At 42.3% G+C, this 144,179-nt stretch overlaps 1 protein-coding gene across 7 annotated transcripts; it reads left to right on the forward strand.

Annotated features, from left to right (window-relative positions):
• The first annotated feature begins 11,240 nt into the window (after window positions 1-11,240).
• LPAR1 (lysophosphatidic acid receptor 1) lies at window positions 11,241-114,005 on the forward strand. Of its 7 annotated transcripts, none has more exons than XM_039544868.1 (4): window positions 11,241-11,378; window positions 48,692-48,845; window positions 61,919-62,666; window positions 112,360-114,005. In XM_039544868.1, exons 2-4 carry the CDS (start codon window positions 48,786-48,788, stop codon window positions 112,659-112,661), a joined length of 1,110 nt encoding a protein of 369 aa, XP_039400802.1. In that variant the 5' UTR covers window positions 11,241-11,378; window positions 48,692-48,785; the 3' UTR covers window positions 112,662-114,005. The 7 variants fall into 7 exon arrangements, with proteins under 7 accessions (XP_039400802.1, XP_039400804.1, XP_039400807.1 ...); XM_039544870.1 differs by lacking the exon at window positions 11,241-11,378 and adding an exon at window positions 11,640-12,181; XM_039544873.1 differs by lacking the exon at window positions 11,241-11,378 and adding an exon at window positions 13,363-13,481.
• Window positions 114,006-144,179: the final 30,174 nt, after the last annotated feature.

A 144,179-nucleotide genomic window follows, 5' to 3' on the forward strand; every position in this document is an offset into this window, starting at 1 on the left:
ATGGGGCCAGATTCACCATAGAAGGCATAGGAGGTGTTAGTTACCCTTCCATGGGCCAGCAAGCAATCCTCATGGGAGAACAGCTTTGCGTTATTGTTGGAGCTCCAAATCACACCCACTAAGTTGGTTGCAGAGGAGTTATGATAAAGCGGCACCTCCCCAGCCAGTGCTGTTCTTCTGCAGGGGCAATGCTAGCTTCCCTTCTTCCCCGGGGAGGGTGCAATCCTTCTCTGCAGCTGGAGTCTGCAAGGAAGAAAGGTTGACAGCAGGATCTGTGCTTGATTGTCTGAGAATCTATTCAGAGCAACAGCCTGGCTTCACTACCAAAACGTGCACACACCTGCTCACTTGCTGACTCGCTCTCTGTCTCTCTCACTCACGCACACAGGTTTCTAATAATAATAGATGAATGAATTAAATAAAAATCGCTGAAATGCTAACAAAGAATCAATATCCTAATGGCCTTTTCAGCTCTGAAACTGTTTGTGTAAACAGCCGGCTTCCCACATCACATCGGCATCCAGTACGGATGTCAGTATTGCCAACTTCAAGAGATCAAAAATCCTGAGTCGGACCTCCTCAAAATCATGAGATTGGCCCAAAAAATCATGACACTTTAAAAAAAAAAGTCTTGTATTTTTTAGGTCTGTCTCTTGGTTTTTGAACTACCCTTGCCCTGTCCCCTCTCCCACATGTACTGGATAAGGTGTTTTTGGCCCCTGCTGCAAGAGCTCTCACTCTCACATCTGCCTGTCACCTGTCCAGCAATTAATCCTGTCCCTTAGTCCCCCATCAGTTCTGTCCCTACCCAACCCTTCTCAATTCAGCCCCTCCCCCGTTCAGTGCCCCAGCCACAGCCACTACTGTCATCACCCCATCAGTTCAGCCCCCTTATCCCATTGACCTCCACCACCCTCAGTTCATCCTCCCAGCACTCACCCTAGCTGCTCAGAACTCACTCTCAATACAGTCCCCACATCCCATCAGCCCTTCATCCTCCTCACTCTAGCCCACCTGCAGCCCCCAGCCTCACCTCTGCGCCTCTTAGGGCCATTTTGGGCCCTTTAAAGCTGCTAACCTGCCAAATGAAACTTGTGCATTCAGGCCAACCCTATACATTCCTGCAGCCCAGACTGAATGTCCCACGTTCAGCTGAGCTGATGGAGAGACCTGCAACTGCAGGTCTTGATGCCAGATGCTACTGCGGTGCTTGCTGAGCAGGCAGCCAAATGGCCCCTGTCTTGTTGCTCCGCCCACTGGATCTGAGCTAGGAAAAAGCAATTAGGAGGAGCAGGCAAGGAGATGGTGGCTGCAGGCAGATGTGATGGGGAGAAAAGAAGTCCTGGCCCCAGGCTTCACTCCCCCAGCGGATCCAAGTTGCCCCCAGCCCTCACTCCCTTTTTTTTTTCTTATCCCAGATGCCCTCCCAGCAACCCCACACAAACCCATCTCCCTCCCTCCACCCACCCAGACCTCTACCCCCTGCTTTCCCCAGCCACTAAGCTTACCTCCAGCTTTCCCTCCCTGGACACCTTCAGATTCGGCTTTCCCCTGGTGTGTCCGGCCACCCAGCCCCTCTGACAACTGCCCTGACACCCCTACAAACACAGCTTCCCCTACTGTACACAGCCCCCATCTGCTCACCACACCCACTCACCGGCTGCACCATCCCTATCCATCCACCCATCTTCCACAGCCGTCAAGTTTTGTGCTGCTCTGTGTCCGACCCTCACCACTGTTTGAGACAGAAACTAAAGACAACTAAAGAGAAATTGGAGGGAGTCCAGTGGAGAGGAATGAAAATAATCAGGGGGTTGGGGCACATTTACGAGGAGAGGCTGAGGGAACTGGGGTTATCTAGTCTGCAGAAGAGAAGAGTGGGGGGGGATTTGATAGCAGCCTTCAATTACCTGAATGGAGGTTCCAAAGAGGATGGAGCTTGGCTGTTCTCAGTGGTGGCAAATGACAGAACAAGATGACAGAACAAGAAGCAATGGTCTCAAGTTGCAGTGCGGGAGATCTAGGTTGGAGATTAGGAAACACTATTTCACTAGGAGGGCGGTGAAGCACTGGAATGGTGATGGAATCTCCATCCTTAGGGGTTTTTAAGGCCCAGCTTGACAAAACCTTGGCTGAGATGATTTAGTTGGTGTTGGTCCTGCTTTGAGCAGGGGATTGGACTAGATGACCTCCTGAGGTCTCTTCCAACCCTAATATTCTATGATTCTGTGACCTTCAGCTGAAGTCTCTGGCCCTATGCAAAATGTATGTGGAGATGCAACATATGTAATGAACTCATTTGCATGTCTGAAGATAATTTGCGTAAAATGTTGTGCATGGATCTGCACAGACATTGGTGCCTACGATACCAAGGTAGCCTTGTGTCAGTAGCAATGAACACAAAACACCATTTAAAAAAAGCAGGCATTTTAGTGACTCAGAATGATGTTACTCTGATGCTAGCCTCTCACAGCCTAACTGTGATCAGTTTCTGGTACTTCCTCTGCCTTTGCGGGCAGAAGGTATAATGTTCATAATTCAGAAATGATGACAAAGACACACAAACTTGCTTCTAGTATGGTCTCACTATCCTCCACGGTACAGGCTGAGTGTGGCAAGAAATCTGTAAGAGTCCAGGACTGGGTTACAAGGGCAATACAATACTGAGAGACCCAAGGTGGGTGAGATAATATCTGTTATTGGACCCGCTGCTGTTGGTGAAAGAGAGAAGATTTTGGAAGACAGAGCTCTTCTTCAGGTCTGCTATATAACACTCACTAGGTCAACACTACAATACAATACTGTTAACTATTTAGGGTGTGAATACTCTACAGAGTACGGAACCAAATTTGGTAGATCTGACCAGGGAGAAGGTGAGGCTCCATGCCAGAGAGGGACCCCGCACAGAAAACTGTTTCTTGCCATGAAATCTTTACAGATTTTTGGAGGATCTGCTGAACTAGGAGGCTGTAGTGCACGGTTTCTTTAAAACTGTTGCAGGAAGCCATGCAGGGTCAGCTGGGGAAGGTACACACAGGGGCGGCTCCAGGCACCAGCGCAGCAAGCGCATGACTGGGGTGGCAAGCCGCGGTGGGCGGGCTGCCAGTCACTGTGAGGGTGGCAGTCAGGCAGCCTTCGGCGGCATTTCTGCGGGAGGTCCGCCAGTCCCGCAGTTTCGGCCTCAATTCGGCAGCAAGTACGACGAAGCTGCGGGACCAGTATATCACCCGCAGAACCGCCGGTGAATCCGCGTGACCCGCGTACCTCCCTCAGAAATGCCGCCGCAGGCTGCCTGACTGCCATGCTTGGGGTGGCAAAAAACATAGAGCTGCCCCGGGGTGCAGACAAGCCAAACCCCTGGAAAAAGTGCAGAAATTGGGCTTGTTTGGGGCTTAATTGTCTTGTGGGTTACTTGTTCGCTAGTTTTGGCTTGTAGTTTGTTGCTTCTTCTTTTTTGGATCAGCTCCCAGCAAGCAGGGGCAGGCAGGGGAGAGAGTCAGGGGTGCACAGTGGGCCCACCACAGTCCCAGACTGCACGCTGGGGGGATCTAGTCACATAGCGTGTTGGGGTTCTTGGGGATTGCCTTGTTTTGGCCTTGTTTTGAAATGGGATTAGTTTGATTTTTTGATTATTGTGAAAGTCAGGGTGCTTATTTACCATGTGAAAGTTGGCAACTGTGGAAAGGTAGTAGGCAAATACTCTGCATTGAAACCCTGGCTTTCCTTCAATGGAACGTCCCATCCGCATGAAGGTTCTTCTAGGAGTAAGTGTTCAGAGGATATCGGCTACCATTGTTATTTACTCAAAACTGTCTTAACATGCAGGCCTTACAGAACTTACAATTGGTAACTACCATTCTGGTCTTAAATATATATAGTGGATAAAATATCAATCCCTAAAAAGCATTTACAGTATTCTGCATGAGTCATAACTACGCTGCATAACAGATGCTGTGACAATGCTGAAGTGCAATGGTTTGAGAAATTACAATATTTTAAGAGCTGTTTATTTTTAAGGATATTTCATTTGTTCAGCTAAACAATGTCCACTTAAAATATTTTTCCAGTGCAGTTAATTGTGGTGATGCTCACCTCAGACATTTCTTAAGGTTTGGGATTTTCTTATTGCTTTATTAAAGAAAAAATATTTGTGGTCTGACTTGAGGCATCAAAAACCCAATTAAAGGCTGACTTTTTCCTTAACATGACCTGTTGCACCTGAAGGTAGCGCATCTCACATCTTATGTGAAATCATCCACTGTTAAAAGAACTCTTTAATATTACACATGAACAAGTGAGTGGGCAGAGACCAGACTTTCCATCTTAATTCTGAATTTCCTGGATTTGTTTGTTCAGTTTAAATCAAAAACACTAGAATAATTTTTCAAGCTCATGATGAAGGGGAATTAGCTGCCAAGCTTCTATGGGATTTTCATGACTAATTTTCCAGAAGTGCTGAAAGTGCATCAGTTCTAAGAATTAAATATAAATATGTTTGTATGTGTGTACAGGTAAAGGGCACTTATGATTTAAATCTACTTACAAAAATAGGAGCATAGAATTTAGATAATATATTATTGAAATATGTATTTTTCCAGGCTTTTAGATCGGAGAAACTGCTTCCATATTTAATCATATTCAGTACATCTGTACATGATTTTGTAAATATGCTCCAGATGTCTGGTCTTCTCTTGATATTAAGTGTCTGCCTGCTCCTAAGACTCAGTGAAGATCTCATTTCTTTCATGGTTACAGCCAGTGTGAACAATTGTTATCTGATTATATGAGATATGGATAAATAACAAGTCACTGTTACAATACTGAGTAAATATGTCTGAAATTTATAATAGATTTAATGGTAATTGAAAGATCACTGCTGGTTTAGCCACAGAGGCCATCACCTTTCCCAAGCAAAGGATTTGAACTACCCTTTCAATTAGGCAAGTCATTTGTCCAGTTTTAAGCTGGACAGTCCTCTTTTTCTATAGTTTTGTCCCCTGCATGGTACTGAGACAAAACCAGATGTGCTTTTGTCCAGAATTGTGGGCAGGAAACACCATTTTGAAGAGCATGCAGATCTGCCTCCACTGACATGACCTCATGCGCGCTTCAAAATGGCATCCTCTGGGAGTGTGAGGTCACACTGGCGGGGTGGGCCCACGCTGTTCCCAGAAGTACTGGAATGTCAGATATTCTGGGGATGTGGCAGTGGCCACCTTACTTTCAATATGTGTCATTGTCTTTATATAGCTCCATCCCCTGCACGGAGAAGTCTTGTTGTACTTGCCCGGATGTACTGCGAGGTCAGCAGTCTCCCATGAGACTGTCACTTAAGGTATGTCTTAACTGGGAGGAGAAAAAAAGGGTTAACCTTTACTTGGGGTAGCTAACCCCGGTTAGCTGACTGGGGTTAAAATAGCAATGAAGACACAGTAAGTTGACTTTTAACTCAGGCTACCAGCTCAAATTCAACCTCGGGTCCTCTATAGGTGTTAATTCCAGCTGCTAACTTGAATTAAAAGAAGAGCTGCTGTGTCTTCGCTGCTGTTTTAACTTTAGTTAACTAATCCAAATTAAGAATACGTGCCCCCCTGCCCTTTTTTTGCAGTGAAAACAAACTCTTAGAGCCAGCTGCCAGAGAGAGCTGAAGAACAAATCAGACTAGCACATCCCTCCCACCCCCTGTGATCATCTTCATGATGGTTAAGAAGTGGCAGCTCCAGGCTTGCTTGCAAACATAGGCCTTGATCCTCCCAAGCAACCATACCTCTGCAAAGAGTCCCATCCAACTCCGACTGCAGAATCAAGACTCCAGATCTCTCACGTGACAGAAATTAGCTGTGCCATCTCATCCTTTGTGTTACCCCACGACACAAGATCATTGTTACTATTAAGGAGTTCTAAAATATGAAGAAATAGTTTTTGGATTTTCAGGGCAGGACCCCTAAGGTCACACACACAAAAAGCATGTGTATGTGTGATATTACCCCACTAGGGTTCAATCTGGATTGCTGAGCAGCTGCGTCCCCTCAATTCCCCAATCTGGGGTGCCTTTTACACTGCTTCGCAGTGAGTACAATCACTCCTGGCCAGTTCACACACATCCTCTAGCATGCAAAATCACTCCCAGCTGAATTACATGAATGCTCTGGCCAGTCACTCATGAATTACATACAGGATGACACCAGAAAACTTTCAGTCCCAGACTAGTCCCCAGAAATGTGCATCTTTTATTGCCCAGCTCCTTCCCTCTGGACAATACAAGGTCATAGAAAGTCTGTCATTTCATCAATGGAAGACGATATGCACAGATCCTGTTATCTCAAGTGGAGGTTCCCAAACACTTCAGTCCAATCACACATTGGTTTAGACAAAACAACAAGTTTAACAACTACAGAAAGATATTTTTTAAGTGGTTGCAAGTAATGAGGCATAAAAATCAGAATTAGTTTGCCTTTTACCTTTTATTTCCTTTGTGACCAACACCTAACTTAACGAGCTAAGTAAATTTAAAGCAAAAAGGGTTTTCTCACCATAAGCTTACAGCAGTCTGGCTGGATTGCTTCAGCCAGGATCCCCCCCAGTTCAGTGATGTCTTTCAAATATTGTTGATGTTGTGAGTAGAGATGAGGGAATAGAGATGATTTGGGAGACTCTGTTTCCCATTCTTATACCCTTCTTCCCTCTTTGAGGATTACCTTCAGCTGGGGTTCAGGTGACAACCAGTCTGTTTACATGGAAAACCCCAGCTGTTCCATTGTCAATATGTAAAGTTCTTGCTCACCTCTTCTTCTTTCCAAAGAATGGCCGCTTAGCTGGGTGATAGTCCATGATATTCCATTTGATTATGCTGATACCTGTCTGGGGTATTTTGTCTCTGAAGAACTGGTTTGGGCCTGCTTCTCTAACTTTGGAACATATCACAGCAATGTTGTAGAGTAGAATCTTATAACTTTACATGCAGGGTTGCTACATGTATTTTACCAGGACAATTATGTTCAGCAGATTATGATTTTTCAAATGATACCTCATAAGACATTTTGTATAAAATGTATCATAGCCTTGTAAAAAGGATGGACATAGGGGTACAGTCTGTCACAATGTGTCATTGAATTCAGATTTTATGCACAGGTATTACCATGGTTGTGTGTGCAAATCAGGTATTTCTGCATGCAAACAGCCAGTTAAACATATAACTGGTCTTTTCACCATGGAGATACCCAATGTGCATGCTCAGTAGCAGTATTTCAGTATGTGAATTAGATGTGCAATTTTGTTTAAAAATTTGAATTGTTATTTTTCATACACCAACAATGCTGAGTTCTTCCTAATGCCTAACAACAAAGAGTTAACCAGATATTATATTCAGAGATCTGCTCATGTTGATATTGATGATCTTTGTAACAGTAATACCCCTGTTACATGACAGTCTCAGTATCCACAGACTCCAGAGGATACTATTATATTGATGGTGTACAAATATGGATGTAATTTAAGGAGAGTTAGTGGTATTGTCTTCTGCTTCCTTTGGAAACACAATAGGAAATATTTTCTACATGACAAGGCTTTGATATACTTTATAGTGTATGTTTGAGAGGTATTGCAGATTTTGTCTGTATTCCTTCTTTCAAGTATAAGGAATCTCTCTTAAAGCTATAGAATCTTTCAAAACCAAACTGCATCACTGCAGCCACTAGATTATAAACTCCGGGGCAGGGGCTGTCATTCCATTATATGTGTGTATAGCTCCTAGCACAGTAGAACCCTGGTCCATAACTGGGGCCCCTAGGTGCCACTGCAATACAAATAAATAAGTTATTTGACAGTAAAAGCTTATGGTAAAAAAGCCTGTACAGTGGAAATGTTTAACCTCTTTTATGTAGCATACAGAGCTGAAATAATAGCGTGTTTCTGTCAAGTCATAAAAAGGCTCTAATTTCAAATTATCCGTTGTGCAAATAAACAGAGCTGTGCAAAACCTGATCCATTTTTGGTTGCCTGGGTTATGGCCTGGATTTTTATACAGTTTTAGCAACTCCAAATTCTGCTTTGCATTTCAGATGCATGCAGACCTACACACTCTGAAATACAAACTGGAAACACAACGTTGCTGAATATTTCCTCTTCACCTTCCACTCTCAGTTGCTAAAACAATTCCATCATGGCTCAGTCCTCAACAAACACATACCCTGGGCCATGCTTTGAAAGAGGGTGGATGGATCACACCCTGCAACTGCCTTTCACACATGAACATTTACAAGGGTTGCTGAGGTCCACCTGAAAACTTGAATGCTGAGTTTCCTGACTTTTGCAAATTGATAATCTTAATGGTGCACTGAAGATACATCATCCTCATATGCTGTCTCTTCAAATGAATCACAAATAATATGGTCCCCTGTAGCTTTAAGAGGACAGTAGACTCTCCATTAGCTCTCAACTACAGTAGTAGCCCTGTAGTTGTACACCCTTTCATGTATGTAGCCACACTCTGTGAAGTAGACCCATCATCAACCCCTGGCCCTCAATTGCCACAACACCCACTCTATAAAGTTACAAGTGCTGAAAATGGGGTGAGGTGTAAGCTTTTAAATTCTTAGCGGTATGTATAGTGTAGATAATACATGAATGCAATATTGAGAAAAAAATCAGCCGGTGTCATCTTAAAATAACTTCAGTACTCCCCTCCCCAATCTAAAAACAAAGAGTGTAATTCTTCTCTGATTAACTCCAGTTGTATGAACTATTGAAACTTTGTAATGTAGTTACTCTTCCTTTACACTGATATAACTGCCAGGAGACTCAGGCCTGGAGTTTGTAATGAAATGTTGACAGAACTCCTAACGATTGGGTGTTGCTATAATACATTTTTGAACACAACAGACAAGCAGGATTCATTATTACATAGCATGTACCTCTCAAGGGTACATGGGAAAAGCTGATACTTAGAAGACAATATGCAGTGGGCTCCATTGCAACTGGTCTTTGAGAACTGTCCCAACTGACTTCACAGATTAAGAGATCCTTGCAAAATATATACAAATAATGCACAAAGGTTTAATCTGTTGATATCATAAATCCAGATTGGACTACAATTGATTTAAAAACTTTATTTTTTATTTTATTTTTGTTGTTGTTGTTGGGTAAAGAACTGGAATCCACTAGCAAGGAAGGGGATTTAGGGATTCATGAAGCCCAGAGATGCCAGGATGGAGAAAGAGAATGTTGTCATAAGACTAAATAGGTAGCATGTTTGTGAAAAGCAGGGGAAAGTTTCAGACAGGAGACTGTTGAGTTACATGAAGTAAGGCAGAGGAATGAAAGGAAAGGGAGGGAAGCAGATGAGGCTTTCATGTTGTGAAGAAGAGGAAGGGCAAGGAGATAGATGGCAAAAAAGTCTGTGGAGAAAAACTGAAGTCTTTATTAATAATCAGTGAATAGCAGGACGTCATAGGGGATTGGATTTATAAAGCAAGTGCTCCTCATCTTCAATGTAATGATAATGAAACCAGCAGCTTTTGCATGGATTTCAGGAAACTCTTCCCCTCACCAATCCCACGTGATATAGAGTCAGCCTAAGCTATAGTGCAGGAGTAGGCAACTTATGGCACGCGTGCCAAAGGCAGCACGTGAGCTGATTTTCAGTGGCACTCACACTGCCCGGGTCCTGGCCACCAGTCTGGGGGGGGGGGAGGGGGCTCTGCATTTTAATTTAATTTTAAATTAAGTTTCTTAAACATTTTAAAAACCTTATTTACTTTAAATACAACAAATAGTTTAGTTCTATATTATAGACTTATAGAAAGATACCTTCTGAAAACGTTAAAATGTATCACCGGCACGCAAAACCTTAAATTAGAGTGAATAAATGAAGACTTGGCACAGCACTTCTGAAAGGCTGCCAACCCCTGCTATAGTGTTTGCTATCCATGAAGGCTGAAATGACTGGGGTGAGAGAGAGAAATGGAAGAACTGAATGAAACCCTGAGTCCTGGGAAACTATATGCACATGTACAGGAGTGTGTGTGTGTGGGGGGGGGGGGAATGAATGGGATCTGGACAGACCACGAGACTGGGTTTAATAAATACAAGTGCTAAAAAGGAAAAGGGAGAACTGGCGAGTGAATGAGAGGAGAGGCTGCCAGCCACAGGGCACAGAGATTTGCTGAATGGGACAATCAGGGAGACATGGCGGGGAGGGGGTGTGTGGAGGCGGGGGAAGAAAATACCAACCGGGGCTAGGGGTGCAGGTGGGGCATGAGCATGGGGGTGGGGACAGCTGGAGCAGTGTGTGGGGCATGGGGCCGGGGGCAACAGGAGGGGTGTGGGTGCAGGTGGGGAATGAGCATGGGGGCAGCATGTGTGGGGCAGGTGGGAACGAGGGGCACGAGCATGGGGGCAGCAGGAGGGGCATGTTAAACAGGTGCCGAGGAGGCGCATGGGGGTGGGATGTGTGGGGCAGATGGGGAGGGGCATGCAGCCTGATATGGGGCAGCCTGAGGGGGGTGGGGGCAGATGGGGCAGGTGGGGAGGGGCATGAGGGGCAGGCTGTGAGGGGAGGGGCAACGGGGCTAGGGGGGGCAGGGAGAGGGGAGGGGCAGAGGGAGATGGGGGGCAGGGCAAGTGGTGGGAGGACGATCGCGGGGGCAGCCGGAGAGGTGTGCGAGGCGCGGGGGAGCCGGAGGGGTTGAGGGGCAGCAGGGAACGAGCGCGGGGGGCAGCCGGAGGGGTGCGGGTCAGCAGGAACGAGCGCGGGGGTGCGGGGCAGCCGGGGAGGTGCGGGGCAGGGCGCGGGGGCAGCCGGAGAGGGGTGCGGGGCAGGGCGGGGGGGCAGCCGGAGAGGGGTGCGGGGCAGGGCGCGGGGGGGGCAGCCGGAGGGGTGCGGGGCAGCAGGGAACGAGCGCGGGGGGGGGCAGCCGGAGAGGGGTGCGGGGCAGGGGGAACGAGCGCGGGGCAGCCGGAGAGGGGTGCGGGGCAGCAGGGAACGAGCGCGGGGGCAGCCGGAGGGGTGCGGGGCAGGGCGCGGGCGGGGGCAGCCGGAGAGGGGTGCGGGGGCAGCCGGGCCGCTCCCGGGGGCGGGCAGGGGGACGCCCGCGGCGGCCGGAGTGCGGGGGGGCGCTCTCCGTGCCCCCCTCGCCCCTCCCCCCGGCAGCAGGCGGCGCCCCACGGCCCCGGCGGCGGAGCCCGGCGCTCTCCGAGCCGCTGCCCCTGGCTGGCGGCTCGCGGCGGGGTGGGGGAGGAGGCGGAGGAGCCCGCCTGGGCGCGCCCCCCGCGCGGCTCTCCCGCCGCAGAGCGAGCGAGCGAGCGGGCTGTGCGCGGCGGCAGGCGGAGGGGCGCCCGCTGGCTCTGTCTGCCGGAGGGGGCGAGCTCGGCCAGTCCAGGTAACTGGGGGGCCATGCGGGGAGACTGTCCGCGTTCGCCTCTGTCCGTCCGTAATGCCCCTTTCTGCGCCCTGGCCAGCTGCTGCTTTAACCCCCGTCCCCTCCTCCCCCGGCGAGAGCTCAGCATCGGCTCCTAGCAAACCCCCTCCAGGGCTGGGCATTATCTCCCCCCCCGGCTGCGGAGCCTGTGCAAGTCCGCGATGGCTTTTGGGGGTGGTGGGGTCCCCCCCCGCTGGGGAATGAAATGCTGCTGCTGCTCAGACAGGGGCACGAAGAACTGGCAAGAGTTTCCCTGCTGCTGTTTTAAGCTGCGGACACGTCTGAGGCTTTTGAGCGACTGGGCTCCTCTTGGGTTTGTCTGAGTCCAAGTGCGATGTCGGAAATGGGGCTCGCTCCACGCAGCGCGCGGGCTGTGAAAACCTACCTGATGGCCCGTGTGTTTCCACGCGGCTGGCGCGTCGCGGTTTATATTGAGCTTTGCTCTAGGGAGTAAAGTGGCTTTTTGTCTTTAGCGTTTTCGCCAGCGTCCAGCATCACTGAACGGGTCACAGTGGTTGAGCTTTATTTTTTTTTTTCATTGCGTTGTTCCCTTCTCATGATCCCAACCACAGCTTGGCTTTTAGCTCCGACCTGCCAAAAGAAATCAAAGCGAGGGGAGGGACCTCGGTTTGAGTTGGAGGCTGGAGTTTTAGAGACTTGTTGCTCTGGAATACGGTGGTTCAAAGTTTATTTTGTGTCTTTTCTTTGATGTCCAAGAGTGAAGATATCTACTACTTCCATCTTGGCTGAGGTGGTTGATACAGGTGAGGCGCTCCAGCTCTTAATGGTTAACCCTTTCACTGCCTGGATCTCTCCTGTGCCCCCGCAGGTCTCTTACTCACGCTGCTGAGAACTTGACATACCAGATTCTACCAGCATGGTTATTCATTCATACACTCTTAAGAAATTGTGTGTATTTTCTATTTTGGTATCTCAGTCTTTGACCTGCTTAATTTATTGGTGCATGTATGTATGAATATTGACAGCATCTAACTATCACCTATTACTCTGTGTGTGTGTTATATAGTGTGTTGTCCTGTAAATAGCTTACCACTAATCATGTTTAATAGGCAATCTTGCTAGACAAGTCTTGTTCCTTCTGGACTAAGGTAATTATCCAAACAGTTAAAAATCTGCATAGAATAAGTAATGGTCATTTCTTCGATTAATGGACATTAACAGTGATGCCAGTACTGATTTACTTAGGGCTAGTACAGCTCTTCCTTGCAGTGTCCCTGGATTTCTCTATACCAGACACACACTGAAAAGTCCTACTTCAGTGGTTGCCACCCCTTTTTTCTATCAGTCACTTAAAAGAAAAGCTTGCTCAGTAGAGACCAAAACCCTATTGCCAACATTATCAACTACGGTCTGAGTATTCTAGTGGAACTTGTAAAAGGAAAGGACAAGAGGAGGGACTATAATTCAGTGAATGAAGAGCAGATGGGAATGCAGGCGTATGAACAAGTTAAGAGAAGAGTGAGCTGCAGGAAAGTTTGAAGACAAAGGAGTTGAAGTTAAACCAAAGGAGAAGAAAGAGGAGCAAGAAAGAGCGAGTAGAACCAGAGTGAAACAGGAGATGGAGAGACCTATTCTGTTCCTCTCCCTCCCATTATTTCCCCCCTTTCTACTTTTCTCCCACCTTTTGTGGTGACTTGGAAACTTCTCTGCCTGGAAATTCAATAGAAGATTCTTTTGATAGCTTTTCTATCAATATTTCTCCTCCCCAAACTCCCATTGATATGAGCTGTCTTCATCATATGCAGCTCCAGCCTTTAATCATGGGAGCCTTTCTCCTTGTTTTCTTACACCCCCTGACTTCTACAAAGATCCATGGTTTCTGTTGATTGAGAAGTAGAAACTCTTTTGATATTTTCCCCTCACTGCTATAATCTTTTAAAAGTTTGAGAAAATATGGCTTCTGAGCTTCAGTAGATGACATACCTTCTATAACTTTTTGTTTAAATTTTGGCTGGCTGTGACTTGACTTCGGTTAGACGAAACTACTGGAAAAGAAAGTGAGCGGATCTTTAGAAAGAAAGAGACTCTCTCATGCCAAGTCAGGTTTGTTACGTTGTCCCATTTGGTTTTAAATGAGTTACTAAGGTCTGAGAATCATGTTTCAATTTGGCAGTCAAAATTGCATGCCATGCAGCCTTCTACTAGCATGAGTATACTGTATCATTAAAATGAAATATTCCAGTGGTTTCAGCAACAGATTAGGTACTGACATTAGTTGGAGTCTCAATACGGAACTGGTTACTGTGATTTTATTTATACATGCACAATTATATAACCCCCTTTGATAGGTCCATACGTAAGATTTGTATTTACAGTTGAACCTCAGTTACGAACTGACAAGTCAACCACACACCTCATTTGAAACCAGAAGTACACAATCAGGCAGCTGCAGAGGACCCCTCTTCCTCCCTCCCCCCCCCCAAAAAAAGGCAAATCCGGTACATTACTGTGTTAAACGTAAACTACTAAAAAATAAAGGGAAAGCAGCATTTTTCTTCTGCATAGTAAATTTTCAAAGCTGCATTAAATCAATGTTCTGTTGTAAACTTTTGAAAGAACAGCCATAATGTTTTGTTCAGAGTTAGGAACAGCCTCCATTCCCCAGGTATTCGTAACTCTGAGGTTCTACTGTAATACAAACCTGTAAATTATATTAATGACTCAAAAGGGATCTGGTGATCTTGGGTGGTATGTATGTGGTTTTTGTTTTGTTTAGCATTTAACCAAAATAATTAAGAAAACACATTTAAATGTACTCCAGAGAGCCCTCTTTTTGAATTCTGCCATTTGATGTTGTTCACTTGTATTAAGTTTTTCATTGTTGGGGTAGTGGAAACTGGGTGCTTAACTCTTAGTTATTGACTCCCTGGAGTAATTATCAGCTATACAGAGAGAGTTACAGAAGAAAAACTTCAGGAGAAAAGTGACTAGTGACATTTCCTTTCCCCTCTACTTCAAAACACATGGCTTAAAAATGAAAAACAGCTTTTGAGCCAAAACATTTGAGAGCTACAAAACGGTTAGTAACTCAACCAGTGATCTGTGCAAGTAGGTAACAATTAACTCATGTTAAGAGCTGTGAAGAGATCTAGTCAAGATGAAAGGTTTGTCACTGGGAAGTTTTGCAGTGCATTATAAATACAAAAAAATAATTGCTTTCATGCTAAGAGATGCAAAGAGAAAATTGGACAACTGTTAAAGCATTCTCAGCACAGGGATGAAGCTTGTTGGAAAATTTATAATGCAGAGCTGAAGGAGGAATTGTTTGGAACCTAAACATAGATAGGGTTTAAATAGGGCAGACAGTAACGCAGTTGTGATGAACAGCTCAGAGTGTGTTGCTTCAGAAGGGCCTGATCATAGGGCTTGTCTACACTTACGTTTTATAGCACTCTAACTTGGTGGCTCAGGGGGGTGAAAAATCACCCCCCTGAGCGCAGCAAGTCTGAGCATTTTAAAGCGTTAGTGTCGACAGGCTCTGAGCACTGGGAGCCAATCCCCTCGTGGAGGTGGATTGCCGGGAGAGCTCTCTCCCAATGCTCGCACGCGACCACACTCACACTTCAAAACGCTTTGAAGTTTCCAGTGTAGCCATGCCCTTAATGTAACAGGGGTTTTGTGAAATCTTTCATTGAACTTAACGTGGCCGAAGTTAAATAGAAGTCTCTCGTTTAAACCAACAGAATAATATTTCTTTAAGCAGCTTCCGTCCTTGGGATTGTTTCACCATTTTGTCTCTTTCAGTTCCCAGATGTTTTGTTCATTAACTTCCAGATGTGAGATATTTCCATCAGAAATCTTAAGTGCTGGGGGTTGGGCAATGTTACGTGGTGTCACCATGCTAACTTTTTATAAAACATATTACAGTGCCCAAGCAGAAAATGCAGAAGTCTTATATGGTGACTGATTTTATGTGAATATAGCTTGCTTTCCACCCCCCCAAAATACCTTGTGTACTTTTGCATCTTAAGAAAGCATGTGTCCACTTTGCATACATACTTGATTCTGGTGGGTCAGGAACACCTAGAAGAAGCCCAAGGAATGAAATAGTTACATAGTGGGACTGGTATTTTTGAAAAACGGCAATAAGAATATAATTTGGGTCTGTCAACTTTAGCTGTCCTCTTTAGGAAATGAAAGCTGTATGTATTTTTAAGGAACACGGTCAATTAAAAAAACTTCAGACAGAAGTGCCATTTTTAACTGCAGTTGTGACAAATACCACCAAAATAAGAAATATGTAACTGAAAAAAAGTCTGGTCTTTTCAGTGTGTTTACTTTGTAGATTAACATCTTGTCCATAATCAGTTTCATTGTGCCCCCCCCCATCCCCTCCATATACAAGTTACTCTTGTTTGTGAGGATCATTTAAACAGCAACAAAGGAGAGAAAGAGACTTCTAAATATAGGAAAATGAGGTTGTAGATATTAGTAGAAACTCTTCTTTTAATTTACTAGATTTTGAATTGAAAGGGCCCCTTTAATATCAGGTTGTTATAATTTCCCTTTTGAATGAAAGTGGTTTGGGACTGACACACCCATTTTAGCTGTTGGAATTAAATGATATGAAAAAAAATTCATGTTATTTCCCAATAAATTTGCTCATGAGCTATTTTAAGTAGTAGTCAAAATACAACTTTCACCATGTGTGTTTTGCAACAGTGTGTCTGCATATGCTTTTAGGCAATGTTATATAAACATTACATTCTATAATATTGCGGTATAAGAACTGTACTGAAAATTTTCAAGTAACTGGGGAAGTACAATTTTTTTTTTAAGAAATTTTAAATGGCTTGATCCAAATGCCATGAATGTCAGTGATAACACCCCCATTGACTTCAATGGACTTTGGATCAAGTCCAAAGTTAGGATTTAGATGAGGAAGACAAGATTGCTTCCAGAAAGGACAGTAGTACTCCATAGGAAAAAACAAAAACAAAAAACAGCTGTTTGTGTTTTGAGGGATTTGGGTTTTGTTTTTCTAGGTTAATCTTTATGGTATAACTGCTTTAAAAGAAGTGGAAATATTGCCAGTACATTCTCAGTGTTTCAGTACTTGTGCTATAACAAAATGGCAACATATGAAACAGGTCCAGTATTTTGTTTTTGTTTTTTAAGTGAAGAAACAGGGAAAAGTATGAAAAATGTCTGCTCTAATATCTCCAGCCTGCTTCTTTCTCCCTTTCTGTTCCCACCCACCCTCTTCCCGGTAGCCCTAAGCCGATTAAAAGTATCCCTGAATTCCAGATTCTTGGGTATTGTTGGGTGGAAGAATACACTCTAGAATTAGAATATGTTCTAATATTTCTGAAAATGTAAATACTATTTTACACATTTGTAACCTGACCATGAAAAGTATAGTTTGTATGACAATAGTTTGTCTATATATGCTCCTTTCTCAATTGGCTTCTCCATTTTCAGACTGCCATGGCTCTGCTTTTCTGTATGGTGGAACAATATTCTTTCTAAAATCAATATGACCTATTCAGAGTTTCTGCAGAGAGAGTTTGCTCTGCACGGACCAGCTTGTTAATCATGCTGTATGTCTTGCATCCTCTTAGAAAGTCTGCCTTCGTTTTGACCTCCACAATGCAGACAATTAGAGTAGTGGGCATAAAACTGAGAGTAGTTTAGTTCAAGTGGTGTTTACTCTAGAGGAAAGAAGAATTTCTTGTTAATAAGAAAACAAATGTTCTTCTTCTACTTCTGACAGAAAAAAAAATTACCCTTAGACTTGTGTGTCTGTTCAGGTTAAAAGATCCTGGTTGGCTGGCATGTTTTACCTCTCTCTGACAGTGTGTGCAGACATCTGGTGCGGATATGATATCCATGTTGCCTCTGACTCTGTTTAGGTCAATTTGGGGATGAATGGCCTGGACAGAATCCTGCACTGGCAAATGTGGCGACACTTATTTTTAAAATTATTATCAGGGAAGTTAGATTATTTAAATTACCCCATTTCTAATGGGGAAATACAGGGCAAGGTGTGGCTAAGCATTGACCCTTGCAGTTTCATAGCCTGCGATTCTCACACAAGCGGCTATATAGGTGATCTGTTTAGTGGATATTTTGAGCAGAGAACAAGAAAATAGTTTGCAGTTGCATCGAAAAATGAGACTAAATGATATTAGCGGGAACACTGTCTGAGCTCTCTGTAGCAGTGAGAATTGAGTGGTACACTAAAGTTTTGTACCCATGTTAAGATTTGCAAACATCTTAGAACCCATCAGGCATTTGGGAATTTTTTTTTTAAGCTTGACTTACAAACTGAGACTATCTTACCCATTATTAAAAATGTGTTGGTAAAAAGTTTGCAAGTCCAGTATCATCTTTCTACTTCCATTTCTGCCATTTTTTCAGGCAAAGTTCTCTGAAGTGGTGCGGTGTTTTTTTTTGTTTTTTTTTTGGTTTGTTTTTAAGCTTACTGAAAAGGGTGCTGATGAGCTTGGTAATCACGTGGAGTGAAATACAACTAAGAGGAGGCCTATGCACCACTTAAGTCCTACTTACTCTTTATTTAAGGGACTGAAGTGCTGTATGAACCCCTCTGCAGAGGGTGAGTTTCAGACATGGTTTAATAAATATGTTAATTTCTTTGTGTGCTAGAAAATATCTTATACTATATTACTCAGAGGAGCAAGCAAAAAAAAGGTGGGATTGAAATAAAAATCAAGGCCATTCTGCATAACACATTGGAGATTTAAGGGAATGGTAAAATTTGACAAAGGGAACCCATGCTATTTTCCATTTTTAAGTGTTTTTCTGTCATTCTTTTAGGGAGGACATGTAAAATAATGTGTTGGCAACCTGTCCTAAGGTAGCAGTAAGCAAAGACTTCGCCATTTGAAGATGGCTGGCTCTTGTTTGGTTTAAAAAAAAGACTATGGCTATATTTTTATTATGGAGATGTTGGTTATAAGCTCATAGTTAAGTGAGTTTTGCACTTAGAGATTCAGTCCTCACTTTATATGTTGACTAGGGCTGTCAATTAATCGCAGTTAACTCAAGTGATTAACTCAAAAAAATTAATCGCAATTAATTGCAGTTTTAATTGCACTGTTAAACAATAGAATACCAATTGAAATTTATTAAATATTTTGGATGTCTTTCTACATTTTCAAATATATTGATTTCAATTACAACACAGAATATAAGGTGTACAGTGCTCACTTTATATTACTTTTGATTACAAATAGTTGCTTTGTAAAAATGGAAACAAAAGAAATAGTATCTTTCAATTCACATCATACAAATACTGCAGTGTTAGGTCTTTATTGTGAAAGTGCAATTTACAAATGTAGATTTTTTTTGTTACATAACTGCACTCAATAACAAAACAATGTAAAACTTTAGAGCCTACAAGTCCACTCAGTCCTACTTCTTGTTCAGTCAATCATTAAGACAAACAAGTTTTCTTACCTTTACGGGAGATAATGCTGCTTGCTGCTTATTTACAATGTCACCTGAAAGTGAGACTTTTGTAGCTGGCATTGCAAGGTATCAACAAGAAGTAGGACTGAGTAGGCTCGTAGGCTCTAACATTTTACATTGTTTTATTTTTGAATGCAGTTTTTTTATGTAATTCTACATTTGTAAGTTCAATTAATCATGATTCATTTTATTAATTGTGCCATTAATCGTGATTAATTTTCTTAATCGCTTGACAGCCCTAATATAGACCTATGCATTATAACTTCTTACTAGATATTGGTGGCTATTTAATATTACTGAGCTTAACACAAATATCAATGGTAGAAATAAGTAACCTGTACCTGAAGTCCCTGGTTGATACTGCATAGCTCACTTTGACTGCTCTTTTTATTTGGGGGTGTGCATGTGGGATGAGAGGGAACCAGTATGCTCATCCTCCTATTGCAGAAAGATATGGGCATAACATGTCTTGCTTCTTTGTTTGACGTTGTCCTGTCTGTTATCATGGGGTATCTGTAGGGCCCTACCAAATTTACAGCAATGAAAAACGTGTCACGAACTGTGAAATCTGGTCTTTTGTGTGCTTTTATCCTATCCTACACCGATTTCACAGGCATACCAGAGGTTCTCAAATTGGGGAATTGCAGGGGGGTTGCAAGGTTATTTTAGGAGGTATTATGATACTGTGCCACCCTTCTGCACTGCCTTCAGAGCTGGGTGGCTGGAGAGTGGCGGGTGTTGGCGGGGCGCCCAGCTCTGAAGGCAGTGCTCTGCCAGCAGCAGTGCAGAACGAAGGGTGGCAATGCCATACCATGCCACCCTTACTTCTGTGCTGCTGCTGGCGGCAGCTCGTCCTCCAGAGATGGGCTCCCAGCCAGCAGCTGCTGCTCTCCAGCTGCCCAACTCTGAAAGCAGCACTGCCATCTGCATCAGTGCAGAACTAAGGGTACAGTATCACAACCCTTCCTCCCCATCCCCACAACTCCTTTTTGGATCAGGACCCCTACAATTGCAACACCATGAAATCTCATTTAAATAGCTGAAATCATGAAATTTGCTATTTTTAAAATCCTAGGGCTGTGAATTTGGTAGGACCCTTAGGTATCAATAAAGGTTCCACATGAATTTCAGTTGATCTATCATGTAGAATACCTTGCAGTTGAATTGGTTATTGGTGCTGGCAAAGTAATCTTGAATTGCCTTGCCGAAGTTTGACTTTGAGCTGAGGTTTAGTGGTGATACTTTTGTTACATTGTTTGACGTATATCCATTTTTTCCTTTCCCTCCAGAAGGAGTATTGTATTAGACTACAAATATTAATTATTTAAATCAGTGGTGCAGAAGAATGCAAAGGCCTGCAAATTTCAGGTCTAGCTGCATAGCTGGGAATTTTAGAAGGGCTGAGGGATTGATCTTGGCAGTTGAATCTCCGTATATATAACTGTTACTGCTACATTCAGCCAGCAGTGCCGGCACATCAACAAATTGTCTCATGGATACACTTTGTGGTAATGAAAAGCAAAACGGTATTTCAGTTTGCATCAGCTAAGTTTTCTTGGGACATAACTTTTTAAAATTGTGATTCTATTTTACCAATTATATCAGTGTCCATTATTCAGGTCAGGAGTGGTCAACATGATTTTTTTATTTGTATCTTCCTAGACCAGTGGGACTCCTCTTTTGACAGTCTGGATAGTAGAACAGAGAGGTAAATTATATGAGCTGGGATTTTCTTGGGTAATTTGTGGTTCTCATACAACACAGGCATTGGGACAGGTAGGAGTTGAGTGATTCATTAGAGAGATTAGGTGTGGTTTTTACAATGTGTAAGTAGTTGTGAGATGAGCTGTGTTAAATGGAAGGGGTGTTGCTTTGATGTGGTAAGGAAGCTGTAATGCAGGATGTAAATGGACAATTTGGTTACATTGCCTGGGGTCATGTTTATTACTTTAAACTTAATAGCATTTTGCAGCATTTACTTGATCGTTCTACACTTCATGTTAATTACTAGAGTATAAAAGATTTTGCATGACAGGTTATGGGGATAAGCAACAGGTCAGAATAGCATCAGAATCAAAATAACATACGACTAATTTGAGAATTGCCTCTCCTCTTGTGTGAGTAGCTGTTCCAAAAAGCTATCACTCAAGTTACCAGTTCAGAACAACTTTCAACTATAATTAACGTGGACTAGATTTCTAATGTATGCCTCCCCCCCGCAATATTTCATTGACACTCAATGAAAGATGAACCTTGTTCTTCAAACTAGTCCTTTTCATTGTCAATTAATCCACTATCGTTTAAACAAAACAAAATACAACTTAACTATTGGAGGTGCAAATACCACTGATTCAGTCAGATCAAATGAACATTTTTGTTTGTTGTATTGCTAGTCAGATGTAAAAGTGAAAAAAAAGAACCAGCAGGAAAACAAGAGGGGATTAAAAAAAGAAAAAAACAAATGACACAAACCATATTGGAAGAAGGCAACACAAACTGTTCAACACATGAGATTGTGATTTGACTACATGGACTATTCCCTGAAAGATGTAGTATAACTAATATGTACATTGATCTTTTGGATAACTTAAAGGTTTGTTTGCAGGTTTTGACGGACACCAGATTGTACAGCTTTGCCAGTGTAGCTAAAACTCCAATTAAGATTTTTTTACAAAATGCATGGATAGTGTTCTGTAATGAAATGCAAATCCTACAGTCTGATTGAAGGGAGTCATTTTTGTCCATGGTTGCCTGGTAACTTAAAATAAAAACTTGTAGTTTTGTATAAAAGCCAATAAAGACAGAAAAATGCAGCATCATGTTGTGCTGCTTCCAGAATCTGCAACAGTTTCTGGCACTTTTAGAAAGCTGCTCATACTTCCAAAATAAACTGTTAAAAACATATCACAATGGCTGATATCTACTGATGGACTCTGGATTTGAAGGAACATGGAGTGGGTGGGGAGGGGATGGAAATTTTCGTCATAGTCACCATGGATAGCTCATTGAAGATAGGTCTGCAGCATAAATTAAACCCCCAGTCTTGCAAGCTCTTAGGGTACGTACATACTACCCGCCGGATCGGCAGGTAGTAATCGATCTATTGGGGATTGATTTACCGTGTCTCATCTAGAATTAATAAATCCCCGAATCGATGCCCGTACTCCACCTCGGCAGGAGGAGTAAGCGGAGTTGACGGGGGAGCCGCGGCGGTCAACTTGTCGCCGTGAGGATGGCCAGGTAAGGCGAACTAAGATACTTGCATCCTAAATAATGGCACAATTGCGCAAAGTCTTCAGTTGCCTATCTTAGATCAATTCCCCCCCCCCCCCCGCCCCAGTGTAGACCAGCCCTTAGGCTATGTCTACACTACACAGCTTTTAGCAACACAGTCATGCTGCTAAAAGGCACGCGGTGTAGCTGCTGTTTGTTGGCGGGAGAGCGCTGTTCACACTTGCACTGGTCCTCTACAAAACTTTTGTCTTTCGGGAGAGTGAAAGACAAAAGTTTTGTCGTTCAGTTGCCAGTGAAGCCATAGCCTCAAACAAGTGTGCAACTTTGCTCATGCAGGTAACACCCCACCCAGCCCCCTGATTGACTTCAGTGTGAATACTTGTGAGACTAAAGTAACTAAGTTGCTTAAGTGTTTGCAAGACTATGGCCATGGAAAAATTGATCAGTTACTACTTTTTACCCTGACCCATAATCTGAAAACAAGAAGTCATGCAATGCAATTTAAAGAGTAGTACGTTTAGAATAAATGAAATAATACTATTCACAACATTGTCAACCTGTAGAATTCACTGGAAAAAATGTCAAACTTTTAGCTACAGTTTTTGGGTCTAAATGCACTAGAGAATTATTACCATTAGCAATATTTATTTCTATGCAGTGTTAAGACAACAGAAGGCAAACAAATCCCCTACTTCAAGGTGTAAAATGTTCACACATAGGGAGAGTGGGAAGAGATCAGGAAGTTCTTTCCCTTACCCAACATTTCTCAGCATGAGAAGCAGCAAGACCTGGCATGTATAATAGTGTATATGAAGTTTGCAAACTCTTAATCTAACCTTTCAAAGAAAAATAGAAGGTGAAAAAAAAATCATGCTTCTTTCATAGGTTAGAGGCTCTTTTTCTTAATTGAACAATTAACTGACATTCTTTTGAAGCCAATTTGCATTTAAACATTCAAATTATATCCTTTTCATTAGATATCTACATCTGCATGATAAAAGAATATCACAATTCTCTAAACAACCTGCGGGGGAGGAGTGCACAGTTAAAGCAAATACACCTTTCTCCTTCCACATCCACAGAACAGCTGCTCAATCTGCAGGCAGAATAAACTACCACAAAATACAATAATCTGGATTTGCTGAAGTCAAGGAAGTCCAGAATTAAAACTAGCCAAATCCCAAATTACAAATGTAACATCTGAATATAGATTTACATGGATCCTGACCATGGTGTGCAAAAAGGAGTTTAATTAGTGTTATCTTAAATAGACATCTGCTATAGCTGTACATTGAAGACTGTCAAGACCTTTTTTTAATGGGTTTCAGGCTGACACTACTGCAGACACATCAGCCTCTCAAAACAAACTGGAAATACAAAAATACTTTCTGGTGTAGTATTACTTTAACATTTTCATTGGTCCAGTTAATTGCTTATTTAATGAACTCTACACTACTGTATTTTGTGTAGTTAGGCCGGCTAAAGTTTGGCAACAATTGACAATAAAGAAGAATTATCTTAATAGCCTGGTTTAAATTCTCTATTCTCATGTCCCTCCCTCCACCCAAGGCCGCAAACAAACTTATCTGATGAACAGAAGCGACACAGAAAGAAGATCATACCTTTGATCTTTGGCACAATACAAGGCCAGCAAACCAAGTGGCCCAGAACAACCAAAATCCCAAGGCTGACAAATTAAAATTTTCATTGCTTTCAGTTCATCTCACATGCTGCTGATGGGCACTAATAAGTCCTTGGTATAGTACCAGACTGAAAATCAAGACTAACGTTAGTTGCTGACATTAGTTTCTTCTTTTTAAAGATCAAAAGCAGACTAAAGGGGATGGTTTCCCCTCCCCCCTCCCCTCCCACCCCTCCGCCACACACTTTGCTTTCCTCAATTTCTTCAATGCCACAACTCAGCCAGTTGTGCCCCATTCTTCATTTTTGAGGATTACATATAGCGGATTAAGTGTGGGCTCTCTCAAAAGTGTTAAAGAAGCTGCAATTGCCAACAACATTTACTAGAAAGCTGAAACAGGAGGCCAGTTTTCATTTTTATTCTCAGGAAGGCCATGCTGGTCATTCAGTACATTCAGAATTTTTAAATGTGGATCAGTTCCAAAGCTTGTCCTGGAAAGAGGTTACATGTATTTCTTTAATTTTAATTCTCAGTTCAGTAAGTGATGTTTGGAAACAAGTTACCACATGCTGAAGACTTTGCGCAATTGTGCCATTATTTAGGATGCAACAACAACAAAAAGATAACTTTTTTTTTTTTAGCATACACCCAACCGAGCAATCTTAGTTCTCCGATAAACCAACTTTAAAATTCCCTAGTAATCCACAGACTGGACAGAAGTGGCAAGCATTCTGATCGGAAAGTTTAGAAGATGTTCTCCCTGGAATTCAAAACAATAAGTCTGACAGAAAATTGGAGGGACGCAGTCATCTTTAAAAGCAACACTATGTGTAACACTAGAACTCTCTAGTTGACAGCACCACCCATGTAGCTGATTTGGCTGTTTCCTAGTATAGTCAATAAGTTCTCTCTTGTTTGCATGGGTCCTTCACACAGCAAGAGAGGAGGGGAAAACATTTTAAAGGGTAAGGAAGTGTAAAATGATTTAAAAAAAATCAGGGAGATTCAGGGGCAACTACTGTAACTGTTTTTAACTCTCTAAAAATATTTGACATGGCAGTTACCTCAAGCTCTCCCCGTGGGATTTAGTAAACATTTGCATGAATAGAGAGATACACATGCGCACACTTCAGAATGATGTCATGATAGTTCTCAACTAAAGCGTAAATGTAAAGCGCTATAGGGAAACCAGTAAAACATATTTTTTTCATTGTGAAGATACAGTCAGAGTGCAAAGGAGTCCTAGGGATCCAGAGAACAAAAGGAAAATTAAACTCGCCTCAGACAGTTGGTTTTGGAACCACTGCACCCACGCTGATCCCTCTGTGACTTTAATAGGGTGCTGCACAGGAGACTGGGGTCTAAATTAATAAATACCTCTTATTCCTGAAACAAAAGCTTTTTGTTTGCTTGCTTTGAGGTATTCAGAAAGGAACATACACGCATACCATTGCCTTCAGACTTATCGGACAATAGCCATAGTCGCCCGGTACTTGTTGCATGAAATGCCCTAAACAAAGTTAGTGCTGCATCCCACTTGGCTGTAGTTCCCAAACAACTTTGATTCTGGTGATGCTTACAACCAACCAAGTAATGTGTTCTACCAAGTGGGAAAAGACTAGCCCTGTAACTAAGTAAAGCCCTCTCCTACTCCCTCACATGTGCACAATTATCTATACCTGCAAACCAGCCTACCACCAAAAGTTAGGGGTGCAGGCTTCCAGATCAGTCCACAGTTGGTATGGGACTGATCAAATTCAAGTCCCGCAACTCACCTCCTTCCTTTTAACTGCTGGAAGGGAAGCAGGAACTTTCTGTCCATCCATTCCCCTTCACTGACTGCTTCTTCAGAGCTATTCACTGGCACCTTCACTAAAACTGACTCACAATTCTGCCAATCACATTCAGACCCTTCTTTGCTTGTTTTTCTTGTGAACATCTTGTTGACCACTTTTTGTTCACATGAAAATTTGGGGAAAGATTTTAGGCATGCAAATACGTGTACAAATAGGCATATTCATAGCAGAAGTCCTCATTCCGACACTTTTTATTTTAAAACCATTTATTTACTGTTAGAGATATAAATAACATGCACACAATTACTGTCTGTGCATGTGATAAAAGAAAATTAGTTGTAAAGTTTCCTAGATAGGCAACTGATAGGCCTGGTTTATACTGCTCCTCTCGCTCCTTCACTTAAGAAAGAGCCCAGCTACTTTTAAATTTGGAGTGGACGTACATAGCCAAATATAATCTATCTTATACAAAATAGAACAGGTAAAATACTTAATTGTCCTAAAGAAATCACAAGCCTCTTCATTTCTGCTATATCTCTTCCCCTAAACTGTACCTCCCAGGGGGGGTTCAATGGCCCTGCTATTTGCAGTGGCTGGATCACCCAGGCATGGGACAAAAACCAGACTGTCATTAAAATGACCAAACAGCAAATTGAGATATTTCTTTGAACAGTTTGCAAAAACCAGTTAGCTCAAAATAGGGCTCTGAAAGACTATTCACCATTTACAAGTATTTCTATTGCAGTAGTATTCAGAGGACTGAATCCAGGGCTCATGGTTGGTAGTGCTAAGCACTCCAAACAGCAAGAGACAGCCTGTGCACCAAGAAGCTCACAAACGTAACACAATGAACAAACTAATTTTAAGAAAAAAAATCACATCCAGTTTATGGACTGTTCACAAGAGAAAAGAAAATGCTCAGACAATCATAGAATCACAGAATATCAGGGTTGGAAGGGACCTCAGTCCAACCCCCTGCTCAAAGCAGGACCAATCCCCAACTAAATCATCCCAGCCAGGGCTTTGTCAAGCCTGACCTTAAAAACCTCTAAGGAAGGAGATTCCACCACCTCCCTACGTAACCCATTCCAGTGCTTCACCACCCTCCTAGTGCAATAGTTTTTCCTAATATCCAACCTAAACCTCCCCCACTGCAACTTGAGACCATTACTCCTTGTTCTGTAATCTGGTACCACTGAGAACAGTCTAGATCCATCCTCTTTGGAACCCTTTCAGGTAGTTGAAAGCAGCTATCAAATCCCTCCTCATTCTTCTCTTCTGCAGACTAAACAATCCCAGTTCCCTCAGCCTCTCCTCATAAGTCATGTGCTCCAGTCCCCTAATCATTTTTGTTGCCCTCCGCTGGACTCTTTCTAATTTTTCCACATCCTTCTCATAGTGTGGGGCCCAAAACTATATCAAAAGTTTTGCTAAAGTCAAGGAATAACACATCCACTGCTTTCCCCTCATCCACAGACCCAGTTATCTCATCATAGAAGGCAATTAGGTTAGTCAGGCATGACTTGCCCTTGGTGAATCCATGCTGACTGTTCCTGATCACTTTCCTCTCCTCTAAGTGCTTCAGAATTGATTCCTGGAGGACCTGCTCCATGATTTTTCCAGGGACTGAGGTGAGGCTGGCTTCTCCGGATTCTCCTCCTTCCCATTTTTAAAGATGGGCACTGCGCTAGCCTTTTTCCAGTCATCCGGGACCTCCCCCGATCGCCATGAGCTTTCAAAGACAAGTAAACTTCCAAACTGATATTTACACAAGCTCAGCTCAAAGATTTTCTAAGCAGCAGAATGCAACTAAGGTGCCTGCTCTCTGTTTCACAGCATCCCTCAGAATCCTCAATAGCAACATTGAAACTGACCAAATGTTTGTTAGAGAGACAAGGTGGGTACAGTAGTATCTTTTGTTGGACCAACTTCTGATGTTGCTCAAAAGTTTCTCTCTTTCAACAACAGAAGTTTTACTACCTCATCCATCTGGTTTCTCTAACATCTTGGGACCAACATGCCTACAACACCGCAAACACATTTTTTTTTAGCCTCCAAACATGAACTAGTGCAGCACTGTGTTTTCTGTGGCAGCATACACATCCAGCATTTCTGAAGCTGCTTGGGAAGAGCTCCAAGCATTAGCAAATGTACTAGAGCAGTGTGCAGACTTTGAAGACCACTTTATACATCTAAACCAGTGCAATACTAATTTTTTTAAATGAAAGATGAAGATATTCTGGCCATTCAAATAAAGTCTCCTATTCTCCACTGCTAAATGAGCAAGGGCAGTTCGATCTCATTCTTCCCATCCTGAACTTTACATCTGATGGATAAACTAAACTCCCCAATTGAAGAAAGGGTCATTCGTCATATGAAGTTAAGACATCTGACCTCTTCCTTAACTGAAAGCAAGGTTTGCCTGAACAGTCATTGTACAACCCTGAGCACAATGGGGTCCTTTGTCTGTAACCGGGGCTCCTAAGTACTACCACAATACGACAGTTACTAACAAGATCTAGCCTCTTTAGATCCCATTGCCAAACATACTGTAACCTGGACACTCTTCATATATATCTAGAAAGCCTGTAAATTACACCACATCAATACCTTTTTAAGAAGCTCACAATCAAACTCTTCAGTGTCACAGAACAAGCGTCTCTGAAATTTGCATTCACTGTGTGTAAACAATCAAAAACTGGCTAAAGCACAGGGAAAAAAATAGGGATAAATGGCCAATTCTCATCATAGCAAAAGGGTAACAGCCAGATGCCTCAAGGTTCTGTGATAGGTCCCATATTTTTAATATATTTAATGGTCTGGAAAAAGGGTTGAGCAGTGGGGTGGCAAAATTTGAGATGACCGTTATTTAGATTAGTGAAGTCCAGAGAAGACTGTGAAGAACTTAGGAGGGATTTAACCAAGCTAGATGAATGGTTGACATAATGGTATATAAAGTTCAGTGTTGATAGATGCATAATGGAGGGGAAAATGTGAACTCTGGAAACTCAGCTTGGGATAGGAACCTGGTTGTCATTGTGGACAGCTGAATGTTGGCTCTTTTAACTGAAGAATCCAGATCTGAACAGGCAAAGAAATTGGACTGTTTTGGGCCCTTTTATTTCTGAAGGCCAGGGCTCAGGCATACTGGGACAGTGTGGAGAAACTTGAACTGCTGTTGCCTATTTTGTACCTGTTTGGCGGTTAGTGGATTTCAGTCTTCAGTCTGGCACTTCAATGAAGTGCATTTTTCTAAACTGTCTTCGGAGTTTGTCATTTATCAAATCAAGTACTCTGGGTTTGTCCTTTCAAAATGCATCTTCAAGCTACATAAAGCTTGGTAAAATGTGCTGTTCAGGTCTGAATTTCTGTTACTGAGGAAATAGGCTTCTTAGAGATAACAATCTGGTTTAATACCCTAAGGGAAGGGAAGTAATTGTTTTGTACACAGCACAGTCAAGAAAATTCTTTTCTTTAATCAGATATACTATTGTTTATCTTACTGCATGCATGATGGGATGTTTATATGATTCGGAAGAGACTTTTAAGATAATTTCATGCTAGTGCTAACATTTGTAGCCTTTTTCTAAGGTGATCTTTGTACTTTCCATGTACCTTAAAGGAACACTGTCAAGGCTTGTGGAGTGGAAATCTATTCTGATTTGTTTTCTTAATACTAGTTGCTATCTAATTCTTTTCTTGGGGGAGGGTAAATTCCTTACCCAAATGCTTCTGTGATATTTTTTTTTTAAAAAGCAGAGCCAACATTATTTATGAATAATCAGCAATAACAAACCATTGTATGCTTACATGTTGCAGGAAGAATTACATTGGTTTCAAGCATTCAGAGAATCCTAATAAACAGTAAATATCTCATTCAGAAATCTAGGATGGTATTCAAAAGTGATCTGTGTTAGCCTAATTCCACTCCCATTGAAGTCAATGGGAGTTCGATCATTGACATCAGTAGGAGCAGTATAAAACCAATGCTGAACGCTCATGAAAATCCAATCCCTAGTGCTGCCTTCTTCTGCAATTCAGGTCAATGGCAAAAGTATCTTTACACTTAACGGGTGTAGGATCATGCTCCTAATTTGACCATGGGAAGCTCCAGAGAGACATTACAAAGCTACTGGAGAGTGCAACAGCATATATAATTAATTCACTGTTGACAAACGCAAAGTAATGCATGTGGAAAGGAATAATTTGAACTACTCAGAATCAACATTGTTTTAAGTAAACCATTCAGGAAAAAGACCTAGGGTGTCATCATGCACAGCTCTGTGAAAGCCTCTTCATGTACAGAAGCAGTCAAAACAAACATTAAGTTATATAAAGGAGGGGATAGAAAGGCATGCTCAAAATACAATGCTATTATGTAAATCAGCTGTATGCCCACACCTGAAGTAATACTGTATTCAGTTGCGGTCACTCCATCTAAAAAGATACAAATGAAATAGAGGGGGTCCAAAGACAGGTGAATGGTAGGGTTGCCAACCCTCCAGGAACTAAAGATTAATCTTTAATTAAAGATTATGTCATGTGAGGAAATCTCCAGGAATGCATCCAACCAAAATTGGTAACGCTAATGAATGGACTGATTAGACACATGGAAAAGCCTTCTGTATAAGAGAGAGTAAAGTGTTGAGGGCTGTTTGAGTTCGTTAAAATACTTGAATTATAGTTCAGATGATATTTCATAGTGTTTTCTTCTCATAATACAATGACCTCTTCCCTGTTTCTTCAGAGTGCTCTCCTTACATGAGATTGTTCTGAGAACCTTATTTATATGAGTCGTCCCGCTGGCTTTAATGAGCCTATTCCTAGCAGTGGCCCCCTGGTTTGTACTACGGTGCTTTGTTGAAGTTAGCAGGTAAATGGCAGATGATTATTTAAAGAACCAATTGAACAACAGCAATAAAGAAGGAACAGTCAATGGTGCCTGTTTTCAGACAAAGCAGTATCCTTGCAGAGTCCGTGAAACTATTCGGATTATATGTGGAGGCTGCACAAAATACAAGTCTCTGTAGTTTGTAGTAAACTTGTTGCTGAATGTATTCAGTCAGAAAAAAGATGCAGTTTTATAGTATGCACAGTATTGCCAGGACAATGCCCTTTCCTTGGTTACCCATAAAGGTCCTATTCAAGAGGTTTGTCTGATGTCATTTTTTGAGCAAAAGCTGAGCTGTGAACGCAACTGATGTAAATCAGCCCTCAGTCTGAGATCATCTATTGATTGTCATGTTGTGGAAAAATATTACGGCATGTGAGGGTAAATGTTGTTTAAAAAATAACTAGTGAGAGCTGCTTTTGTAGCAAGAAAGAACAAGTGATGGGATGCGGAAGGGGGAAGAAAGTGAATGGTACAAAATTAAATATAAGGGTTAATTTGTGCAGAAATGGTAAATTGGTTGACACAGAAGATGGTCTCTTCACAGAACAGTTATACCCTGGGTAATCTGCTTTGCCAAGTACTCTCTTGTCTTTTATGTTAAGAAGGTGAATATCTGTACAATGCTTGTGAAAGTGAAAGGTTAAAATCCTTTATATCCACAGGAAGTTGGAAGCTTCACCAGAGCCCCTTTTAATAATTGTCTCTGAGCCCTGAGAGTGAATGGTATGAGGGCAGCAGGGTTGGTGGAAGGGAAGGAGGCTGATCTGATTTTCTTTTTTTAATAACATGCTTTTGACCTTTTACCTTAATTAACTAGAGTTTGAACACACAGAACTTTTACTGACAGAAGGCCCTCAGTTTAGACTTCAGGGAAACTTATGAGGGCAAATGTCTAGTGCTTTAGTAAGTAAACCAAGTAAAACTGAAGTCGCTCTTGAAGGGAGATGTCCCTTACCTCCCTTTCATTCCATCCCGTTTTCTCTTTCTGATCTGAGCTCAAAGCCTGTCTTTTAATAAATAAGCATGATGGAATTCAGATTGGGAAAACCAGTAGGAGACCTGAGATGCAATCTATTTTGGTTCTCAGAAATTCTCCACTTTCACTAGTGCCCACTCAGGAGTTATGTAAGCAACACCCCATCTGGGTAGAGACTGATTTTGTTGGAGAAAACGCCACTTACAAGAGAAATGGTCTTTTAAATAAATGAGATGAAAAGAGATGCCCAGTTTTTTAATACCAAATCAAAAGGGGCAATTGACTATGTACTAAGAAATAACTGGTTCTTCCCACTATAAGGAGAGGAAGAGAGGCCTTTTCACAAAATACGGAACTGGATATTGGTTTGGATTTCAAATTCTGCCGCAAAATTCAGATTATGCAATCGTGATTAGGATCTGCCTTTAATTTGTCTCTGAAGTTAGCTCCTCTGACAGCTCTCAAGACTAGAATAGAGGTACAGCAAACTTCCTCCCATTTCTTGCCAGTATGCCTTAATGACATGGAGGAAACTCCTGTAGAAGTGAGATAGTCGTTTGGTTTCTGTGCCTTTTCAGCCGGTCTTTGACCCCTCTGCTGAGACCTGATAAAGGTTGCCAGTTCCTTAGAACCAGTTATGGTGATGGTGCTTTTTTGTGATGTGGACATTTGTCCTCTGGAAAATGGACAGAGACCACCACCAAAGGTGGGTTGTTTTTTTTTAGAGAATACGTTTATATGAGCTTTCACTGTATAGATTGACTCCTTCCCCTCCTTCTTTTCTTTAAGACACTCTAAAGCCATTTATATTTTTAGGCATATGATATGAACCCAGTTTAAACAGTGTATTTTGTTTCAGATGATTTTCTCTCAGTGTTTGAGGTGTGCTGCTATCAAAGAAAGAAAAGGAGTCTGTGAGAGAGGTGGACTTGCTAGTGTGTTGCGAATACTCTGGACATCATAGAGTTGTGTGTTAGTGTTCTTCAATATACAACATACAGCTGAGTTCTGTTCCATTACATGTTGCTTTAGGTGAGATGAAGGGGTTGTTTTTCAGTTTTCTGGGACTGCCTGCTCAGACTTTTGACAACTTTTATTAAAACTTCAGGAATCCATTTTCACATTCATCTGTAAAAGCTCAATGGGGAATAGAATGCACACCTCTGTAGCCAGCTCTTGTTTTTCACCCCTCTCTGTTTACTCCAATAAAAAATTCTTGCAATCAGTAGAATTGAGGGGCTGTTAGGGCTCTGGGATTATGGATACATATTTTATGTGGGAGAACATAGATATTTTTCATTCTGAGAAGTTATGTTAATATTGCATATCTTGTAACGGTGGTGTTACTTGTGTCATTTGCTGTGTCCAAAACCATGCTGAACAGTTAATAGCTGCCTCTTCCTTTTAGGGAAAGGTGCAGAGCAATGTTGAAACCTAAGAACAACTCCTGTTTCTTCTGTCTTGTGGATGTTTGAAGTAGATTCTTACCTTCCTGGCTATCGAGGGAATTTCTTTTGCACTGTAATTGCAGATTTGCTGCTGTTTAAACTGGTTTAATTACAATACTATAAATGTATTCAAATAGTGATTAATAGAGAAATAGGGATGGTTGCCAAAATCCCTTTACCATGCTCACTATAATGAAGTCTGGTAAAGGAGTCAAACTAACAATATTTCCCCTCAGGCCAAAGTTAATTGAATAACACAATTCATAGAATAAAATTCATTCATGCTTAACTGTACTGAAATACAATCTACGTTAATAAGCTCTCACGGGATTATTAACTCGACTTGGTAGCACTGCACTGTTCTAGGCACATTCTAAATAAAAAAGGAGGTACAGTCCCTGCTCACGGAAGTTCACAAGCTGAAGAGGAGAGGAGAAAGGGATGCACAGTGTAAGTAAAGTGATCCAGTTGGTGACTGACCACATCTTGGTAAGGCAGTGGTGTTAACTTAGACAGCCTACTAAACTGTTTATTTCTAATTATCCCTCAAATTTGCCATTGTGAGTCAGCAAGTTTTGTTTAGGGATCATGGCAGAAGTGGGTTTTCAGAAGAGACTTGAATAGACAGTTGAAAGAAATGGGCCTCTTTAATTAATTGGAGCATGAGCTTTCGTGGGTGAATACCCACTTGGTCGGATACATGCATCCGACGAAGTGGGTATTCACCCGCGAAAGCTCATGCTCCAAAACGTCTGTTAGTCTATAAGGTGCCACAGGACTCTTTGCTGCTTTTACAGATCCAGACTAACACGGCTACCCCTCTGATACTTTAATTAATTAATTCTCTGTTCACTGATCCTGAATTGATACACCACCCTAACTCCATCTTAAACTGGCAAAGGTTCCGTGCAATATGCTTTCTGCAGCTTTCAAATATATCTACATTGATTTGTCATTAGATTTGAAAACGTTTTTCCTCTAAATAGCACATTGCAGATTTCCCTATTTCAAAATACATTGTAGGGATACTTGGTCTTTTAAAAAAAAATGTTTATTTAAATTCTTATTCTGAGGTGGCACTTCATATCATGTCCTGGTAAGCCCTCTCAAATTCAGCTATGAATTTTTTCCTCTTTTGATGGGGGTTGTGGGAGAATAGAATTTTGTAGGAGATGTCTAAACCAAATTTCTGGAATATCAGGTAAAATTACAGAACTTCTGTCATCCATAGAGCTGGCCACAGATATTAATGTTGAGGAAGTACTAATTTGATTTTTGTTAGATACATAGTTGATCAGTGAATGATAAACACAGCTATTTGCTGAAATGGGATAACTGTCTATAAACAAAAGTCTCTACACACTGGCTGATACTGGCTTGATAGATTGACACATCCTGGTGTGTTAACAAATAAGACCCAATCCTGCAAACACAAGTGAGTTGTACCACTGAAGTCGGTGTACTTTAAGTTAAGTACTTTCATACATTTTTTTCAGGATTGGGGCCATGTTTTTTATTTACTTGAATATTCTTCCTTTAACTGTTATAAATTCTATTTATGCAGTTCTGGACATTTTGATAACTTTGTGAGAGCTTTGATCTTTTCCCACTAACCGAAAAGATTAGTTTCCCATTAAATGTGTGTGTTGTCAGCAAATATTTTCTCTTGCTCAAAAGATCTAAGTAATTTGATGTTGTCTAGTAACTGGTCACATCAATATCTTTGTATATGCATCCCATTCTCTTCTCCTATCGCCTTCCCCACCCCCAATTATCGAAACAAAGGCATTATGTATTGTAATCCTTGTAATCGCCTAGCAATTGAATGCAGAGTGCAGGAGTTTATCTTAGATTGCAGCTTCAGGCAAAATACATCCTGGAATGAGTAATGGGGTGGGGGGGGGAGAGGAAGGGATAAACAAACATGCATCTTTGGGGTCATAATGGTTTAATCAATTTGAGTTGAGTCAGTGTGCTTAGCTAGGTCATTTGGTAAAGTTTCACATAAGTTTAGCTTCTGCAAATTTATTTGTCTTAGTACAGCATGTACTGAACTCAAGGTCAAGATTCAACAATCTGCTCACTGCTACGAAATAAGACAATGTCTCCTGATAAAACATTACTTTAGATATTGGCATAAAAACTAATTGTGCTTCCACATTTTTTAAAATACTGGTGCAGCCATAAAACCGAAAAATAGTTTGCCATATTTATGCAGTGGTTTGTTTGAAGTAAACTACTGGAGTAAATTATTGCATAGAAAACTAGGGTAACCAATGTCTGTTAGACAATTGGCCAGATTTAGACCGGGGTCAAGTCACGGTGAAGTTGATAAATTTTCACCTGCATTTGCCAGGTTTGACTTTTAGCCTGAAAATAAGACATTGTTTTCAAAGACCTTCTTGCCTTAATAAAAATATTGCCCTTGGTCACTTGCAAAAAATAGAATGATGTATTTTTGTTGGTTTGTGGGTAATCGCTTAGGCACTTTTTTCAAGAACGGTTTCAATTGGGTGTTCTTGACTAATAGAAATATTGTTAAATTTCTTATAGCTACTTTAACCTAGTTGTCCATAAACTTGGTGTAACATGGTTTATGTTGTGATGATGAAGGTAGAGGACAACATTTTGTGGTTGTGGGTTGAGGTGCTTAAAAAATGATGTTAGTGCCTAGCACTACTGTAATATAATAAAACTAAACTAAATTCTGTTTTGTAACAGAGCAGAATTAGATAATTTTTCTCTTTCATATTTACATACTTTATGGTGACGTTTGCTAACATATAATAGCTCCTGCAGTGACCAAATGATGCTACAATAAAATACTAGAGAGAGCTACCAGGAATCACTGCAACCCTTTCTTCCTTCCTCCACCCCACAAAACAACCACATCTGTACATTTATGTATATAAAATAAATATCTTTAACAAACACACTTTTGAGCATTTTTGTATTAATGTGTATTACATTAGTGCCTAGATGTAATATTAAAACAGTAAAACTGTTAAAGTGAGCAGTGAAATCTTTCTTAGTACTTGTGTGTGCATATATAAAAACACAAACACGAAACAGTGCATTTAGTTAGTGTGCAATAAAAGTGACACATACTGTTATATATGGGGAGCAATATGACTTACTTCTCATGTACTTTTAGTTTTAAAAAATTTGTAAAAAAAATGGAGCACAATGACAAAGAATAATTAGGGTATACACCCAGTTTCAGGTGGGGCACATAGTTGTTGGTATTTCTGTTGTACCTTCCATCCAAGTACCTCAAAGAACTTTCCAAAAAATAATGACTTAAGACTCAGAACTCCCTAGTGTAGCAGGTAGTACTATTACCCTCCCCCACACTTTTGGTATGGAGAAAGTGAGTCACAGAGTGGTTAAGGGATATAGTTTCAGCCAATGGGTGCCCACCAGAGGAAACTGTGCCTGGAAGAAGATGCAGAGGTGAGTTGCTACTATACTGGTCCCCCTGCCTCTCTCCCAGTGAAGAGGCATTTCTCCAGACTCTCTGCACCAGAAGCTATGGAAGGGAGTTCTAGGACAAATCCAGGACTCATGGGTGCATGTGGGGTGATCAGACGTCCTGATTTTATCAGGACTGCCCCGATATTTGCTTGTTTGTCCCACGTCCCGACCGATGTTTCCTCACTGCCCCATTGGATCCCTCCCCAAATCCCCGCCTTGGCCCTGCCTCTTCCTCAAGCATGCCGCATTCGTCCTCCCTCCCAGGCTTGCGCTGATCAGCTGTACGGCGGTGCAAGCGCTGGCGGGACGGGGTGGTGCCCAGTAGTCACTCTGCGAACTGCTCCAGCTTCTCCAGGAAGGCGAGCACGGCCCGGCAGAGATCCCGCAGCGGCTCCCTCCGCCCGAGCCCCCGGTAGAAGGCGAGGCAGGCCTGGGCCTCCTTCGCCGCGCCCATGGCTCACAGAGCAGCCCGGCCGGGCGGGGAGGGCGGCCGGGAAGCGAGCCAGGCTGCCCTGGGGATCTAGCGCAGCACGTGGGCTTGTCAGCTCCGGGCCGGGGCACGCTCAGCTGTTGCAGCCACCATAGAGTCGGGTGGAGACGGGGCTGTGCCGCCTGGCGGCGGCCGTCACAAAAAGACTCTGCCTTGCAGATGCACCAGCCCCCCCATCTAGTGCTGCCGGGGGTCTAGCCGGGCTGCAGGGAGCTGGCTCTGCGCCCCCCGGCCCGGCTCCCACCCGCTGCAGCCACCGCTGGAGAATTCCGGGGGCGCAGCTCTGCGGCTGAGACCCCGTTTCTGCTCCTCTTTGCACTGCTCGGCTGTGGTCCCCGTCATGCCTGTCCCTTGCTGGGCTCCCCTGACACCTGTGGTGCGGTTGGAGGGGCTGGCTGAACTCAGCAGTGGTTTTCAACCTGGGGTCCCCGGGGGCCCACAGACTATGCCTCAGGATTCCAAGGGGCCCCGGGGTGAGCTGGTGCGGGGAGGTCCTCTGGCGGCTCCCTCCCCCACCCCCCGCGTATCGATATTTCACCTTTGTTATCTGATCACCCTCCATATCTGCAGGTCTGTCTATGTGCTGTTGTTCCTTGGAAAGATCTCCGTGCCTGTGGTTGGCATAATTTGCTTGGGGGTGAAGGCTGCTTGTGATGGAATGCAGGCAACACTAATGCTGCTTTTGCCGTGCATACGGTGTCAATGCCTAAATGAGGGGGGGGGGGGCAGGGTTATGCTTTGGTCTAGAACTTGGCCCAAGGACACACATTTTTGTCTTGGTGTCCTATTCCTTCCACTTCTTCAATACCTTTTTATAGCATCCTCTAATGTGTGTAAAATTGTCATATTAATCATGGGAAAATGTTTGTTCTTATAACCAAATATAGTAAGTTAACTGCCTTCTGCTAACGAAGAGCAATGATGTTACCCTTATGTGAACTCTTCTGTCCAATTGTTATAATGGGGGGCTCACTAAAGGAAAAGATTCTTTGTCTCACTTCAGGGATGCCCCTAAACGCTAACCCATGTCAATGCCAATAAAATGTCGTCTTCAAAGTTACATGTGTGCAGAGGGAGAAAAAAAAACCGTACACAAAGCTGTGGTTGCCATTCTTTGAGCCTGCCAACACGTCTTGTTTTATTTGTGTCTGTTTCTGTATTCTAAAGCTCTCTGAGTAAGGATAGTCTTTTACTCGGGTTTGTGTCGTGCTGAACCAACTAATGTTTAATAAATAATTGTGTTTAGAGATGCAGACTGCAGGGGAAGAGTGAGGAGAGAGACAGTGGGTACTTCTGGCAGTAGGAGACTGCATAAAATCTGGAATGACTCCTAAATAAAACCTGAAAATGGAGCCTGTGTCTCAGCTCTGATTTTTTGTTGTTGTTAACTTGCTCTGTTACATGTTTACATGTGTCTTTTTCTTTTTTCCCCTTGACAGTCTCAGGATCTTATCCTGAATGCTTCTGGTACAACAAATGGTTATAACGGTCCTTTTTATAGTCCTGCTTCTATTCCACAGCATTAGCCATATTCAAAATGGATGAAATCAGGAGGATTTTGTTTCAAGCCTATAATGGAACCATGTAATAATCAGTATCAGCATCTTCTGATACAGATTGGCATCTCACCAATCTAATCCAGAGTCTCTCATGAACTCTTTTCAGGTGCATTTATCTTTGTTTCTTAAACCCTGTAGTAAGATGATTTTATGATGTAACCTTTGACATCATAAGTTACTTTTCATCCCCAGGAAACCTATTCTCCAAAGTAGTCTTTTGTTCCCACAAAAAAAAAATCTATTCTTCTATAGTATGTGTAACCACACACACTTACAGCCAAACTGCATTACCTAGCTCTGATTTGGGTTCAGTCTTTAAAACTGTAAGGTTTCAGCAGATCATCAAAGAGAGGATCTGGCATGGTGAAAAGTTATGAATTCCAAAATCCCAGTTTATCCTTTGGCCTAACGAGTCTGCTTATAACAGCTTCGACTTCTTTCCAATGAAGTAAATGTCTACTTAGAGTCTTAAACAAATTAGTTGTGGAGCTCAAACAAGATGCATGGTCCGTTGTCCCATGTACTTCCAACCTCACCTTTACTTTTATACAGAGATCTATTCTTCTAACTTTTAGAAATAACTTAAAAAATGACTATTTTGTTCCTCTTCGTGTTGAGTCTGGGACAGGTGATCCAGAGATTAACATGATCAAGTACAACATTTTTTGAGAGAGGTGCACTTTATTCATTAGGGATATTTGTGTGTTGTGTATGTCAGATCTGCACTACAGTGTCTATTATTTTAACTGGTTTTCTTAGTGAACCCAATGCTTGAACTTTTAAAATAAATGAAGCTTTCTAGATGCTGAATACTGTCTTGTGGCCAAATAGCATCTGGTAGTCATGTTCATAAAGCAGAAGAAATTCCATAATCTGCAGTTTCATCATTAAATGTATGGCTCCTATGTAGTTCCCCATATATAGTTATCTGTTTGCTGGATATGTTTACTGTAAAGTTAAACATGTATATAAACAGTAGGAGTAATTAGAGTAATATTTGTATTAAACACCTGCCATTTCATAGTTTGGTTATGATGTGTTTGAATCTGCTCACTAATTCTTGGCACTCTTTCAATGCCTTGTAATACAGCAAGCTGTCAAAACCTCATTAGTAAGAAGCTGCCCTTGTCCTTTTGTGGTTCAGACTTGTTCCTCTTTAATAAGCGATTGCATTTTCTGGCACTGTGCCTTTTTGCTATAGAAAATTTGTCTGAGGATCCTATTTCCTGTATTTTCCCCCCAGGGGCTCAGGGCCTGATTCTGTACTCTCACTAATTTTATATCTATGTAACTTCATTGACTTAAATGGAATTATTCCTGATTTTATACTTATGCAAGACCATAATCAACTCCGTGTGTGTGTGTTTCTACAGCAGTGCCTATTGTACACCATCCAGCCAGAGTTGTGGAGTATTTTTAATATGGACATATTAATTTCCAGCTGGAGCACTTTCAAGAACCTAATCATCTATCCGAAGCTTCTCACCGTAATAGTTCTCTTAAGCAGGTCCAGTAGTCATACACAGTACAAGCAGGCAGTATTGACTTTCCCCCTAGTTAGTTTGTGATCCAACCTTTATAATTTGCCTACACAATGGTTTTCCAGTGTATTTTCAGGTTTTATGCTCTATTATTTTATGTTAAATCTGGAGAGCTCTTAGAAACTGTCTTAACCTTTACTTGGAAAGATTTTAAGATTTTTCTTTTCAACCAGCGCTTTAAAAATGTACCAGATGCCTATATGCTAGAACAGGGGTAGGCAACCTATGGCACGCGTGCCGAAGGCGGAACGCAAGCTGATTTTCAGTGGCACTCACACTGCCCAGGTCCTGGCCCCGGTCCGGGGGGCTCTGCATTTTAATTTAATTTTAAATGAAACTTCTTAAACATTTTAAAAACCTTATTTACTTTACATACAACAATAGTTTAGTTATATATTATAGACTTATAGAAAGGGACCTTCTAAAAAGTTTAAAATGTATTACTGGCACGCGAAACCTTAAATTAGAGTGAATAAATGAAGACTCGGCACAGCACTTCTGAAAGGTTGCCGACCCCTGTGTTAGAAGATGATATAAAAAATGAAGGGGTGGGGCTCACAGCAGTGTGGTTCTAGGCGAATGCTCTGGTGGGAAACCCACCTATCCGGCCACCACCAGCTGGATTCCAGCCAGGGTTCTATATATAATACATAAAAATGAGTTACTCAGAATAGTGCAGGTTGCTGCAGCAACACGTGATACTAGCATTGGGCTGTTGGTTTAGGTTAATCTGTGCGTGTGTATCTGACTGTGTCAGGGATTTCAGTATTTTAGTGCTGTTCTGACATGTTGTCTACTGGTTTTGGCTGTTAAGTCCTGATGAGCTCCTTAGTCACTACTTCTTTAGTAACTTCTCCTTTACTGCAAATGATAGGCTAGTTAAGGAATTCAGATAAGCATTCTATGAAAAATATATTCAGCAGAAACTATACATATATTTGTGTGTGATGTGACCCCATTTGTCATATCCTGTTGCCCCTTCTGTTAAGGGATTTTCTGTGGGTGTGCGCTATTTGTGTGTATGTGCATATATATGTTAAGAGAAGAGAGAGTTCCATGCATCAATGATTTTGGTTAATACGTTGTCCCCGTCACTTTTCAGTATTTTGTACTTTTGTATGAACCTTGATCTGTTGGTTTCTTGTACTTGGTGTCTGCATGTTCTGAAACATGGAGGTATTTTTAACTTCACATTCATTGAGGTTTGTGGTAATTCTGATCTCTTCAAGAAGCAGATCTTCTAAAAAGCTGTCTTTTGCTCACACAAGCCTCACTCCTGAGGTTGACAATTAGATTGCTCCAGTGGAGCGCAGCCATTGTGGGAGGCCGTGGTCCCACAGAGGTAGGCAGTTCCTCCAATAACTCGTGCTGTTCCCATGGTGGACTTCAAAGGTGAGTTCTGAAACCTGGTATTCGGTGGCAAGACAGTGAAGAAAGTGGAGCACTAGGGCGAGGTTCATTGAATCAGCAGGCTACTTTTTACTGTGATTGGACCAACTTCTCAGCATGTATAAGCTCGAAAACTTGTCTCTCTCACCAACAGAAGTTGGTCCTCTAAAAGATATTACCTCACCCACCTTGTCTCTCTTGTATACTAGAACCAACATGGCTACAACAACAATGGACGTTAACTGCAATACTTCTGTGATGGGGTGAACGCCACACCCACGCCTTGAGCAGGTTAATGTGGGCCAGGCAGGGCCAATTAATCTTAGATGCTGCAGGGGAACCAGGGATTGATATGGCCTAGGGCAGATGAAACCTAGCTGGGCTAGGAGCATAAAGCTAGGAAGTGAGAGCAGGAGGGGGGATGCAGGTATGAGGTCTGTAGTCATTCCCTAGAGAGAGAGGAGTTGGCCAGGGTCAAGGAGGAAATCCAGGGGGAGAATAAGACCTGGGTCCTGCCTGGACTAGGCAGTCTTACAAGAGGCCTAGAGGGGTGAAGTAGCCTCAGGGAGTGGAGGAAGCTCTAGTGGTAAACTCAGAGATTGGCAAGGAGAGAGAGGAGGGGGTAGAAAGGAGCCCAGAGAAATAACAACAGGGTGTGAGACTAAGCAGACTGATATTGCTAGTTATAGGGCCCCAGGGCTGGAACCCAGAGTAGAAGGCAGGCCTGGGTTCCCTACCAGTCACTGAGAGAGTGACACAGGACGTGGAATTGGGATGGAAGACTGTTTGAAATAGCATATGGACAGCTTGTCCGATGGGACTTTATCTGGACAGGTAGAACTATCTAGTGACCTGGTCGGAGGGCAGAGTCATGAAGAGAGAATGAGGCCACAGCGTGAGTAACCGATGGAAGGAGGTGCCAGATGGGACAAGAGTTAATTCCCAGGCCTAGCCACAAGGAGGTGCCCCTTCAGGGGATTTGAACCTCTTCATAACTTCTGATACTTCCCTCAGTTATCGTTACAGAATTCTACCTGTCGACAGAACACCACCACCCTGTTCTTCACTAATCTTCATGCTGTATAACCCATGCTCAATATTTTCAATCTCTCCTCACTTCTCCAAAATGTAATACCAGAGAGCTGTAGTGGTGTCTCACTCTTCCTTGTTTTTTAGTGGTATACTACAATATATTAGTAATATACAATTATTGATAGAACTTAATTTAACTGTTTCATTGTTCGTTCTATTATTCAAAATATATAGGTAGATATATCTATATACTCTCTGCTTTTTATATAGGACAAATTCCCATGTCAGGTATGAACTGCAAAAGACCTTAAATGCCTCATACAAATAACCACTGTAACCTATCTTTAAATTACAAGCTAATTTAAATCTAATGTTTGGTCCATCTTGTTGCCTTGAAAACCCAGCCCCGGTTTTCATTTTCTAAAAGAAAATTTTGGGAGTAGGAAATGTGCCTTTTGTGTAGAATGAACTCAGTCCTCATAAGATGAGGTTATGTATTTGGTTTTTCTAATATACGGACATACAATTCAAATAAAAACTCATATGCAAAGTAAATTTTCAGAATGAGGAAATTGTATGTGGTACCTGTGACCATAGCATTAGAGTGACTCTTGTTTGCCAGAAAAACCCCATAAAATAATAGTGCAACCCATGTAGAGGCCTGAGGTCTCAGTTTTACTTCTCAACTCTTCATATTGTGTTTGAACAGCTCGCTGCAAATAAGTCACCAGGTGGTAAAAATTAGGCATATCCTTTTCGATAGCACTTGCCATTTTCACTTGCAGAGACTTTCTCTGATTCTTTGGTTCTCTTTATGGTCTGCCGCCTCCTCTTTCCTGGCTAGTTCCTGCATATTACTGAGTACTTTCAACTGCCAATGCAGTGAATGAGAGTTGAGAATGCTCAGTACCTGTCAGGAGACACTTATAGGGTGACCACATGTCCTGATTTTATAGGGCCAGTCCCGATTTTTGGGCCTTTTTCTTATATAGGTTCCTATTACCTCCCACTCCCTGTCCTGATTTTTCATATTTGCTGTCTGGTCACCTTAGACACTTGGCATCTTGTGGGTCAGGCCTGTAGCCTCTCTGGTGCTGTGCTCAACATTTTAAAGTATCTCTAATGCATCTAGTCAAAGTATCTATGGTATGTAACAAATGAACAAGCTCACACCGCGCGACACACATTCTAGTACAGCCCTCGTTGTATCTGGTGGCACCCTCTGCTGCTTAAGCGGGTGATTCCCGAAAAAGTCTTAAAATACTTCTCTTTACTTAGCTGTTAAAAGTAGTTGCTAAAAGAAATAATTTATATGTTTGTAGAAGCGATTAAGTATGGCTAAGTGAATAAATAGAAATGTGTTCTCAGAGTATGTTTAGGAATTTTGAATTAACTCCATAATTTGTATTTGTTTGGAGAAACCTTAAAACAAATCGTTAGTGGTTATATCTGTTTCCATAAAAACTTTTTCCCCTTTTGAGGAGTAATGAGCCAAGATGCATTAAACTTCTAAATAAAATCAAATTAAGATAGCATGTAATCGGTTTTAAGCTTTGTGTCTTGTGTATCTCACTTTTGTACATGATACAGTGAACATAACCAATTTAAAGATCAATGGATTTAGAATCTTTTTTTGTCCCTTGATGCTGTCTGGCGGGTATAAGGAGATAGGGTTACCAGGTGTCCGGTTTTCGACCGAAATGCCTGGTCGAAAGGGGACCCTAGCGGCTCCGGTCAGCACTGCTGACCGGGTCATTAAAAGTCCGGTTGGTATCCGGTTGGTGCGGGGCTGGCAGGCTCCCAACCTGGCTCCGCACAGCTCCCTGCAAGTGGTGACATGTCCCTTGGCTCCTAGCAAAGGGCCGGCCGGGGGACTCCGCACACTGGCCCTGCCTTGAGCGCCAGCTCCGCAGCTCCCATTGGCTGGGAACCGCGGCTAGTGGGAGCTGCGGGGGCAGCGCCTTTGGGCAAAGGCAGCGTACCGAGCTGCCTGGCTGTGCCTCCGCCTAGGAGCCGAGGGACATGTCGCCACCTGTGGGGAGCCACCCAAGGTGAGTGGAGCCCATGCCCCCTCCCACACCCAAACTCGCTCCTGGAGCCTGCACCCCCTCCTGCACCACAATCCCCTGCCCCAAACCCCTCCCGCACCCAAACTCCCTCCCAGAGCCCACACCTCAAACCCTGTCCTGAGCCCCAACCCCCTGCTCCAGCTCAGAACCCCCTCCCGCACCCCAACCCCCTGCCCCAGCCTGGATCTCCCTTCTGCACCCTGAACCCCTCTATTCTGGCCCCACCCCAGAGCCCGCACCCCCAGCCCAGAGCCCATACCCCCTCCCACACCACAACCCCCTGCCTCACCCTGGAGCCCCTGCCACACTCCAAACCCCTTGGCCCAGCCTGGAGCCTCCGCCTGAACCCCAAACCCCGAGCGATAGAGGGAGGGGGATGGAGTGAGTGGGGGTGGAGCCTCAGAGAAGGGGTGGGGCATCGGGGAAAGGGACAGGGGTCTTCAGTTTTGTGCTATTAGAAAGTTAGCAACCCTAAAAGGAGAAGGGCAGAAAATGGTAACTTTTTCTTACCTGGTAATCAGATTTCTGTGACTTCTCCTGTTCCAAGCTGGACAGCTCTCCCCAAATTTAGTAAAACAGAATTTTTGGCTCATCTGTTTTGAATTTTCCCCTTTTTTCTCATTAGAACCCTGAACTCTATTTTCGAACAGTAACAACATTTGGGGAATAAAAAAAGACAAGAAGAAGCAATGTGATAAATATAGTGTGTGTGGACCATTATCCCCAGCTGACTTTAGAGAAGGTAGTAAGACCTCATGAGGCACTTCGGCCGGGCTTACCGAGGCTAGGGAGAAAGTGATAAAATCTGTCAAATCAGTGGCAGGGGCAGTTAGTGGCCTAGGACTAGAAAAGATCTTTACTGACGTATTCGTGTTTAATCAGATAATGAAGTTTCTTTTGGTTTAAAAAATAAATAAATGCACACTAATATTCACAGTGTTAATCTGCTTTCTGTGTTTGTCAGAGGGCATCGTATTTAGTCCAAAAATCAGAGAGTTATAAAATAGCCACAACTGTGTTTTTGCAAAGGATTTGGGAGTGTTAAAGTGTTCTGTCTTGGTTATTTAGTTTCCTCTGAAGGCCTTTTGGGGAAGGCGAGGTCTCCATGTTTTTTCCTCAGCGTGAGGACAGTAGCAGAGATCTGGAGCAGAATGCCGTGTGGAAAGAATGAAAAGATTTCTTGCAGGAGCTAAGCTGGGGAGAAGAGGGCTCAGTGGAGAGCTATATAAAGAAGATGGAAAAACTGACCCTAGTGCATGGAAGATGGTCGGTTTCAGTTACATGTGATGTAAGCATGCTGGGCTATGTATGAAATTGAAGCAAGCTTTCTAGGATGACCCTTTTTAAGAGGGAGGAATACCTTACACAATGGCAGGCAGAGACTGAGCTTAAACAAAAAAAAGACATGACTGACTCAGAGAAGCATGTGGAATACAGCTTTCCTGCATTACTATCTGCTCTTACTTGGCATGCTAAATATATGTTGGCTTTGAGGAAAGTGAATTAAGAATAGGAAAGTTACTGGCAGGGTTGATCTAGATGACTACACTGTGGCCTCAGTCTGATAAATACCAATTAACTCTTTTTTTTTTTTGCATATCTGTTGGATGTCAGTGGGAACAGTTTTCCACAACATCTTCCAGGAAAGGCAATGTTAGGTAGGGACAGCATTAAGTTTACCTACAAAACTTTTAAATCTTTTCCATGGCCATTAATATATATCAGTATACAGGGACGCTGGGGATTTTTGTTTTGTTTTGTGAATGAAACTGCTAAATTCCGTTTTCAAGAGTTGAGATCCTGGAATTTGATCATTATCTTAAAACCAGTTTCAGAGAACACACTAACTTCATTTCTTTTCACCATTCTTTATTTCATTTTTTTGCACATATAATGAAGGGAAATACACAAAGAAGCTGGTAGAACCTCAGCCAAAGCAACCTGAATGGGGAACTCTTTGCATTTCACTAGCAAATCTGTTTTCCTGTTGCACCTTTGTTCTTTGTTTTTGGTTTGTGGGAAAAACTTTAATTAAATTTGTCTTACAGTGTGCTCCAATACTAGAATAATAGCTCAAGGACTGAAATAGCAGTAAAGAAAATCGCTCTCCACACCTCCTTCAAAACATGTAGGAGAAATGTCTTGAGTTTTTTAACAAAGGTATTGGCTGTTGGTGTGTTTTGTATTTGGTCCTGAGCACCATCATTCTGTCTGTGAGTGTGAGTTCCATAGCGTAGGTCCAGCTCCTCTGAAAGTTCTGTCTCCGGCACTCCAGGAATCTCCCCAAGTTGTTCAAGAGTTGTGGCATGTAGCCATTGTGGGAGGTTGCCATGGTTGCCAAGGAAGAAAACATCTCTTGGGCACCTAGTGTTGACCCTATGAAGGACTTTAAGCAGGACTGAGACTTTGAACTGTACTTCATATTCAGTGGGAAGCCAGCACAGCTTGAGGAGTACTGGTGCAGTGTGCTTACGTTGACCTATATTCCTAACTGCACAGGCTGCTGTGTTGTGTATCACTGGGAGCTTTTTCAGAATGTGTCTTCATTCGTAAAGACGACTTGCAATAATCATGCCCAGAGTTCACAAATGTGTATATTTCTGCCTGAGACCAGTAGCTCAAACTACATTTGAGTACACCTTTAAATACCCGCAACTTAAGTGAGAGATCAATTGAAGTACATTACTTTCACACAGTATCAGATGCATAGAATGTTTCAACTGTATTGAGTGCATGTGTGTTAATTACCAAGACACAATGGTGTTGTCTGCTAAACTTCATCTTAAATCTCCTACTGTTGCGTTACTAGCGATACTAGTGGTAGCAATGGTGGGATCAGGCAGCTGCTGGCATTTTTGCCAGAATGACATCTAGACTAGCTCTGGTAAGAGTGAGTTGACATAGGGGTATAAATGACAGTGCCTTGTCTACACTCATGCCACCACCATTGTTACTGCTTCTTGAACTGCACCAGTGGTAATAAAATGCTGTAAGGTCAACAGCACAACAAATCTATGCTAGACACAGGCAGCAAAAGGCCAGACTTCAAATTTTTCAGAAGAAGGGTCATTGCAGTTTTCTGAAATGGCTTAGCATACTTATTGAAGTGGCAGACTCTTTTAAAATATCATTTTATGCACTCAAACTATCCAGAGAAATTATCTAAAACTATGTGAGAGACATCTGATAAAAATGAGGATGTTAGAAAGAATATATCTATGGCAACAGAAGGCAAAGTTAAAATGTTTGACTAAATTCTCCCCCCATAAAACAAAAGTCAGTCAACAATTGAACCTTAAACTAATAAGTGACATAAGGAAATACATTTATCATACTTCACAAAAAAACAGTTTGTTTGAGTGGTGTAAGTAGCACAAACAAAAAAGAATGAATGCAAACTAAAAATTATCAAGGGCTGCTGTACTTCTGTTCATCCTCCAAATTATTTCAACGTGTCTTGGGAAAGCTGAGATCATTATATTACCTTTAACTGCAAATGCCTGTCTCCTTTAGAGATGGGTAATGAGCAGTAATATTTGTATTTTTTTAAAATATAGCACTCGGGTGTTTCTGAAGAAGTTTGGGGAATTTTCAAGTATTTAATTGCACTCTTGAATAAGCATATTTTGCTTTTAAAACTGAGTATCAGTTATGATGAGACTCAAGCTTCTAGTAGTTACTCTATATTGACGGTAAAAAAAATATGCAGTTAATGTGATCAGACTGTATCATGCTGCAGTATTTAGACAATTTGGAGTGGAGAGGAGATACTTTCCATTTTTGAAATCTGCCCCTGGTTTACAATTAGAGATATGAGAGCAGTTATTATCTTGTTTCACTAAAAAATAAAATGTTGATTTATCATGTTGGTACTTTAGAAATTGCTAATATGATACAAGTTGAAAACTAATTTTTCTGAAACAATTTTCATGGTGAAGAAATGTATGCATATAATGCTGGTACTATGTATGTCATGATATCTCATTTCTTTTAAAACATACATTGGAATTTTTTTGTTAACATGTTGCTGGATTCAATATGTTTCAATTTAGTTTTACCTGGCTGGGTTAAATATTTTATTATCCTGAACCAAACTTTCAATGTGTCCCTTGAAACGTCTCTTTCAAGTCTTCTGTAAATGGTCATGCATCCAATAGGCAAACTGTGCCATGCAATTAAATTAATCGGAGATTGGTTTGGAGGAAGTTTGGTATTTGGGTGGTTATGCTTACATGGCTTTCTTGATGATCTAAAGATTTTTTTTTCCCTTCCTTGTAGGAGCAAATGCCAGCATGACTGAGATCTGACCAACTGTGTCAATACTTCAGGTGTGGAGGAGGGGCCTAACATATTTAACATCTGCTGAGCTACCATGGCAGTCCCGTCTGCTTTGGTGCCCTCCTCAATGATGTCGCTACCACAGGTAATTGAGGTGAGTAGACAAATACAAAATTCTGGTAGAGTAGAATTGATCAAACTTGTGTGTGCAAAGGTGTTAAGATTAGATTCCTAATCATTGGCTGGCTTGGTTTCAAGTCATTGATAGAATTCCTCCTAATGTTTTGTACTCTGGATATACTCAGCATTCATTGCATAATGTTATCCTTTTTGTGAAGTGACACTATTCTGTTCTTAGCGCCAGTACTTTATTAATAGACGCTAGTTCACAGTCCACTGTTGTTTGTGTTTTGGTCACACCTTGAGGTCCCAACTGGGATCAGGGCCCAATTGTTCTAGGCGCAGTCGTGTGTGTGTGTGCACGCACGCACGCAATTACTCTCCATTTGTTGTTGTTAATGAGAAAGCTCAGGAAGTCTCTGTTGGCCAAAATATTACTACTAAATTCACATCCGTCGACCAAATATTGCATGAGCTAGCAGATACTATTCTACCCCTACATTAGAAAAAGAACAATTCAGCCACATGTAGGGTATGTCTAAACTGCAAAAACAAACAAACAAAAACTTCAAACAAAAAACCACAGGTTAGTTCACACGAGTTAACACACTTTTTTTTGTGTATGCAGTGTACACACTGTGTAGATATAATCTCTAAACACTTGTGAGTTCATCTCTTTTATGTGTCTTTCTTATCACAGCACTATTACAAAACTAGGCTCTGATTCTTCATTAAGATCTGGATAGGTAGACTTGTGTGTCTGGATGAATTCTCATTGTGATCAGTGCACCTGCATGAATCTGACTTTAGGATTGGGGTGCTAGTCAATTTAAAATGTGTAATGACTGTAAACCAACTGGCATATAGCTTGTAATATGCTATGTCATCCAGGCTCACTGCAAGTGGGGAAAAAAATTACTATGTGAGATTTTGAATTGCTGCTATTTGTAGGCTAAAGTAAAGTGGGGTTTTTTTTGTTTTGTTTTTTTGGGGTTTTTTAACAGCAGGTATGAACATAAGGAACCAAAATGGTTAATGGGAAGGATGATTAGGTTGGACCCAAGTCAGTTAAAGCAAACTGCAAACTAAACACACAGAGATTTTTCTAGCTGAAGGGTGGTGAATGTTCAGGGCAGTTGGCTCATCCAGAACTGAAACCTGATATAAGCAATCTCTGCTCCAGGAGGCTGTTCTACACATTAAACAAATCCATTTGTTTTTAATTCCAGTAATTCATAATGTGTTCAGATGTTTTAGGCATTTTTATTTTTCCAATAGATTTAAAAATGATATAGTCACATTCCACAGTATGGACTTGTCTTCCTAATTTCAAAATGGTTAGGCCATTTTATTTCTAAAAATTTTATTGTAAGAATTTTTAATATTCTTACCGGCCACTTATTTTGCTGGACTTAATAATGAATAACAGTAGAAACCCTTGAGTGGTACCTTTTTACTGAAGATCATCCTACATTACCCCAAACAAGTTTCTTTGGATCGATCACATCTTTTAACATGGGATTTAAAGAGTTAGTCGAGATTTAACTGGTATAAAAGATCAGTTTTTCCATAGTTTTTCTTTGGTACAACCATATCTTATCCATAGTCTGTCCATACTGTACATTAATTTTGCAACTGAATTTGGTATGGCTGTTAGCTCCTCTTTTTTTATATTCAGTATCTTATATGATTCACCACTAACTTGAAAAATAGGTAATGTCCCTCTCAGCCTTCGGTGCCTAAAATCTATACCCCATTTTACTCTTTCTTTTGTTTAATGTGAAATATGTGTGGATCAGGAAGAATGGTTATGGTTTGTCGCTGTATGTCGTACAGTGTTTTTAATATAATTGAACTCCCTTTTGTTAAAGCTTGCATATAACTTAAAATGTTCTCTATCTCAAGTTTGTGCTCACGCTGTACATGAAGATGTGTGCACATCCTGATGGCTATGCAGATTAATTCTTAGAAGTTTGCGAAGATTATGAACTTTAGGAGAAGGAGATGACTAGGAAATATGAATAACTTCTGTTAAAGCTGCTCACTGTATGTACCAACACCTCTCAAATCCTTCAAGGAAAGGCACTTGAACAATGAAAGAATCTAAGAATAAATCTCTCAGGTGCTGGTTACTTTGCCCACACACAGAAATGGATAGCAGTAGGTTGTAAGTTCTTTGGGGCAAGGGCCATCTTTTGGTTTTGTGTTTGTACAGCATCTAGCACACTGGGATCCTGATTCATACTTGGGGCTCAGAGGCATTATTGCAATACAAATAACAATAGTGAAAAAATCACCCCCCCTTAACTGAAGTAATAGTAGAGACACAAAGTAATGAACACTTGACAAACATGAGTCTTCATCTTCAGAGTTTTGGACTGTTGTGTTTTTCTTTTTAAGTGTGTGACTTCCTCCTACTCCTTTTTCCTCCTTCTTTTCAGCCAGTCTTTCCCCCTCACTTTCATATAGGCAAAAATGCTAGACGGAGAGATACACTGTAGGAACCCCATAGTGTAGTAGGTAGAAAGCTTTACTGAGTGGCCAGCAGGAATCTTGAGGATGCCTGGAAGGCTGTATATTGTTTGCAAGGGGAAGCGATAACTAGTGATGTTCTAGATAAGATAATTTACTGCATAGAGTGATTAGAAGGTTGCCTTTGAAGATGAGGTGGTGGGTAAGGGAGAGAGGATTATATTTTTTCCCCACCGTGGGAAATTAGAGGCCAGAAACAGTTTATCCATTCTGTTTACACTTCACAGCTTCAAGAAGAAATTATTTGCTCTTATAAACTAACAGCTCTTGGAGCACTTCAAGCGCTAGAAAGGCCGTCGTTCTCTTGTTGTGTTTCTGTTTACATTTTGATTTTGCCAGCCAGAGCTACCTAGTGCTAGATTTAAATGGGGACACACAAATAAATAGATGGAATCACTCTAAAAGGGAGTCCAGAAGACGGCTTTCATTGTCCTCTCTGCGCTTGCCAAACCAGTCGTCAGAAAGCAATTCTCCTCCTTTAGAAATGGAGTACGTTTTTGTTCCCCTTTCCTCTCCACGTATTCCTGCTTCTGCATGGAGGAGACTTGGATTCCCATGTGCTAATGCTATAACTTTTTAAAAGTGTGGCAACGAGTAGGAGGGGGAAAGGGCAGGGAGAATGCAATGGTAGCTGATACCGGACCTGTGTATTTACAATCCCATTTCTAGCAGCCCTCTATTGGCACTGTCGCTTTTCATTGTAAATATTCTTTCAATGTCCTTAATCGGAGGTATTTTCCCTGTCTTATTATACTGAATAATCTTGTAAGACATGCTGACCTCCTCCTTACACTCCTCACCCCCATGGGGAAGGTGAAATCCTGTAGTTGAGATATCATGACCTTTAATGTAGGTGATGTGAAATGACTGTTTGCCCCAGAAAAGGGGGAAATGCACAGCGTTGGGGTTTGCTTCTTCAAAATGTGGCATAGTAGAAAACTCCAGTCACTGACATGTGGCTAAATAGTAGTAGCGCCCGCACCTTTGAACTCTTTAATTGCAGTACGATCAGTGGAATTACATTGACAGTGTTGGAATAAAATGGAACAACAAACATGAGAGGGCAGAAATGTTGATACATTTTTAATTCCAGTAGAAAGTGTTGCTGTAATTTAAACAAATGAGACTATCTCCCTAGACTATCGTAGGATGATTTGGGTGGTTCTGCCTCCACAGTGGCTATTCCCGCTTTTGATAATAAACTTAGTTTTAATGCTCATAACTGTTGACGCCCGAGGACAGCCTTAATGTGGAAAAGAGCAGCAAAGCTATTATTGTCCCCTCCACTTAGACAGAACAGCATTGTCTGTGGTTTGGGGTTGGCTCCCAATTGCAGCACTGAGCAGAGTGAAGTATGTAGCATTTTCCCCCCTCCAGGTGAGTAAACAGATTAAAGACATTACCAAAACAGATCTCTGGTAGCACTGAGCACTTTGAATGAGAGAGCAAATCAGCAGTGGTCAGACAGGCCAGGAAATGAATAACTAGTGATAAACATGAATCCATCCAATTATAGGCATTTCATAAGGGGGAACTTAAACACTGTGTGGCTTTCTCACTGCGCCAAATGAAATGGTCAGTGTTCAAAATATGTATTCATGGTTACAGAGGAGAATAGCATTGTGTTGGTCAGGCTTGAATGTGTCATTGATAGAGAGCCCATTGTTGCCAGTGTCCGAAAAAGAGAGGTTCTGTTATGTACATCTTCATCTATTCTGTTTACACGTGTTTCATGAAAGAGTCCATCAAAGCAAAGTAAACTGAGAGACGGATCAATGCTGTCTGTGTACGCAAAGGTCCAGTATATTGCCAGGAAAAAATATTTCAAGAGGTAAATACTGAGTAGTCTTATTATTTCCATTTAAAAACTTGTTTTCCTACCCCAAGCTAAATGTCCTATGCTAGTAAACATAATTCTGAATAAACATTTTTGTTACTGGCTAAGTTTTCCCACATGCTTACCTTGCTTGTACACTGCATGAAAAAGTTGGAAGGTGCATCTTATTTGGAGGTAGAGAGTGGTCCAAGCATCCTATTGTAGAGAATCAATCTTGCACCCATTGAAGCCAATCAGTATTTTGATATAAATAGGATTCGGCACAAAGTCTACACATTGCAGTTCACTATTGACTGAAAGTCCTCTGTGAATGCATTTTGAGAGCTTCTTTCATCCCAAAGTACATCAGTGCAGAGACTGCGTTTGTACAGCACTTAACACAATCAGGCCTTGAACCTGGTACCTCTTTCGTGATGCCTTCTTGGTCTAGAATATAGGATTTCATTAACAACAGTCATTCTCTAGCTATTATGGTCGCTGAAGTGCATTTGGGCCCCTGAGAACTGGTGCAATTACAAATCTTTTAATAAGAGCAGTAAACCTTCAGTTGCCAAGTGAATATCCCAACTTGCTTTGCAATGCAGTCCAATGGCATCAGAGATTTTCTGGCCGAGATTTCCAAAGGTGGTCGTGAGTGATTTATGGCTGCCTGGCTTGACGTCTTTTAAAGGAGCCTGATCATCTTAGGTTGGGTGCTCAGCATTATCTGAAAATGGTGAGCTGGTACCTCTTTCGTGATGCCTTCTTGGTCTAGAATATAGGATTTCATTAACAACAGTCATTCTCTAGCTATTATGGTCGCTGAAGTGCATTTGGGCCACATTTTCAAGGCTGGCTGGTGCAGTGAGGTGTACCGTCATTTGCAGAATCTGAGACACAAGCTGTGTGTGGACTGGACTAGTAATCTCAGTGGATGTTAACTCAGATGCCTAATGCAATACTTTTAAATGTTACCATTGTTAACTATTTCTCTCCTCATCAAAGCATGTACAGATAAAGGACCATATTATGAAGACCTGCACAATCTACTGAGTGACAGTGGTATTTTAGCACAAGAGAGTTGTCTTGGAAGAGTACCACACCTACCCTGTCTCACTCTTCAAACCCCTCCCTCACCCCCAGTGCAAGAAGAAGTCAGAGCCCAGGGATATCTGAACCCCCCTCCAAAGAGGTTACAAGCTCAAGGATTCCAGGGAAAGTGCATGATCCTATTTTGAACATTTGCATGATTTACTGTGAGAGGCATCATAGGAGAGTAGAGCTTATTTTTGCAAGTAGAGCTTGGAAGAATAGCATCCCCTCTCCCTTACCTCAGCATTATTCCATGCTTTTGGAAGATGTCAGTTTCCATTTTAAGTTCTCATCTACAACCACTTGTATGTTATGGAACTAGTAGTAGCCATTCAGTAGATAGACCTAAGACTGAAGCTAGCTTCTCATTCTGCCAGTCCTTTTTACTTCCCGAAAGGAAAGCACCCACCAGAAACTTTACATTTTCCTCATTCCAGGGTAGAATTCTTCCGAGAAGCCTGGAAATATCAGAAAAGGACCTTTAGTGATAGCATGTTCTTGTTTGCTTGTTTTTTAATTTCACTTTTTGAAATCTTTCCAAACTTTTTTCGGCTTCTCCTTTTCCCCCAACTGCCTTGGACAACAAATTCCAAATATGTTGTTTTGGGTTTTTTTGTGTTTTGTTGTTGTTTTGTTTTTTGCTGGCCTGGCAGCAGGGAAATGATTTTTGGCAGTGATAGTGAGGGTATCTGCGGGGGACTGGGAGCATGCGGTAGTAATGTTTTAAAGGGTTAACTGGACTTGACTGAAACATATATTTGCAACCTTAATTCCTTTTACTATTCAAAACAAAACTTCAGTAAAATTGCCGGTACTCCATTTATCTTTGGCAGACAGCTCAAAGGTCCCTTGGTAAGAAAGGGATTTTGAGAGTCAGAGAGCCAAACTTCCTGCTGCCTGTTCTTTTTTCATTCCAGGGGAACTATTTTTGAATTTTTCTTCATAATAACTTTACAGTGAATAACCATTAAAGAAGGTCAACACCCTCTTTGGTTTTACAGACAACCTGTGGAGGTCGTAATCGTGGCTTCCAACAGGATCTGTGTCTCCAATGAATTATGCTTTCTTGTGGTAAAACTGTTTGTTTCTGCACAGTCCTCAGTGGCTGTTCATTCCTTCCACATAAACCTCTCAATATTGAGGACAGATGCTACACTCCATCGTCATTCAAGCTTTCACTGGGCCACAACACAACTTGTTCAAAAAGCGTACTAAAGATATTGGGGTATTGGGCTTGATTCCCATTGACACTAAAGCCTCTTTTACATTGCCAGAGCCATGTAAAAGCACCTTTAAAAATGGGTGTAAATATAAGAATTGCCACCCCTTTGAGGCCTCTTTACATGATTGAAGGGGTTTTAAATGGCTGCAGTATAAATGAGAGGCAGAGCCATTGTTAATAGAACTCTCAGCCTACATCTTGAAGGTGACTCAAAAATAAATGACTTTGGAAATATGAATTTTGAGTCTCAGAAGAAAGAATCAGGTTTCACTTGCTAGACTATTACTTGGGTTGGCTTGGGAGAAATAAAAGCACCAAGATAGTCAGCCAGGGTTTTCTTCAAAGGATAATGTTTATAACCAGAAAACCAATCAAGTAACATAAGTAAAAAACGGAGCAACAAAAAACTCCTCTGCGCTGGGGTTCAACCCAGACGTGTGAACCTGGATCCAGAGCCCTACTGTTACTGACACATTCTCCCTCTTCTGTGTCTCAAGCAGCTAATGTATAGTCCTTTCCCCGAGCACCTGTGTGACTGGTAGACAACGTTGAGCTAGTTAACTTCACTGGGAACAAGGTATTTTCTCTGTACATACTCAGACAACCCAGTGGGCTCACTGGCCTGTACTGAAGCCCTTTCTGCCACGTTTGCACTACAGTCGTTACCTGTGCTAGCTAGGTTAAAGCTAGCACTGATATGCCTGACTGTGCAACAATCACATCTTTACTTTCACTGTAGATGTACCAAAGGGCTGGTCTATGCTACCGCACTAAATCAATCTAAGTTACATAACTTCAGTTACATGAATAATGTAACTGAAGTCGACATAGTTTGATGCACTTATCGCGGTGGCTACACTGCGCTGTGGCAACGGGAGAGCGTCTCCCATCAACTTCCCTTACGCTTCTCAGGGAGGTGGGGTACACAAATCGATGGGAGAGCGCTCTCCCATCGATTTAGCGCGTCTTCGCCAGACCTGCTAAATCGACACTTGCTACATCGATTGCAGATCTACCGGTAATGTAGACACGCCCTTAGAGAGAAGCAGTATGGTTATTAGCACTGCCCATTCATGTACGTGAGCAGCCAAACTTGTTCAATGCTGCCCCACAATGTTGCCTGTAAAATCAAATAAGGTGTTGTCCCTCCTTCAGTGCATCTCTTGATGCCTGCAGTTCTTTTGGGGTTTTGTAGTGGTCTCAGCAGTCATAGGCTGTGGACGTTCTGGGCATGATTCTCATATGGATTTAGAGGACAGACTAAAAGGACTATGGAAAATGGATATAAAGTGCTACCAGATAATGTTTTACATTCACATTGTAGATGTAAATGCCCACACATGATGTAAGGCAGTGGAGAATCAGGCTCTCCGTGTCAAAGTTCCCTCTTTTATGGACTACACAGCCAGCAATTACTTTCTTCTAAGTTTTGGAACTTGAAAATAAGGGTTAATATCTTTACTCAGACATACATTTAGATTAATAGATTTGTGTAAAAAAGGGTTTTTTTACACTTGGTTTTTGTACCTCCTCTTTATCTTGCACTCTACAGCCAAGTCATTTTAGTCTGTGCTCTAAATCCATGTTTACCACTACCCAGACCCTTTTCAACTTGCAATGTTCGTTTTCTGAAATATGGTTTTGTAATTATGGGATGGGTGGAGAATTATTCACATGCTGACTAACCTTTTACCCTTTATTCTGGGCCCCTGTCTGGGATTGCTGGTTTCTCTCTCAAGTCTAGTCTTCCTGGTACATCAGCAGATTTAAAGTTATGTAGTTAAATTCAAAGCAGCAGCACTTTTTTTCTGACAACTCCTATAGTAAATACTGTATGTGAATTCAAGTCTCTCTGAGTACAGAATCCCACATCCTTCCTGACTTTAAATTTCTGTTGAAGAAACTGTCTTCTAGATCTCTCTGAGGGCATTCAGATTACTGCTTCTCTTGGGGGTCTTTGTTAATTAGGGAGCAAGGTAGTCAAGATCTCATCTTGCAAAGCAATCAGTCTGCTCTGAGTTTCATTGGCTTGAAGAAGGCTGGATACAAGTTGAATCTCTTTGCAAAAATTCAGGCCTTGAGTTTTATTTGATGTTTTGTTATAAGCATAATTTTGATCCCTCCCTCAACTTTTAAAAAAAACCAAGAAGCCATCATCCCTTCTACATGTTTTCTAACAATGTAAGAAAAATGTGGCAGAATTTTTAATTTTAATTGATGAGCTTTTCGCTTTGTTGATGAAACTTTTTGGGGGGATTTTGAAATTTTTTTTTATGCTTTCAGTAACACTTGAAAATGGCTCATTCTGGAATCTCTCAGGTCTGAAGATTACACAATGAGAAATCAAAAATAATGCACTTGAGTTTCTTTTTTAGGTAGGCTGGGGAGCTAATTTTAGAGCTGTTCACTAATGAGCTTTGAAACTGTCAGGTCCCAGCAGGGTTTATATACCGTGACCATTAACCCTTAAGACCCTCCCAGTGCTAACATATGCTTCATTTAGAAAATATCAGTTAATTGCTAGTGTTCTGAAAACTTGTCAATATTTGTTTTTCACCCTGAAAATCAGGTTGTTCCCAGTCTTGCTGCAGTGAATTTCCATAGCTCTTATCTCAAGTTCCTGCTCCAGCCAGCCAGCACCTCCTCTCACTCACATTTTCTACCAGAAGAGAAAAGGTGGTGATGGAATCTTCACCAGCCTCAGATATCCTTGTCCTCTTGACTCACTGGCACCTCTTTGCTGGCCCCTGAGCTGCTCTTGTGCCATTCCACAGAGAGATGGAGTGGATGCTGTTGCAATTCTCTTAATACCAGGTTTTTCACGCACCTGGCAGAGGAGGGAGAGTAGCTGAGGCAGGATGTTGGTTCCCCACCCCACTATATCCTGCAGGGTGGTCACAAGACTATATCAATGATTTGGCCATACTGGGGTCTTTCAAAAAGGGAAGTTATGAGTCTAAAGAAAAAAGATAGGAAATAGCAATCTTTGAGCCCTGTGCAAAGTTGGCTTTCCTGTAAGAGTGAAGATTGGGCATTGGTTAGAGGGGCAGAGTGAATTTTATTTATTAAATCTGAGTGCTGAATCTCCTGGCCCTTTCTTACTTTGGTTAGAACTATTTCTACTAATGTTTTAATAAATACAATTTTACAAATGTGACGGTCTCTTAACAAATTCTTTTATTTTATTTTGTTGGGAGGAATTGGCTCTTTGAGAACTAAGCTCAGCCTGATGTGATTAAGCAGGGACTCTGAGTCTGGCTTCCTTCTCTTCTGCCTTTCATTTGTCTCATCTATGCTTCATAATAGACTTATTTCCTGAACATTTTAAAAGATGTATTTAAAATGAACATTTGCAATTCAGTTTAAATCAACTTCTGCTGAAATCATCTATTAAATGGATAAGGTAAAGTTTAGGACCTTGAACATCTGTTTTTAACTGGGCTATGAAGTGCTGAGAGTGAAACTTCAGGAAATTAAAATATAAACTTCCCTGCCTTTTTCCTGAAGGGGCAGGAGCTGGGGACGGGTCTGTCTGTTTGCTTTTGCCATTTTGTTAGGTTAACCCTTTGGATGTCCAAAGAATCCCCCATTCTTTTATTGCTTGGCCATAAGCTGTCATGTAGGACTATTCAGTATATAAATGCATTGCCTTGGAATCTCAGAGTCAGTAGATGGGTGGTTAACTCTTCTTTAAAGATGTGTGCTGGAAAGAGGAGAGCTTAATCAGCTGCAAGCTCCCCTGTTTGAACTATGTCAGCAAACCACACCTGATTACTATCCCAGATGTGCCTCTTGAGGTCTCTTCAAACTCCAATAGAGAGCATGAATCAATTGCCCTTTTCCTTCTCAAGAGCAAACACCTGCATGTCTGAAATGTGGAAATGCCTTTCTTTCCCTTGGGAATTGAGATGACTCTTGCCAGCAGTTACAGACTTTAGACTAGCATACACTGAAAAGCAAAGCTCCTTCCTTTGAAACTCCTCGAAAGAGCAGTTTGTAGAGCACTGTGTCCCACTGTCTTCAGTATTATTAGACTCTACAGTCAGGTACTTGTTAGGATACTCAAGTTCTATAGCATTCCTGAATTTAACCAATCCTAGTTTAAGCATACCCTGTATTCATATATGCATTGTGTGTGCATATATTTCCCGCTGGCTTGGTGATTGGCTTTTTATACATAACTGAGATACATTACACTTAACATTGCTACCTGTAATGCATTCATTTTATCATAGCTTGCTTATGTGTGTTTGGAATGGTGGGGGTTCTGACAGGAAGGGGACAATGCTATGCACTCGACTGTTATATGGATTGCATTTTTTAAGTTAGCTCAATTTTGCAGAACAACTACAAAAATGTAATCCTCAAAACTATATTTGCAAGAAAAACTGGCTTCCCTAATCAGTTGCGGAGAGACAGCAGTGAAGCTCAGACCATAAATATGGGTATCGACTAGCTGAAATTTCTTTTTCAGATACTAAACTTAGTGCATGAATGCAACAGAGAACATTCATTGATAGATTTAAGACCAGAAGGCACCATTAGATCCTCTAGTCTGACCTCCTGCGTAACACAGGCATTAGAACTTCATCCAGTTTACTCCTGTAAAATTTGCTAAAAGTCTGGTATTCATATAATAATGCAGATTCTGGCAAAGCTTTTTATAATGTTCACTAATTAAATCCTATACGACTTCCCCTCTCTCCCAAGGGCTTTTATACTTGAGCTATTATTCCCTCACAATCTTTAAACAAAGAATTTAAAGCTATATGTGTTATGTCCTTAAGTCTGTCCTACTGAAGGTACCCACTGAACATGAGTTGTCCTATTCAATTGAGGGATTCTATAAGAGATTTTAATTGATAAATAATTAGGACTTAAAGGCCAAACTTCTAGGAAAGGGCTTTATTTGGAGACTTATAAAAGTTAAGCTCAGCCTACTGAGCAGTGTTTAGGGTGGAGGGTAAAATTATTGTAACGAAAAGGATATTTTATTCCTTAACTTAAGTTTTACCTGCTGTGCAACACGTTTTGTGTATACATGGAAAGTTTTTGCCATGTTGGTTTACAGGAATTTCCCTAGTAGTGTTGACTTTCACAAATAAACATTAGTGGAAATAACTTTTAATAATTCCAAAAAAATCTTTCAGGTGCTGTTTTTTACTCAGCTCTACCCACTAGTTCTGTTTCCCAGTTGTGCACATACTTAGTTCTAATGTGTTAGTAATGCTAAAAGTACAGGTTTATACATAGTGAATAGAGTTGGCTGAAAAATTCTGAATTATTTTGAGGATAAACAATTTTATAATTATTTTTATGTATCAGTAACATGCTTAACAATTCTTTTAATACTGTTTTTAAAGCTGTGAGCAACAGTGGGGGGAAATTAGCATGGACATGTACGTTGGTCAAACCAGACAGTCTCTACGCAAAAGAATAAATGGATACAAATCAGACGTCAAGAATTATAACATTCAAAAACCAGTCGGAGAACACTTCAGCCTCCCTGGACACTCAATTACAGATCTAAAAGTTGCAATTCTCCAGCAAAAAAACTTCAGAAACAGACTCCAATGAGAAACTGCGGAACTGGAAATAATTTGCAAACTGGACACCATTAAATTAGGCTTGAATAATGACTGGGAGTGGATGGGTCATTACACAAAGTAAAAACTATTTCCCTATGCTAATTTTTCCCCTGCTGTTATTCACACCTTCTTGTCAACTGTTTGAAATGGGCCATCTTGATTATCACTACAAAAGTTTTTTTTTCTCCTGCTGATAATAGCCCACCTTAATTGATTAATCTTGTTAGAGTTGGTATGGCAACACTCATTTTTTCATGTTCTCTATGTATATATATCTTCTAACTATATTTTCCACTCATGAAAGCTTATGCCCAAATAAATTTGTTAGTCTCTAAGGCCTGGTCTACACTGGGGGTGGGAGGTCGATCTAAGTTATGCAAACTTCAGCTACATGAAGAACGTAGCTGAAGTCAACGTATTTAGATCGACTTATTGTTGTGTCTTCACCACGGTGAGTCGACTGCTGCTGCTCCCCCGTCGACACTGCCTGCACCTCTTGCCGAGCTGGAGTACAGGAGTCAACAGAGGAGTGCTCAGGGATCGATTTATCGCATTTAGACTAGACATGATAAATCGATCCCCGCTGGATCGATAGCTGCCCACTGATCCGGCCAGTAGTGAAGACATACCCTAAGGTGCCACAAGGACTCCTCATTCTTTTTGCTGATACAGACTAACACTGCTACCACTCTGAAACAATTGTAATGTCATCTTGGATATGAATTTAAATACGTTGTCTGCAGAATTATTCATGTTTCCTTGTTTCAGTATCTGCCTTACTTGTAGAGGCAAGTTTGCAATCACTGGAATGCCTCTTTCAGTTCTGATGTCTGTTTTCTCTTTTTTTTTTTTTTCAGTCCACAGTCATGAGTGAACCCCAGTGCTACTACAATGAAAACATTGCCTTCTTTTATAACCGGAGTGGAAAATACTTAGCCACTGAATGGAACACTGTCAGCAAGCTTGTGATGGGACTGGGTATTACCGTCTGTATCTTCATAATGCTGGCCAACCTCTTAGTTATGGTGGCTATTTATGTCAACCGCCGCTTCCACTTTCCTATTTATTACTTAATGGCCAACTTAGCTGCTGCGGACTTCTTTGCAGGGCTGGCCTACTTTTACCTAATGTTTAACACGGGACCCAACACTAGAAGATTGACTGTAAGCACCTGGCTTCTTCGCCAGGGTCTCATTGACACTAGCCTGACGGCCTCTGTAGCCAATTTGCTGGCCATTGCTATTGAGAGGCACATTACCGTCTTCCGAATGCAGCTGCATACTCGGATGAGCAACCGACGAGTGGTGGTAGTAATTGTTGTCATCTGGACTATGGCCATTGTCATGGGTGCTATACCAAGTGTCGGCTGGAACTGTATCTGTGATATCACTCACTGCTCCAATATGGCACCACTCTATAGTGACTCTTACTTGGTTTTCTGGGCTGTTTTCAACCTGGTCACTTTTTTGGTTATGGTGGTCCTATATGCTCATATCTTTGGGTATGTCCGCCAAAGGACTATGAGAATGTCCAGGCACAGTTCTGGGCCCCGCAGAAATCGGGACACCATGATGAGTCTCCTGAAGACCGTGGTCATTGTGCTTGGTGAGTATCTACTTCAGCAAAAATGCTCCTCTCTGTTTCCCATAGCGTAAGTTAATAAAACATTTCATTAGTGCTAGAGGAGAACTGGAACATGCATGCCCAACCTTCCCATTGGCACATCATACATTTGTGGGGGATGGGAAAGGGAGTGAGTGAGCGAACACCAAGTGTTCATACCACTCTTGGAATTATCATATTTATGGAAGTGATATCTGAACCTCAGTCATTCTATAATTCAACATCTGTCCTGGTAATCCTGGTAATGTAATTTTTTTAAGGGGAACACTTCAGGGAGTGATGGAAAACAGGATGTGGATTATAATGCTGATATGCACAAGGCAAAAACAGCCCCTTCCCCAGGAGAAGCTTCACTTACATTTCCTGGTCCATTATAAACCTCCCCAATGCAGACATACCCTCTTTCATAGAAACTTTTATCCCCTGCATGTCTTCCTGGTGCTAGGCCTGTGTATTTGGCAGAGCTAAGCAGCTGCAGCACAGAAGTAGCACAGAGGTAGCTGCTACTTGCTGCATGCTTTTCATCTCCTAGGTAAGTACCCGCTGTGTTTTCCCTTTCTTGTTGCTCAAGAAATGGCACGTTCTCACAGGTATCTGTTGTCATATTTGGAGACAGTCCAGGTAACAAATGCTTGACTTGCTTCTGTGGCACAAAACCATTCCCTCTGTTCAGTGACGGATGTTGTCAAAAACTATTAAATCTCACTAAGTGAAGTCAAAATATGTCTAGCTAGGTTCAGATCTCTGTTATATACAAATGCATGGACATCTTTGTTATATTATTAGTTACATTAACATGAATTGGTGGAAGTTTATATTTAACTGCCTGCTGATTAATCTTGGAGCAAGAGGCAAGAATCTGTGCTTTAGTTTCATAAATACAAGTAGGTAAGTGTTGGTGTGCTCACTTATCTAACACTTTGGTAGAGGAGCAAATGTCTGTGTGCAATAGCAAGAACAAGCTGGAAGTTTACCAACGATCCATGTTACTGTATTATCTGTTTACTTGCATCATTATCATGTTTTGCTTTTCTCTCTAGGGTAGAAAAAATTGTTTTGAGTTGGGAAGGATAAAATGAGTAAACTTTCCCTTGATTCATGGACTGCCCTACTGCACTCAACGCTGTTTTTAAACCTGACCCATTCTACCTCCCTTTCACCAAATTCAAGCAGGCAGATGAGGTTCAGAAGAAAGCTTCAGCTCTGAGCATATCTTCCGAAAGCAAATCTATATTTTCCCTTTTGGATGAACTGCCACTCTTTCCAACTGTGAAGCAGTAAAGCACTTCCTGTCATATAACTGGCTGGTTAAATCTTGTAAACCAGACAAATAGTAAGCATTTTTATCAGTGCTTTGAAATAGTAAAAAATACTGAGTAAATCTCATTTGGTAGTTAATGCCAGTACAGCTGTGCCACTGTAAGACCGCTTGTGTGCCTGCAGTACGCCAACAGGAGAGAGCTCTCCCATTGGCATAATAAAAGCAGGCCCAACAAGCGGTGGTAGCTATGTCGGTGGCAGATGCTCATGTGAGTGCTTATGCCAGCAAAACTTGTGCTGCTCAGGGGAATGTTTTTTTCACACCTCTGAGCAACAAAAGTTTTGCCACATAAGTGCTAGTGTAGACCTGGCTGTAGTCCCGTAAAACACTTCTTGAGAAGTCTTATAAATAAAATTGCTTTCCTTAAAAAACAATAATGAATGTAGTTCTCAGGTTACCAGCACTTTACTATGTTTGTTTTACTGTATGGCCAACTCTTTTATGAAATGTGTATCCTGTGTGTAACAGGATATTAAGTATAGGACTTGAAGTAGCCTTTTCAAAAGAGATTAGATGCTTACATGAAAAATAGAAGCTGTAGTTACACTTGCTAGGACAATCTATAAGGGCTGTGAATCCTCATGAACCAGGGTATTGGGCTGACTGCTAACTGGGGTCAGGAAGGAACTCATTGTACCACTCTACTGGGTGTATTATTGCCATTAGCTATATGTATGCGGGGCTTCTTCTGGAGTATCTGACATTGGTCACTGTGGGGACCAAGGGACTGAAGTAGGTAGACGACCAGTCTGTTTCAGTAATTTTCCTTATCTGTAGAAGCCAATTAAAAGTCAACATTCAGCAACCATAGCCACACGGTTATTATAGCTATCACTTTTGTGCCTGTGGTTTGCAAATGCTGATTTCATAGCTATGACCACTGTAAGGATTACCAAGAAAAGTAAAAATTAATATTTGAAGCCAACATATTCAAACTTGGGTCTCTAAAGTTAACCATCCAGGCCCCAGTTCAGCAAAGCACTTAAGCATGTGCTTAAATCCCATTGGGTCTTAAGCACATATTTAAGTGCTTTACTGAATGAGGGCCTTGAAGAGGTTGCATGGTTTTCATAGACGTTGACAACCTGCACAGTCACCGATGCTGAGCACGTCTGAAAATCAGCGCACTTGCCTACGTAGCAAACATGGACTTAGCTTTCCCACTTTGGCCTCCAGATGCATTTGGACTCTGGCCTTCAGGTTTGCTTTCCTCTGATTCTCAGATGAGTTATTCCTCAGTATTAAGGGCAACAGTTTGTTGGCATGGACTAATGGTGATCCATCAGCCAGTGAGTCATGCCTTTCATGCAGCCACTGCACAACAGAGGTGGAAGTTTCTAGCTGGGCTTTCCAATGAGACTCTCAAAGCATAGCTTTCTATAACCGCACTGTATTATTCGCCAGTATGGATCTCAGTAAGAAATCAGACTGTTGAATGGGGAGCGGGAAGAGAAAGGGGGTAACATAATCTTTACTTCTAGGGGCCTGCTTTTAGGTCTGGTTGAAAATGTTCATGGTGAGCGAAATGAGCTTGATTTCAGTTGTAGCAGCTTCTAAATGTCTTTCTGTATAGCAAACCTACCGCACAAGGACACCGTAGGGAAACTGTGCTGGGATTGGTTTTCCCAGCCTTGGGATAAGATATATTTTCAGACCCGTGTGGAAAAACTCATGGAATATTTCTCTCTATGCTACTTGGCTCTTTCCAAATCAGCTTTCACTTTCTGCCTCAGTACATTACACAGAAGAGGAGAACTTGGGCTTTCTTGGTGGTCTAGCTGTTAATGCAATGTAGTGCATTAAACTCTGAGGCAAAGCTCAGCCCCTCTACAGAGAGAGGGGAAAGTGCCTTGGTTTTATTCTCAAAAGATCTTCTCCCCTGAAATTCCCTGCAGCTGACTCAAGAATGCAGTTGGTGCATGCTAGCCCTCTTGAACGGGAAGATTGGGTTTGCTCGACACAGAGCTGCTGTGCAGCAATGGCGGGGAGGGTAAGGTGAGGATCAGAATGAAAAATGAGTGGAGGGAAGGGGCTCTAGAGGAATCCTCAAATATAATTCAACAAACACTGCAAAGAGATGTAATGTTGATCTTATTTTATGGTCCTCTGAATCCATAAATAACCACTCCATAAGTCAGTCTACAAGGGATTCTTTCACTTGATTTCTCAACTTACATGAACTGGTCTTTCTGAAGTTAGCCAATGAGCCTAGAATTTTTCTCGTCCGTCCCTACTGCAGTTTCAAGGGGAGGCAGATAAACAAAAGAACGTCTTGTTTATCAGCCCTAGTAAATGCCTAACAGTGTCTGCCGTCCCCACATCTCATTGCCTTGCTCCAAGAGGACAGCCACCCACAAGGAAAAAAAAATCCTCTTCTGATGGACTATGCTGTCAGCATGTGTGAGGTGGAATCCAATTGAGTTGCATAAGAGGGCTCATTGTTTTCCCAATGACTAAGAGGGGTTGAAGCTCTGGCTGGAGCGGTCGGGAGCTGGCACACTGCGTCATCCCACAGAGCTGCTAGGATGTTGAATGCTGGGACTGAGTCAAAGCAGAAAACAGATTTTTTTTCTTTATTTTTTTTTTTGCTTTTCATGCCCTTTTATGTTTTTTCCTTGAGTAAAATATTTTAAACAGAAGGAAGTGATTTCATAGTTGAGTCCTTTCTTTTAACAAGGCTCCTTTTGAAATCTGTAATGTAACAAGAACATAAAGCTCTTTCTCCATAACATGCCTTTTTGCTCTGGGGCTTATGCAGAATTGATTCGTATAACAAACACAGACGTAAAATTGGGTCTCGGTTAGGCTGAGACTCAGATCATGCCGAAAGCATTTCATAATTGCAGTGTGTTATTAAAGTAGAAAAGGGAATTTGCAGAAAGAACCTAATTGATACAACAAGCTTAAAACATGCATCTTTTTCCTTTTTATTGCTTATCTTCAAACACTTTTAGGATGAAGTTTAAACCAGTTTTCCTATTGAGTTTTTAGTTAGATTCTTATCTGAATCTTCTTCACTAGCCAAATGCAGGGCCAGAAACATTCACTGCTATATGAGAGAGACAGATATTAAAGCTGTGAACCAGGAATCCAGAGATCGAAGTTCATGATCTTAGACTACTTGTGTGACCTTGGAAAAATTACTTAACGGCCAGATTATTTTTAATCCTGTTTAGGTGTCTAAGCATACAGATCGGTTGCAAGTGGAATTCCTAAAAGCACTAAGGAAATATCTGCATATTTCGGTGGATAAAGACATTTAAAAATCTGGCCCTTAATCTCTGTTTCTCAGTTTCCAATCTGTAACATGGGGATACACGCAGGGTGAGCAAAGAAGTGTCTTATCTATTTAAAATGTTAGCGGCTCACGGCAGGGATTGTCTCTCCATAGTCTCTATGGCAGGGGGTTCTCAAACTTCATTTCAACGCGACCTCCTTCTGACGACAAAAATTACGACATGACCCCAGGAGGGGGGACCGAAGCCTGAGCCCGCCTGAGCCCTGCTGTCCAGGACTGGGGGGGCTTGGGAAGCTGAAGCCCAAGCCTTGCCACCCCAGGCCGGGGAAGGGGGGAAGCAAAGTCAAAGCCCGAGGGCTTCAGCCCCAGGAAGGGGGCCTGTAACCTTCAGCCCTGGGCAGCGGGGATCAGCTCTTGGGCTTCGGTCCTGGGTGGTGGGGCTTGGGCTTTGGCTTTGGGCACAGGCGGGGGGCTTGAGCTTGGGCCCTGAGCCCCAGCAAGTCTAACGCCAGCCTTGGCGACCCCATTAAAATGGGGTGCAACCCGCTTTGGGGTCCCAACCCACAGTTTGAGAACCGCTGCTCTGTAGTAATACGAATGAACTAATAGTGAAGGTCATTCGTGGCGCACATGCAGTCTCGTTAGAGGCTATCCATAATGCAGTGTGGTATTGCTACTGTGCTTCCATAGGAGGGAGTCAGCGGGCAGGGGCGGCTCTAGCTTTTTTGCCGCCCCAAGCACGGCAGTCAGGCAGCCTTCGGCGGCTTGCCTGGGGGAGCAGCCCGGTCCCGCGGATTCGGCAGCTTGCCTGCGGGAGGTCCGCCGGTCCTGCGGCTTCGACGTACCCGCCGCCGAATTGCCGCCGAATCCGCGGGACCAGCAGACCTCCCTCAGGCAAGCCGCCGAAGGCTGCCTGACTGCCACCCTCGCAGGGACCGGCTTGCCACCCCAGGCATGCACTTGGAGCACTGGTGCCTGGAGCCACTGCTGTCAGTGGAGCTACTCAAAATAGCAAACACTACAGCCAGTAATCAGAGTTTGCAGAATTGGGCTCTTGTGTCTGGCATCGAAATTATAGTAACAACTCTTCCCAATTAAATGATAGAAGTGTGACAAAGTTGTCTATAACTGAGCCACAGATTTATTCCTTCTTTTTTTAGCCTCCCTTCCTGCACATTGTCAATATTATTTTACCAAAATTAGTCATGTATATTGACTTTAACTCCGTAGCTGCCTTCTGTGACATAGGTGGAGCAATGAATTCCTGATTGCTTGCACCTAGACTTCCCTGGGAACTGGGAAACCTGCACGATTTGTTTTCTCTGAAATGTAAGGACACTGGCAGTGTGTGAGAGTGATCCGATTGGCTTAACCGGCAAGACTTTGAAATAGAGATGGACGCAGGATTATAATGAATTTTAGTTGTTGTTAACCATTTTCCCAGAAAGGAGTGTCACTTTCTTTAAACGCATCCCCTTGCTATTGCAATGGAGAGATAAATGTGATGGAAACATCTGGAAGTTCAGGGTAAACATCTGGAAGGGTAGAACTGCTTGTTGATGGGGTTTTTTTCCTGCCACAGTTATGAATTGCACAAGAGACTTTAATTTTTTGTACTGACTCTGAAACTCTTTCACAACCAGGGTACCAAACTGAAATGAAATGCGGCAAACAATAACTAAGGTAATATAGTGAGCTCTTGCAAACCTAATTAATCCTCAGGGCTGGGGGGTAATTTTCGTTTTGCTTGGTTAAAGGAGTGTAGCAGGAAGTCACCTACTTCTCAACATATGCAGTTGGTTAAAGCAAATTCCACTGTATTATCAGTAACTTCTCCCCTACCCAGGTGATTGATTGGTTGACAGGCAGTTGTTACATGGTAGGATGAAAACCAGCCAATACTGTGGAGACTGACTTTTTAAAAAAATGTTTTCAATATGTATGCTGTCTGTCTGCTGTAACTGACATACAGTGCACCTCACAAGTGTTTCTGCACATCTTTGTCATGCATTAGAGAGGTTTGTTGTTTAAATATAAAGCAACCGCCCATATCATTCAGCAGTTTTAATGAGCTAATTCCCCACGCTGGCATATAGACACAGCTCATATGATGGTGACCGCTTACTTTTCATGAATGTCTATTACTTCCTCAAATCTTAAGGCCACTGACATCACTTTTTATTAGCTGGATTTCATCAGCTCTCAGGTGAGTGGACTCAGGGAGTGAGGTGAAGGCAATATTGTCTAGGCAGAGCTTGGCTGTGGCTTTTCTTAAACTCTGGCAGACCTTCTCTGCCAATAGACCATTATTCCTATGGTCGAAATCAAACACTATGTTGTAGTCGTGCGGCACGTAAATATCAGGATCTTTTAGTAGAGCAGGGATTTAACTTGGCACCCTGTTGACTGGAAACTCAGGGCTTCATCTGTTCATCCCGTCCCTGTAGAGTTTGTGACACAAAGAGCACTGAAGCCTTAATATCATTTTCCCTGAGATCATTCTCCTTAGCATATGTGCAACGTGCCTCAGGTGACACGTGACCAGGATTCATCACTGAATATGGTCCACTGATTGGATCATTAGCTTCCCTGGCCTAGGCCAGGTGCTGCTGGAGAGTGCGACCTGGGTGCTAATCTGTGTCCCCCCCACCCCCCCAGGAGAACACTGAAAATGCGCATCTCTTCTTAACTGTAAAGCATTGTTCAACTTAGCAGGCATGGCCTGATTTGGAGGGTTGTTAGGGGTTTTCTTTTAATGTTGATAGAGAAGGCAGTTGTGGTGTTGGTGGGGGGCTCTGCTTCCCACAACCCACTCTGCAAAGGGCAACTTTAAGAACCGGGGTGCTCCTGGAATTGGGAAGCACAATAGAATCTCTTCAGTGTGAGGGGCTTGTTCATCCTTCGCCAACCCTACACAGTAATGCTGTTTGTATGTTGATTCAGGCCTAAAGGGAAAACAAGTTCTGTAAACTCAGGAATTGGCATCAGGAGTCAGAGTCTGGCCATCAATGACTTTCTGTTCTAAAACAGGAGGAGCAGTATTTAGTCTCCTGGTGTTTTTAGATCGGTATATTTTAAAAGTGCATAGACTGTGAATTTAGCCATGGTCGAGTAAACTGGGAAGTTGCAGCTGATGATCTATAGACTAAATTGATCATATCAAATGTATTTCATAGGATTAATTCTCTTATACTGTACATATTTATATGTGAAGAAACAATGAGTTTGTAACATACTGTAAAATCATCAGTTATAAATCACGGATATGGTACATGTCTGATAACTATTGTATTTTACCATCAAAGGTACTATTTGAATGAAAAAGTGAATTCAAATTTGATACCTTAAGGATTTCTGCACTTTAAATATGTTTGTGAGAGGTCTGATTTTTGTTTTTACTTTGTGTTTTTGTGTTTGATGTTGTTCGAGTTGGTTTTTTTTGATGATTTCATGTAAGCACTTTCAGAGCAATTGTGACTTAAAACTAACACACGTCTAAAGCTCCGATTGAAGGAAATAGCTGCTATACTTCTTGCTTTTTTTTATTAAAGATGATATATGCTGCTAGTTTTATAATGCAGCACTTTTTTGCATGTTTCCTGCATAAAATTGTGAGTATTGTTGTGTAAAAGGTTGAGTACAATCAGTTTGTGAGGATGATAGAAGATCCAGCTATGCTATATCTTTGCCATATAGTTTGCCATACATGTCTTGAATTTTTGTCATTCCTGTCATCATGGAAAGAGTAGGCAGATAATTTACCAGCCCAGGCATAAAATCTTTCCTGATTTTGTTTTTTCCTGTTTAATATATCTTGACTATTGTACTAACTGGTTTAGACCCAGTTATAATCCATGGGAAATTAAAAAAAATGTGTTATGCAATTGTTAAATCAGCAAACTATAGGTCCAGATTCTCAGCTGTAAATCTAGATAGCTGCATTCAAGTCACTGGAGTTATTCAGACCTGAGGATCTGGCCCATAGCCTGTAAATACTTATCAGGGGCCAGAAAAATAACCTGAGTTTTGAAAGTCACTTAGTGTTTTGGTTTTGGTTTGAGAAAAAACACCATTATTGCATGCACTCTTTCCATAAAGAATCTCTCTGAATTTGACTCGACTGGCACTCCTAATGGAATTTATTTTTTTTGCAACTCATTATCGTTCATCTCTTATTCTGCATGAAAACAGCTTTATCATAACTAATTTAATACTTGTTTGGCAGTCAAGGATGATACTTTAATACAAGTGAATTCTGCTAGTCTACTTGATCCTCAAAATAATGGAGATTGACATATTGGACACTGTTGGCATATGTCTGACTCGAGGCTTCACAACAGTTTTGTTTTCCAAAAACAAACCAACGCTAGCTCACATAGCTGAAGCGACTGTAATTTGAACTTCAAGTTTAGAAAATGCTGTGGCAAGTCCTTTCTGTGAACCCTAAATCTGGTTTGAGGTTCTGACAGTTTAAAGCTATAGATATTTCTTTCTTTCCCCACTGCCCCTCTCAGTGAATCTACTACATCCACAAGTAAAACTAATGCATCTTGAGTAAACAACTTTTCTGTAAAATATTCTAAGTATCCTTGTTGAATTTGTGGCCTCATCATGGGAGAAACCATGTGGAAGTTTGGCCCTTTTGACTTAATAGGACAGATTTATTTTCCTTTTGGGTTCCTTTGAGACTGTGGTTTGAAGAACTTCTGTCAGTGCCTAAAGCAGGCATGTAGTTTTATATCTGGAGATTGAGGGGCGGGGGGAATAAATCCCTGTGGGAGGGCCAGTACCTTACAGTGGGAGGAAATGATGCCTCATTTATAAAAGACCTTTTCCTAAATTCAGTTCAGATTGATATCTTTTGTAGGGAGCCACATATTGGCGGGAAAATGAAAATGAAGCATTCAACAATGCATGGGATAAAGATGAACCTTGAGTAATCCTCCTTTTTCTGTACTCTTTCTCCAAGTTCAGTTCTTGGTAAAGAATCTTGGAATAGTGACTTGTAGAGACTCTTAGTTTAAAAGCACTTTTTAGGATGTCTTTAAATGGATTTCTTTAAATAGCAAAATTGAGGCTTTGGGGCCTATTTGTCCCATCAGTGCGCACAGTTAACGTGCATTAACAACAAAAATATTGGGCATATCCTTGCACCTGGAGTACAGAAAATAACGCTTTCTGCTGGGCAAAGTTGAAATAACGAACACTTGGCTGAGGAGTGAAACATAGCTGCTGAAAGCCTCACCTAAAGGAAATGAAATAGTTGTGAGTAAATTACTCTCCTTCAGCAGCATTACAGCCAAGGATATACTTAGGGTATGTCTACACTACGGGATTACTCCGATTTTGCAGAAATCGATTTTTGGAAACAGATTGTATAAAGTCGGGTGCATGCGGCCACACTAAGCACTTTAATTTGGCGGTGTGCGTCCATGTACCGACGCTAGTGTCGACTTCCGGAGCGTTGCACTGTGGGTAGCTATCCCATAGCTATCCCATAGTTCCCGCAGTGTCCCCTGCCCATTGGAATTCTGGGTTGAGATCCCAATGCCTGATGGAGCCAAAAATTTGTCCTGGGTGGTTATGGGTAAATGTCGTTAGTCAATCCTCCCTCTGTGAAAGCAATGGCAGACAATCATTTCGCGTCCTTTTCCCTGGATTGCCCGGGCAGACGCCATAGCACGGCAGTCATGGAGCCCATTCAGCCTTTTTTCAAAGGCAAAGGGAAAAAAAACATTTCTCGCCACACAGCAGCATCCCTTTGCAAGGTAGCAAAGATGGTTACCAGTCATACTGTACCATCTGCTGCTGTCATGGGTGCTCCTGGCTGGCCTTGGTGAGCAGCATCCCCTTTCCTTGCCTTGCGGACGACAGTATGACTGGTATCCATCATCGTCATCCTGTGGATGATCCTGGCTGGCCTTGGTGAGGTCGGTCGGGGGCGCCTGGGCAAAAATGGGAATGACTCCAGGTCATTCTCTTCTTTAAGTTTTGTCTAATGGAGATTCAGTCCTGCCTGGAATATCATGGCAGCTGGAGGCTTCTGCCTCAGGCTGCTCTCCCAGTCAGCAGCACCGCGTGGTCGCGCCTACCCCTTGCTACCAGGGCTCACAATCAGATACTTAGACCTCTACATTTTGCTGCAAATAAAAAAATTAAGCTGCCGTTTAGAGCTGTCCCCAACATACATATCCTGGGACATTTTGTATTTTACCAGTGTCAACCAAAGGCCCACACACAAATGGAGATTCAGTCCTGCCTGTGCTTCTATCCTAGTGCTTGTCACAGATTCCCATTTTCAACTATAAGCTGAGCAAGTGCAGAATAAACCACTATTCTGCAAGTGCAGAATAAACCACTCTGCTTCACTGTAAGCCAACCACCCTGCCCTCCCCACTTTGATCTCTGCTTGCAGAGGCAATAAAGTCAGTGTTGTTTCTTATTCATGCATTCTTTATTACTTCATCACACAAATGGGGGGACACTGTCACGGTATCCCAGGAGGGCTGGGGGAGGAGGGAAGCAAAGGGTGGGGTTGTTGGAGGGGCAGCCCCTAGAATGGCATGCAGCTCATTATTTCTGCGGGATGTCTGGTGCTCTGACCCGGAGCGGCCGTTTGCCTCTGGTTCTTTAGTAGGCTTGCCTGACATTCTTGGCAGGACTGACTCTCCATTAGACAAAACTTAAAGAAGAGAATGACCTGGAGTCATTCCCATTTTTGCCCAGGCCCCCAACCGACCTCACGAAGGCCAGCCAGGTTCATCCACAGGATGACGATGATGGATACCAGTCATACTATAATGTCTGTCGTCCGCAAGGCAAGGAAAGGGGATGCTGCTGAGTAGCGCTGCAGCACCGCGTCTGCCAGTAGCATCCAGTAGACGTACGGTGACATTGAAAAAAGGCAAGAAATGGTTTTTTTCCCTTTGCTTTCACAGGGGTGTGTGGGGGAGGGGCTGATGACATATACCCTGATCCACCCGCGACAATGTTTTTGACCCTTCAGGCACTGGGAGCTCAGCCCAGAATTCAAATGGTTTTCGAAGAGTGAGGGAACTGTGGGATAGCTACAGTCATCAGTGGCCCCTCCCTCCATGAGCGTCCATTTGATTCTTTGGCTTTCTGGTACGCTTGTCTCAGCTCCTTAAGTTTCACACAGCACTGTGTTGAGTCCCTGTTGTGGCCGCTGTCCATCATGGCCTTGGAGATTTTTTCAAATGTTTTGGCATTTCGTCTATTGTAACGGATTTCTGATAGAACAGATTCATCTCCCTGTACAGAGATCAGATTCAGTATCTCCTGTACAGTCCATGCTGGAGCTCTTTTTTGATTCTGGGACTGCATGGTCACCTGTGCTGATCAGCGCTCCACACTGGGCAAACAGGAAATAAAATTCAAAAGTTCTCGGGGCTTTTCCTGTCCACCTGGCCAGTGCATCCGAGTTCAGATTGCTGTCCAGAGCAGTCACAATGGTGCACTGTTGGATAGCTCCCAGAGGCCAGTACCGTCAAATTGCGGCCACACTAACCCTAATTTGAAATGGCAATACCAATTTCAGCGCTACTCCCCTCGTCGGGGAGGAGTACAGAAATCGATTTTAAGGGCCCTTTATATCGAAGTAAAGGGCTTCATTGTGTGGACGGGTGCAGGATTAATTCCATTTAACACTGCTAAATTCGAGATAAACTCGTGGTGTAGACCAGGCCTATGAGAGACAGGATGGTGAGGTAATACCTTTTATTGGATTAACTTCTGTTGGTGAGAGAGACAAGATTTTGAGCTTACACAGAGCTGCTTTTGTAAGCTCGAATACTTGTCTCTCTCCCCAATAAAAGATCATCACCCTCTTTGTCTCTTTAAGGACCAACACATCTATGACAACACTGCATACAAAGATGTACTTGTCTGTCTTGACACCTCCAAAATACTAGAGGTTGAAACCTTTTTGTGAGAGAATCTCTCTACCCCAAAGGTCTTACTTAGTGAGCAATGGGAAGATCTGTGATGCTGTGAAAGGGTGGCCAAGTATGTAACTTCATAACTAGAAATTCAGTGGGTATAAGAAGATCTACATGTGATATTTCAGAACACAAGTAAAACTCTTTGATTAGAATGACCCACGCTCAACATTGCAATAGGATCTGTTAAAACAGAAGGGGGACGTTTAGACTATAGGAAAGATGCCTATACCACGTTTGTAATATGGTTTCATCCAAAATACCATGTTTTTGGAAAACATGTTCCCATGTGGTTGTGTGGTTTGAAAGCAAAGGGTTTGGGAGCTCAGAGGATCTTGGTTTCTTGTCCAGGCCAAATCTGACTCATATTGTAACTTGCACAAATCATTTGACCTTCATGTACCTCAGAGAACTTAACTAGAAAATAGAACTAAAACCACAGGACCTTACTGAAAACTAGAATGCTGGGGGAAAAATTAGATAAATAAAAATGTCTGCTATTAACTTTTGTCAGATTGTGTAATTCTTGTGCTAAATGAGTCATGAAAATTGGCTTGTTCTACATGTGTTGCCCAAAGTGTCACAAATAGAGACTTTTTTTAATTCTATCTGAGAGAGTTTCATTTTTATTAATAATAAAAAAGTACAGTAAACAGTACTTGCAGTTGTTCCAGGTGTCATTTATTTAGGATCTTCCAGCAAAGCAAGAAAATACTTTAATATGTAGATGCATCCCAAAATAACTTTTCCTTTCATTATAGCCTTAATGCAGTGATGGCTGTTAAAGTTAACATTTGCCAGCAGAAGTACACAGAATGGTATCAGATACCAGTTTTTTATTTCCCAACATATAGAATAGGAAATTGTCAGGAAATGTTAGCTTTCGAATACAGGCTATTGTACGTACAGTATTAGACTTAAAATTAGAATGTGTTGGAGAGAGTTATTTGATGTTGATGTCTGTGGCTGGGTTTTCTCTACTCTTGCAAGAAGAGACAGAATATGGATTTAAATGCACCCATGTTTGAAAATGTTGGCTTTAACATCTGTGTTTGGAATTTTTGGAACCACTGTATTGTTTCTGTGATAGTGAACTCTATAACTAAAGTCTGCAAACGTGACTGAAGCAGAAACTGATAACAATCAGTGAATGCCTGATTTTTCAACCTCACTATGGAAATAAATTGCCATCAACATATTCACAAATTTGATGTGCTTAAAAATAACAAAAAAACAAAAAGTCCAAGGAAACCTCACTACGCATGTTGCCAATAGTCCCTACTCATGCAAGTAATCCCTCTTTAAGGCCCTTTCAGGTCATTGACACTATTTGTACAGGTAAAGGTTTGCTAAAGGAAACACTGAGGAGTGTATGCCTAAAACTATACAGTAGCTGATAGAGAAAGCAGGTTGTTAATGCAAAGACTGACATGTTGGCACTCCCTTACGGTAACAGGAACACTTCCGCGGCCTTTATCCACAAATCACTGTGAACACAAAGTATTCTCTCAGTGATGCCTTTATTTCTAGCCTGACAGCCCATGTTTGATTTAACAGCTTTTCTTTCACTGAAAAACTATGAACCACGTGTATATATATGTGTGTGTGTGGTTACTGTCAGTCAGACCAGCTACTACAGAAAGTCCAATCTACCATAGACTGGAGAAAATTGCAAAGAAAACGTAGTAAGCAGTGATAGCATTCAGGCAGACCTTTCTGCTGGACTGATCTCTTTCCTAAATAAACAAACACACCTACAGTCCTCCAAATAAAGCTTCAGAGTCATTGTAAAACTAATTCCAATTGATAGCATTTGTTTGGGATGTGACAGGTCATCACTCTGAGGTAAATTTTCTTTGCAGTCTAGCAGAGCAGTGTTAGGAAACATTCACAATTATGTGCAGTCATGTTTCTTATAGGCATATCAATTGGGTTTTCAGATAGGCCAGTTTTCCTGCTTCAGATCCCTTCTTAAAAATACCTCTGCCATGGTGTCATTAAACATTTTTTATTATGATTAGGCATCTTGTCTTGGTTCTACTACTTATCCCACTGCTCATAAGTCTCATTGTCCCCAGGTGCTCTGCCTACCTGTTTGTATCCATCCGTTATCCTCTTGTTTTATACTTGAAAGCAATTAATGGCAGGGACCATATTTTTGTTATGTGTTTTGCCTAGAACTTTGGGCCCCTGATCTCCAGTTAAGGCCCCTCAGCACTACTGAATTGCAAGTCATTAGTAATAGTCTGAGGCTGAGCGTACAACCCTTCTGTTCATCTAAATCGTCCTCATTCATGTGAGTTATCCGGCTGCTGTCAGTCAGGAAAACTTGCAGGATTACCTACAAATCACAAAGGTCACCAAACCCACCTTACATCCCCATGTGTCTGCCACAAAATACATTGCATGATAGTTTGTAAATTGGCCTATTGAAATAACTAGTAGACCATTGGCTGTTATTTATAGCCACTAGATATCCTAACATTTTTGAGAATGGTGTATTCTCTCTGACATCTAACTCGAGTTTAGTAATGCCCTACTGCTGCTATGAAGTTTAAAAACTACCTCAAACAATGCAAATTCTAGCATTGCAATCATTACAACAAAATCAGGGTTCCAGTGTTGCTGTCTGTCAGTTTTATTGTGGGTCTTGTAAGATCTGGTGGTTTTCTTCAGGTGTCGGCTCTTGGAGTCATGAATACATCAAAATCTCAGCTTTCATTAAAAAAAAAGGAAGTTTTTCTCTTTCATGGTTGCAGAAACTTGAAAGCATGAACCCTAAGGATTCAAAAACAGGAAGGCAAATTAAAAGAACCCCAAATCTATTATTTTAAAAATCTCATGATTTTAAAGACAATTGTATGATTTTTGAGACCTGAACTACTATTTTGGAATGCTTAAAGTTGGCAATATTGAGTTTGTGGGAGTTAATGAAGGCATACTTAATTGAAATTAATTTTAAAAAAATCAATTCCCAGGGACATGCCTGTGAAAAGGAGAAATTTTAAGTACCATGGTGATAGGTGCCTTAGAAATACTCTTACAGAGAAACATCTACATTCAACAACTAGGACAAGTAAAATATAAACTTGTTACATAAATGGGCATGCACCATTTGTATCCAGAGGGCAGTTTGCTGCTGCAGACCACTGTACTATCAGGAAAACAGCTGGATATTGGAGTAGGTTGAAATAATTTCTGGGAATCAGAATGAAGGAGAGGGTCTATTTGTTCTTCGTAAATTACTATTGTTTTTAAATGAAATCAGTATTTTTAGTGTAAAATCATAAGATATAATAACTAACCAGACTGAAAATGGGTCTCTAAAGGTATATCTGTACAGCAAAGGAAAACTCACAGCTGGAGCCCGGGCTCTGGGATTCTCCTATCTCCCAGCCCGAGCCCAGAAGTTAGCAATGAAGCAACCCAGCAGTCCAAGCCCCGCAAGCCCAAATCAGCTGGCGTGGGCCAGCCACGGGTGTTTAGTTGCTGTGTAGACATACCCTAAGAATGGAGTTCAGTTGGGGAGGGTAAATGAACAACTTTTACTGTTTCCTTATAAGCTTTGCATTTGAGTAAAAACCTACAATCCCATTTTATTATATTAAGATACAGATGTCTATGCAGTGTGTGTTAATGTGATTAACAACCCGGGAATAACTGCAAAGATATATTAAAATTAATTTCCTCCTTTCTTTTGAAAGAGATCTTTTAAAGAAAAGAAGTCACAGCCTTCAGAAGTAGTAAAGGCTGCTGGCCTCCAGCTTTTTTATCTCCTGGCACAAAAATAGCTTTTTTCCCTCTCTCTTCTGATTCAGTAGTTTCCTTTTTCTCTTACTCACTCTTTTGCTTGTGCGTTTAAGATTTTGATGTGGTCTCAGCATCCGCTCGGTTCTTATATTCAGGTTTGTTATTTTTTCTTCATTTGATGTTTTTTCTGAAACTCATGTATTTTACTCTTCCTTTAGCTATCCAATGAATAAAGTTTATTTCTCGTATCAGACCTTTAAAATGAATATGCTATATAAGTCTATTGCATGTCCGCATAAGAAGCTACTACTTTGCACAGCTAAATTAGATAACTTGAAAAAATTCTATATCTAAAAGAAACATTCAGCCAAATAGCAAATTGCTATCTGGGTCTAGGTATGAACCTGAATTAGTTGGATGCATTTTCACTTTGTAATCAAGCAAAGCAACATCAAGAATACTTAAATTGTGCACATATTTTTTTTACTAATATTTGTCCTGGAATTCGGGGACCTAATTAAGTAACAAAAAGTGAAGAAAATTCTATGCACCACAGTCATCTAAATGGTGTGCAGCTAACATTCCAAGAAACAGATTTATATGTAGAGTCAGGATCACAGCTCATTGCCAGTCTTGTAAGTAACTCTCAGGTCAAAATAGGTACATTTTAATATTGATATAACTGTATACATATTTCTGGAAACTATAATAGTTTAGGAATGATAGCTACATATTTACAACAAAAAAGGCCCATGATTTATAAATCATGTGAACCTAAAAATGAGAAACAGAAATTGTGTTTTGAAACATTTTATCTATTCCACTGACATGCAGTGTGAAAAATGAAAGGACTGGCTCATTACTAAAGCACAAAGTAAATTGTGTTGACCCCATTAATCTACACCGGGTTCTGAAGAGTCTGCTTTTGGTATAAAAAAGAAAAAAAAAAAGGTTGAAAATGTACTGATGTGCGTACCTGCATTTGGGCAAGTGCGTAGGTGATAAGGCAGTTGACCATAGAACTACGATAAACACATGGCAAAATATTTCTTTCCTTTCACTGTACAATGAGAACATTTCAATATTAATGGTGTCTTCTTTGCTTTGTTGCTCTAATTTAATTGGCGAAAGGGTTACAAAGAAGGAGCTTAATTCAAGCCTGTGCAGAGAGAATGGTGAAGGAGAACAGGGCACAGGCTAAACGTGTAGGCCTATCCAATTTAGAAAATTCTACCACTTTAACAATATTCAAGTATCAGAGGGGTAGCCATGTTAGTCTGACTCTGTAAAAAGCGACAGAGTCCTATGGCACCTTATAGACTAACAGAAGTATTGGAGCATAAGCTTTCATGGGTGAATACCCACTTCATCACCCACGAAAGCTTCTGTTCCAATACTTCTGTTAGTCTATAAGGTGCCACAGGACTCTTTGTCGCTTTTAACCCCCATACAATGGCACAACCTCCCTAATGTGAACATAGTTACACCAGTCTAAGCACTTCTATACTGATATATCCTATTGCTGCAAGGGAAGGGGAATAAGATATACCAGTATATAGGGCACCTTTAGACCAGTATAATTATGTTCATGCTGTGACTTTTCCCAGTATTAGGTAAAAATCACACCCTAACCAGCATAATTATACTGGTAAAACGGGAAGGTGAAGGCCAGACCTAAGATTCTGTTGGGCTGCTAAGACATGGAGTGCCCTGCAAGTATTTATTTGGGGTTTAGGATTTGTTTTTGGGTTTGTGTGTTGTTTTTGGTTTTTATCTTGGGTTTGTCTGGGGGGGGTTTGTGGCGGGGTGTGTGTGTGTGTGACTGTTTTGTTCTGTCGTTAAGATGGTGTGTTTTTGTTTTGTTTTTGTTTGCGGGAGGGTTGGGGCATGTAGAAAGAAATGCAAATTTTGTTCTAAGCTTTTTATTTCTGGTTTGGTAACTCGTCCTCTCACCTGAGGGTTCCTCTGGTATGGCAGAGGCAACGCCATGCTCACAATCATTTTATTCAGTAAAGAGATTCCAAAATGGAGGAACAGTATACATGGACCTATTTTACTCTAATCCACTCCTGTTCCTATCTGTACCTGTCCCCTTTGAAGCTCTCCCCGCACTGGGTGTGCAATGCAGGGTATTGTTTTAAGATGGAAACAATACTTTGAAGGGGTTGCCAAAAATCCTAATTTACATGGCAAGAGGTGCATTCCACACTTCCCCAAGTAAAGTATGTAAGAATTGCCTGAAAAGGGCCAGATTATGTTTTTATGACTTGGGCCTTTGCTCTTTCATACTGAGGAGGGCCAGTGTATCATTGATTCTTGGTGGGTCTCTTCTGAAGTAGCAACAATGCAGAAAGAGACGTTTTGGTTGAGAGATTACAGGGTAAAATTTCCACATATTATTTTTCCTATGACAGAGCCTCAGACAATCCCAACCCAGCTTCTCCATTGCAAACGCATATTTTATTCACGGGCAATTGCTCTCAGCAGAAGACACTGTGGATTTGTTGGAGATTTTCATTGCTGTGAGTTTGAGTTTTCCAGACCTTACAACTTTGAGAACTGGAGGAAGAGGGAGGCGAACTTTATACTCTGCACAGATGAGATGAGCCCAGGTTGGGGTAGGAACAGCTTAGAAGTGTTTTTAAATTACACTCCCTGCACCAGCCCCATTGCACAAAGCTGGCAGATTCAGAGCCAAGAATTTAGCCCTAGAGAGTCTAGTCTGGCAACTCCTAAAATCCAGAGAAGTACAATCTCCTTATCCAGAATGGGAGACTTGAAGCAAAGGGATGAAGGGCCAAATTTTTAGCCTGCTCGTGATTAGGCTTCCATGTTGCTCCTGCAGCTTAGCTCATGTGGGTGTCTATTTACCGGGTTGAAGCAGTTACTTTGCAATGTTAGTGATTTTGATATCTGAGTAGATAATTGCAGCCATAAAATAAAATGCTTGTTTGTTCAGGGATTGTCTTGTACCAGGTGCTGTACAATATTTAGCATGATAGGGCCTCAGCCTCCATATGGCCACTATGCAGATAACACATGAAACTTTCATCTGACCTAACTTGCAGGTGAATGCTATTGTGAGAGCAAAATTATGGCTGCAAAGAGTTCCACCTGCATGTTATTGGCATAGAAAATGGCTTTCAAAATCTGATTTCAAGTGACTTGCCCCAAGTCACACATGCAGTTCATGACAATGCTAAGAATAGAACCAGGGTCACCTATCTCCCCATTACATCTCAACTGGCAAGCTGGGGGAGGGGAGTGTAGGGGAGAGAGAGAAAGAGAAACAGTGATTAATACCCCAGACACATCAAAAACTGCAATGTAGTCAGGACCATCAAGGAAGAAATGTTATTTTCATAGTTCTAAAGGGAAGCATAAACAAAAATAACCAAAGTCCAGTAATGTTTTTTTAAAAGTTGACTATCCTAAATGTTAGCTAAGAAACAAGCTAATCTTTTTTTATTTCTGCTGACTAATACCAAAGTGTATCAGTAAATTGCCAAATTACATCACCGCAATCAAACATCTTGCTTAAAAGTCTCGTTCCTAATCGGAGGAGGAAATATATTGTTAAATGAGGGGAAGAAAGTGCTTTCATTGATAGTGGTGTGGTATGTACTTTGTACAATATACAAGAGATCAGTATTTGTTCACAGTACATAGCTTCTGGAGTTTATATGATTATTCCAGGAAGAACTCTGCACTTTTATGTCAATAAAACAGCCCGTTTGAGTTATATCTTACTGTATATAAGTATAGAATGTAATCTTGGCTCGTTATTGAGGCGAAAGTGTTGTTCTCTATAATAGATATTTTGCATGTAACACATCTAAACAGATGGTAATGAACATGTGGAAATGAGGACATGTGCTGCTGGAGTTGTAGCTCTGTTCATGTGTCAGTCTGCCTTCTTCTGCAGGACTTAACTTGGTCTGTGTATACCAGCTCAGGGAATTAAATCCATATCTGCACTATAAAGATAAATAGCGTGTAAATTATTTTGAAAATGAATGAACAGAATGAAAATATCCTAGTTATTTCCGAGTGGGCAGCTTCTTTGAATGTTGTGCAGAGTTACCCTCCCATCTCTTCCCCGCTCCCAAAGACTGGAAGCCCTTTGTTCCAGTTAATGAACTTATAAGAACCAAGTGTGCTTATTGCAGAATCAGAGGTGGACTGCTGAGTCATGGGCTAAAAGGACAGGCCACAGAGGACTTTCCTGTTCCCTTTGTGCTGTCAATGGCCAGCCTCCGAGACCAACTATTACTTTCTAACTGAATGTAGAGTTACACCACTTTCAGTTTTAAAATGACTTAAAACACAAATTCATTTCTGCGAGTGTCTTTTTAAATTGATGCTACAAGCCAGACAGCAATCACAGCAGATTAGATAGCTCTGCATATTGGTTATTGGGCTATAGGGCCTTGTATCTCTAAATAAGAATGAGTTAATGGTGACCAGAAATTTATCTTATGCTGGCTATTTGATGGTCTGCATGAAATAAGATTTCTTAGCTTCAATCCCAGTTAGTAATGACTGAAAGTTTTTACCATTGATGGCTATATGGTGTGGTCAGGGCAGTTTGTAGTGGTAGAGGTGTCCATTTAAAAATATATAAAATTAAATTAATCACTCCCGGTTTTAGTTTGTTGCTCTGTAGCTAGAGGATTTCAGCCGCCCTTACTGTCAATCCGGCAAATTCACAAGCACTAAATTCACACCATTTTGTTGTGATGCGATTTTGAACAAGCAGAAGGCTTTCACAAGTTCAATCTCGCTTTTCCTGACCTGCCACATAAGCATAAGTGGTGTATGTAAAGCTGTATGTACTTAGGAAAATGTGACCTCTTAAACATTCCAGAGAATACAGCAGTGATTCATGTTTTGCCCCTTGTGACTTTTCTTTCTTTGGTTTTATTCTCTACCGTTTCTTCCTTGTTCACATCTCCACTCCCTTTTTTATTTTTAACCTTATCTTCATGACCTTGCTCCCATTCAGATGGCGGGCAAGAGTTACACTTTTCAGAGCTTGCCCAGATGCTGGATGGTAAGTGGAAGAACTGATTATCAGGAGATACTGCAAAAGCATTACAGTCAGCACCTCTCAGCTCCGACTCAGCACTCTCCTGCTTCCGTGGGCCCAATCTCAAGCGGCTCAGAGCCTAGGAGCCGGACTTGGATGCCAAACTTTACTTGGGTTTTTGTCCTGGCAGTGCCTAGTAATTCTGGGCCTGTTTTATAAAATGAAACATAGCTGTCTTGTTGCAAAACTTTATTATGGACATAAATATCCTTGCACTTCCTTCTTCACATTCAAGATTGAATAAGCATGGAACGTGACTACTGGAAGAAGGGCTGGCTCCTTTGCCAATATTTGCTGTATTGTAACCGCTTTTGATAAAACAAATGAAGTTTAAGATAGCAGTAGAGCTGATCGATATCAATAATGTCCATTATGGATTCAGCCCTTTAACAAATGGTCCATGAACTAATTCTGATATAAGTGCCTGATTCCCAGACTTGAAGAAGAGCTCTGTGTAAACTCAAAAGCTTGTTGATCTCACCAACAGAAGTTGGTCCAGTAAAAGATATTACCTCACCCACGTTGTCTCTGATATAAATAACTGCTGTAACCATTAATTAGTTACTTGTAAGTATTTGCTGAATAGTTTGGATAAATAATTTTCAGCCACTAGGCTATTTGCAAACTGCTAATTTTTGATAAAATTTTCAAAGCACCTAAATGCTTTAGAAGCTGAAGCTTCTTTTTCAGAAGCGTGCTAGGCATTTGGGTTCCTATGTCTCTTTTGGAAATGAGATTTAGGGACTTTTGAAAATTTTACTCTTAATTCCTTGCTATTGAATATTTGTGGTGTTTGGTCAGACACTTAAGTTACATGGTATTGCTTCCACTCACTGACTAGATGAGTTAAACTTTTTAAACAGGGAGAATATCTAAGAATATTTGTCTGTGTGATATTTGGAACAAGTAAACATTTATGTTAAACTTCCTGGATTCAAAAATTTTCACTAAGCCTTAGTTGGTCTCTAAGTATGTGTGAATAATGAACAATATGAGTTTATGAATCGTAAACTCGAATCGAATTAGTTCTTTTATTTGTGAAAATATTCATTAATCAAGTGATAACTATCACCCATCTGTAGCTATCAGTACTATGGAGAGTGTTCAAGATGAACTGTGGTATCAAATTCTTCAATCTGGCAGACTAAGAAAGTAGTTTAATAGCCTCAATATATTTGAAAAGCTCTCAATTGTATGAAGAGCCACTCTGTGGCTAACTGTTATGGCAACATAACTCAATCCATCTTTTCTCAGTCTGCAAAATGTTATTTCTTAAAAATGAATCACAAGCTTGCTGATGATCATATCTGAAATGTGAAAGAGACCATGACATTGCAAAAGAAGGCCTGTTACTATGAAGTTACTGCTTCACAGTTTGAACTAATCTGTGTCAACAGAGCACTAAAAAATGCTTCTGTTTGTGAAGTACCAGTAGATTTGTGATAAAATCAGTTATCCTTAGTAAGTAATGCCATTTATCAACAGTAATTGTTTTTTACAATCAGTACCATGATTTATGAGTCATTTGGTTTTCCCTTCAAATGGTACTTAACAACCCACCCCCTCCCTCTCTCTCTCTCTCTCTCATATTACTGTGTAGTAACATTGGGTGCTATGAACTTGATCCAAAGCCCATTGAATTCAGTGGAAGGATCTGTGACTTTAACATTACAGGCACATAAAATACAATTTTCAGAAGTGCCAATGTCCCATTGTGTTTTAATGGGTCTTAGGCTCCTAGTGACTTGGGCACTTCTGAAATTTTTACCCCAACTAACTTTTTAAATTCCTAAATTTAAAATCTTTTTAATTTGTCTGAGCAATGTTGTCTGCCTCTCCCTGATTGCTCCCAATCCAAGGAACTAATCAGGCACCAACAACAGGGGAAGCTGGTCATGCTAAAACTCAGACCAGGGACACTGACCAGTCAGGACTCACTCTAGGTAAGAATTCTGACTCCTGTAGCATTCCGTCCATCACCTGAGGACTGGCTAGTTTCCTAAGATTTACAGGATACTCTAAAACATCTTATATTTAACATTTTCCCTTCCTTTTAGGAGTACAGATGAGCCCGAACCCAGTATGTGGACACCCTCGATTAAATACTATTCCATTGACATCAATGGGAATTTAATTCTTGACTTTGTTGGCACCAGGATTTCACCCCCTGAAACCTGGTGAAATTTGGCTCTAGAAGTGGACCAGAAATTGACTGGCTTTTACCGTAACTAAAAACCTGGAGCCAAACAACCTGAAAATATTTGGCTCAATCCCATTTGTCTTTAATAGAAACACCTTTTGAAAGAGTCTTTAAAAACTGCAGATCATGATTTACTGAGTTCCCTGCACCCATCCACTCTACTGCTGGCATTCTGGATCATTGCTGTTGTCAAGAGATACTTCTTACAAATTCAGCAGCTAGGAGCTTGGAAGGAATTGCAGATCTGATACCTTTATTATGTATTTACATTAGCACTGTCAAGCAATTAAAAAATTAACTGCGTGATTAATCACACTGTTAAACAGTAATAGAATACCACTTGTTTAAATATTTTTGGGTGTTATCTACATTTTAAAATGTATTGATTTCAATTACAACATAGAATACAAAGTGTACAGAGCTCACTTTATATTTATTTTTGATTACACATATTTGCACTGTAAAAAACAAAAGAAATAGTATTTTTCAATTCACCAAATACAACTACTGTAGTGCAATCTCTTTATCATGAAAGTTGAACTTACAAATGTAGAATTATGTACAAAAAATAACTACATTCAAAAATAAAACAATGTAAAACTTCAGAGCCTACAAGTCCACTCAGTCCTTTTTCTTGTTCAGCCAATCGCTCAGACAAACAAGTTAGTTTACATTTGCAGAAGATAATGCTGCCCGCTTTTTGTTTACAATGTCACCTGAAAATGAGAACAGGTGTTCACATGGCATTGTTGTAACTGGCGTCACAAGGTATTTACATGTTAGATGTGCTAAAGATTCATATGTACCTTGATGTTTCATCCACCATTCCAGAGGACATGCATTCATGCTGATGACAGGCTCTGCTCAATAACAATCCAAAGTAGAGTGGACCAGCGCATGTTCATTTTCATTATTTGAGTCAGATGCCACCAGCAGAAGGTTGATTTTCTTTTTTTGGTGGTTTGAGTTCTGTAGCTTCCACATCGGAGTGTTGCTCTTTTAAGACTTCTGAAAGCATGCTCCACACCTCGTCCCTCTCAGATTTTGGAAGGTACTTCAGATTCTTAAACCTTGGGTTGAGTGCTGTAACTATCTTTAGAAATCTCACATTGGTACCTTTTTTGTGTTTTGTCAAATCTGCTGTGAAAGCAGCAAAGAATCCTGTGGCACCTTATAGACTACCAGACGTTTTAGAGCATGAGCTTTCGTGGGTGAATACCCACTTCGTCTTGCATCCGACGAAGTGGGTATTCACCCACGAAAGCTCATGCTCTAAAACGTCTGGTAGTCTATAAGGTGCCACAGAATTCTTTGCTGCTTTTACAGATCCAGACTTAACATGGCTACCCCTGATACCTGCTGTGAAAGTGTTCTTAAAATGAACAACATGTCTGGGTCATCATCCAAGACTGCTGTAACATTAAATATATGCGGGTAAAACAGAGCCAGAGCCATACAATTCTCCCCCAAGGAGTTCAGTCACAAATTTAATTAATGCATTCATTTTTAATGAGCGTCATCGGCATGGAAGCATGACCTCTGGAATGATGGCAGAAGCATGAACGGGCATACGGATGTTTAGCATATGTGGCATGTAAATACCTTTGCAATGCCGGCTACAAAACCCCCATGCGAACATCTGTTCTCACTTTCTGGTGACAAATAAGAAGTGGGCAGCATTATCTCCTGTAAATGTAAACAAACTTGTTTGTCTTAGCAACTGGCTGAACAAGAAGTAGGACTGAGTGGACTTTTAGGCTCTAAAGTTTTGCACTGATTTGTTTTTGAGTGTAGCTATGTAACAAAAAAAAATCTATGTTTGTAAGTTGCATTTCCACAACAAAGAGATTGCACTACAGTACTTGTATGAGGTGAACTGAAAAATACTATTTCTTTTGTTATTTTTACAGTACAAATATTTGTAATAAAAATTAATATAAAGTGAGCACAGTACACTTTGTATTCTGTGTTGTAATTTAAATCAATATATTTTAAAATGTAGAAAAACATCCATAACATTTAATAAATTTCAATTGGTATTCTATTGTTTAACAGTGAGATTAAAACTGTGATTAATCACTATTAAGTTTTTTTAATCGCAATTAATTTTTTGAGTTAATCGCATGTTAACTACAATTAATCGACAGCCCTAATTTACACTGATAACTGAGGATCCTAGTGGGAGTAGCATAATTGTAATGTATGGAGACTATTAAAAATATTACATTTTCCAAAAATAAACGCAGTGCAGAGTTATAACAATGTTACTGCCTTTCTAGTATATACTTCAAATGAAGAGTAGTAAGTCCAGTGTCTTCGTTGCATTTAAAAAATGAAATGAGAGGAAATGGAGGAATGATTGCCATGTTTGTTAGTTTGAGTGAACAGCAGCTCAGATTTATCTGGAAAGGCAGCACCCACCACAAGCACAAGAATGTAAATACAAGCAAAAGCTTCTGGTAACTTTCTAGATTTTTGTTAATCAAGTCATCAGCATGAGGTGGACACTGAATTTATCGGTAAAGCATTGAATGCAGAGTTGGGCATGCAGCATTTATTGTACTGAGTACAAATAATTCATTTGCTTACCTTAGTAAATCCATGGTATTGTTCTGTGTTCTTACAACCCCAAAGCTTCAAGCCTTACTCCTCCACTTCATTTACAGACCATCTTTCCAAGTCCCTGGGAAATAAACTTTTCATCAATGCATTAAAAATAGAGGTGGGAAAAACAAATGGAAAACTTAATTGGCAGAGATAGGCAGTTGCCAGTGGTGAAAAAACTGCTAGAATGAGAGAGGAGTTTCCAGGCTAATATTTGGATTCAGAAACATTATCATGTACTAATATGATAGCTATCAATAACAGACACCTCAAACATTTCCTAGTATAGTTTATTGCAAACATTTAGTTATAGCCAGCTGCAGATGCCAAAGACTTATGTGGGCTAGATTGGGCCACTGAAGATTTTTTTTTTTTAAATAATCTTGGTGAAACTTGCATCCCTCACAGAAGTTCAGTGTACACTGGTCTTGTGCAGGAGATGAGGGGACAGTCAGAGCCACAACCAACATTCCCTGGCAAGACTTAGTGGTAGTGTCATCAGCACTGCCTTCAAGAGGTGGTTACTGCTAGTGGATCCTCACCATTAGTGAGCATAATGGCTTTGTCCTCGGTTCAGACCCAACTCCTCCACAACTGGAATTTTGCCATCCACATTTAGGTGAGTTATTTTGATTGACCACTCCTAGGATTCTTCAATCTCAGGAAGGGCTTGGGAAGCAGATTTATGGGAACTAGACAAGTTTAAAGACAAATATTGTGAAAGAGTCGCCCAGTATTTCTGTAGTACCTCCGGTAATTGTGCTTTTTATTGTCTGGTTGGGCTTCCAGGATAGTACAAATTAAACATATTGAAAAGTAGCAGCATTATGAGGTTTCGAGACGGAAGGGCGGTTATCTCCCTCCTCTTTTATTGCCTTTCCTTCGGGTTGGAGAAAGACACCGCAAGATAAATAGCCTTATGGACTAGAACTCGTGCCAGTAACTAGTAGAAGCATAGGAAATGTAAGATAATTTGACAAGGTTTTGGATGCAGAAATTACCACGTGCAGAGATCTAGTTACAACATGGTTGAAATCCAGTTCATTCTTGCATGCTCTGTCCCTCTGCTGAACTACTTCCCTGTTGCAACTCAAGGCTGCAGAAAGGCTCAGGAAAACTGTGTACATTAAGTCCCTGTCCACACCACAAAATGAAGCTGCGATTTTTAACCCTGTCAGGGGACTATCATGTTGTGGCAAGGGCACTGCATGTAATATTTAGTATAACAATCTTTGTATAACAATCTAGTCTAGCGTGGACAGGGAAGGGTGGGTTATTCAAAACAAATGGAACATGGTGAGAGAATGGCAATCTGTATAAAAGAGAAAATACAATGTAGGTTTAGTGTTGCTGCAGGTTAGATTTGTCATTTTGCCCTGGGGTTACTAAAACGTACATTTTTATTTTCAAACTTTCATAGAATTAGTGATTTTTTTGTTGAAACAGCCCCGAGTCAACTGCAGAGAATTAGTCATCTTTACGTCCTCGGTTTATAATAGCTATCTCCAAGATGAATGAGTTTTTGGATTAGACGGTCTTGGTTTTATTAGTTTCCTTCTGGACTAGTCACATGTGTAGTACCCCAAAAGAACAAGAAGATGCCATGAAGAGATGCAGGATTGGCTGGCCTGGCTCCTCTTCTAGAACCCAGTGGGATGTTTAGCTCACATCCTGTCTTCTCTTGAGTATGCTTTAATTGGAGGAGGTTTCCTGTCTTCCACCTCAGCTCACACGTGCGGGAGTTTTGCCCTAAAGCAGGATGGTATTTCAGTACGATGCCCAGGGAGTTGCAGCACTTTTCCTGGTGTTAATAAGGAGAGTTTTTGCATCACTGAAAAACCGCTACAAAGTCTTCAATTAAAAAATAAATCCTCTGTCACTAATTAATTACCAATGCTATGATCAAATAGATGTCAAAAGTAACATTTGTTAAATGAGCTGCAGACAAGGATACAAAATGCTGGGGATTCTGATTCCTTAACCAATACTCTTCCCCCTACTTAACATGTTGCTGGTCCCTTTAACTGTAAATGGGAGTGTCCCAGAAACACTATCAAAGTGCTGTTTTGATCAGGAATCAGTTTGTTAGCAGATGTTACCTGACACTCTGCTTTCTCAGCTTTTTAAACAGTGGTTATATGATTTGGCTACTCAGCACAGGAAGACAGCTCAGCCTCTTGTGACAATAGCTGGATAGGATGGACTTGTTTCATATTGGTACTCATCAGAAAACGAATGATGTACAGCCAGGAAAAATGCTAAGGAGGTAGCAGCTCTTAACTACCTTTTCGGAGACAGTCGTAGATCTTCTGTTTGGGTAATGACTTTTTACATCATTTGTTACAGATGTGTTTGATGCTTCACTCATTTTTTTCCATAAATCTTGAGATTTATTTTTTTAAAGTCGCCTTTATAGACATTTAGCCAGATCTGTTCTAGCGATGCTAATTCTGTGTACTCAGAAGAGAGAAGCCCATTGGTTTCTTTTGTAAATTGATAGCATATATGACAATCCTTCCACTTGTTTGTTGTTCATGGCATAATCTTAGTATATACAAGCTTTGCAGACAAAGCCATTTCTTTCCTTGTTTTGATCTCTTAGTGCAAGTGAGTTTCTACTGAACAAAAGTCTTCCATACCTTTTGTGAATTATTGAACTTGGCATAACTACAAGCATAACTTAATATATATATATTATCAGCACATACTTTGTTAATTTATTTTTCACAACTATGGTGTGTCTGATACTTTCTTATATATCACTGATTGCACTGGATGCCTTTCTAAGATCCCCATTGCTGGAATAACCTTGGGCATTCCTTCCTAAGTTTATTCTTAGGCAAGAGAGGTCCCTCTGTGGGAGTATAGCTCTCATTCCTCCTATCCTCCATCATGCTCTCTTTTTCAAAGAATCAGGATCCAAATGCAATCATGGGCCCTGCCTATCCATTAGGCAAACATTTCCAGGAAGAAGTGTATCTTGCAACATGTCTGAAAGGTAGTAAAACTCGGGTTCAGAAGTCAGTTCCACAGCTGCAGGCCGGGCACTGGAAAAGCTCTCCTCCCATACCCTGACCTCTTAACCCAGTGTCCCCGATGAATACAGGGACCATTCCAGGATGCAGAACAAGAGGGGGCAGCTGTTGAGGTAACCAGTTAAGGATTTATAAATGAACAGGACCTTTAAATGGACTCAGTCAATAGTCAGCCAGCGTAGAGCATGAAGCACTAGTAAGACATGCCACGGCTCTGTCACAGTTAATAGATGGAGTGCCGTGTGCTTTAACATCCAGGTGGCCTCTGTGACCAGCCCAAATGTAGTGGATTACAATAGTCTAGCCTGGAGCTGACAAGCAGATAGATCCAGTGGCTAGAGCTGCAACTGACGGATGGGACACTCTTCTGACTTGAGCAGGAAATAGTGGTCACACACACTATCTGGCTGTGTGGGAGCAGACACAAGTCCAGCAGGAATGTTAAACCATCCACTTCCTTTCACAGTAACAGATAAGGTGCACAGGCAGAAAGATACTGCTCCAGGGCCACACACAAAATTCTGAATCCATCCACCAGCAGCACAAGCAATTCTTGTAAGGCTGTCACTGCAGTCAAGGATCCACAGGGAGCTTTCTCCTTCTGCTCCTCCTCACTCAATGCAGCAGAGCTGTTTTGCATAATGAACCAACCAGCTAGTCAACCCAAGTTGCATAGCCCAGACATCAGACCCATCAACCACTGTGAAAAGCTGTCAGTGTACTCCACTGATGAGAACAACCAAATATGCATGGAGCTAACAGAGAAAGGAAATACCTCCCCTGACCAGGTTGTATTATCTGCCCCAATACCCCAAGAGAGCTTGCCCCCATTGGACATGATGAAGCCCTGAAAAATGCTGGAATCATTTTGGAATTGAATGCCTCAAATATCTGAGAGACCAGGTGGGTGAGGTAATATCTTTTATTGGACCAGTCTCTGTTGGTGAGAGACAAGCTTTTGAGCTTACCTAGAGCTCTTCTTCAGCAGGGCCGCCCAGAGGATTCCAGGGGCCTGGGGTCTTCGGCAGCGGGGGGGCCCTTCCGTTCCGGGACCCGCCGCCGAAGTGCCCTGAAGACCCGCAGCAGGGCCCCCCCCGCCCGCCGCCGAATTACCGCCGAAGTGGGACCCGCCGCCGAAGTGCAGCCCGGTCTTCGGCGGTAATTCGGCGGCGGGGGGCCCCCACCGCGGGTCTTCGGGGCACTTCGGCGGTGGGGCCCGGAATGGAAGGGCCCCCCACTGCCAAATTACCGCCGAAGACCGAGCTGAACTTCGGCGGCGGGTCCCGCTTCAGCGGTAATTCGCCAGTGGGGGGTCCTTCCGCCCCGGAGCGGAAGGACCCCCCGCCGGCGAAGACCGGGAGCGGAAGAAGCTCCTCGGCCCGGCCCCGCAAGAGTTTTCTGGGCCCCCTGGAGCGAGTGAAGGACCCTGCTCCAGGGGCCCCGAAAAACTCTCATGGGGGCCCCTGTGGGGCCCGGGGCCTGGGGCAAATTGCCCCTCTTGCCCCCCCCTCTGGGCGGCCCTGTTCTTCAGTCAGTGTGGAGGGAATGGTAAACACATGTTTGAGAGCTTTTTGTCTAAAATATCACCAGGTTGAATCATCGCTGGGATTTGTGGTCTGTTACCTTCCACTTTTTAAGTTCTCAGCCATTTTTTACTTTTGTTACACACATGATTTTATGAATTATAGTTGTGAGACAACATGATCTTTCTGCTGCTAGTACTGAAATAACTTGGAGGGTGGTTTCTCTTTTAATGCTATTATGCCTGTCAGATCAGTTAAATTCTGCAATTATTTCTGGAACTTAATGGGGTTGGCAATTCCATGGGTATCGCTCAGCCAGAGCACTGCCCCTTCCATGGATCAGATGTGATCTAGTTTGCAAAGGATGATCAGTTTTGATTATCACAGCTGTAGGTCATGCAAATAGTTTTAGACTCCAGCTGGTGGGGATAGTGTGCAGAATCAATAAGAGTTGCTTTGAAAAACCCAGGAGCCATGCAGCAGAAATTAAGGGTTTGTTGGTTGCCAGTATTTTGCCATCTCCCATGCACTCACTGGCATTCCTGGGGGTGGGTGGGTGGGTGTGGGTGTGTGCGTGCACCCTCAGGGTGTTTGGACTGGAGGGGCCTTTATGTGATATCTGACACATCTGCATGATCGTCATTCATATGTCACCAGGAAATGGTAAAATATTATTGTAGCATATTTATAAAGGAAATGAATTATTAGGACATGGAATTTACCATACCAGCTTGACCCTTCTGGAGTTTACATTGCAATACAATGTGTAAAATATGTCTCAACACCTTGATATCCAAGCACAGGAGAGAATGTTAGAAAACATTTGAAATTAAAATTTCTGAAGTACATTTCTTATACACATGTCAAAGGCACATGTCCTCCATTGAGGACTAAAATCCGTGGCAAGTGAGAAGTCTGCAAAATAACCAGCTTTTGAGTTATCCTCATGAGGAAGCAAGATCACAGAACTTTGAGGGTGAATAAGGGCATTTGAAGTTAGTAGTAACTATAATTTATTACCGTCTGAGAGTTCTTGAGTGACCTATGAGAAACAAGTGATCTCAGTCTAGTCTGCATCCCAGTGAACAATAACTGGCACCTTAGTGCCAATAATTGGTCTTAGTGGAGAATTCCGTGGACATGGAGGCAGCGGTATCTTTTCATCCCTAGCAATGGAACCTCCAGAACAAAGCTGAGACAAGTGACAGAGCTTGGTAGGAAAGATTGCAGCATTGCTGCTCCCTTCCTTACCTGTTCTATGAGAGTGGACTGCAGTTTTCAGTGTGCTCTAGGCTGGCATGAACACTATTGATGGGCAATAAACCCAGTTTTGCCCTGCTAGTGTTTCAATCATCTGCCATGCTAGCACTGTGATTTTATTACTAGATTAGAATGACTGTTGTGCTGAGAGAGAAGACTGAGTCAGCACTAGTTTTTTATTCCTTTCTACCATAGCTAAAAACCTAGTCTTTCATCGTGACTCTACAGCAAACAGTGAATCAGAGGTTAAAATAGTCATATTGTCAAAAATATGCAGACTGAGCAGCTTTCCAAATATTAAGACCGGTGCCCTTTGTCATTATTATCAAAAGGCTATTGTCAAGGCTAATACGTTTCTGACTTACGCAAAATTTGAGTTAAGCAAGGCATTCTGGAACGGAACAATTGCATAAGTCGGGGGGCCTCCGTATCATAATGACTTGAAGATTGTGGTAATGTCCACAGCTGAAAGGCAAATGCTGTTCTCGGTGTGAGAGTGTTTGTCTTTTACTGACAGGTGGATTTAGAATATGAGAGCACATTGCTGAGTGACCCAAGAGAGGCCTAGGTCTATATTGTTCGTGCAGATTGATTAGCAACATGAAAATGAATTCAACACCTTGAGCCAGGTGTTCAGATCTTACACGTTGTGAATCTGAAGGAACTCTGTTAGATTCAGTGGATTTGTTACACGTCTACACCAGTGAAAGCTGAGAATTATCTACAATAGATAGAACTTTAAATGAATTAAACCTCTGTTAACTCATATGTAGTGGTACAGCGTCTCCAGTGCATGCCATCTGCCTCTTTCTGTTGCTTTTCATTTCCCTGGTAGTAAAGGGAGCTTATCCAGACGCTGCCAGTTAGTCGAATCCTAGGAAAACTTGAAGGAGCTATTGAAACTATGAAGCAGAGACGGTCGAAATGTTAGGTGCAAGCTAAATACAGTCCCCAACGTGCTACGCTTTGTCATGTCATCTTGAATCCGGAAGTCCAGGCTGGAGGCTATATTTTCCAGCATATTATGGTTCAACCTGATCTAGGCCACCTAGATCCAATGTATGTAGAATTAAACTTGCTCTGCTCCATTTCATGCATATTTGTACTTAGCCTTTGGACTTCTGACAAGTTGGCAGTATAGTGCTCATTAGAGCAAAGTCTGGGTGCCCTTTCCATTGACTTTCTTCTGTGACTAGATGGAATTATTACTATCTGTCTTTTGCCTTAGGGTTTTATACTGCTGCCAATTACCATAGTATGTGACGGTCTTCAACATAAAGTTGGTAGCAATAGTGAGGTCCCTGCCAGACTTCATGGCGCCTCTGGCACCTCTCCCTATTCAGGGTAAAAACTCTGTTTGAGGAGGTAAAGTTTGTGGGGTGTGTTTGTTTGTTTAGTTACTTAGTTTTCATTAATTTACTTTTTCATTAAAGGTTTATTGGTTTCAAGATAACTTTGTTTTTTGGTTGATAGGGTGTAGCAGGGTGGTCCCCTGCTCCTGCCCTGAAGGGCTTAAAACAGCCCTGGGAAGGAGCTGTGGCTGGGGCAAGAAGCCTGGGCTGATTGGGGAAAGTAGGCTCAGCTGTGGCCATGCTCCAGTCAGGTCCAGCTGGCCCCTATAAGAGGCTGTGAGCCAGAAGCCCAAACAGTCTCTCTCTAGCTATAGAGGGAGATGGGCCTGGCTGCAGGGAGCTAGACATAAGGTACCTGAGTGAGGCAGGGCTGGGGAAAGGCAGAGGAGCTGGGGAGCTCTAGCCTGGAAAGCCCCAGGCTGTGGCCTAGCATTGGGCTAATAGGTACTGGGGGTTGCAGAGGGCAGGCCAGGGGTAGGCCAAGGCAGCAGGTCCAAACCCTCCTTGCCAGTGATGAGTGGCTGATACTGCAGTCTGCCCCAGGACGTGGGGCTAGACAATGACTGGCAGTAGCCATATACTGAGGCAAGGTGGGGATAGAGGGTGGGGGTTCCCTGGGGAGGGGAGACCCTGAGAGAAAGGGGTTACTGCCAGGGGGCAGCACCCCATGTAAAAGGGCACCGGATCCAGGGAGGGACACGGGGCCAAGAGGACAGGCGGATCACCGGCCTGCAGAGGGCACTCCAGAGCTGAATCCTGCCAAGCCACTTTGTGCGCAGAAACTCCTCAGTTGCAGTGCTGCAAAAAAACCACCTCAACGAGGCTCTGTTGCCAGTGTAGACAGTTGATTGCTTTCTGCACTGTAATTAGGGTGACCAGATGTCCCGATTTTATAGGGACAGTCATGATTTTGGGGTCTTTTTCTTAGGCTACTTATTACCCCCCACCCTCTGTCCCAATTTTTCACATTTGCTGTCTGGTCACCCTAGCTGTAATTGGCCTCCGGAGCTGTCCCATAATGCCTCAAGTGACCGCTCTGCTCATTGTTTTGAACTCGGCTGCCCTGGAGACGTGCACCCCTCCCCTTTCAAAGCACCATTTCTGACAGCCCTTGTGTGCTGTGCTGATCTGCTCTGGGACACAAAGCAAACCATTAATGTGGAATGCCCGTGCTGTTGAACACAGAGGCAGGGGTGTGCGCGCGCGCGCGTGTGTGTGTGTGTGTGTGTGTGTGTGTGTGCGGTTCTCCCCCCCTCCCCGCCTCAGGACTGGTTGCTTCCTGCTGCTGTCTGAATTTACAAGACAGCATGCTGACACACTCTCTGTCCCCCAAGCACACTGTCTCTGTCCACCCCTCCGTACACACACACGCTCCCTGTCACAAACACTTTCCCCTCCCCCGCCTTCAGTTGAAAATCAGCTGATAATGTAGTAGGATGCCCATGGAACAATGGGATTGGGAAACCTGCATCATGTGATGCTATGCCTGTCCCACGAGGCATTGCAAACCCTTCCCAAAGCACCTGTGGCCAGTTGCACAGTGGGATGGCTACCACAATGCACTGCTGTCTTTGCTATTGCAAGAGCTGCTAATGTAGATGCGCCTCCAGTGTCACAAGGAGCACAGTGTGGACACGCAACAGCAGTTTAATTCCAGCGTTTTAATAAAAGGGGTATAACTTGTGGCACAGAAACTTGCCAGTGTAGACATACCCTTAGAGGTAGAAGGGGTGTGTCATAGCTGAGTCTCATTCTTATAGTGGAAAAGGCCTTTTCAAACAGGAAGGTATTGCAGTGTTTCCTGCAAAAAGACAATCAGACTCAGGATTTTCCTCATCTCCCCTGGAAGTTTTTTCTTAGCCAGATCCCCTTGATGGAGAGTGCTTCATCCCCAGCTCTTGTGTGTTTCGTTCTGGGTGTATTAATCTATGTTGCCCCAGAGGAGTGCAGCTGTCAGTGTTTCATAGATCAAAATTCAGTCTTTAATGTAGTTGGGGCTTGATCCATGAATTGCTTTAAAAGATGACGATCGTTCCTTAACTAACTAGCCATAATTGGATACCATTCAACTATAACTAGATGGGAGAAAACACACCTGCATTGCTCATAGTTGAGTTGGAGTTTGAATCTAATCTGATCATTGCAATTGTCTGTCTTAGATTCTTGTTCTGTTCTGTTCAGATTTTATACTACCTTCATGGCTATAATGTCTGAGTGCCTTCCAAAAGTGTGTTAGGTTAGAAACAAATTTAGCTGTGTTAAGGAAACCAAGAGTTTCTAATAACTGTATTTCTGCTATCACTACTAATTTCATCCTACTTATAGTGGGATCACATCGGCTTCTAACATTTAAACTTCATGCACACATAATTTTGTCAGAAACTTACGTTGCAGTTGGAGATGATCCAATCATAATACACGTAATGCTTAAGGACTTTAACAACAAAAGAAATCATATTGAAAAGACATTAAACAACCCATATTGTTTCAATGTAGCATTGTGATTGAACTTGGAGAACTACCAAAATACTAGAAGCAGGGGGAGGGAGGGGAAGGACATTTTAAAAAGAAAGTTCTTTCAACTTCAGCATGAAATAATGTTCTGTGATTAAAAACTGCAATCCGTGTGGGAGTAAGAAAACACCAAATTCTTCAATGTGTTAAATATACATTGCAGACTCAGGTGCGAACAAAGTCTGGTAAGCGGCTTCATTCAGCGTGCCAACTGTCCACTCTGTGCCTCAGATGACCTCTTGTGGTGAGCCCTCGTGTTTGCATAAGTATGTCTACTGCTGTAGCAAGCTTCAGAAGGGCTTTTTTTTAAATTGAAGGGGCATCAAGTGTCAAAGAAATTCATAACTGCGAAATTACTTTTAAAATTCCCAGTATAAGTTCAGGTGTGCTTAATGCCAGACATCAAAAGACCTATTTGGCTAAGTGCTTCTGCTTAGACATATATGGCCTGATCTTCAAACTTGCCTACTGATTTTATGTACCTACTTTTTGGAATATCCAACTAGAGGTATCACTAGACAGGCCAGATTCTCACAGAGTGGGTGCTCGGCACTTTCTGAAAAGGAGGTCCTTTTAAGGTGTCTCAAGTTGGCACCTCAAACTCATTAGTCATCTTAAAAAATCTTGGCCATAGTAGCTGTAGGCCCTTTTTAGTCGAGGGGCCTCTGAACGTTATTGGGAGTGTTCCAGTTGGGAAGATCCTGTGTGCTGCAATCTAGCCTTAGAGGCCACAACTCCCAGGAGGCCTTGCGGAAAGATTGCTGCTGTGGAGCTCTGCCCATACCAGGAGCTGCTGCTAGGAAGCCAGGAGCTGCTGTTGAGAGCCTGTAGGGGCTTTGATTGAGCAGGGAGCTTCGTGGGGGTTGATGGCTTCCCTGGAGCCAGGGCAGAGACTATTGCTGTGCTTGGAGCTGACTGAGTGAAGGCCTGTGAGTAACCCCCACTCTGGTTTGGGAAAGTACTTGCAAGGGGAGGGGCACAGCGGAGAGACTGAGTCTGAGGAGAGGCAGAGTGATCATTGCACCAAACCAGGACCCAGAACTGCTAACATTTGGTGGGGCTGACTCCTGTTGTCAGAGGGGTTATGCAGCTTGTTGCCTTGCCTGGGCTGATACACAGAACCAACAGATCGCTGTCTCCAGCTGCAGATCTTCCAGCGCACCCACAAATGTGTCTACGACTGAAACCCAGAGGAGTGCACACTCTGGGGTGGCGTAAACAGTGGCAGTATAAATGTCAGTTAGATAAGTTTCATTTATTACTGTACAGTATATTTAATTGGTTTTATTCAACTTCCCCTGTGGATTTAAATTAGTAGTGACATTTAATCTTAGTTGGTTACACCCTGTTACTTTAAGTTGTTAGGTAAAGATGTGTTAACTCTAATTTAAGTATATGGGATGTGTATTATTTATAATTGGTATTTGAGTTAGACCCATGCCACAGGTGGTTATTATTAGAATAGGTTTATTCCTGGAGGTTCCCAAGGCACGCCCTTGAGTGTGTACAGGGGCCAGCCAGGGGGAAACACTGCCAATTGTAAATTCCTTTAGGAGTAAAGGGACTGCAGCAGAGGGGTGAATAGAGGATCCCCACCTATCCAACATCACCACTGGGATGCTCAGGATCTCTTTTACAACATCAGGTGCCCAGGCACACAGGTGAGTGTTGCCAGCTCCCGAGTAACCCAGGGAGGAATGGGGGGGCGGGTGTTACACAGTCTACTAAGCATTTGCTTCAGATCAACTAATATTAATTACTTCACTTGGGGGGGGCAGTTTCTTTCAAAAAATAAAATAAAAGAATACCCAGTGATAGCCATAAGATATAAATTTGTATAGTCCAACTGCCAACAAATAGTTAATTCCAGCCTAAAAAGCTGCAGGTGGGAGGGACGTATGGACTGAAAATATTTTCTCCTCTTTCCAGCTCTCCCCAAATCGGAATTCCTTTAATCATCATCTGCTTTTCCTTGACCCCTGTCCAATGTGTAACACAGTATTACATAGGTCTGTGCCAATGGCACCAGTACCGCAAAGGTCTGACTCTGCAAGACCCTGTCATCGACGATATTTTATGCACCCATTCCAGCCAAGTTGCTATTACAGGCAAGATTGTGTCACGCGTTGTGCTTATGAAGGAGCACTAAGACTATTATTTAACTGTTGCAAGATGACGATAGACACCAAAACTTCCTGTTTGTGTCAGGTTTTTGGCAAGGGTGAGGCTCGGGGACTATCATTTTATTTTATGGAGGGGAAAAATATTTAAATTTCCTTGGCAACAGCTGGACCTCATTCATTCATTAGCTTCCCATATCTTTCTGGTTTAGAAACCAGCCAAAATCCTGACCATTGTTACCTAATGATTTCCTGTTTTGTTTAAAATGCTTTTCTATAGATAGACAGTTTACTAAGGAAAAAATGAACTCAGTCATTCATAAATCTCACTAAATTCAGTTTTGTATTAATGGTGAATTAATTTTTTTCCCTTCAGATCTGTAATTAAGAGATTTTAAATGTATGTTGCTAAATTATTTCAGCCCAAGATTTTACAGTTGTTAAAGGAAGGTAGATTTCATGCACCAATCCTGAAGAATGCCTTTTAATATATAATTTATATATGTGAAACACAGGGCTTTGTGTGCTCCTTAATTTAAAAAATCTATTTTAATTGGAAACCTATATGGTTTACTTCCATGTCCTTTCTGTCTTCGGCTTCTCTTGGAGGAGTGTCAGTCAGTCAGTGAAGCCTGATGATGGAGATGATCCCTTACAATCGGGACAGAGACTCTCAAATGTATTTCACGTGGCTACTAAACAGCCAGCAGACAGTAACTGCTCTCAGTTGGCACCAATGCTGGACTTGAACCCACAACTTAGAGATAAGATGATCAGTCTTGCTCTTTGCATCCCCACTGCCTCCCATTTTCTTTTTTCTCTTCATATTTTCCTGGGTTTTGGCTGTTCTTATGAGATGTTTCAAGAGCTCTTAACCCTAAATCAAAAGTGAAGGGGCGTTTGATGATTTGCAAGCATTAGATCAGGGATCAGCAACCTTCCTCACACAGCACGCCAGAGTAAGCCCCCTGGCGGGCAGGGCTGGTTTGTTTACCTGCCACGTCCACAGGTTCAGCCGATCCCAGCTCCCACTGGCCGCAGTTTGCCACTCCAGGCCAATGGGGGCGGCGGGAAGCGGCACGGGCCAAGGGATGTGCTGGCCGCGGCTTCTTGCAGCCCCCATTGGCCTGGAACGGCAAACCGTGGCCAGTGGGAGCCATGATCAGCTGAACCTGTGGACACGGCAGGTAAACAAACCGGCCCAGCCTGCCAGGGGGCTTACCCTGGCTGGTCATGTGCTGAAGGTTGCTGATCCCTGCATTCGACGTAAGGGAGCCACAGACAACACAGAGTAGCAGCCGTTGGATAGAAGACTTTATTGTTCAGCTCTTCCCCACCTACCCACCATGAAAGAGTCATGCAAGTGAATTCCTCCCATCTGCTGAGCTCACGGTTCAGAGTACATGGGAGGGAACAAATAAAAACCTTAACAAGAAGAAGCTGTATCTCTATGCTGCTTGGACTCTGGATTGTGAGGGGGAGGTTTTCTAACCATAAGCAAGGCTACTTTACCTGGGTTATCCACCCCCTCCCCAAAAAAAAAAATCTAGAGCTTGCTTACTTATAAAAACTTCTATTATCTTTTGAAACTTAAGATTGTAGCTCATTTGTGTGTCTGGTTACCTGCTTTAACCTTGTAAATAAATGTCATCTTTCCTTTTCCTAGTAATAAATTGTAAATAGTTTATTATAAGCAGTGTCTTTGGTATGACATCGAAAGTGTAATTTACCTGGGGTGAGTGACTGGTACTTTCGGGACTGGGAGTAACCTGAATATTGCTGTGATCTTTGATGTACGGGGCCTGTCACAAAGGAATGTTTATCTGGATGGCGAGACTGGGGAGTACCCCAGGGGACTGTCTGTGACTCCATGTCAAGGCTATTATAGTACCTGAGGAGTTTACTCTTGATGATTGGTTGGTGCAATCCAAGCATCGAACTTACAGCCAGTTTGGGGGTTTTGCCCTGTGAATGGTACCCAGGCTCTTGAGCCACCGCAGGATAGCTTCACACTTCTATTGAGCAGTCGAGCAGGTAATTGGATGGTGACAAGAAACCAGCAGAGGAGAGATACTAAGAGAATGGAGGAAGTTACGGACTGAGATTAACACTTCAGAAAAAGTCACTTTCTAAAGCGTAGAACTGTAGGAAGCATAACCAAAAGCAAAAAGAACTAGCAACATATACAGTTTTTAATTTTTTTTTAATTTTTTAAGATTTTAAAATTATGGACTCAACCTAAAGAATATATATAGTGAGGAAGTGAAAATCACTTATACGTATATTATGAATTATAAATGGTTTAGAACATGTGATGACATTGCTGTAGGTAGAGAACAGAAAAAGAGTTCAAAGATTAACATATGCCAAAGAATCCTGCATGACCCCTAGAAATACGTACTGTACAACACACTAGAAATGTCAATAATGTGGAAAGATGGAGTGATATTTTTTAAAAGAACTAAAGGGTAAGGAAGACAAAGGTGAGATATTAAATATCAAGGCCAGGGATGAAGTCAGCCCTGTGAGGCCAGTAGATATTGGCATCTTATTTTGTTTGCACTGGTTCTCAGCACAACCAGAGCAAAAGCGGAGCATGAAGGAGGTTTTCACGAGATACTAAGTCATTAGAATGTTGAAGTGTGTAAGTGCTTCAAGAGGGGAACAACCACGGTCCTAGGAGAGTGTTTGTTGACAGAAGAGAGAGACACACATTGCTAAAATCTGAACAAATTCTATGCCTAAGTGATCAGAGTTGGATGGCAACAGATATCAAAGCAGACATGTGCTGGATTTCCTAAGGGAGGGGAAAGAAATATTGGAAAAAGTTGGGATGCCTGTATAATAGGTGATCTGGATATTACATTGTGTGAAAATGCACCAAACTCAACATCCTAACAGTCTGAAGAAAGAATCAAAAAGAGATGGGGTTCAGGAAGAAGAGGGATATAATCTTGGTAGACACCATTTATTGAAAATTCTCTTTGCAAATGGACCGAAAAAAGCAGCAAATGTGATCTTTGAGGTGAAATTCTGGCCTCAGTGAAGGTAATGGGAGTTTTGCTATTGACTTGAATGGAGCCAGGATTTTACAGGTGACTCTGGAATGGTGATGTCTATCGGGAGTTCCAATGGCTGGCCTGGTGAAATGATGCTGGAAACACTGATGCAGTAGGATGACCATTTCTTGGCTCTTTGTGGTATTCTGTCTGGCATGCTACATTCTGAATGCCATCTTTCCCTCATTCCACGTTGTATCACTTCCTCTCTTTGCTTTGGTTCTCCTGCTCTGAATTCTCTTACAATATATACATACTCTTTTGTGGTGGGATGAATATGGCATGTTTTTTTTATTTCATTGTAACTGTTACAGATCACGTTTGCCTCTTGCATACAATAGAAGCATTTAAGTAAAAAAAACAATTGGTGGGAACTGCAGCAGAGCATACAGGACAATGTATATAGGTCAGAACACAACCATGCCGTCAACAAAATACGGCTGTGTTAGTGTACAGTAGTGTCAAGCTCACACAGGAACACATTTTTTATTCCATATTCATTCAGCAATGCATTCCAGAGGGTTAGCTTGCTCAGATGAACTCACTGAAAGTGGCAGAAACTGTTGTGATGGCATTTACTGCTATGTAAAATTCTTTTGCCCTGTGTTCAACAAAGCCATTTTCCCTACATATGTTTATCGGCTAGCTCATTCTCAGAGGAGGGATTTCAAATCTGGAACTTGCTTCCCCTTTGGTCTGCTGGAGCCTGAGTTTGTTCACTTTCTGGGTATTTTGTTCGGGAACATCTTTTTCCCTAGACACTTTCTGAGGGCGTCGGTGGAAGGGCAGAGCTCTTGTTGTGATGAGCTGTGGAGAGCTAGAATTGGGTTGGTTAGAAGTTGGCCCTTTTTTAATATATCTTCATGGAGCTTGAGTTTCAGACGGGCACATTTTAGAAATTGAAATAAAAACTAAGTGAAAAAACCTGACTCAAAATTCCCAACCAAAGCTTCAAACTCATAGTAATAACTATTTGTTCTTGAGCTGAGGGTTTGGGGTGATACCTTAGCCCTTTTGGAGCAAAATGAGGGAGCATCATATCTGGCTAGAAATAGAAGAAAAAATACTCCTATTCTGTATATTTGCAGAACCATTAACTGTATTCACTATTACTTGTCACAGATAATAGTATTCAACTTAGAATGAACCTTCTGAATTTTGTATTAATGGAAAAAGACAATAAGCTATAAATAAATGCTAACATAATTAATTGGGTGTTTAGCTGTTTGTGCTACATCAAGAGAATTGCAGCCTAAGGAAGCTTACTGATATCCAAGGCATGAAAACCATGTGGCTGTCTCCCGGCTAATTAGCTACATTCCAAGTTACTGGAGCTAACAATTTTCCCTACCGAGAAATTAATCATACTTAGCTATTTAGTATTTGTTATGCCTAAAATCCTAGAAATTGTCATGCAGTATGGATGCTATCCCTGTTGCTCTGTTTGACCACGCCTTGATTCCTATAGGATTTGATCTTTCTGAGCCTCGTTTCTGCCTTTTGTTTTGCTCAATTCAGAGATGTTTCCTGCTTCACCTTGCCCTGAGTGACAGCGCTAACCCAGTAAAGTGTAACCCCTCCTGCAAGTGTATGGTACTGCTAGTCTGGGGCTAATTTTATTGCAGTCATTTTTTACCCTGTCCTCTACAGGATGCTACATCCCAATTCACTTTCACATCATTCCCAGGCAGAGTTCCCACCACTGAGCAGGGGTTTCTCCACTCCTGCCCTTCCCACCCCAAAAGTCTCCTGACCCTGCATTTTCCACCATCAACCTGCAGAGGGTGCTGCGACACTTCTTCCCCTGCAGGTAACCAGCTGCAACACCTAGTATCATCCTCACAGCTGCAGCACTCCTCTTCTCCTAGTTCTAGCTCTGAATGCTCCCAGCGGAGTAGGGAGTGGACTCAAGAGAGGCAGCTACCTAGCCAGAATCCTGTGATGGGAACAGGAGGAAAGGGGGGCAGAGGAGACTGGCTTAGTGGAAGGGGGCAAAAGTGCGGAGGAGTATGGGTACTGGGAGAGCACAGTCCTGTGCAGGGGAGAGTTGGATGGACATACCTATGGAAGGACAATGTGGAACAACTAATAATACAGAGGACTTATAGTAGTTTATAGGTAAATAAGCACTTTTCCTGGGTGGATAAGTATCACTATTATTATTTGTTTGTTTTACGGCAGTGCCTAGGGAGTCCTAATCCTGGACCAGGATCCCATTGTGCTTGGAGCTGTGAAAACACAAAACAAAAAGACCTCCCTGCCCAGACAACTTCCAGTCCAAGTAAAACTTTACAATGTGAGTAGTAGTCGCCCCAGTTTTCAAATGAGGAACCAGGCCTGACAAGGTTAAAGGCCTTACTTGCAAATGGCAAATGCAATGCTACAGCCAGGCCTGGGACAGAGAGGAGTATGTAGGGGGGAAATTACATGGTTAAACAGGAGCAAGTGAGTGCTTCAGAATACATCACATCTTATCAGAGCTGTGGAATAACTTCCCTTTCCTTCCTCCTGTCTCTCTTTCAGATTTTATTACCTTGGTCTCTTTCATTCCTTCAGGCTTTGCCTCATTGTTTTCTTGTCCAAGCGAAACCCACTTTACTTTTGTATTTGCGAGAAGTGCTGATACTCCTCTCCCGTTTGGGGGGGGGGGGGGAGCAGGGGAATTGTTGAGCTTGGAACACTGAGAATTGCCGAATCACAGTGGTGTGTGACTTGGCATGGATCAGACACCTTCTATCTTATGTTGCCATTGTAAAGTAGGGGGAAACGAATGTTCATGGAATAAATGTAATCTTACCCCATTTTAGGCAAAAGGGAAAAGAGCACTCATTAGGAAATGCTTCATCTGCTAATTGGAGAACTTTTTAAAGAGTTGCCGTTCAGTCTGGTAACTTGAAAATGAGCTCGTGTGGGTTAATGTGGGAGAGTGTGAAGGTTTGAGGCAGTTTTGTGGCTTAAAACCACAGCAGTAGGGGGCGGTAGAGAGAGACAGCAGCCCATTGGGAATTCTTGGGTGTGTTGTCTAGAACCAGAGGAGGAATGTGGCATCTGCACCACTCTTTGGTGCCATGTGTTCTCTCCCACTCAGGGCCAGCTACGTTGGCACTGCCCCTCCCTTGTCTGGGGAAGCCAGTGCCACAGGTGGGACTAGCCTGGAATAGTCTATTACAGGGCTGGGCTTACTTGAGCCCTAAGGGAATAAGTTGTCTGAGTTCCAATAATCTCATCGAAGTGAAGCTTAATACAATATTATATTGCTGTTTTCACACTGTAGCTGCAGTAAAAACATCTGTGGAACTAGAGTAAAGCTAGACCAAGTGCTCTTCCCTTGCAGAAAGCCTGACTTGTGCATGCTGGGGTAATGGCTTGAAGTCCATTTACCCTCACTTGGTTTTGGATCTGCAGTGTGTCTGCTTTTCCTTTTAAAAAAAAATCCATCAAACTGAAAATGTTTTCTCTTTTCTCAGTCACACTTGTCAGATCTGCTTCCAGTGATGTCTGTTTCTTCAGAAGCAGGCCCTTTGTTCTTGCATTGACTCTCGTGATGTTTGTGTAAGCAAAGCCATTGGTTGAAGACAACATATATGGGTAGAGGGAAAATAGACTCTCCTCAATGATTGACCAAACTGACAGATTCTGACTGGTTGATGTAAAGTGTGTCTGTGACTAATATACATCTCACATTCAAGCAGAAACCTAAATAAACATCACTTTGTTCAGAATAGTCATTTATGTTCTATGCTTTCCTCCTGCAGTATCTTTTCATAATTAGCATTAAGATTTTGTCACAGATATTTTTAGTAAAAGTAATGGACAGGTTGCGGGCGATAAACAAAAATTCACGGAAGCCCGCAACCTGTCTGTGACTTTTACTAAAAATAATAGGGGAGGGGGAGAGAATTGACGGGGGGACAACTGAAGCCAGAGAGAGGAAATAAGAGCCTAACCCGGGGCTGAAGCAGAAAATGTCACAGAGGTGTCTGAAAGGTATGGACTCCCTGACCTCCGTGACATAATTTTACTCTTACATATATTAAACATTTTTTTTCTTGTTGATATTCCAAACATTAACAGTAGGAGACTACATTCCCTCTGAGTCCAAGTAGCTAATAATGTTGTATGCTATCTGTTCAAAGGTTTTATTTTCACAAGGCATGCCTTTAAAAAAAATCATTTCTATCACAGTTAAATGTTTGGTACCGTAAATGTGTTGTGTATTATTGTTCACTGTTTGTAAATCAGTTATGTCATATTTACCCAAGCCATTCCAAATTTGGAACATACAACACCACAGATAGTAGAACATACATGAGAACAGACATGCTGGGTCAGACCAAAGGTCCATGTAGCCCAGTATCCTGTCTTCTGACAGTGGCCAATGATAAGTGCCCCAGAGGGAATGAAACAGAACAGGTAATCATCAAGTGATCCACCCCCTGTCACCCATTCCCATCTTCTGCTACTAGCCATTGAATGACCTATCCTCCATGAACTTATCTAGTTCTTTTTTGAACCCTGTTATAGTCTTGGCCTTCACAACATCCTCTGGCAAGGAGTTCCACAGGTTGACTCTGTGTTGTGTGAAAAAAATACTTCCTTTTGTTTGTTGCCTGTTAATTTCATTTGGTGACCCCTAGTTCCTGTGTTATGAGGAGTAACTAACACTTCCTTATTTACTTTCTCCACACCAGTCATGATTTTATAGACTTCTATCATATCCCCTGCTTAGTCATCTCTTTTCCAAGCTGAAAAGTCCCAGTCTTATTAATCTCTCCTCATATGGCAGCCATTCAATATTAATAATTTTTGTTGCCCTTTTCTGATCCTTTTGCAATTCCAATAGATCTTTTTTGAGATGGGGCGACCACATCTGCACACAGTATTCAAGATGTGGGTGTACCATGGATTTAGATAGATAATATCATATTGCCTCTATCTTATTATCTATCCCTTTCTTAATGATTCCCAGCATTCTGTTAGCTTTTTTGACTGCCGCTGCACATTGAGTGGATGTTTTCAGAGAACTATCCACAATGACTCCACGATCTCTTTCTTGAGTGGTAACAGCTAATTTAGACCCCATCATTTTATATGTATAGTTGGGATTATGTTTTCCAATGTGCAGTACTTTACACTTACCAACCTTGAATTTCATCTGCCATTTTGTTGCACGGTCACCTAGTCTTGAGAGGTCCTTTTGCAGCTCTTCGCAGTCTGCCTGGGACTTAATTATCATGAGTAACTTTGTATCATCTGCAAATTTTGCCACCTCACTGTATACCCCATTTTCTATATCATTTATGAATATGTTGAATAGGACTGGGCCCAGTACAGACCCCCAGGGGACACCACTATTTACCATGCTGAAAACTGACCATTTATTCCTAAACTTTGTTTCCTGTCTTTTAAGAAGACATATTGATGATGATGATGATTTTTGTTTGTTGTGATAGCCCCCTAAATGTGGTATGTATTTTCGAAACATGGAGCAACACAGTCTCTGCCACAAAGATATTCCATTTGAATCCTAGACAAGATGCATCATGTAAGAGCTACAACAGTTGGAGAAATAAGGTCTCATGGCTACTTTGTTATTATGTACACCTCTAGCCCGATATAACACGAATTCCAATATAACGCGGTAAAGCAGTGCTCCGGGGGGAGGCAGGGCTGCGCACTCCGGCGGATCAGAGCAAGTTCGATATAATGTGGTTTCACCTATAACACAGTAAGATTTTTTGGCTCCCAAGGACAACGTTATATCAGGGTAGAGGTGTTTATCCACAATATTTGCAAAGAACCCATTCCCTGAAAAAAAACAAAAACCCACACTAAAATCCTCTTGCTGGACGCAGTGCCTTTTCATCCTTGCTCTTTGAGTATCCATTCTGACCTTCTTCCTTATACAGTTCTCGCTCCATGTGTCAGACCTGGACAAGTCATTCCGACAGTGCTCCATGCCTTCCTCAGTAATCTTTCCTTCCATATCACCCCGGACATCTATGATTCTATGATCAGTGAGTCCTAGGGCTATAAATCATAAAATCATAGAATCTCAGGGTTGGAAGGGACCTCAGGAGGTCATCTAGTCCAACCCCCTGCTCAGTGCAGGACCAACCCCAACTAAATCATCCCAGCCAGGGCTTTGTCAAGCCTGCCCTTAAAAACCTCTAAGGAAAGAGATTCCACCACCTCCCTCGGGAACCCATTCCAGTTCCTCACCACCCTCCGAGTGAAAAAGTTTTTCCTAATATCCAACCTAAACCTCCCCCGCTGAAGGCTGTATGAGGGTTGCCTTTGCCTCAGTCTTTCAGTGAATGGGAGGTGCCTGATGAGGAATGATGTCTGAAAGTTCCTTTAAATGATGGTGTTGCTTTGGATTGGTCTGGGGATAGTGCCGTCAGCACATGGCATTTATTTACTCAACCATTTTGAAAAAAAGATCATTGAAACTTCACCCAGAGGCCCCCGGCACACAAGCATGTCTATCAATGTAGGTGACGAGAGAACAGTGCAACCCGGAGTCTTCGCATGAGCGTTCTGGGGCCTTCAGTCCGTTGGAGCAAGGTCTGTGGCTGTACAGTGGCCTGTGTGAAATGAGTTTGATGGCCTATCTGTTTCCCAGTGGAAAGGTGTCCAAATTGCACAAAACCACCATTTGCCCTAGGTGGGAATAACTGCCACCTTCTTGGCAGACACAGCAAAGAGGCTGTGGGATGAGTGGGCTGTGCATAGTAAACTATTTTCCCTCTTGAACTGACCCCGCCAGTCACAATGGGGGCACGCTAACAGATACCATAGTGATGGCTGCAGTATAAGAACCTAACCGGAATAGAATTGACAGGGCAATATACGGAAGCTTGTGTTGTCGTTGTCTGTGCTAAATATGTCTATACGTAGGGACTTTATTTTTCCACTGATGTCAATCCAGCAAATCTCAGGAGCATTGAAATCCCCCCATTTTCTCTCTCTCAAATATTTTCATGTCAGAGCTTCCTCTTCTATGGAAGCATCCTGAAGTGCTCAGTAAGAGAATACCATACCTGAACTCACTGTCCCTATTAAGATAATAGCTACTTGATTTCATCCCTGCACTTAAATACAGAATTTTGTGCTGAGCTTTACCCACACTCTGTTCTGCAAGTGGTGGGGGGTGGGGGTAGAGAGAGAAAGTGTTTTAATCAATGCAAGATTCTTTGGCAATCATGCTACTGAAGCCTTAGGAGCTTCTGAAGACAGCTCTAAGAAAGGAAACAAAGCCCTTGAAAGGACTACCTTTCAGTGCACGCAGGGCTTGTTTAGTACTTTCCATTACATAATGGGCCTGAAATAGATTAGCAGGACCCAAACAAATTCTTCTCCTTGAGAATTACTCCCTGCCATCGCTTCTCTCTTTCTGCTGCTTCATTCACAGGGCTAACAGAAGGGTTGTCTTTGTTGTTGTTAGCTTGAGAAGTAAATTGCCGCATTGTTTCCCAGGAGCAAGATTTAATCAAAGGTCTCTAGCTGAAGTGGAAAAATGCTTCTCATTATCACCTTTAAATGGCAATATATTTGCCAAGGAGGGAATATTTAAAGAGGAGGGGTGGCTCTTCTTCTGGTTTGAAGTGCTGCCAGAAAACATTATTTTCAGATTTTAAGAGATAAACCTCTCATCATGTCACTGAAGAAATTGCTGGGCGTATATTTATTATAGAAAAATAAAATTAAACATTGCTGCTGGCAGGATTCCCTCTCCACTCTGAACTCTGGGGTACAGATGTGGGGACCCACATGGAAGACCCCCTAACCTCATTTTTGCTAGCTTAGGTTAAAAACTTCCCCAAGGCACAAATCCTTTCCTTGTCCTTGGACGGTATTGCTGCCCGCACCACGTGATTTAGACAAAGATTCAGGAAAAGGACCACTTGGAGTTCCTATTTCCCCAAAATATCACACCAAACCTTTCACTCCCTTTCCTGGGGAGGCTTGAGTATAATATACCAACCAATTGCCTTTAATAAAAGTACAGACCAGACTCTCTATTTTTAGGACACTAAAATCAATCAGGTTCTTAAAAGAAGAACTTTATTATAAAGAACAAGTCAAAGAAGCACCTCTGTAAAATGAGGATGGAAGGTAATTTTAGAGGGTGATAAACAAATTTTAAACACAGAGGATTCCCCTCTAGGTTCAACTTCAAAGTTACAGAAACAGGAATAAACCTCCCTCTTAGCATAGGGAAAATTCACAAGCTAAAACAAAAGATAATCTAACGCATTTCCTTGCCTTTACTTACAATTGCTGTAATTTTATATGTATCATTTCAAGATATATTTTCAAGAGATGGTTTACCTCCTTGGTGTCTCTCTGTTGGTTCCCTCGGGATAGAGAAAGAGAGCACAAACAAAACCTCCCTCCACCCCCAGATTTGAAAGTATCTTCTTTTCCCATTGGTCCTTCTGGCCAGGTGCCAACTAGATTAATTGAACTGATTTAACCCCTTACAGGTAAAATGATTCTGTACCTATGGCCAGGAGGGATTTTATCTTACTGCATACATAAAGGTTGTTACCCTTCCCTTTATGTTTATGACAGCTGCTTTTAGTCAGATCATTTACACAGCCTGTTATGTGATCAGAGCATTGATATTTGATTTTTCTTTCTCACTAGGTGCTTTTATAATCTGCTGGACCCCAGGATTAGTCTTGTTGCTCCTTGATGTTTGCTGTCCTCAGTGTAATGTCCTGGCCTATGAAAAATTCTTCCTGCTACTTGCTGAATTCAACTCTGCCATGAACCCCATCATCTACTCCTACCGGGACAAAGAAATGAGTGCTACCTTCAAACAGATCCTCTGCTGTCAGCGTAGCGAGAATGCCAACGGTCCCACCGAAGGCTCTGACCGCTCTGCTTCATCACTCAATCACACCATCTTGGCTGGAGTACACAGTAATGATCACTCTGTGGTTTAAAAAGGAACTGAAAGATCAAAAAGAACTACAGAGAATTTGTATTGATGGATGAACAATAACAGGCTAGAAAACCACATCGAGAGGGCTGGGCACAAGGAAAGTAACAAACTCACAAGACATTCTTAAATACTAATGGACACAGTATTCTCTTTTTCCAGAAAACCCACCCACGCACAACACCAGCCATGTATGCAGAACTGGCCGTGCTATAGCCCTCATCCTTTCTTCTGTTTTCTGAAACTGGAAAGCAGCTTCCTTGCAATGGAATTCATAATTAGCACTAGGAAAGTCTTATTTAGACTCCACTAACTAGACTCTGTCAGAATATGCTTTGTCTTGGTTCCAGTTGAAATCAACTCTGATTAATTAAGCGTATACCTGCTTCACTGCATTTACATGTAGACACTTAGTCTTGTTTTTAAAAAAAGAATGCATTTCATTTAATAAATACTTAATATTTATCACCATCCGCATGCTTGTGATGGACATTAACTGTGCAGGGAGAAAAAACATGCTGTAGTCTTTGTATTCTTAGCTACACTGCCATAACTACAACAAAACAAAAATATTTTTCTAATACTGGCCACAGGAAAATGATGGAAATTCGGACTCTTCCTACCTTCTTTACTGGTGTTAGAGCACACTTGTTCTGTGTGATGGCGGATTGTTTTAATTCAGAAAAAGATGCTAATTGTAACGTCCACAGGAAAGTAGAAAAGCATAGACTGTATTACAGTGTTTGTTTAGTTTATGAAATAAACAGTACTCTAGTCACAAGGTACAGTAGTTAACTTTCTTCTTTGAAGTGTGGTATTGAAATATGTAACATACACAAGGGGTCCCAAGTTTATTCATGGTCAGCTCCTTAGGTAGGATATGTCTTTAATGTTCTAAAAGAGCTACAGTCGTGAGGCTAAGCTGAAGCACAAGAGTGTTTTGTAAGATGTGTTTATGGTGTTGGAGTGTTTTTCTCATTCATTGTGGAATGCAAAGGGATTTTTTCAATGCATAATATAGTGTACTTTGTAAACGCTTTTTTAAAAAAAGAATTTTTTTTTTTTTGCGCACTGAGTGAGGGACATTTTTGAGGGTATCTAAAAAATTATTTACCCTTTATCTCATAAACAGTAGTTACTTGGAGCTACGGTACAATTTTATTTTTTAATTAGATCAAATACATAATCGGTCAAACAATTGAAACCTCCATTATGATAAGCCAGCCAAATATCTGGACATCTCATACATGGCTACTTTTAAGAAGAGATACCACCTGTCCAAATATAAACTCCCATGAATTATTAAATACTAATGAAAATCCATAGTCTGTCATCAAATACATTTTAGCGAAGAAGAGATCTTTGTATTAAAGAACTTGGGACCTTTGTATGTCAAATTGCTTGTTTGTGTGAGTGCGCCCATGTGTGCATAACAATGTAATGGACCATAACTAAAGTTCATGACTGGCTGTTTTCCATGTTGTTAGATGCTTAAATAATAACTTGCTTGAGGTTTATCAGTCAGTGTAATGCTCTGGAATGTTACGTAAGAGGTGTTGGGATACTGTCATGGGGCTATTGTGCAGAGGTCGATAGAGTATGTAGGTTTAAGAAGGATGCCTGAAAAAGAGAATTCAGCACCCAGGAGGCAGAGAGAGTGTAAAGTTGCCAGTGTGTGTGAAATCAATGGGAGTTTTGCCATTGACTTCAGTGGAGCCAGGATTTTCACCTGTAATGTTTAGCAGGTGTGCAGGGGTTGTGTGAAAGTGGGGGAGATGAGAGCAGGCGGGTGGGCTTAGAGAAGGTGTCCAGGGATCACGTGTCAGTTAAACAAGGGATGGATATTTACACTTACTTTGTACAAAACACATATAGCTGTATTCTTTACTGAGGTTGAGAACAAATGAACTCATGATTTTTCACACATGTAACTACAATGAGAACTAGAAGATGGGCTGTTTGAACTTAACGGGGGGAAAAAACCCTCCACATAAGCCACTAATAAAGTTTTCTCAATGAGTGTACAATGTTTGTTGTGCATACCTGTCAGTGCTCGGAGAACAAGGGTGATTCCCCAAAGAGGGGAATAGGTTTGGGGAGAATGTCATCTCTGTTCTTCTGGCCTCTGTGATCTGCTCTCCCTTCTGCTGGTTGCTTTAGTGAGGAGGCATGATAGAGGACTCAGCACTTGAAGAGTCTTCCCGGCTTCCAGTGTCTCCTGCAGCAAAATGGGGGACGCTGCACTATCTGGGTTTAATAGTGGTTTTCCTCCTTTCCTGCAGGCATTTATGATGCCACGTGTGGGAGTCAGTAGGACTGATGATGGAAATTCAAAGTTGGTGGGTTGTCATAGAAGGAAGGGAAAAGGGATCAGCTGATTGGTGAAACAGCCAACTCTAGTCCTGGAATGAGGTCCAGAAGACAGCAGCAAACACCTCTCATCCCCCAAAATATTTTAAAATGTGTTAGAAAGTTTTGGAAAGGGTATGGGAAAGATGGAATCAGCAAGAATTGTTTGCAAAAGACAGAAGAGTTGACAAGCCTAGCGTGCGTGAGTGTTTTGTGATTTTTCTGTTTCTTCTTCAAGTGATGGTCCCTGTGTGGATTCTAATTGCTGGTACAATGGGCAGAAGTCACCGCCTATGTCCTCTAACCAGTGTCCATTTCCAGAGTGACAATAGCCAGTGCTGGAAGCTAGAATTTTTGAACTTGCAACAGCAATTACATCTCATGCATCAAAGAGATTAATCCGGGAACACTTGTTACACAGGTGGCTTTTCACTACTTAAAGGTGAACTACAGAGATTTGCTCAAAGTTAACAGAGTGCAAAACTTATTTCTAAGATTCCACTGGAGGAACTGAGCATGTGGCTTTTTAAAAAAGTAATTGATGCTGTATGTTAATGAAATTACCACCCTATATCCTTGAGAAATCTGAGTTGCCAACTGCATAGTTTTTCTGGAAGCTAATGTAATCATAGCTGCCATGAGCAAAGGAAATGAAAACGAGTTTGGAATAGAATGATTCTTTCAACCTCCAGTTCTCATGCCACTTATTTTGGCAGAGAAACCAAGAAATCTGTCATTTGGATTTCTCATTTTCTTTAGGCGGTTGTGTAATTGTCTCCAGTTGTGTTAAAATACAGTGCTAAATAATTTTTTTAAACAATGGTTCTAGGAATCCTATAAAAGGGTTTGGGAGACTTTTTTTAAAATTCCAGAGTTTCTCCCAGCATCATTAACATACTTGTATGTCTCACCCAAGCAAATATTACCCAAGTTCAAATGTAGTGATGTTTGCTCAGACAGTTGTAAGCATGGGAGTTCTTTAGTGAGGTGAAATGTTTGATGAGGTCATTTGCATGTCAATAACCAAAATGTTTTTCCCAGTTCAGTTATTTGGCAGCGGGCACTAGCTTCAGAGTCCTCTGTGGACAAATGGAAAGAGTTAGCAGCAGTTCTAAAACTGTGGGTCAGGACCCCAAAGTGGGTCGCGACCTTGTTTTAATGGGGTTGCCAGGGCTAGCGTTAGACTTGCTGGGGCCTGAGGCTGAAGCCAAAACCGGAGTCCCACTGCCGGGGGCTCAGATTACAAGCCCTCCGCCCCGGGCTGAAGCCCTTGGGATTGTGTAGTAATTTTTGTTGTCAGAAGGGGATCACAGTGCAATGATGTTTGAGAACCCCTGAGATAGGGCATTCTTGGGGGGTGCCACAGATTTCTTTGCAAGCTACAAAATGGAACATTCACTGAATGTTTAACTTCCTTATCTCCATTGTGTTCCATGTTCCCTGTTTTTACTCTAAACGGAGTGGATAGCTGCAGTTGTCCTGATATCTACTTTCGTGATGAGGCAGGGAAAAAATGTTGAAGCCACTAATTGTACAAATTTACATCAATAGACAAACTATTCTACATTGTGTTCTAGCTGCAGCCTCTCTTTTGTTGTGAACCCTGCCTCTTGATCAGTGGCCTCTGACATCTCTTGAAGAGCTCAGATTCTGTAGGAACTAGAGATGTGCCCAAACCGAAAACTCTAATGAAGTTTGGAACAGAGCTCACCTTTACTACTGGCTCCTCTCACTAAAACCAAAAACTACAAATCTAAATGTACCTGAGGTCGAGACCTAGATCCAGAGTGAAATGCCTGGGGTCACATCTACAAACAGGCATCGCCGCCAGTTATCGGTCAGTCGAGCCAAGTGCAAGCGCAAGGCATTTCAGAAGGCAAAGTGGTTGCAGGGAATTTTTCCCCATCAAAAGTTCTCCAGTTTAAAGGCAAGATAGTTTGCACATCAAAGAGCCAATAATTTATTCTTAAAATATCTGCATAAACTTCAAACAATATTGAACAGCATTGTGTTTTAAATGTTTGTTAAAGCATGTACAGCAATCAAGAGGGAGTATATATATATCTATCTGTCGACTATATTTGTAGGGCTCCCAGCACCATCTTATCGTAACGCTGCCTAAAACAATTTTTCGATAAAAATATGTGCAAAAATGTTCTCTAGTGATGTTAAATGGGACACCGTGGTTTTGAGAGGTTTAAATGTGCGCACAAACAATCTCCTTGAAAGAAATTAGAATAATACAAGATTGAGGCCTGGTCTACACTGTGGGGAGGGAAAATCAATCTAAGATACGCAACTTCAACTTCGAGAATAGCATAGCTGAAGTCGACATATCTTAGATCAAATTAAAATTACTTACTTCGCGTCCTCGTGGTGCGCCAGGGCTCCCCCGTTGACTTTGCTTCCACCTCTCGCCGAGCTGGAGTTCAGCAGTCAATGGGAGAGCGATCGGGGATCAATTTATCGCATCTACACTACACGCGATAAATCGATCGATCGCTACTCGCCGATCTGGTGGGTAGTATAGACGTACCCACAGTTAGGAAAGACTTACTACCCTAGGACACTTAGCCAAGCCATGAAGGTGCTTTGTACCTAGCATCCTGTTTCGTCCTTTCTAATCATGAAATGTGGTGGGGTTGCCTTAAAAGTATTTTCATTCTTTACATGTTGCATCACAGACATAATGAATTACATTTATATAAATGAAATACTTTGCATTTCTTTAGTGCCTTTATTAAAGGATTGTCTACACTATAATTTGTAATCCTATTTTAGCACATTAACTAATGAGATTGCAAATTGTAGTGTAGTTAAGTCCTTAATAAAGGCACTGAAGAAATGCTAAGTGTAATTTAGGATGAAACACAACTAGTGACAAATGTTCATTCCTTGTCTACTTAAAATCGCCAAGTATGTTGTTTAACGTGTCAAGACATGATTATACATTGTAGTGTAGACGAGCTAAGAGACGGTCAAAGCTCTGTATAAATATTAATGGAACCTCACAGCATCACATTTTAGTCTTCCATTCCTGCAGTAGTGATTAGTTTGTAATGGTAGGTAGCCTCAGTTACATAATCTACTCAATTTCCAACCAATGCACCCAGATTTTACATTAATTCGGCTGACCAGTTTTAGAAGAAAGTCCTTCTAAAATATCACAAAAGTCTCTCCAAGTGCTCAGCCACTTCACTTCCAGAACGATGCCTTGTCATACCATATATCCCTTCCTCTCCTTTCCTTCACTTACGGGCTTTTAGACACAGTTGCTCATCCCCATAAGTATTTCTAAAGCTACCAGGAAAAAAAACCCTACAATATAAAAATACAGCTGGACAAATATATTGTGATCTTAAACCATCATATTGTCTGCTACATCATCCTAAGTAAATCCGGACCAGTGATGTGCTGCCAGCACTGTAACAAGAGGCTCCCACAACATGTTCCCTCCCTGCCTGTAATAAACTCCTTGTAATGAGAGGTGTATATGTGGGAGATTAGGGAATCTGGTTATTTTTCCCCCTAATTAAATGAAAGTACTTTCTTGTAACTGTTAACTACGGATGGAGCCAACACTACTTGGCAAACCAATGGTATGTCAAATTCATATGCATGTTTATAGATTATACCTACTATAGGGAAGTGTTTGGTATGTATAATATGAAGTATGTGAGAAGGCCTTTTAGGAGAGCTCTGCTGTGGGGAGAATTTTTGTTACAAATATGTCTGCATATAGGTGCAATCGGCTCCATTCCAGTAGGCAATACACTTGCTTTTTGGAGCCCCAGGATGATTTAGCAGCCTTGTGGGGTGTTTATTTCTGGTGAATCGTATTAAAATCAAAGCCAATTTAAATATTTTACCTTTTTGCATGGAGTGTAGCTCCATATTCTCTCTCCTCTTCCAGCCTGTCAAACCCCCATTGGCCCTTATTCTGGGCTGCTTAAATCAATGATTGTGGCATTTTAATCTCAGGTGGTCTTCATGCCTTGGAAAGGGTTACTTGGGTGCAAGTGTATCGTGATGCCCCAGGTGGGTTGTTGGTAGCGGGGATCAAACTCAGAACCTGTGGCTCTAAAACCACAGGCCTAGACTGCCTGAGCTAAGAAAATCCATCTCCGTTAGCTCACTGCCAGTAGCAGACTCATAAATCTCACTATGTGGTCCAGCCATGAAACGGGGACAGAGAGCCACAACGTGTAAATGTGAGTTACGCGAGCATAATGGTAGGCTCGGTTACATAGGGTTGAGTTTTTTAAGCACGGGGGGAAAGAATTAGGCTTGTGCTTTCTATTGCTGCTTTGTCATTTCTAAAGAAGGCCTGATAGTGGTTGGGATTTTTTCTGCTTGATTTTCACAATAGAAATTTAGCCTTTTGTTTATTATTTGCATTACCATGGTACCTAGCATTTCCAGTCATGGACCAGGACCCCATTGTACTAGGTCCTATACAAACACAGACCCCCAACAAGCTTACAATCTAGGGCGCACTATGATGACAGAAGAGCTTGTGAAAGGATGGCACCACAACAGCTGTGAGAGAAAGTTAAGCAATTGAGAAGGGAAGGGATTTTTACTTGTGCCTTCTATACAGACAATAATAACTAAATCAATTTCAGTTATCTTCTACTATTGTGGTGCAAGTCTGTCTGTAGACACCCATGTGGGAATGTGTGTCCCATTGTGATTTGGATTATGTAGATAAAATATCAACTAAAATTAATCTGAAATAGGACACTTACCAAAATCAGTGTGTCTACACACAGACTTGCACCACGATAAGAAAGAGAGTGGATTGAAACTGATTTAGTTATTTTTGTGCCATTTGTGGGTAGCTTAGCCCTCAGACTGCTTAAAACCCTTGTTTGGTTTTTTTGTTAACCTCTGTTTAACTTTGACTAGTTAACACTCTTGTGAAAAAAAGGTCTTTGTTAAAGAATCAGCAACCCACCCAATGCCTTCAGTTAAGATAGAAAGCTAACATTTTATATACTGTGAGCTGAGTAAGTCCTTCAGCAAAACCGGAGTTGACATGCCTGGGAAAAAACCCTCTCACGCTTTTTTAACACCTCATAAAGATGCAAAAAGGGCACAATCTCTATTTTTTTCCAAAAGTCCTTTATGTAATATTTAAAACGTTAACGAAGGAGCCTCCGTGACATGTCATGTGCAACATAAAGAGGCTTCATAAAGCTTGCCTTGCCTTGCCATAACGAGCAGGAAGCCAAAATAAACAATTACTGTATAAATCAAGCCTCATGAAAACATATTGTGGTACTTCTGGGATTTCTTTTAGACCCGGATAACCATTTTCTGGGGAAGTCAGACTATTTATATTTAAGTCTGTTAACACTGAATAAACAACATGTGCAGTGATGCAGGGCGCACAGGCCAGGCCTGCACTAGGCACCAAACTGAGCATGAATTTGGAGAAGTTTAGAGCAGTGGTTCTCAACCTGCAGCCCAATCAGCACAGAGCTGCGGCCCATGTGACATCCTCAGGGCCATACAATTAGTATTGGATGCAGCCCACATAACACATTCTGAGCCACACATGCGGCCAACAATAGTAAATAGGTTGAGAACCACTGGTCTAGAGTTTAGATACCAGGGCCCAGCTTCTGCAATGAGCTTCATGGGTTCTCAGAAGTCTGCTCATTTGGTGCAGGGCCCAAGTCTGGAGAACAGGAGGTGCTGTGTCATCTATTAAACATAAGATGAGAAGGACCTGAGAATCATAAAGTTAGGGCTGCAAAGACCTACTAGGTCATCTATTTGCTCCATCTCTTTGCTGGTGCAGGATGGTTTCCTATGGAAGACTTACCTAACCTGTGGCATTTGGCCAGAGCCTCTCATTTCTGTTGTTCCCTGGCCTGCTGCCCATATATTGCTGGCTTTTCTTGGCTGGCTGCCAACATTTTATATTTTTTGTAAATTTTTGCTTCCTGGAAACTGCCAGGCAGGCGAGAGGCCAGCAGCTGAGGCTCCCTTTTCTCCTCCTCTTGGCCAGCCAGCCTGTAACCCATAGCTCTCACCCATCTTGGCTTCCCTCCAGCTCTCATTGTGTGCCTCAGAGCAGGAAAAGTTGAGGTGACAGACTTTTGCTAGGTGGAGGAAGTCTCTTAGTTGGCTCAGACGTGCCAAGCACCCAGCTATCTGATCAGTCCTGCAGTCCCAATCCCCCGGGGGGCTGGGAGGGGTGGTTAAATAGGAGACTAGCCAACAGGGGAGTCAGACAGAGATGGGGAAAGCAGAGGATGGAAGGAGAAGACAGGGGCAGGGAGAATCTTGAGCACAACTCTTCTTAGGCCCCATGAAGTGTGTGGCCACAGGCCCCAACCTGGAGGAACAGAATGAAGATTTTCAGCTTTCAGAGCAAATAAGTGCACACGCAGATAGCCTTGGAAAGGTAAATCTTATGGTAGGTGTAAAAAGAACATGCAGCTGATTCTGGTTCTGCAGCAGGTGGCCGAGGGTGACCTTCATGCCTGCTCTATGTAAAATGAGTCCATCATCTATGAGGTATACCCCCTGGGATCCTCTTACTAGCCTTCCCCAGAATTCCTAGCCTGGCTCTGGACAACAGCATGGTTGTGTGAGCAACAGAAACCACGGTGAGGGAGCATCTTGAAAGCTGGCCCTACTCTGAGGAAAGAGCGAGAGAAGGGAGACCATATGAGTAGAAAGCGACACATCTATCTGTCGAGGTATGCAGGGCCCCCAACTCTATAGTATCTCAACTCCCCCCAGTTGAAAAACAGTCTGTTGCAACTGGTTATCAGATCACTTGTGGTCTAGTATGGACACGGTATTTCATAAATGACCTAGGAGCTTTAACCATCATGTAGATGAGATCTGAATTATACTCCCTAGCACTGTCCTGCCTAATTCTTCCCCTTCCTGGAGGTGTTTGTCCTTCAAATATCTGTGTGCTACGTGGCTGGCATATTCTCTACTCATCACTTACCCAAGCAATCTATCTATGTAGCTCTTTTACTTTTCCCTTATAAGACTCCTCCAGCTCTTTAATCATTTTTGTTGCTCTTTTCTGGACTCCAGGTTGTTGACATAATTGTTCGTCGTGAGGTGCTCAGAGCTGAACATTGAGCAGCCGACAGCCTTGCCTGGGGCTCTCTGAAACACTCAGTGAAATGGAGTGATTTGAAAAGTCAAGAGCAAGGGAAGGGAAAATGTAAAGAAAGAGAGAGGAGTGAAACCCTTTCATGCAGAGCTGAGACTGTGATTTCTTCAGGGGGTCTCTGACAAGTTCAGAGAGGGCTTTTTGTTTTCAAAAGGAATCATGCCCGTTGCATGGTATGGCTTTTTCCAGATGGAGACTAAAAGACTTTGTGTTATTTTAGGTGCATTTCATTTATTAAGAGCTCAAAGAGCCAGTTTAAACAAGGAGAAGCCTTCCCTTTTCCCACCCACATTTGACATGAAGTTCAACTATTTTTAAATAAGTGGCACTTTACCACTAACTAACTGAAGGATGCTGTAAAGCTTGAAAATCTGTGATTTTTCATTGCTCTGATTGTCCCAGCATCACGGTTTCTGGGTATTGGAATGGATTGTTCTTCACTGTTAAAAAGCTTGCACATTTTTCTCTTCTCCTCAAGTGTCGTTTCAGGAACACACACACACACACACTTCAAGAGAGTTGCTCAAAAATGTGCCTGAGTTTGAGCCATTCCAGCTGCTGTTGCCTTCTAGACCTCTCTGCCATTTGTTAACAATGAGGATTGAGTTGGAGCTGTTGCTGGATGCTAGCAGATGACACGTATTTTGTTTAAAAATTCTTGTGTCGGGGGAGCTGCCAGCATCAGCTACATGATCTTATAGCTAATGCACTATCCCACGAGCAAGCAGCCTACCTCAGATGGAGTTTCTTTAAAAGGCACATTAAGAAAACATAGAGTTTCCTGACTCAGGGTGGCTCGAGGCTTAAAAGTGACTGACTTGGGGTGGGGAGACTCATTACTATGAAGTCAATTGGAATGTGGCTTGGGTAAGGAGTGTTTACATTGGGCCTTACGAAGCAGGAGCCAAGGAGGAAGGCGGAGGGTGGGGTTTTCAAAAGGGCTAAGTGATTGCCTACCTCTGGTAAACGGTTGACTTCCCTGGGCACAGAGTTACCCACTGACTTCAGTGGGAACTGAATTGGGCCAGTGCTAGGCAGTTTGAAAATCCCAATCTAAATAAATACTTATGGGAGGCAGCATGACCTAGTGGATAGGTTACTGCACTGGGATTTAAGAGATCTGGGCTAAAATCCTGGGCCTACTGAAGTCAGTAGGAGTTTTGCCATTGACTTCAATGAGGCGAGGTTTTCACCCTGGATTTTATTCTCACCTCTGCCACTGACCTGCTATAATCTTGGCCAAATCACTTCACCTCTCAGTGCCTCCGTTTTTCTTCCCACCCTTTGCTTCTTTTAACTATCCAGATTGCGAGCTCCTCTATTTGTACACTATGTGTATGGACAGCACCTAGCACAGTTACGTCCATGAGGCACTGCTGTTATATAACAACATTTACCGATCCAGCTACAGGTGAGGGGGGCATGTGTTCACACTCCCATGTGCATGTGAGAAGGGTAGCAATATTCTGTGTACAGTAGGCCATGATCCAGACACCTGAGATTTGGGGGGGTGAGCAGGGAAAAATTAGTTGTTACTTCCACTGCCGGGAGATGAAGGAAGGATCTGTGGAAATAATCCTTTTTAAAATAAAGGTTTTTACAGGTTACGGAGTGAAGATTATTTACTTTGACTGATAAGGGGGAAGCTAGGAATGTAAAACACTGGTCTGATATAAACTAGTCCGTATCAGCAAAATCCAGAGGATCATTACTGCTGATAAATATCATGCTGTTCATATCCAGTTTACTCTATACTCTCTTGTTTTCATGGGGTGACCTGCAGAGGGCAAGACTTAATTCATCTTAAGTGGCCAGAATTGTTTACATGAATTAAGTGCTATTTGGTTCAGCTAGCTAGTGACCCTGCATATTTTTCCAACGATTTACAGATTCCCAACTAGCTAGCTGGCACACACTTAAGGAACAGGCTCTGTGTTTCGTATACTTCCTAACTTGTATTTAAGCTATCTGCAAAAATAGCAGTCGGTCTAAAGCCATATTGACGAATGCGTAAACCTGTTTATTACTCGAAATTAAAATAAAGAGAGTTCTACCAGTGGGATGTAGGGTTTGAAATGTGACTATTTACATATCACACCCTTTCAAGGCTATTGTAGGCTGCCTCAATAAAGGAACCTTCTGTAATGAACAACCTCAGGCCTTGAGAAAAAGGATTCATGGTGTGGTGTGTCTTTTGCTCCTTACACAGCAATAGCAACCTGAAGCAATCAGACCACCACCACTGGGTTCCAAATAGCCGTGTTTATTAATGATACACAACCCACTGCTGACCTGGCTAGTTTCTGGCAGCTTCTAAAACACAGAATAGGGTGAGCACAATTAGAGGGTTCATGAGCCATTTAAAAGGGTACGACCTTCTATCTATCGACTATAAGGTAAATAATGTGGTCCCTTCTACTGGACCAATAAATAACCGATAGAATACAAACTTTCTGGCCCAAAAGAATCTTCCTTCATATCCAACTTGGCCTTCTCTTATGCTTTTCACCTGAAGATCTCAAAGTACGTACGAGTACTATCCAGCTCCTTCTCATTATTCTCCTGTCAGCTAGAAAAGAATTAATATCTCCATTTGATAGGTGAAGAAATGAGGCTCAAAGGATGGCTAAAGGCTGGACGATGACACACATGCAGGGGAGTAAGAACATTTAGATTGTTTTGATTTTTTTGTGGGTACTCAGGGTGTAAGAGGGTGCTCTATGCTTGCTTGCGTTCTCCTGGAATGAGAGCCTGGGTTGCACCCACCCCATCAGTTGAGAGTGGTAGAGGCCAGCAGCAAATGACTACTCCAGTTACTGACTATTTCTAAGTAACTAAGTGAAATAATGGTGCAGCCGGACTGCCCTTGTTGGAAAGAAAACCGTGCCCATTTTACTCATCCAAACATCATGAACGTTCAGAGGATAAGCATTTAACAATGACTAGGCAAAATATAAAAACATCAAAATCAATATTATTTTTTGTGGGAGCTGGGCTGAAACCAGACATTGAATGAAACACCCACTGAATGTAATTAAGTGCTCTGAAATTGTACAAAGGGTTTGATTCTGGAAACCCAAAAAGGTTCAGTAGAAAGCAAAGTTCTTTCTTTTATGGCTGTCCTTAGAAGATGGCCTAGCTTTTAGCGAATGACATACAGTTCTAAAGGACTGCAGACTTTGAGAACAGGCTCTCTTGGCTTCTGAATCTAACCTGTGATTTCCAAAGTGAATGAGATAATGGAATAGAATTTGATGGATTTCATTCACACATCTCACTGTTTGCACTGTTGCAACTGCAAGAGCCATGGAAGGGGAAGCATGTTGCTTGGGATGCGGGAAGAAGGGGACAGAGCTACATTTCTATCATTAGGAAATTCAGATTGCAAAACATGAGCTGCTGTTTGTGCTGCGGAAAGTGCCTTTGACCCCTGTTGCAAATTCAGTTGTGGTTGTTAAAAGACAAAGAAGTTTTGTGACAGAGCTGCGAGTGGTGTGTAATGGAGTGGAGTTACACAATTTATTTTCCAGCTCTTACTTTTCTGTAAGCAATCGTAAATCTTGTGAACTTGCTCATCCACTGGTGTAAATCAATGTAATTCCAGAGATTTTAAAGGCGCTAAAGTATTTACACTAGCTGAGGATCTGGCCCAGTATGTTCCTACAGGTTTGTTTTGACTAGGATGTAAAGGTCTGTGGTTAGAAGGTGTGAGATAGCCTGGTCTAAAAGTCAAGTATACACAAGACAGTGTGTGTGTTTAACATGTGTTAGGTGGTGAGTTGTTGCCTAGGCTGCTCACCCTTGAGTACATGTCAGCCAGCTGGCACTCGGTAAAAGTAGACACTGCCTTGGCTCCATGGGACTTAAGAACGAGAACGGCCATACTCAGTCAGACCAAAGATCATTCTAGCCCAGTATTCTGTCTCCACCAATGCCACGTGCCCTGGAGGGAATGAACAGAGCAGGTAATCATCAAGTGATCCATCCCGTTACCCATTCCCAGCTTCTGGCAAACAGAGGCTAGGGACACCATCCCTGCCCAAGCTGGCTAATAGCCATTGATGGACCTATCCTGTTCTTTTTTTAACCTTGTTATATTCTTGGCCTTCACAATGTCCTCTGGCAGAGTTCCATAGGTTGAGTGTGTGTTGTGTTGTGTGAAAAAATACTTCCTTTTGTTTGTTTAAACCTGCTGCCTATTAATTTCATTTGGTGGCCCCTAGTTCTTGTTATGAGAAGGAGTAAATAACACTTCCTTATTTACTTTCTCCACAACAGTCATGATTTTATAGACCTCTATCATATCTCCCCTTAGTCATCTCTTTTCCAAGCTGAAAAGTCCCAGTCTTCATACGGAAGCCGTTCTATACCCCTAATCATTTTTGTTGCCCTTTTCTGAACCTTTTCCAATTCGAATAGATCTTTTTTGAGATGGAGTGACCACATCTACACGCAGTATTCAAGATGTGGGCGTACTATGGATTTATGGACTTAGAACGTTAGTTAGATTGTCTTAACCAACACCATCTAACAGCACATCCTTAAATCCTAGGGTGAGATTTTCACAGGCACCCAACTGACCTAGGAGCCCAAGTCTCATTGAGTTTCAGTGAAACGACTTCAGCTGGGAATCAGTGGGATTTGGGTTTTTTAGTGCCAAAGTCACTTTTGAAAATGAGACTTAGGGCTTGTCTGTACTTAAAAATGTTGCTGCTTTAACTATGCCGACAGTTGAAATAGCCTCTAGTGTGCACAGTTATACCAGTATACAAACACTTACACCAATAGATCTTATTTATAAGCTATACTGGTAGAAGGCACCTTTATGTTAGTATAAGTGTGTTTGCATGAGGGCTTTTACCATCATAACTATGTTGGCAAATAACCCACACCCCTAACGGGCATAGGTATGCCAGTAAAACTCTTCTTCCGAGGACCAGCCCTTAGGCTCCTAACTCAGGCACTTTTGAAGATTTACTCCTAGTCAAGATAGTCGTAGAGTAGCCAGTCTTTGGAGTAAGTGACTTTACTAGTAATGTTAATGTTTAAAGCAACCTCACTGCCCATTTCCACCTTCAATGAGTAACTCTGTCGTCAAAAAATATGGAGATGTTCCAAACACAGCAGTGTGCTTTTCATTAGCAGTGAGAGAAAAAATCATACTGTGCATAAATTTACTATGAAGCCCATGTGGTTTGCTATGAACTAATGATGACATATGTGTGATTTTAATAAAGAAAACCATGATTTCATTAGCTAACGCTGTGTGCAACTCAAGCATATGAGGGCAAAAACAAGGCCGGTCCCATCATTCATCAGTTAAGCTGAATGAGCCTTTGTAATGAAACCCAAAACCAGGTGAGTTTTCCTCTAGTTGTGGTTTCTTTACCAACCCCAATCTGATCCTGATCTTATCTACCCCAGCCTAGCGGAACTCCGCTGACTTCAGTGGCAGTGCTGCTTCACACAGTGTGACCAAGACCAGAATTGTACTGTAAGTTTGCTAGGCGAGGGCGGACGGTCCCTGAGAATGGGGGCACAGAGAGAGAGTAAGAGGAGTGATGACAGATACTGAGCCTTGTCGGGGGAGAGGCGGCTCCTGGCTGAGGATGAAGGTCCCAGGGGATCCTATAGGTTCCTGGGCCCGTTCAATCCACTCTGGGTCCATCTTCCTCCTCCCTGGCCCAATCCTGGGCCCGGCAGCAACTGGGCCAGCCCCTGTGGGTCCCGTTCTCCTTTCCGTCTCCCTCCCACAGGTGTGCATGAGTTTGCAGGGGGTGGAGCCCACACAATATTTCCATTATGGGGGTGCCAAGCACCTCTGCCCTACTAGTTCTGCCCATCCAGATCCTCAGGCAAGCTGCTCCCAAGTGCACCCCCCAAGACGCCTACTCCCCAGGCTAGATTCCTCCCAAATACTCTTCTTTGCAATGCAGATCCCCCATGGGCCTATTCCCCCTCCCTGATCACCAGCCCCTTCTGGCACTGCATTCTGAGGCTATGGAGATGATTGTGATGTTACAAACATTTGGACTTCACACGCTGCAATAATAGCACTAGGAATAATAATAATGTTCACATACAGGATATAGCACTTTTACGCTGGAGTTCTGAAGCGCTAAAATTAACCAGTCACTCATCATGCTGCTTTTAACCCATAGACCCACTAGCATTCAACAAACTTTAGGGCCCAGCTGTAGAGAGGAATGATGCTCGAATGGTTAAGTCACTGGATTAAGACTTGGGAGATATAGGTTCAGTTCCTGGCTCTGCTACAGACTTTCTGTGTGTCCTTGAGCAAGTCATTATCTGTGTTTGCCCCCCTTTAAAAAGGGACAGTAGTTCTCTTCTCCCACCCTTTGCCTATCTGGATTATACATTTTTCATGGCAGGGACTGTGTTTTATTATGTGTTTGCAGAGACTTCAGAACGATGACTGAATCTTGCTCTTGGAAGTGATCTCTAATGTGCCACTGTAATATAGATAGTAACCTAAAGATCACTCTACCCACCTCAAAAATGCAGCCACCTCTGGGGTGTAAGACAGCAACCATTTAACTGCACACTGCAGCACTGCATGGCAAAAAGACACAGATGCTGTATGCAACTGAAGCTATGCAGGACTGTGTTTATAGGAAAGCAGAATGAAATTACCTACTGCAATTTGGTCAGGGCTCAAAATGTGATGATCTAGGAAGAGGGTGAAACATAAACAGCTTTCGCTGTTGGCAGATGTCAGGGTGAAAAGAATAAAAACATGAAAAGTAACCGGCTTTCTGCTTTAACTGTGATGTGTCTGACAATTCACCAGCATTAGGCCCCTGATCCAGCAAAGCAACGAGAAACATGTGTGCGCCCATTGACTTCAATGGGACTATGCACGTGTTACAAGTTAAGCCCATGTTTTGCTAGATAGTGGCCAGAGTGCTCAGCACCGTGCAGGATCTAACGTGAGGGCTCTTTTAGGGCTTGATTTTTGAAAGGGTTGAGCACTCACACTCCCCCTGAAGTCACAGAGGCTGCAGTTGCTCAGCTCCTGTGCAAATTGGGCCCTAAATCAGTTCCCTGCAGAACGAGTGCTGTATTTTCCATAGGGGCTTCGAAGGTTTAGATTAGTTATTCAGCCAGACACATTCTCATTTCAGTGCCTGAGAAAGAAGATGGAAGGTCTGAAAGCATCCTCCGGACCTGAGGTCTGTTTTCATTATGATTCCCTGATGCCATAGCTGTAGAAATACAAGAGGAGAGAGGAGAGAATGTGCCCTGACAGAACAGTAAGGGGAGGAACGGAATAATAAAGCCCTAACATGTGCTGTAGACCCGAAGGGCATATGTTAGAGCAGACACTTTACAAGTAGTGAATTATTGAGGCCTTTCTTTGGTATCTATTGCAGTGAATTCTTTAGCTAGCCATGTGGTTGTCAGATGGGATTATTAATCCATGTCCATTTAGTGTAAAGCATCACCAAGCTATGGTCCCCAGTTTTCTGTAACAGGCGTGTTCATTTCATACATGTGAAGAGAGAGCCGCCACTATGAAATCTTCAGCCTTGAGGAAGATAAGGACTCTGGTTACCCTATCAAAGCAGGCCTCCACTAGCCAGCTGCCAAGTTGTTGTGGGGTGTTTTCTATTGGGCATTGTGTAGGATGCAGCCCAAGTTGTCAGGCTGCCAGCCCTGTGTTTCCTGTTTTGTTTTTTCCCCTTTGTGCTGTATGGAAATGTGTTCCCCATTTCGTCTGCGGAGCCAAGAGAGCATGATTGGTATGCAAGGCATACAGTGCAGGCATTGCATTAAGACAATCAGTCTACAGGACAGCAGCACTGGAGGGGCCAGGAATTTTGAGTGCAACAGCTGAAGTGAGCAGCATTACTGTGCACCCATGTCATTATTTACAGACAGGCCAAAAAGCAACCCAGGCTTCACACAGGCAAGCATAGGAACAATAAAAAAGGCCTTATCATCACAGCACCTGGCTGTGCCGCTATAATCAGTGGCAAACTCGGTGTTTGAGAGGCTTTGTTTCTAGAGCAGGCGTTTTAATGCAAGAGGACTAAAATCTGGAGTACCAGGTCTCAGCCCACCTGTGAGTCTTCTCATTTACATAGTTTTGAATACATTTTGATTTTTTTTTAATTGAAAGGGGCCGCAGGCCTGATTCACAACCCTGACGACAGAGGAAAGACGCCCAGGGACTTGAAAGGGCTTTGGCTCGGGGCCCTACGGCAGGGGAAAGGTGTTAGTCTCTGACGTTACTGGAGCTTAGAATCGTCTGGTCAGCCACAGGTCAGGTGAAGCATGGCGAGTGGCAGCCCACAGCTCCCCACACGGCCGGGCAATATATTTCCGCCATGACGCTGAGGGTGAAGGGAGGGTTCAGCCTCGGTGCCCACTCAGTCCTTAGCCTCCTCGGGGGAGGCTGAAAACAAGGGGATCCACAAATAATGGAGGTTGTGGGGGTGATGGTTTAACTGAAGCCTTTCAGCAGGGGACTGGATCGAGACCAACAAACTCACTTCATACAGGCCAATCGATCAACCATCAAGCGGTAACAACTTTTGGGCAGCATGGGCTGAATTAGAATTGGTGGAAAAGAACGCCGTATCCTTCCACCCCTCAGCCTCCTTCCCCGAGTCACTCCAGTCATTCTAAAATGAGAGGAAACGATTTTATTCTGGCCTTTTTCAAATCTCCCTTTGCACTCTTGTTTAAAAAACAAACAAACTGCCTGCTCAGCAACAGTGAGCATTTTCAAGCCGTTAAAGATGAGACGATCTGGATCAATAATCAAAATGCTGAGGCAAGAGCAGAATTTTGCTCTCAGGCTTTTTAAGTGCACCAGACACTTTTAGAAAGGTGAACTGAGCGTGCTGCACTTTGTTAGAAGAGTGATTGCTGTTTCTGCTTTCATGAACGTTGGTCTTCCTGCTAATTATCCACAGCCCGATTCGGCCCAGGACCAGCAAGGCAAGCTTTTTCACAACGCACTTCTGAGTTAAAGGTTAGTGCCTTCCCTGTGTTCGTGCAGTCCTTACTGTCTCCATCACGACTGCTATAGGGGTCCATTTAGTGTTCAGCTGAGGTGGTAATTCCATTTTGTGTTCACTAACTAAAGTGGGCCATCAACTCTTTTCCCATAGACCTTGAGATGATCCTACACTGGGCTGGATTTAAATCAATGACCAATGTCAAAGGCTTTAATCCCAGGAGCCATCTCTCTTTGTGATATTTTATTTGCATTGCCATAAAAAAACAAGAATATGAAATATAAAAAGTTATGTTGTAATAACATTAATGACCAGATTCTTGGCTCATGTACACAGGTATAAATATGGAATAACCCCACTGCAGTCAGTGGAGTCACTCTAGATTTACACCTCCATAACTAAAAGAGATCTGGAATCATTGTGGATAGTTCTCTGAAGACGTCCACGCAGTGTGCAGTGGCAGTCAAAAAAGCAAACAGGATGTTAGGAATCATTTAAAAAGGGATAGAGAATAAGATGGAGAATATCTTATTGCCCTTCTATAAATCCATGGTACGCCCACATCTCGAATACTGCGTAGAGATGTGGTCTCCTCATCTCAAAAAAGATATACTGGCACTAGAAAAGTTTCAGAGAAGGGCAACTAAAATGATTAGGGGTTTAGAGAGGGTCCCATATGAGGAGAGATTAAAGAGGCTAGGACTCTTCAGCTTGGAAAAGAGGATACTAAGGGAGGATATGATAGAGGTATATAAAATCGTGAGTGGTATGGAGAAAGTGAATAAGGAAAAGTTATTTATTTGTTCCCATAATACAAGAACTAGGGGTCACCAAATGAAATGAATGGGGAGCAGGTTTAAAACAAATAAAAGGAAGTTGTTGTCTGTCAACTGTCAATCTGTGGAACTCCTTGCCTGAGGAGGTTGTGAAGGCTAGGACTATAACAGGGTTTAAAAGAGAACTGGATAAATCATGGAGTTTAAGTCCATTAATGGCTATTAACCAGGATGGGTAAGGGATGGTGTCCCTAGCCTCTGTTTGTCAGAGGGTGGAGCTGGATGGCAGGAGAGAGATCACTTGATCATTACCTGTTAGGTTCACTCCCTGTGGGGCACCTGGCATTTGCCACTGTTGGCAGACAGGATACTGGGCTGGATGGACCCTTGGTCTGACCCAGTACGGCCATTCTTATGTTTTATGTTAAAACCAGAATCCTGACTCTGCCCCTTTTGAAGTCAGTGGTAAAACTCCCATTGGCTGAAATGGGGCTAGGATTTTACCCAAAGGCACTTGGCATTGAGGCTGCCATTCAGTCTCTGAACTCACTGGGCAGTGGAAAGTATTGAACGTCTGGTGTGTTACAACACGCACAGCTACCGGATGGCAACTATACTTAGGTAAGAGTTGATTTTAAGCAATAAATCCGGAATGTACCTCTCTTAATTTTGTTCCCTAAATCAGATTTAGGAGTAGAATTTGGCCTTTTATGTACTTCCCTTGTATAACTGTCCTTGGAATTAGTTTTCCCCTGTAAGTGTTGTCTAAGAGCTTGATCTTCTAAGATGCTTACTGTGCTCAACTCACACTGAATCCACAGCATTAGCCCCTTTAAAGATGACTTGCCACTCTTTGTCTCTCCCCACCTCCCTTTTTACCTTCATGTCCGCTGCTGCCTGGTGGTTTAATGCTAAGGACCACCCTGTGTAAGACAACCGTGTTGCCCTTGCAATGTTGTTGCAGAGCACCTGTTTCCAAACAGCCTCTGGTGCAGTTTTATGATGGGCTCTTCCCCTAAGGCGTTTGATAAAGTTTGCACAGCTGGCAACGTGCTGATTCACTCATCTACCACGCACTCACACGCAAAAATCCTCACTGTGTTGTAATGTTTATGATAAATAGAGGCCACAGGATATGAGAGGGAGGGAAGCTTCAGGAATGTATAGGAGTTTGGTTCTCGGTGCCTCTGAAAATATGACGGATGTTTTTGGCTTGTGTGTTGCTGGCCAAATGTAACTTTCTTACTCCACTGGAGAATTCTCAAAATTCCAGTCACAAAGGCCCTTTGCAAATAGCTAACATTCCTGACCTACAAGACCAAATGCCTGTCAGTCACAGGAAAAAACCCACCTCATGGTTTTCTCTTAAAGATCCCTGCGAGCACCTCCACCATCTCCAGCTAAGGTAGGAGTGTTAAAAATCCAGAGTTACTCATTGACCTTTCACCTCTTTGGACCTCTGAAGAAATAAACACTGCATACTGCCAGGGGGATAGAAATAACCTTGCCAAATGGGGCAGCACTGCTGAAGGCCCTTCTGAACATGATCCATCAGATATCAGCACAAACACTTGAGTGCTGCCAGGACCCTCTCTCCCATTACCTGCATAATTTGACCATTTCCTATCATTTGTGAGTGGAACGGATTGAATAATGAGGGCAGATTATAGGATTAGGTAAAGCTTTGCTGGGAAATGACTCTGGAGAGGACATGCATGACAGCGGACAGAATGACTGAAGGGTGTAAATGCCAGGGCAGGAGGAGTTATTTGTAGAGTGGAAAGGGGAGGATATAAATAGGAGGGTGAGGTTAGGAGAGGGAACGTTGAGGCTGACTATTAAAAAAATCCTGACTGCCAGGAATTAACGGTGGAGGTGCTGTTGCTGTGAGTATTTCAAACCAGCTAAAACATTGTATTAGAAAATGTATTTATCTGGATTTAAACAATCACAAAACATGTCCATCCATTGGCTCTCGAGGTGAGGTTTCAAAAACGCTCAGCTGGGATTCACTCTGCTCCCCTGAAGTTAAATGGTCAAACACCCACCGACGTCACTGGGAGCAGAGTTAGGACCATAGTGAGAACATCTGAAAATCTGACCCTCTGTGATTGTGCCATCAATTAGGAAGACAAGGTGAAATCTTGACCCCCTTGAAGTCAGTGGATAAACTCCCATTGACATCAGTTGGGCCCAGATGTCACCTGCTGTCTTTGCTCGCTAAAACTAGTGCAAACTAAAACAGTAGCACTATCCCCCCGTCTGCACGAAAATCACTGCACCGTGCCAGTTCCCAAAGGACACCCAGCTGCCCACAAAACCCTGCCCTGAGATACAGGCTTTGCAAGTAGTCGGAAGGTAAAGCTATTCAGGCTGTTTTGGGCTAAGATGGGGGATGAATTCCAAGGTCAGGGACTTGTGAAAATCTTTCTGACCACCAACCATTCAGCTTCCCCAGGAGGCTTCTCTCTCCAGCACTCAAACCGCCTTCCCTCCAGCTGTGTCTTTTACAGGCCATCCATAAACTGCTGTGGGCTGCGAGAACGAAGCTGTGGAAGGGGAGCCCATGGGTCACTCTACCAGGACAAGAGATCATTATCAAGTTGCACTCAGCCATTGACAGGTTATAGGCTTGTTGGCCACATGCTATTCATCCTAACTCCTGTCTGGGAGAACTCGGGCTATACGAGATCCCCAGACCCAAACAGATCCCCAGCAGAGCTGCACAGAAGTTTTTTGTGGGGCTGGGACAAAATCTGAAATGGAGGCCCCCCCTCATCCTTCCAAAAATATTACCATGGAGATGAAAGTGTTAAGAAGACGGGAGGAGATGGGGGGGTCAGAGAAAGTCAAGGCCTGCGGGGTCACTGCCATTCCCAAGAGGATGAGGGTCTCTGCCCTGAGTGCAGCTGTGGGACCTTTCCCAGTCCAACCTCTCCCTGAGCTCCAGTCCCACTGCCAGTGGGAGAGGATCCCACTCCTACTTCCCGGCTCTTGGCTCAGCGGGTTGCCTTGGGCCCAGCAAGATGATGCCAGCAGCGATGACTGTGGGATCCAGGCCCTGCCGGACTAGGTGAGTCATTCCCGGAACTAGCAAATCTGAGTGGTGCTGTGAACCCATGAGCCAGGTTGCAATGACTCACTCCAATGGGGCCTGCTCACTTCTCTGTCATTCTGGGAGCCTGGAGCAAATTGCCACTTTTCCACCCCCTCCCCACCCCCAGGTGGTCCTGATTCTCATCCTCAACAGGAGAAGCTGGCCCCAACTTCAAACCACAGGAAACTATGATTGCACAATGCTGTGGGTATAACATCTGATCCTTCAATCTCCAATCCCAACCCAACCAGCAGATCCAGAGTGTGGCCAGTTCTAAGCATTGTTAGGGACATTCCTGTGAGGGCGGGGGTATGTACTAGTTCATAGGAACTGTAAGGGTTTTTCCATCTTTTACATCTATGAGTCACTTAATGACCTTTGGAGCCAGGTTTTCAAATGATTGAAAACACAACTGTGCATGAAATTCATACGCAATTCCGCACCTAATTGGGGAGCACAGCTGTATGTGCAAACTGGGGACATGCATATATAAATGTATCTAACTGATCATTTGCATGTGCATATCCCCGGTTTGCCTGCACAGTCCTGGTTTATGCACATGCCAATTAGGCACAAAGCCTCACATGATACTTTGTGTGTGTAGTTGGATGCCATACACTTTGACAATCGTGCTCTTAATGATCTTTCCTGATACTATAACCCTCATTAAAAAGCTTGTGGTGCACAGGCACACAATGCAATATTTAAATCCCGCTATACTAGAGTATTTAAGAGATCTCATGTTGTAATTAGCTAAAGGAAATAATTTGTACTGAAAATTAGTATTTTGTACATCTAAAACTATGACTAGACAAATGCAAAACACAAAACCAACCCTCCCCCCCACTGAGTATGACAGATGCTTGGTTTTTGTTTTTTTACATTCCACTCATTCAGTATGTTGTTTGTAACGTTTAAAGATAAAACACTCCCAGGCTGGCACTTGGCATGTTAAGGTTTAGCCTGCAATATGTTTTTATTATACTTAAAAGAATGGTTTAAAACGGAAATCAAAGGGGAACTGGCAGGCTCAGAATATTGGTGCTGGTACAGAGGGGCTTTGATTCCTTCCCACCACTCCCTTCCTCCGTCCCCCGGCAGGGAGGGGCAACACCCAGCTCTGTTCATGAATGTTCTGCCAGCCACTCAGAAACCAACAATAGAGAGGCTCCAGCCAGGTCCCCAGCCCAGGACCCCGGAGCTGTACCGTCCTGCCCTGGTCAAAAGCCCGATCAGTATATATACGTTATTACCCAGTCCATCATTTCTGCAAAGGAAAGTGGACGTGCACCAACTCTTGTTCCTGAGCTAAGATTTTTCCCCAAGCATTTCACTCTAACCACACAGTGTTATATATATAACAGATTTACTAACTACAGAAAGATAGATTTTAAGTGATAGCAAACAGATCAAAGATGGTTACCTAAGAAATAAACAAAATCACAGTCTGAGTCTTACATACTAGATAGGATTTGAATCAAGCAGTGTCTCACTGTTAAATAGTACAAACAGGCCATCATGCTTCCATACACAAGTTATAAATCCCTTCTACTTCCCCCAGTTCAGTCTTTTTCCTCAGGTGTTTCCAGGTTTTCTTTTGTGTGGGGAGTCTGGGGCCCAGTCATGATGTCACCCCACCCCCTTTTATATTGTTTTCCCACTTGATGGAAAGCTCTTTTGCTGTGACCTGGGTCAAACAGTTCGCATTGTGTACAGGGCCGGCGCTTCCATTAGGCGACCCTACGCGGGCGCCTAGGGTGCCAGGATTCGGGGAGCGGCATTTTGTGCGCTCCCCACGGGGCGCGCGGGAGCTTCCGGTTCCGCTCCCATCGCGCCGCCAAAGAAGGACCTTCTGCCGACGTGCCGCGGAAAACAGCGCCAGGCAATTGAGCAGCTCAATGACTGCCGCTGTTGCCTGCGGCATTTCGGCGTAGGGTCCTTCTTCGGCGGTGCAATGGGAGTGGAACTGGAAGCTCCTGCGTGCCCCGTGGGGAGCGCACAAAATGCCGCCCCCCGAATTCTGCCTAGGGCGCCAGAAACCCTGGCGCCGCTCCTGATTGTGTAGTGCTATTGCTGAGAGGTTTCTATTGTATCCAGGTCCAGGGGTAATCCTTGTGTATTTCCTCAATGGGCCATCAGCATTGTTTGGCCTTTTAATTGTTGTACCTGAAAGGGGACCCTGAGCACCACAGATGAAAACTGTTCTTTGTAGGCTGATGTGAGCAATGTAAGAGTTCCACATTTTGCCAAGCCTGTGGATGCTGAGATATTTATTTATAGTTTCAATTAATCACCTTCTCTTTCAGTCCTTCCAGGGGCTCCCCCTAACTTCACCTCATCAAATACAAGCTTCTTGGCCTCCCTATTAAGGAACATCAGAGCTTGGCTCCAAATGTACCCACCTTATCACATTAGCACCTTATCACATTACCCGCCTCTTGCAATAATCACCCCCATTAGCCCACTTCTCCCTCAAGAACCTCCATGCTATCTCCCAGGCCACCTCTTATGGGTGGTACATGTTCCTGTAAAAATGATGGGGCCATCATCTTCCTCTCCTCCTGATCCCACTTTAAGACTGGCTTCTCCCATGATGCTAGTGTAACCTATGCTAATATAGTGTGGCTCTTAGTCTCCCTTAGTGGCTTAAGCTCCCCTTTAGACATTGTCTGAGTCCACTACTGCCTTTGAGCTAACAGACCTGGTTGATTAACTCAAGTGGCAGAGGTTCATGCTTTTAGATCCAGAAGTCGCAGGGTCAGCCCTGTAGACGACCCAACAAGGGGCATCAATACAAACCTCTATAAGTAGTCTGGTCATCAGAGGACGACCAAGAACCATGCTGCATTAGCATGGGTTATACCTACAGAACATTGTCATCTGAGGACAGCGAGGTTGCTGTTGATCTACACGGTACGTACAGCTAGTCTCTGTGAAAATGTGCTCAGCTTGTTACCCTCTGCTCCACTCCTACCATTTGTTTCATCCACCTGTTACATCTTGTCCTGAACTGTGGGCAAGGAATGTCTCTTTATATGTTTGTTCAGCCCCTAGAACAATAGGGCCCAGATCTTTGATGAGGGCCTCTAGGAGTTGTAATGCAATAGCACTGTATTAAATGCTGGTAATAAATATGCCTAACGAGTTTTGGAAAAGTAGTCATGTTGGGTAAGAGTAGGATGATTTGTCACAATAGCTGCCCTACTAGAAAACCAAACCAAAACCAAGATTGATTTGGATAAATCTGTGTTTTGTTTAGTGAAGAGAGCAAATCTAGATTTTAAAACGTCAACTGAAAAATTGAATGTACGGAAGGAAATTTGTGGGAGATATTAATATGCCTGTCCACCTATGGCAAAGGAAGGCAACTAGGACTGTGGTCTGAGACATGATATGTTAGAGTCATATTTGATAATGGTGAGAACTGTCAAGCAGAAAGTTCCATCTCATTCAGCTGCCAAGCCTGTCAAGATGCTTTTGGACAGATACCATTAATCTTCAAAGGACACTGGTTTAGCTATAAAACTTCCAGTTGGATCTGAGGGCATGTGAATCAGCCTAGATGCTGCCAGCTGCTCTCTGGATTCCACCACTAGAAATGATCTTGCTGGAAAAAAATATGTGCAGGACTGCGGGGAGCCATCAATATGAATGTGAGGAGCTGCATGCTAATTGTGCATTTCCTTGACTTTTTTTCCAGTCCTCTGCTCATTCTATTGCTGTGCTAGGAGTTTTCCTTAGCCATTTCTTATATTTTCCTCTTCTGCTGCTGTGCCATGAAGAAATGGATGTGCTCAAATCGAAATGTAAATGTCTTCCCATTTATCAGATGACACCTATGTACGACCTGATCCTCTAATCCAGTGGTCCCCAACCTTTTTGTGTCCAGTAGCACATTCGTGTTGTCAGAAGAGTGTGGCGGGTGCCAACAATTTTTCAAGGCTTATGTTGTATTTGTACATTAAATAATATGAAAAACATCATATTTAATATTACATACTATATGAATCCATAAGATAAAAAGGGTAATTTTACATGTAAAAGGTATTAATTAATTTGTTTGGCAATTACTCTTTCACCTTACCACGTGAATTTGCTCTTTTTTATCTACCTGTAAGAAAAATTAAGGAGGTTTTACAAAATAAATATCATAAACAGTTTTCATCTTATGTATTTTAAAAAAGTAAAACATTGTTGAACTGCTGGTCCAAATATATTTATTATTCTTACTTTAACATAGAATGAAGCCTGCAGCCCTGGAGTTCTCTGTCCCCAGCAGGCACGGGGCCGCGGTTTCTCTCCGGCTTAAGCCGTGGCCTCGCACCTGCCGGGGACAAAGAACACTGGCGCCTGCAGCCCCGGAGAAGCTGGAGAGAAGCCGCAGCCCCGCACCTGCCAGGTACTGAAAACACTGGCGCCCGCAGCCTGCAGCCCCGGAGAAACCGGAGAGAAGCTGCAGCCCCGCGCCTGCCAGGGACCGAGAACACCGGCGCCCACAGCCTGCAGCCCCGGAGTTCTCTGTCCCCAGCAGGCGTGGGGCTGTGGCTTCTCTCCAGCTAAAGCCGCAGCCCCGCGCCTGCCAGGGACAGAGAACGCCGGCGCCCGCAGTCTGAGTTCTCTGTCCCTGTCAGGCGCGGGGCCGTGGCTTCTCTCCCCTGCTGGGCACTAGGCGGGCGCACATAAATGCCCCGGCGGGCGCCATGGCGCCCATGGGCACCGCGCTGGGGACCACTGCTCTAATCCTTACTCAGGCAAGTAGTCTGAGCCATTGTCTCAGCTCCAGGCACCCCGCTTGGATAGTTCCCCTAAGGAGTCTTGATATGACTTCCAGGCAGCATAGCGACAAGCGTCAGACATAGCCAATGGATATCTCTGGACAGATCCCCCTGGTTTTGACCGTCTATGCTATCACTCTCAGCACATCTAATCACTCTGCTTCTAAAGCTCAATCGCTTTATAAATAAGTGGGACCTTTTTGACTTCCCTCTTTGCCTCTGTGGCCAGTTGCAAGATGTTGGCCACATACCTGTAGGCTGCACCATTCTGCAAGGCCTACCTGGTTCACTCATTGACTTGCACAGTGTCCTTCTCTCAGCAATTGAATGGATGAGACACTTAGACTAACGTACTTGATTTGACTGTATATGCAGGTGTAATCTCTCTCTCTCTCTAACATTGATTTTAATGGGACTCTTTGACTAAGAGTTCCAGGATCAGGCTCATTTGTATGCAAGGAATCATGGATATAAAGCCATGGAGGAAGAGAGTGAGACACCTGGAGTACAGGGAGGGTGAAGGGGGGTGGCATATGAAAAGGTGTGAGGTCACTTTGTGCTAGGTGTCGTTTGAGAGAACTCATATGTCATTTAGGTCAAGAACTCGTATGTCATGCAGGTGCTAGCTGCAGTAAGCTTAATGATTAATGAAGAAACCTTGGAGCTGCCACTTGGTTTCCAGGAAACTGGTCTGGGAGGAATTTTTGGGCAGCCACAAAGGCATTGGAGTTAGATGTACATTTGCTGAGGGGAAACATGAGACAAGTGAAGAAGTGGGGTACAGTAACGTTGGTGGGGGAGTGCTTTTGTGGGACAAATGTAGGGAAAGGCCACAGTGCAACCAGAGGGAGGGAGAAGAATATTTTTCTGCCTGAAATATCTTTATATTTAAAGAAAAAAATGACCCTATAGAGAGTCACCCTTTACAGTCCCACCCTCTATCAGTTCAACCAGCAGAAAATCAAAATCAAATGGCTTTAGGGCCAGATTCTGCCATCTTTATTCACCCTGAGCAGTGCTTTGTGCCACAACTCGTTGTTGTCAATGGGGCTATTCACAGGGTAAGGCGTTACTCACCATGAGTAAGGCAGGCAAAATCTAGACCATTATCTCTATTAAACTCTATATGATTTTTCCATAAAGGAGGGGAAATTGGCTGTGTATTAATTTAAAAATAGCATGATATGAGATACCTAGCCAGTCACAATGTGGAACTGTTCACTGAGAAGGCCTTAAGTGTGTGACTGCCAAGCAGCAAGGCACGTGGAGATAGGTAGGACTCCAGATTACAAAACCGCCTGTGAGGCCACTGGAAAATGCATATGCTTTATGACTAGCACATAAAACAGATGCTGCTTTGTCCCTATTCCTCTGTCAGAAACAGGCCTCTCCATCTTCCCGAAGAGAAAGTATAAAAGAAGGCACCGAGGTTTGGTTTTATTGGCTTGCTTTAGAAGGATGTGAAAAAGCCAACACAAAACTGGAAAACTGGGTTTTTTGCCTTTCATTTCAGTTTTTTGAAAATGGTCCAAGTTTGCTGGGGAACTAGATTTCCATCCTTTTAACAAAGCAAGTCCCACCTACCAACCATTTCACCAACAAGCCTGCTTCAATAAATGCAGCAGGGTGCGCAGCGATCTACATTTGAGCAAGACCTGTAACTGGCCCGGGTAAATGAGGCGTTAATAGGAAGAGAGAGATGGCGGGTGAGGCAATCTACTCTAGATTATCTACACTGCATGCAACCATGGCATTAATAGCAATTCAGGCTCACACAGGTGCTGCAGGGAGTGGCACAAAGAAGATGCTGCCCTAGGGACAGGAAGAGGGGGCCTTCTAGCCTGTTCTCTGAACCTGGGGCTGGGTAAGGTACATAAGGTTGCCAACTTTCTAATTGCACAAAACCGAACACTCCTGCCCCACCCCCTGCCCCATTCTTCTCCGAGGCCACGATCCCCCCTTCCTCCGTCGCTTGCTGTCCTGCACCCTCGCTCACTTTCACCGGGCTAGGGCAGGGGGTTGGGATGGGTGGGCGGGGTGAGGGCTCCGGCGGGAGGGGGGAGGCTTTGGGGTGGGGCTGCGGATGAGTGGTTTGGGGTGAAGGATGTGGCTGGGGCAAGGTGTTGGGGGGGTGGGCTCTGGGAGGGAGTTTGGGTGTGGGAGGGGACTGTGGGCTGAGGCAGCAGGTTGGGGTGCGGGAGGGAGGTCAGCCATACACGAATGGGTGTGTTTGTGTGCACCCCCAATCTTTTCACATGCCCTCATCGAGAATGTATCCTAATATCGTTGCACATGTCTCAACATTACCACCATAGGTTTGATTCTGCTCCCATTGAAGTTGATAGGTGTCATGTCATTGTTAGTCCCAATCTTGTTCCCACTGAAAACACACTTAAAATAGGGCTGAGCCAACCACATTAGATAAAATAAGAACTGATGCTTCACCCAAGTCTTCATCTGTCCTGACTCCAATGTCTCTCTGTGTTGAAAATATTTGGTTTCCCTTTTTTCAGTCATTTTCTAGTGCCTATGCTTTTGGCTGGGATAAGAAACACAGGAGCCAAAATATTTGAGAGAGTCTCTTGTGATATTTCTAGCTCATCTGAAAGCAGAACTGTCATGCAAGAGCCTGATCCAGGCATGGTGATTTAACTAAGCTTCAGGAAAGCATCTGGTCCAACTCGCCAAACTTTTTGGGGTTCCCCTATCATCAATATTTTATAGAGCCACTGATTTTTTTATACACATTCAGCATAAGCCCAAGTCTTTCAAGTTGGCTCCAACCACTTGGCTTTGTATCTGCTACATCCTGTAAAGTCATTTAAAATGGTTTAAAAGTGCACCTCAGAGTTTTTATTATTATATCTTGTGCACAAAATCCTGTGGTAAGGATAACAAGGCCTGTTTCTTGACTTCTGCTAGTTAACTGCAGGGTACTTATGTTCTTTGTTTGCGTCTTGTACAACCTCCTTGGAGTGTCTGGTTATTTGAAATTGGTGATCAGGTTAGCCTGCTAGACAAACTCATAACCCACAAAGGAGTAAGTAACCCCTCCTATTTGGATTAATTAAATCAAAGTAGAAAGGCCTTTAAGATGCATAATTTCTTAATCAATTTATACGAAAGCAGGGCAGTGAACAGAAGACAAACTGTTAGGATATTGGTTCAGTCTTAGTAACATAGGAACACATGGTATTAGGATGGCCTCTTCTGCCCTTTTGTGGGATGTACTTTCCTCTCGGCAGGTCATGATGATCAGAATTGAAGAGTGGTTATGATTAGAAAAATGACCATGGGAAAAAATATCCCTTATTTTACTCTGCTCATCTATTCCCTGAATGGCTTGGAGTCATATCTGCTTCCTTTATTGACTCCTGTTAGCACAGCAGGCCTCCTGCAGCTAGGAGCGAATGAGCAGGAGGCTCTGCTGCCTCTTGCATCGCCCACCAAATTTCCAGCTATGATCTGACTGCAGAATCTATATTACTGGTGACAAGGTAAAACACAGAAAGAGCAGCTTGATTACTAGAGTCCAGCTAATTTTGAGGGCATAGCAATGAGAAAATAATCATCTCTTGACTTCTAAACTGAAGATGTTTGATATCAGAGTTATCAACCGCACATAGATCTGGAACCTTCTCTCCGCAGCAGTGTAGCACTTACAGAATAATTTAAGTGATCTATTCAACTCCCCTTTTTGCAACAGGAGTTACATACATTCGAGGAACAGTGGCTAGACAAAATAATTCAAAAATGAGGAGATCAAAGGGAAATGACAAAAAATTAGTCAGTTGCAAGTGTGGATTGGAATGTCTCTCCTTAGAAGTCGTGCCTCATTGTTGAGTAGACACTAGGACAATCAGTATAAAATCAGAGAATGATGAATATTTGTGGTGTATTTGAACTTTTTTAGTTGTAGATGGCCTGTTAGAATATAGGATAAAATTTAACTATTAGGTGGCAGTACTTCTTATTACTAATTCCTACGCTCTGCATGCTTTGGCTGTATTGTACTTGAAGAGAACCTTTTATTGCAAATGAAAGCTAAGATTCTCACCTAATCACATGACTCCTGGAGCTGGGGCTTTAAGAAAAACACTAAATATCACAAGACTTGGGATAAAATTATGAGAGTTGGCAACACTGGCAGATTGAAACAGGATAGGGAGTCTTCAGTCTAGCAGGAGAGAGAGCTGTGGAACAGTGTACTTACCCAAGCCAAGAAAAGAAGGGGGGCATTTTCTCTCTACTTTTAGCATAGGAGGGAGAGCTGTGTTACTTTATCTCCCACTTCCTCAAATCTTACTGAATTCCAGTGGAAGTCAGGTGCTTAAGTCCCTTATGCTGCTTTGAAAATCCCAACCTACTCCTTTAAGGATGGTTCAGCACCC

Source organism: Mauremys reevesii, linkage group 6 (assembly GCF_016161935.1).
Source record: "Mauremys reevesii isolate NIE-2019 linkage group 6, ASM1616193v1, whole genome shotgun sequence".
NCBI classification, from domain to species: Eukaryota; Metazoa; Chordata; order Testudines; family Geoemydidae; genus Mauremys; species Mauremys reevesii.

Excerpts from the sequence above, each read along its gene's own strand:
- LPAR1 (XM_039544868.1), top strand. The coding sequence starts at position 48,786 with ATGGCAGTCCCGTCTGCTTTGGTGCCCTCCTCAATGATGTCGCTACCA. Across the intron at positions 48,846-61,918 it reads CGCTACCACAGGTAATTGAG|TCCACAGTCATGAGTGAACC; the intron begins GTGAGTAGACAA and ends TTTTTTTTTCAG. Across the intron at positions 62,667-112,359 it reads GACCGTGGTCATTGTGCTTG|GTGCTTTTATAATCTGCTGG; the intron begins GTGAGTATCTAC and ends CTTTCTCACTAG.